At 37.9% G+C, this 144,179-nt stretch overlaps 5 protein-coding genes and 1 pseudogene across 7 annotated transcripts; 4 read left to right on the top strand and 2 right to left on the bottom strand.

Moving 5' to 3' along the window:
• The first annotated feature begins 39,595 nt into the window (after positions 1-39,595).
• On the top strand, positions 39,596-71,981 carry LOC149781357 (cyclin N-terminal domain-containing protein 1-like). The gene is made up of 7 exons (XM_089935445.1): positions 39,596-39,826; positions 47,350-47,615; positions 48,429-48,594; positions 49,060-49,222; positions 56,747-56,888; positions 62,601-62,697; positions 67,680-71,981. The coding sequence occupies exons 2-7, from the start codon at positions 47,350-47,352 to the stop codon at positions 67,779-67,781; spliced, it is 936 nt and encodes a 311-aa protein (XP_089791571.1). The 5' UTR covers positions 39,596-39,826; the 3' UTR covers positions 67,782-71,981.
• LOC149781358 (uncharacterized) lies at positions 63,931-65,503 on the top strand (annotated as a pseudogene).
• Positions 71,982-74,161: 2,180 nt separating the features above from the next.
• LOC149781356 (methylenetetrahydrofolate reductase (NADPH)-like) lies at positions 74,162-103,549 on the bottom strand. 2 transcript variants are annotated; one of them, XM_089935441.1, is made up of 9 exons: positions 103,274-103,549; positions 97,695-97,936; positions 94,905-95,021; positions 91,604-91,797; positions 88,960-89,526; positions 85,772-85,954; positions 84,543-84,641; positions 80,432-80,554; positions 74,162-78,824 (listed from the first exon to the last, which is right to left on the bottom strand). In XM_089935441.1, exons 2-9 carry the CDS (start codon positions 97,834-97,836, stop codon positions 78,609-78,611), a joined length of 1,641 nt encoding a protein of 546 aa, XP_089791567.1. In that variant the 5' UTR covers positions 97,837-97,936; positions 103,274-103,549; the 3' UTR covers positions 74,162-78,608. The 2 variants fall into 2 exon arrangements, with proteins under 2 accessions (XP_089791567.1, XP_089791568.1); XM_089935442.1 differs by lacking the exons at positions 97,695-97,936; positions 103,274-103,549 and adding an exon at positions 96,170-97,666.
• A 67-nt stretch (positions 103,550-103,616) lies between these two features.
• LOC149781353 (uncharacterized) lies at positions 103,617-113,091 on the bottom strand. Of its 2 annotated transcripts, XM_089935443.1 has the most exons (7): positions 112,918-113,091; positions 112,170-112,252; positions 111,112-111,823; positions 110,642-110,748; positions 109,759-110,144; positions 105,449-105,468; positions 103,617-103,819 (listed from the first exon to the last, which is right to left on the bottom strand). In XM_089935443.1, the coding sequence occupies exons 1-7, from the start codon at positions 113,078-113,080 to the stop codon at positions 103,713-103,715; spliced, it is 1,578 nt and encodes a 525-aa protein (XP_089791569.1). In that variant the 5' UTR covers positions 113,081-113,091; the 3' UTR covers positions 103,617-103,712. The 2 variants fall into 2 exon arrangements, with proteins under 2 accessions (XP_089791569.1, XP_089791570.1); XM_089935444.1 differs by lacking the exons at positions 103,617-103,819; positions 105,449-105,468 and having other exon boundaries at positions 109,152-110,144.
• On the top strand, positions 105,840-108,286 carry LOC149781355 (THAP domain-containing protein 1-like). The gene is made up of 3 exons (XM_089935447.1): positions 105,840-106,499; positions 107,279-107,550; positions 108,041-108,286. The coding sequence occupies exons 1-3, from the start codon at positions 106,314-106,316 to the stop codon at positions 108,261-108,263; spliced, it is 681 nt and encodes a 226-aa protein (XP_089791573.1). The 5' UTR covers positions 105,840-106,313; the 3' UTR covers positions 108,264-108,286.
• LOC149781354 (uncharacterized) lies at positions 108,271-109,133 on the top strand. Its single transcript, XM_089935446.1, has one exon. It carries the CDS (start codon positions 108,286-108,288, stop codon positions 109,093-109,095), a length of 810 nt encoding a protein of 269 aa, XP_089791572.1. The 5' UTR covers positions 108,271-108,285; the 3' UTR covers positions 109,096-109,133.
• Positions 113,092-144,179: the final 31,088 nt, after the last annotated feature.

Genomic DNA, 144,179 nt, shown 5'->3' with positions numbered 1-144,179 from the left:
CAAACGTTCCAGTGGAAGACACGTTCGCGCCCAACAACCATAAAACAATTGTTATACAGCAGTGAGGTGTAACGGGCAAACTGAGCCACCAATGGTATATCCTGAACGAGACTCTGTAGAGGTTTTTCTTAAATCGCATGTAGTTACGACGGAATGTATCCGGCAACAGTTATATTCGCCCACATACGTTATTATGATCAACAATGATATTCATTAGTTTGCTGCGACCGCTCATTGCTGGATATGTAAATGAGTTTTGATCTCCACCAACGAAAACGTTCGTGATCACGATCACAGCACAGGCACGTATAGAGAACCCGCGCAAGCCACATGTCATTTGCAATTACGAATTATTCCAAATAAGGCAAAATTCCTGTAGTGTTTCATAAACTGCGCGCATATGATAGTTACCAAATAATGCAAGCAGTACCATCAGAGTCAAAGGCACTGATACGTGTTCATTCGAACAACATGGAAAAATACATGACTTTAGGCTCGGACAATTACAGTTCATTGATTTGTTACAGTTCCTGAGATCGTCCAGGGACAAGTTAGCTAGTAATTTAGAGACCAAAACAAATTCAAAATCGCAGACCAATATTTCGCCACTAACACTGACCTGTTAATGACAAAAGGTGTGGACCCATACATGTGCTATTGGGACAAATTTGCTTAAACTCGTTTGCCACCGATCGATGCATTTTATTTGTCATCAGATCGTAAAGGAGCAGAAAAATATTAAGAACATGCAAATAATGCTTGGTACGCAATTGATTTTTTTAAACATGGGTAATTATCATGATTTATATTTGCTCACTGGTGTATTATTACTCACTGATGTATTTGAAAACTTTCGTGACTGTTTTGGATAAGTATAAGTGTACAATACTTCCCATTAGCCAGAATAATCTGGGATGTGTTGTTGTCAAAAATCAAACCTGAGTTCGAATTGCTCACCAATATTGACCAACATCTATTTATCGAACGCTCACTTTGGGGCGGTATTTCTATGGCAAGTCATCAATATGCCCAAACATAGACGGGTTCTGCACAGTTATTATGTATCTTTATACCGAGAACCTTTATGGTCGGCAATTAAGCAACCATTACCTGGCGGTGGATTTCAGAGGATTGATCTTGCACACGTTGACGTATAAATACACGTACAAGGGCAACAGCGATCACTGGTACTTCTTTGAAGTTAATCAGGAATATCCTTAACAGTTTTACATCTCTCATAGCTATTATCCATTGGCGCCAGAAGCGTTATCAATGTCTGTGGGTGTGCGTCACCTTATCAGTGCACAATCGTAAACAGATCAGGACGTAAATGTATTGGATGAACCAAGCTTGTTCCAAGATTCATGACTAGACACAATTATGTATTACACGTACGAAATCTGCATCTATACATGCGATCGGGAAAGCGTGTAAAGAAAAATCCTTCGAGTGCTTGGGTTTCGCCAGACGCTTAGATAGCTCGATAAATTTAGATGAATACGAATTCGCGCACAGCCGCCAGGAACGGTTTGAAAAAGATTTCTTTAAACCCGTGAACAACTCTGTATTTCGGTAAACAACAGAGAATTTACGATTACTAATTCTAACCAAATTTGTTAGTACAGGACAAACTTCGAAGGCTCATCATGGACCTTGCATTTGAATCCGAGACGATCTTTGATGGTGGCCTTATTACTGTTCATAGTTTAAAAGCATAGATGAAGATGACAAAATCACTTTGTGTTGGATTGTTTATGTTGGACTTGTCGAAGCTGCTCATACACGTGTTTCTTTTACTACAAGATGAACAGTTTTACCAGGACAGTATCAAGATGCTTTATACCGACACTGACTTAATATAGACACCAATGATCTTTATTCAGATATCTCAACAGCGATTATCCGAAAGAACACCCATTAATTAGCAGCATCAATAAAAAGGTTGATAACTAAAGACAAATGAATCGGTAAACCAATCGAAGAATATGTGGGACTTCGACGTACGATGTGCTATGTAGCAGAGGTAGCCACCGCTGAAACTTGAAGTTCCTGATCCAAGAACAGTAAAAATGTGAAAGGTATTTCTCGGTTTATTACATAAAATGATCTCAGAGATGAAATGGGTGTGGAGTGTCTCTAGACCGATGTGAATTCGAAACAACAATCAATCTGATCAGGTCAAAGAATCATTACATGGGTGCAAACCAGTGCACCGAGGTCAGTTTTTTACCGCTCCATACTAAACAATGGATATTATACATTGGAAGTATCCACTTACACTTTTGATCATCATGCGATTGTGAATCAACTTACAAGTGATACACTCTTCAAAATATGCATTTACGTGTTAAAATAGACAGTGACGGCACAATTGCTTGGCTGAGAGGCTTTGATTGACCCGTTGACATTGTCAAACGGCAACGTATTGGTTGTCTTGGAGTATCGATCCGTTCCGAGATTGGAAGTATATCGGCGGACCATACCTGGCCAGTAGCACTACCTTTCCCATCTTCTAACTCTCCACGTGCACGTTGATACTGAGCAAACATGTTTCCGAGTGATTCCATCCGTGCTTTATGTGAAATCATTTCATAATTAACCATGACAATCTTTTGTTGCATCGCAATGGCTGGTCGTAATCCGATTACATGTGCGATTTCATTATTAAATGCTGCTATGACTATTGGAAGTCGTGTTACCCATTCGTGAGATCGGTGAGGCATCATTGATAACAATGTTCTACAGCCACAAGGCTTCCGAAATAAATGTAGTCAAACTTTACTAATTTTGGTCGTTGAGAACGAAAATATGCTTAAAATTGTTGATCGGCTCTAGTTTTCAAAATATAATACTGGGTCAGTATATACGATCCTTGACATGGGAATGTTGGAAGATAAGTGATTTATAGAGGAAAGGGATCTTAGTTCAATCCAGAAACGACAAAAACACATCCTTGTCTGGGTCTATAAATAATGGGCAGTACTTGTTTTTGTAGGCAAAACAATGAATGGTGCAATCTGAAAGTGGTATTGCGTCATGCATGATATGAATTGCATCATTTTATTGCTAAAGGTCATGGATGATGCAATTGTAACTAAGCTTACTTCACTCTGCTGAACAAACTGTCCTATATCATCTCTAGAAATCATAGTGTCGTGCTCTCTTATTTGTCAGTGCTTGAGTTTGCAAACGGACACATTTCTGTTTAGCCAAAGTTAGCAGAAATGCCTCGAACTTGTGTGAACAATGCAGACAACTGCTATGTTTGTGGTGAAGTGACTTTTGCATTACAAAAGCGCATTATGACCACTATGGTTAAGAAACCATATCACCTTTATTTTGGCTGCAGAATTGGAGATAAAGAAAAAGGTGGGCCCCACACAGATGTTTCAACACTTGTGCAACAAATCTTCGCCAGTGGTGGAACGAGGAAATCTATGCCTTTTGCAGTTATCAATGATTTGGGGAGAGCCAACATATCATATTAACAATTGTTACTTCTGCACGGTAACTCCAGTTTGGAAATGTGTGTCAAGGAAGAGAAAGTGGACTGTGCAGTATCCAAACATTCTATCAGCTATACGCCCAGTACCCCACGGAGAAGGACTGCTGGTTCCTAATGCACCAGAATCATTCTCACTTGAGTCAGACGAGGAAGAGAAAGAGGATGAAACTTCTTGTCCTGAATCATCAATGTCAAACGATCCATATTTTCTCCCATCCTCGTCCTCTGAACCACACCTCATAACACAAATTGAACTGAATGACATTGTCAGAGATTTGAAACTATCCATGAGTAATGCAGATATGTTGGGTTCCAGACAACAACAGTGGATTCTCGTGGCAGGTAATATTATGTTCCGTGATGGTCAAATGGATCTTGTCCCATTCTTCTTCGTGGAAGGTGATCTTGTAGCCTGCAAAAACATCGATGGTGTGATGGCAGCCCTCAACATCGTTTATGATCCAGATGAATGGAGACTGTTCATTGACTCATCGAAGACAGGTCTTAAATCCAGTTTGCTGCATAATGGCAATGTTTTGTCATCAATTCCATTTGGTCATGCGGTCCATATGAAGGAAACCAAGAAAAAAAACATGAAACAACTTTTGAGGTGCATAAATTATGACTAATATCAGTGGCAGCTTCGTGGCGATTTGAAGGTTCTTGCTCTCTTGCTTGGTCTGCAGACTGGATACACAACGTACTGCTGTTTTCTCTGTGAATAGGGCAGTCGTGCGAGAGATTCCCACTACATCAAGAGAGATTGGCCACTCCGACAGTCACTGGAGCCTGGGATGAAAAGTGTTCAGCATACACCATTTGTTGAATTACGGAAGATTTTGTTACCACCCTTGCACATCAAGCTGGGTCTGATGAAAAACTTTGTCAAGGCCATGGACAAACCATAAGCAGCTTTCAAGTACCTCCATGGAAAAGTTCCATGGTAAAGTAACGTTAAGATAGAGGAAGGTGTCTTTGTTAGTCCTCAGATTCGTGAACTTCCTAGAGATGATGAATTTGACCGTGCACTACGTTGCAATGAAAAGACGGCATGGGAAGCCTTCCAGCTAGTGGCAACAAATTTTCTAAGAAACAACAAGACAGACAACTACAAGGAGTTGGTGGAAAACCTCCTCAAGGCATTCAAGAACCTTGGTTGCAAAATGTCACTAAAGATACATTTTTTTGCACTCTCATCTAGATCGTTTCCACCGAACTGCAGAGCAGTGAGCAATGAGCACGGCGATCGATTTCACCAGGACATTGCAACAATGGAACAACGCTATCAGGGCAAATGGAACCCATCAATGCTTGCAGACTATTGCTGGACAGTGTCAAGAGATGCTCCATTTAATGACTACAAGAGACTACCCAAGAAACGCCGAGTAGACACTCAATAATGACTAAACAATGTACTTATATATTCATAATAGTTTTATGCCTTTTGTTTCATAATAAATTTTATTTATATAACTCTTTGCTGTTTTTAAAGTGTCACATAAACACGACAGGTGAAATATTATCATGCAAAGCAACCATAAACACATGAAAAGACCTAGTTTACAATTTATGATAAACTCTCCTATCTACACAATAAACATAGACGTAGCTGCTAAAAACGTAAATATCTTGAAAACGGTAGCCAATCAGTTATTTTAATTGGCATATCTGAATACACCACATCAGTTTGTAGACCAGTGATTCCTGTTCATACTGATGTCCGTGTAATCGTTCCACAAGAGCGCGATTAAATCATTCCACAATAGCTTGCTCACGATATATATATTAACATGTCCAACACGAGCTTGCACAAGATGATTATGAACAGCTATATCTTTCTCCGAGTGTAGAATTAATCATATTTAAATCACAGATGCGATCTACGTCACTAGGCTTAATATGGTTGTTGGAATCCAGTCGTATATCAAGCCATGTACCAGGCCCACAGTGATTGTATCCAGGTATATGTTTTCGTGATATGTTTGCGGAGACCATCAAGGCCCCATTTAGCTTTCTGACTATTGACTTGACCGGTGGACCTTAATAAAAAATATCACGCGGGTCTGGACAAAGTAATTTAACAATCATAATATACATATAAAATGTAAAAAAAGCCATATCATTGTATGGCGAGCGATGCGAGAAAGCTGATCTCGAATACCTGGAACTTCCTGGTAGTTATATAGATAAGTTATAGCCAAGATAAATAGCACACAAATACCTCGTAGTGGTTTTTTGAACAAACATTTGCATAGCTTATTAAACCAACAAAGTAGATTGCAGCAATGGCAGCAAGAAATACAGACTTCAAATAATGAAAACTATCAGAGCTAACAAAACCCAAGGCAATTAGCAAAATTAACGCAGACGTCGCTTACAAAACACAAGACATAACAACTGAGCAAGAAACAGACAGACTATCCTACTATATCACTACCTTGAGTGTTTACGGATGAAACTCGAAAGGTGATTTTTAATAACCTCTTTACGAATCGATATTAACTGGCCTACCAACTGGTAAAAATATTGCGGAAATAGATCTATAAAAACAAACAATAAGACATAGAGACCGAATGGCCAATAATATTATTTATGGGATTACCGGAAAGCAAGAGGGCAGCAATTAGAGTTGTGATGGTTTTGCAAATATCGCCGAAACATTTAAGAGATTGATTCAGTTAATGAGGAAATTCTACAACATAGGATAGTACTGTAACCAAGCGAGATTCTAAATTCAGCATACACATATATGACCTTATATTTATCTCGGCCATTTCAATCGAATATCCAACGTACACGGTTGATATTGCACACTCATCGTTGAAACCAGTTCTCGGCTGCTCTGAAGATGTTAATAAGATGACGTGTGCCAACGATTTTAGCTTTTATGACCTGAGGGCACCAGTTACATTATCGTGCCTGATATAGTTAGGATCACCACCACGAATCTGGTTAACCTGACCTGTGATGATATTTGTGGTAGTTACAAAGAATAGGCCTCAACAACGCGAGCGTCACACGGTTATATATCTCCCAAGTCGTTGATAGCATCAAACATTTTTTCGTGGTCAGTTGAAAAATGTGCAATTGAGACCGATTAAATCAATTCGAGATCGATTACAGCGATTAGTGACTCGAAATCCAAAGGCAGATGGAGTTACATTTCAATGAACAACAACAAACCCAGCTGTGGTAAGTAAAATTATTAATGAAGCCACTCAATATCGATTGTTAGATTCGGTGAACTGCAGACTTGTACAGCGTAAAGGCTAGCTCAACGATCGAGGGGAAATTTATTGTGCAATTCCGATCTCACACATATTCGGGATTTGCGAAGTCCTTTTTAAGATTAATTTTATGCCCAAAACCATAAGGGTAACGCCGATGATGCAGTTCAGCGTGGTGTTGCCATTCCCAAAGCAGATATGGTTGTGTTATCTAAATTTACACTATGGGCGCCATAAATGAATCCAACAGCGGCCATTGACCCACGTTTAACATCATCTGTTATGTCTGGCGGAGCATCTATCATGTCATTTCTTGCGATGAATAAAGACTAATCCAAGGGATGATCGATGAGAATTCCGATGGCAAATAAGTACACACTAAGATATTAGTGCACCACTGCAAGTGTTCGTAGCACTTCAAAACGTGGACAATCTAAATATCCAACTGGATATTTATAAAGAAGGCAATGACTGAGGTCTCTCTGCAGTTAAACGATCATCAAGATTCAATTGAAAATAAGTTGGTTGAATTTTGCACCTACCAACTCGCGTTTTTCTTTCACTGAATTTTAAATTACATGGACCGAGACCAAAATATTGAAACAGGCTTGCAGACTTTCCAGCATGATTTTCTTACACTGTATGCAATTTATTACTTTGACCTCGAACATCTAGAACTGGTTAAACAGCCCGTGGTTGACATGTACTTCAAAGCACGTGTGGAGGAAACGCTAGTGACCTGGAGTATAGATGCATGGATGTTATCATCTCCGACAAGTCTCTGTTGCTACAGAGTTTGAGTGGCCATATGGGGGTTATTGACGCGCCAGTAGAAAATTTAGAATTGAAGCAGTTACATTTATAAATAATAATGTCCTATCATGAAGCAAAAGTCGGCCTTAGTTAAAGTCAATATTCGCAAATACAAAACGAAATAAAAAATAATTGTGAGGTCACATTGCAATATTCTCCCACAAAATAAACTGGCATTGTTCCAATATGGTTGAAACAAAGACAACTTAATTAGCTTAATCCGGTGAAACTAAGCAATACCTCGGTGTCATTAAAAGTAACCAAATCAGATGTGACACAAATGCAAAAGACCAGTGGACTGTTTCCATTCCTTGCGGCGATTCAAGAGTTGTTAGCAGCTGCGGCTCCAGCGGTTGCAAATGGAGCGGAGTTAGGGGCTGTCAGAAGAGCATCAGGAATGGTTTTGATAAGATGGTCGGGAGTCGCATACGCATAGAAAATGAAAAGATCTTCGATTATCCAGGCAATGCAACCAAAGAGCCCCTGGTGGAATCGTCGTCGATTGTGGCCTCACCGTTGACACTTCCATTGACCAGTTTTAATTTATTAGAAAGGACAAAGTCAATCAAACATTTTCGAGGTGTCTTTGTGCGGGATTAACTTGGAGCCAAAGTACTCTGATACTTTAATTCCACGCAAAAGTGAAACTGGCATTGTTAACCTAGATTCTTAAACATGACATGGAACGCATTGGGTGGTAACAGGATATTATCTTTTATATTTTGACTCTTATGGACTGGCAGCACCAAGGGAAATTATTATTTAACCAGGGGCACAAGCGCGCGCCGTCGACCTCTGGTTTATTCAACTATACCGATGCAAATTCTGTTGAATGTGCCAATATGCAGACATCGAGTTGTTAAGGCATTGAGTACCCTTCAGCTTTCACCAATCCCACAAACACTTGTTGATTATACATTAAAGTATGTTTAATATTATGTAAAACGCCTGTTGATATTTACGGACGCATAATCTCCCAACGACGCGGTAATGTTATGAAGCTAATCAGATATGCCACAAACGCGGATTTGACTGACTATACCAGTCGGGTTGTTACTGACGTCGACCCGTGCGAGTTTGTGATTTTCCAAGAACAAACTGGGAAACTTAAAACGTCTAACGTAGACATTCAAGACGATATGGTTCCCAGGTTTAAATGCGCTGTTGCAAATAATTTTGCCGTGATTAGTGATGTCGGAGGAATCAAATAATCTGGTAGGTCGTTTACGTTTATGAAAGAGTATTTCGACCTTGATGATGCTACAAGAAAACAATACATGTATGGACAAATCGCTAATGTTCCCGCACAACCACGTGTAATAACTTCGTGGATTCAAATTCAATGAATATTAATTAAAGACTTTTTTCCATTCTCTCAACTATGGTTTTGATATAATTAAATGTCACATTGTAAAGGTGCGCGAGACTGGATCATACCTGTTTATCATAACCAGAATTAAAGGTGGGAGGGGTAGAACGGTAATGTTAATAAATTGGTTAGCGGCATGATGTTATTGGTCAACAATATCACATATCTACAAACCTGATACTGTTGTAGATTTTATCAGAAATACACTTTCAATATCAATGGTCACCAGAGATGAAATTCAGTTCGAAGCATTCAATGTTGATCCGGAAGGATACTTAACTGTCGTTGGTGTTTGTGTTTAAGATCAGATTTATCATTACATATAAATAATGGATCATGACCAAAGTAATGAAGCTGGGGAATTTACCGATGGGGTGTTGGATTAGCTGACATTAATTTTGTCAATTAATATCTGCTTCAAAATGGTGTTATCAGATCCTCGTTGACACTGAAATATAATCTTGTTATGGGTCAGATAAAAACTGACCGTTGGAACCACCTTGATGTATCACTGCCAACTTGGTGATATAGCATTAGCACATGAAAATACTCAAACGTTGACTGCACCACCAGATACAATAACACTATGTGAATAGCTCTACAACGACGTAGAAGAATTCACCGCTGCATCCACCCCATTAATAGATTCCAACGAATAGGTTACACCAGCATTGACTCAGTTGAGACAAAAATGATCTCGATTGTTATTCAGCAACGACGCGCTTGTTTCTGGTTTAATTTTTTTAGACGACGACGAGAACGATCGTTTCAGACATCATTCAATGGTGTGTAATCTTTATGTTTATAAATGTAAAGGGTGCTATACCCCCAGAAAGCAGATTCGCCGGAAATTTTCATTATTTTTCCACGCAAATATTTTCTGTAATTGTATGAAAGTTGTACCAGTATGTGGCTTTTTGTAAATATGATTAAAAGTCATGGGGATATAAGTCAGTGGCCTATATCAGGAACCAAAATACAAAACATACAATATGATACATTTCCGAAATATTGGAAAGCGAGATGAGACAGCAGAGGCAAAACTGCAATAATTCTGTTATCTTGTAACATGTCAAGGGTCAAGGTCAAATAAAATGTAATAGATGAACAGCTCACGCCTTTTTCAGTTACTAGATCTATCCAATGTATTGTAGTGTCAAGAAATGGTTTGTTCACCAAAAAAGTTCTTATTTAGATCATAAGAGCACAAGACAAAACAGATATAAATAGTCAACACAGCTTATTATATGACTTCCAGGCTTGCATGTATTTTCTCACAAAATATAGTGTTCAAAATGGTGAAATATAATACTTGCAAATATGCAGAACATATTTTTAAAGCATGTTGAAATAACAACAATAGTTGCAGTGGTAAATTACATGTGAAAATAAGCATAAATGTTCAATTTATCCTAATTCTTATAATCTCTAACTCAGATAATCCCAGTTCCCAAGCTAATCTTGCAAAGAAAAATAAGTTAATAGTTCTCAAAATTTGTTCCTATCACGTACCGAAGTGGTAATGATTTTGTGCATCCAATCAAGGTTTCGAACCAGACCCGGGTTTGTGTTTTACAGTCCAATGGTGAATATGGTAGAGGCACAGTCTGGAACCGGAGGTTGGTGTGTCGCATTTGTTGGCTGAGACACAGTTTGGTCTCACTGGAGAGTTCATCTGGCGAATTTTCATCCGACGATGACGCATTACAGAAAAATGAGAATAAGTTTACACTGAAGATACAAATAAAAACAAACTAATGATTTTTGTAGAAAGCATACATGTGAGATTTTGACTGCAGTAATCAGGTAAATTCCTGATGCAACTGGTGGTTTTTATACTGAACCAACACTGCCACCAACCCCTAAATTTTACATTCATTTTTGACAAGAAATAGCTATTTTGTATATTTTTTCTGTGACAAGGCAGCTAAAAGAATCAGTATGTGCCTTATGCATGAATAAAGTTCACTAGTACTATAACAAATTAGCATACTTTTCATCACCCTCAACCATCTAGATTTTTAGATATTTACCTCTGTAGCAGACACACATAAATACGTAAGCCAAGTCGGCAGCTCATTTGCAGCCCAAGTTACGTATTTGATCTCCAATGCTCATCTAACTGTGACAGGCACTCACCAACAAGCCAACCTATTTCCAAGCCTAACCCAAAGTAAATCTAAACCAACATTATAGATTTAGCTTATGTGTGAATTTATAAATGCTAGGCTTGTGATAATTAGGTTCATGCCTTCTACCTTAGGGGTGTCAAAATACGAAACTATTCAGTGAGATTTTTGTCGTTTTGAGCGACACACTCTGGAACCGGATATCAATAGTGTAGCGCCAGAGTTGAATGCGACACAGTTTGTCGCTTTGTAACAACAGAGTGTGTCGTTGTGCCGGGTATATTATTTCGACATCTAAATGACACAACCACTACAAAATGGATGGAAATTTGTGATTTCAAAATGATACATGAAATTGAGTAGGAAATGCGATAATGACAATATTAATTTTCTTATGGATAGCAGACAGCTGTGTTGATAACGACACAGTGTGTTGGACCTATTCCCATTCATGAAAGCCCTTCATTTAGGTCGTTAGAGAGATATAGTCCTACGACCTGACGGCTAAATTAGCAGTACTCCTTGAGCACATAAACGCCTGGGGGATGTGGCACTAATTCCTTCCCCCAGGAACATTTAGCATCCCGCTGTGCGGGAATAAACCCGTTGGACATGCCCTTTTGTGCGCACGCGACGTAAATCCAAGTAATCAATCAATCAAAACGCCAGTGTGACAGTGTCGTCAGCTAAATCCCTCTATGGGAAATTTTATCTGATATAAAGAGGAAATAAATGTTGAAACAATTTCAGAGAAACATTATAGTAGACATTATGAGTACTAAATTCAATGTGTCGGTATTAACTAGTCTACCTTGCTATTAATGCTTGAAATTATCAGCTGAGATTGCTAGAGACTTTTGTTCTGTTTGATTGGTCTTGAGACCTTTACTGGAAACCAGTAGAACCACAACTGTCAAAACGGCGGATCTCACCCATATCTATAGGTTTTGGGAACACATTCAGGAAATTCATGACAAAGTTTTCACGAATATGACTAAATATGGAAGAATTCAAAAAGATTAAACTGAGCGCCTCCTAGTGGAAGGCCGAGCACCCAATACACACAGTAATAATGGCGCACAATTTCAAACGACAAAATTAGCAATTATTTCACAATAAATTATGAAAGATTCAACATTGATGATGGACAGTTTCGTCACACTGCTGACGTAAATTTATGAACTTACATGAATATTACCTTAATCCTGGAAAGAATGGATACAATTGCCTATTTCTCTCTCAAAATAGAAGGTAACTGATAACAGTTTGCAATCCTATCATGTACACACTGGGCTTCAAAAATCATTACCCAGATGATAAATATTAAAACAAATCATTTTTATATGATTTACATATTGCATCAGATTATATTTCTTTTGTGCAAGGGTCATATATCAAAAACTGTTATTACAGTTACTATTATCTGCATTGGAAACATAGGTACAACATTCCAACATGAAGGGAATGTTAACAATAAAAGGAGATTATAAATTATCTCAAACATTAATGATATGTGCAAATGCACTTTATAAGAATATAATTTGAGAGGTAGTCAGGATTGTTTCAATATTAACTGAAATAAAATGAAGAAAGATATGTTCAAATTTTTATATTTCAATATGATGACCCAAGTGAATACAAAGAGGGAAGGTACAACTATGTTAAAATAGTTTTCAGAATTTGTTACTTTGTTGCCTGTACACTAGTAAAATTGCCAGAACATTGTACCAGTACCATTATTTTACTGCTATCCTTTCTATTGGTATATTTATTACTTAGTTCAACTTTAACTATCATTTGTTTCATTGACAAATTTATCATCATCCTCGTCTTCGTCGTCTCATCACCGTTATGATTATTATTATTATTGTTATTATTATTAGTATTATTCGCACCGACAGTTGTGTTGCACTTATTAAACAGACAAGAAGCTAAATCTCGCCCATCTATCACGGCTTGACATCAGACTTTTATCGTGTACATATTTATTAAGGATACAACAATGCACACATAAATGATGTCAAACAAATATTTTAATATATTTTTTAATCTGCAATTCAAATGCATCGTTTACAGCAAATCAAAGGAGACGGAGGTAATACAATTATTACTCTGATACCATGACAGTTCTAAATTTGTTCCGTGCTGTTGGTTTGTCTAAGTCAAAGTTGGCAGAAAGATTTTAATTAATGTGAAAACGTCTTCCTGCTTCTTATCTATTTTCTTTATTATTGTTTCCATAGTGATATTAGCTATCTATTATCGGATTCATCCTATTTGTGAATGAGTTCTCAAATTTATGTATCTTACGGTCTTTCCTTTGATACCTTATGGATTGTCTCAGTCTAACTTTGTATTACGCCTTTGTAGTTATAACCATTCAAATCTGTTTGTGTTACATGTATATCGCGACCATCAACCAGTACTGTCTGTGCCTTAAATTATGTAATAACGTACTGCCTCACACACATGGTCTTCTGCAGGGGTTTTTCGGAGGGGGTGGGGAGGCGAGCAAAGTCAAAATTATGTTCATAGAGTTATGCCACGGCTTTGGTATGAAAATAATAAGAAGAAGATGACGAAGATGAAATTAAATGGACAAATTTGTATGCCCCACCATGATTGTGGTAGCGGCACAAAGTGTTATCCTTTTACGTTCGTCCGTCTCCGCCTATTCGCACATCACACGTGGGTAAAATTTACGTTTAGTTCATTTTTTTATATATACTGTAGGCTGCAAAGTCATAAAACTTTGTGCACGAATGTGTATTGTTGAGAAACACTTCATCACACCAAAAGGTAGGTCAATGTCGCATGAAATTCGTGCTACGCAAAAACAAATGTTTTTCGTTCGTTACAGAATTTAATAGGATAAAGCTTATAGACTTTTGTAAGCAATCGCGTAATTAAGGTTTGATTCAGGCACTAGGATTCGTCGGTTGCGGATTTGATCAATAATCAAATATGCACACAGTTACAAGTAACAACCAAGCTCTGTACATATTAGACACGATTTCTTTGATTGTTCGTCAGATATATCCTGTCACTGAAACCTCCCAATGGTTCATTTAAAGTACACCACGTTGATTATATCTGTGATTTTTAACACACACACACACACATATATACACTTTTCACTTAGCTTCCACCTCCCTCTGAAAAATTCCTGCGGACGCCTACGTGAACTAGGTTAACGGCCTTCACTGTCACGATCCATCGTTTGCAGATTTGGAATGGTTATAACTTCGAAATCCTTTCATGACATTTTCAGTACATACTGAATATTTATACTAATTCACTGGGGAGGCTAATTGATAAAATAAAATAATTTGATTTTGTATGACTTAATGAAATAATGAGTTGGCGTGGTTAAGTCTGTTTTGTAGATAGGTCAAGATTGTTAAGACTCGATGTTCAAAAATGTATCTGAAAAGGAATTAAGGCAGTAATATAAGTCTGGCAAATTTACCGTTTTCAACAAGCCTTAATGACAGAAAATCAGAACATAAATTACTGATATAGAGACAGACAGTAAGCTTGTGCTCTGCTCATTAAATTGATGCCTACTTTATACTACTTTTCTTTTCGATTCTAAGACTTTGTTTTTTGTTTTTATTAAAGTAAACTTACATTCTGTATTATCCATAGTAAAATCTTTCGGTAATTACATGTGACCACCAATGACATTATAAAGAAAGGTAACGGGCAGGGCAGATGTAATCAGCGTTGAGGCAATCCATAAGATATCAAGGGTAAGACCGTAGGATACTTCCATCTGAGAACTGATTCACATATAGGATCGATCCGATGGAAAAAAGTTAATACAGCCATCGAATGAAAAATAAAATGACGAAACGAATCAAAAGGTACTCCGAATTTACTCTGATCTCTTCTACCCTGCGTTAAATATGTGGATAGCTATGTTTGGATTGAAGTCAAACTTCACAAGTTCCGGGGGTGGAGGTGTTTATTTTCTTTTTTCTTTTGTTGGGTTGTTTGTTTGTTTGTTTTAACCGATCGCTTCTATTTGGGCATTATGGAATTGTGAAGTACAATAATAGTTTATTTACCTACGTAACTGAAGAGCTCTACAACGTGAAAGACCTCAGAAAATGAAGATTTGACAACGGAGGTGCTCCAATAAGCATCGACAATTTTACGCTATGCAAAAAAACATATTAACACACTTTTTTAAATGAATTGTTTAAAATTACTTCCAAGAAAGGTACTAGACTGACTTCAGTAAATCATGAAAATTAAATTATGTGAGCACGTGTTTGGAACTAAGTTTTTGCTCCGAACATATAGAGCTGACCTCAGATTTATCGGCATAGGGATAATATCCAAAACTGGATAGTAAATGAGCAGATAGCAGAGTCGCTTATTTGATGACTATGGCGCAGAGAGGGTTGAAGTCAGATCACATTTCCAATCGGAACATCCAAATTATTTTTCGTCAATTTATGTTCCAATCAATCGCATTGCGGCATAGGATAGTCGCAAATAAATATGGGCTAGTTAATTTCAGTTCAAGTAACGTTTTCCAGCACATCAGCATAAAAGTGATGTTATTCGGTGAATGAAACATTTGAAAGATAAAATGGAATTAAGTATGGATATTGTTCTCCATTGGGAAATTCCCAATAACCTAGACCATGACACGAATAAACATGTTTACCTTTATTGATAATGATCTTAATATTGAACCCACACTCATAGGGAAATATTAACTATGTATTATTTGTTTACCAAAATAACAGTTACTGATCAGGTACACAATGACCTTGATTTTGGACAAGGTCAAGTCCAAAATAAAATTATACATAACATATAATCATGGAGATAAAAACTAACAAATACAAATGGAATATGCATAACACAATATACCCCACACAACAGATGTTACTATTCATAAATGACATAGATGAAGAAATACACTACAGAGGATTTGAAACGTAATGATTATGAAGAAGAAGCCACTGTACTGGTAAGCAAGAAATATTGACTTTTATCTTGACAATATGAAGGGACTACTTCTCTAGCAGACAAAAATGAGTGTACTTCGTTATAGATAATACATATCAAGAATAAACCAAATCATTAGAACGTGTATTGTACATTATGAGTATACATTTGGGGACAAGGTATTAACAAAATATGTTTCCTCCGTGCAAGATCGATACAAATTGAATAAAATCGTACATTTTAGGAACAGGAAACTTATTGTGATGACAATTTCAAGAGTAAAATTACACTGCACTGCTGGTGGCGTCTGGACCTCTTGCTTTCTTTTGTGGCATGATCATGAAAATGGGTACAATCGTTCGTTATTACAACGGTTTACAGAAATCAATACACTTGATTATAAATGGATTAAATCCAACTATTAATGAAGTCATATTAATTATCGCTAATACTACAAGGCTGAAAATCAATATGTAACAATGATACAAACTTGCACATGATTAAAAATAAAAGACGAGTAATAGTTATGGTGCAGTCAGAGTGTCTTTTGACCTGTCCCCACCCAGTTTTAAAAATCTGGGGCATGATATTTTAGGTTTTCATGTTATCTTGTAACTATTTGATTTGCCATGTAACTAACAATGCCTACTGGAAAGTACCAGTCAAAGTTGGTTAATACCGCAGTCATGTTTCGTCTGCCAGTGGATTAAAGAAATAACAACTGTTATTCTCTCAACTTCTCAGACGGTAAATCGGTAGGGCTCCATGTAAGGTATCCTGGACTCGGCATTACGATGGTACTTTATGGCAACACTGCGGTTTCGCGATTTCCATCTTTATGATATGACATATGATCTGACATCACCACAAAAACAAGAAAGGTCCAAATATCTATAACGGGGTGAGAATGGTCCAAATACATATAACGGGGTGAGAATGGTCCAAATACATATAACGGGGTGAGAATGGTCCAAATACATATAACGGGGTGAGAATGGTCCAAATACATATAACGGGGTGAGAATGGTCGGAGGAAACTCGATCAGATTATGATGATGATATTCCCACTTCCTGATCTCCGAACGTTATTAGATACTTGGACGTTCAGTTGACAGATAGTAATTAAGAAAAAAAAAATGCTGACAATGCAATAAACAAGCAATTAATTATATTAATACCAATGGTCGCAGTAGCTTCTGTAGGTTACCTGTTTGACGTAGCGAAATTCTGGCGGACAAGTAAGATCTTCTACTTTACAAACTTTGACTACCTTAATTTTGAAGACCTCTCTTTCGGTGATGTTCTTTCGAACAATTGACGTATAGACTCTCTGTCTTGGTAGCTACATATAAAATTTGATGAGGAATACTCTGCTGCCTTCAGAGCCATCTTTGACACGAGTTCAACCTGGTTAGGACAGATTGGGACGAGCCATCTTTGACACGAGTTCAACCTGGTTAGGAAAGATTGTGACGAGCCATCTTTGACACGAGTTCAACCTGGTCAGTACAGATTGGGAAGGGACAAACACATGCCCAAGATAACTTAATCTAGTTTAAATAAGTTAAGAAAGCCATTCATCGTTATTTGATCTGGCTCTGAACAAGACCATTTTGTTAATATTGTGCCTAGGCAGCAAGTGGCAGTACGCATACTTTTTAATATTTGGAATACTGATGGCAAAAAGGAGAATAGACAGTGTTTCCTATCACCTGGTCATATTCGAGAAAAACGGAGGCTGACCTAACTTGATTGCTTGAAGGATATCCAGCTTTGTGTATGATAGTTCACCGTGAAAAGCCTAAGGAAATATCTCTAATTCTCTAAGTTAAAAATGAAACGTGTTACATACGAATTATCTTTCCCTGAGCGGCGGGCAAACTATACATTTTGCCATCTTTGATTGACTAAAATAATATGAAATACGCTGCTAGTATCAGGACGAAATAGTATGAAATACGCTGCCAGCATTATGACGAAATAGTATGAAAGTAGTGAATGGGGATACTATACGTACAATGGGAATTAGCATTAAAAACACCCCTGGGTCAATATACGTACAATGGAAATTTAACATGGCGAAAAATCGTGGGTCAATATACGTACAAGGGGAATTTAACATGGGAATAAATCGTGGGTCAATATACGTACAAGGGGAATTTAACATGGGGAATAGAGTTTAAGGCTTGTTTAGGGACAAGGGGAATCGAATATGGGATTATTTTTTATTTTTTTAAAAAAAAGGGGTAGGCAATTGAAAAGTCACTCTCTTTTCGAGAAATATGCGTGGCCCTGAAAAGGGCCTTTGGTTTTCTTCTTCTTCTAATTTCTTCTATTTCTCCACCAGCTTCTTATTTTCTGTCCTACACTTTTTCTCTTCTTTTCTTTCTTTCTTTTCTCCTCCTCTTCTTTCTTCTCCTCCTCTTCTTTCTTCCTCTTCTCATTTTCTTCTTCTTTTTCAATTTTTTCGTTCCATGCTCTCATCCTTATCCTTTCCTCTTCATCCTCCTTCTCCTCCTTTATTTCTTTCAACAGATCACTGATGATTACCTTCATTTTTCGTAAATTGTTTATCTCCATCTTCACTCGATGGGGACTATAAGAATAGTGATCTCGTTTAGGTTAACCAACATTTGCTCCATCATTCCTAAATTGTCCAGGACGTTTTGCAATTTTTCCATTTTGTCAAGGTGGTTCGAAGCCATCTTCTTTTTTATTCTTTGCAGAATGGTTTGAACGACGAATACTGTGGGTTCTTATACGAAAAGCGCGGACGTGATGGAAAACATCCCCCAGACATAAAAATTGATCTTACCTAGATCATGATCAAACAACGCGCGTACGTGAAGGAAAACATCCCCCCTACTTTCTCATTTCGTATAATAAAACCCTAAATATACTATTCACATACGCTAAGAAACAATAAACAAACCCATAATCTACTATTCACACAAACTTACGTGAGCAGTTACAAACACAAACACAAACACACATACACTCACACTATGAAAAAAGAGTTAGTGTTTATATTCACACTACTCTACATACACACATTGGCAAATTAATAGTTATTTCTTTTCTAGGGTATTGCGTAGCCCTGAAAAGGGCTGTTGGTTTTTTTCAACTCCAGATGCACCTATCTAATGGTTGCACCTTCCAGGCCTGGCGCCACACACACATCTTTGACTCCAGTCTCTTTTTACTTTTTGTCTTGAGAGTGCAGAGGCGGGATGATTCGCTTCAGCACCCCAATCCTCTGTCTCTGGTATCTTATAAGTCATCCTCTCTCCTATTTTCTTTTCCTCCTCTTCCCTCTCTCTTCTCTCCTCCTCTTCCTTCTTTATTCTTGCTTCTTCTACGATAGCCTCCGCTGATAGTTCATTTACTATACGCCTGCCATATTCCAGGTGCATCTGGAGTTCTAGCAGTTTCACAATCCTTGTATTCATTGTCTTGCTGTTAACAGGTCGACGATGGGTACCCCAACTGACGATTAGTTTTTAATTTATACTAAAAGCGCGGACGTGAAGGAAAACATCCCCTGAAACTAAATTGATCTTACCTAGATCATGACCAAAAACAACGCGCGGACCTAAAAGAAACACTCACTCACTTTTTTATGCTACCCATTCCTATTCTAAAATTTTTTCATTAATCACTTCAATAGACTATCCACATACGCAAAGCAATTCAATCTAACCCCAAATCTACACCTCTAACAACCAAAAAAACAAACATCATTTTAATCTACTATCCATACCAACATACGTGAGCACTTACAAACACACAAACACATACCCTCACATTTTTTAAAAAAAGAGTTAGTGTTTATATTCACACTACTCTACCTACACACATTGGCAAATTTATCGTTATTTCTTTTCTAGAGTATTGGGTAGCCCTGAAAAGGGCTGTTTTTTGTTTGCTATGGCAATCTTTTTTTAGTTTCTAAGAATGCGATGTCCTCTGAGGATAGACTTTCTGGCGATAGGTCTGCTTCTTCGGAAAGAGAAGAAGAACTCTTTGGTGTCGATACGACAATCGACAAAGCCTCTGTCAGCTTCAGGTTGCTGCTGTTGTTGTTGCTGCTGTTGCTGCTGTCTCTGAAGTCTGTACTTCTCTGTCCATTCTTCTTTTTCCCTGTTCATTTCTTCTCTGAAGAGCTCTTCTATCAGGTCTTCAGTGACTTTTAACATTCTCACATTCTCTATTTCTTCTGGCTTCGGTATCAGACTGTGTCTGACCCTATGCAAATTCACGTAGGCTTCGTTGAGCTTAGCTAGTTTGGAGCACATCTTCTTAGGAGGATGAATCGACAATGGATGGTTAGACTGGAAACAACCCCGGTTCTTAAAGTCAAAGCGCGGACGTGAAGGAAAACATCCCCCACACGGTTTTCGAGCCGCAACGTTCAGTGAGTGTCATGAGAGGGATAGTAAGAAATGAAAGAGCATCAATCCAACATTCTTATAGCTAAACAAAAGACAAAGGCATTTTTTTCAAAACACAACATTTTTTATTCAAAAATCACTTAACACTAAACAACAACTCTAACATTTTTAACAATAATCCAACACTATAACATCAAACAATTTTTTTCAAATCACAAACATTTTTTTCTCAATTTACAGTCTACTTTAAACAGGGCTGACAACGTTGTGAATGAAATTGTGATTTCCACTGTTGGAAATCATTAGGCCATTGATGGACACTACGTTTCCTAGCTTGAGACAAAAGATAAGCATAATGGTCACAGAACCATCGATCTACTTTCACATCGTTTCTAGAAGAAGAACGAGGATCAAAATGAGTCACTAAATGTTCTAAGGAATAGCCCAGGCTGCGATGATGCAGAAAATACACACAGTACTGTCCATACGCCAAGGAATCTGTGCCTTGTAATTTCACATTATTGAATCGGGTGGTTTGAGCATTTCTTCTCATAAAGTCGATGATATCGTCTTCCAAAGGGGGCAATCCGTACGAATCAAAATATTCCACACATTCTTCTTGAGGAAAGTAGACGGCTACCCAATGGGTTCCTGGGAGATGACTGTTGTCCGTGTTGATCACGTAAGCTTGATGGTATTTAGGTTTGCGATGAGGGAGTTCATCTTTAGCACAGACGACAGGATTCCAAGAAGCCGTATACGAACTGTGGTTCAAAAGGTAATAAAGTTCCCAGGTATCCATTTGTGTGGTATTTTTCTTCACAGGTAATAATAAGTCGTCAATTCGATCCTGACTTTTTGCTTGAAAATGTCTGACAAATAACCGTTTCTTCGTTTCGTCTCCTCACTTTGATTCAGGAGAGCTTCGATACGATGGATCTCTTGAGTGGTTAATGGTGGACAAGAATGTTCACGCAAGTCTTTATACCACTGGTGCAACACGTCTTTGTCCGAGATGAGACTCCAAGCATCGTCCAGATACTCGTCCAATTTTTCTTCTTGACTCAGCATCAGGCATTTATCGTGTTGAATTTGACTGGGATGATCGTTTTGACATCCATAGCAATTTTTCTTGATCAACTCCGTCATTTTTTCCACCAAGTGTTTGGCAAAACAGGAGACTAAATGGGCTTCTTGTTCTGGCCATATCGATTTCATTATGACAACTTCTTCGTCTTTGTCTTGAGATTCTCCTTCCATGGTCTCCTCACATTTCATGTCCAAAGTTTCTCCACTAGCTAAAGAGGGATAACAGTCTTCCATGACTTCTAGTAATCTAGAATGACTTCTCTCAAACTGTTGATTTCTATGGTATTATCGAATTCTGCATACAGGATGACGTTCACTGTGTTCCCTGCATCCAGTGGACTCGCAAACTGAATTTCCACACGAATTTGGCCAGATTTTATAGGGTGGAAATGTCCCTCGTCGCTGCCTTGGTCTGGAGTGAAATCGAAAGCCCACAAAGCATAGCCTCCTGCATAATCGTCGTACGTAATGCCGTGACTAGTGTTGGTTCCTAACTGTCCGGTAGCTTCGTACAGGGACAAGTACGATCTCAAGTAATTCTTCGCGCCACCAAAGTTAGGCTCGAAAGGTCGGGTACACAAGGTCTTGCCATCGCGACTGACTTCAATCTTGGACACATTGTAATGCTTAAACTCAAAAAGAATTTTCGTTGTAGACACCATTGAAAGCTGAATTCTTGACGATACCAACAATCAAACGTTTGGGTAACTGTCCTTGGAACAGATGATCTTCGATCATGGATCGCTGTCCAGCAGGAATGGTGAACGTTTTCACTTCTACGCGTCGTATCGGATACTTGGCGGTTGTTCTGCTCAATGTCTGACTGATGTCGTTACCTACTTTAGGTAACACTTCCACACGACGCACGTAGAGTCTGGCTTCTTGGATGATGGCTTTGTAAGTGGCATCAGCAGCAGCCATCAAATGGAAAGCAGCACTACTGCGATTCAGTCTCAGGCGGACATCCACCCCGTTCAGCAAATACTTTTCTTGTACCCACATGTCCAAATGCAAACGATCCATCAGTTCTAAACTACGACTTCCAGCAATTTTCTTTTGTCGTTCTACAAATCCCGTTGGATTTGAAGCATCCCCAGCAAGTGTAATGCCGTTGAACTTAGTCGCTTGGTCAGGTTTCCATACCACGCAAGCATCCAGATGAGTGTTCTTGGCTTCTTTTCCGTACGTCAAGAGATTTTCCAGGTACGCTCGATAAGGGTAAGTATCCATGCTGCTGCTGACCAGTTTGTTATTCAAGTACAAGTCTGAACAAGGAATGCATGCAATTATTGACGGGAGCTACTGCTTCATCAGCGTCTATGATAGCGGGGGGTGTTCCTTCCATCACTTTCACTTTCAAGTACAAGTAACTGCTATTCAGATCGATGTAATCTTCGGGCTGTCCTTTGATTTCAAACTCGATGGGAGCGGAATCGGTCAATGAGGAGACGGGATGAAATTCCACCCACTGGGATTCTTGCATCGTCATCATGGTGGGGGGCATGGCAAACATATCCAGTTCCGTCTTGGAACAAGCACAAGACTCTCGGTGCATCATTTTTTTTGTTCTTTCTCAATAATCGAAAACGTCTAAGTCTCGAACGGTTTTTCTTTTCTTGGCCTTTCTAGCTTGAAGTCTGGTGAAAGGGTGTTTTCTTCTTCGTCGTCTCTTTCTGCCTTGTCCTTGCTGAATGCCTGACTCGGTAGCGTGCAGGGAATTTATAGGTGTGTCTCGTCGGCCTAAAATGTCTTTACCCGTTTGCAGCAAGACATTTTTGCCTGCCCTCATGAAGGCTTCTTTAGGGTTTTGTTTGTCGATGATGACACTTTGGAGAAATTCTTTGCCTTGCGTCAGTGCCGCATCTTTCAAGGCGTGCAATCCGCGTGTCACCATCGGTTTCAACACAGGGGCCACCGAACGAAAGGCCGATTTTAACATATCTCCTAAACCGTGTCCTCGCTGTCGAGCAACCCCTTGGTACACTGGATACATGACTTACGAATCGTGAGAAAACCGTTTTCGAAAATGGAGTTTCACCGTGACTTTTCCTTTGGTGAATGGAATATTTTGTCCCAGATCTCCTTTTATAGCAATGTTGACCGTGTCCAAATACGACTTGCTGACCGGCAAATAGTGAGGATGGACAAATTCGCGGTGACGTGGTAAGTGTTTCCACCTTCCTCGTCAGCGTTCGTGGCAGAATCCACTTTGAAAGGAATGACACGCAGTAACGGCACGGAGGTGTGTCCCACCACGTTGTACTCCACCACATCGGAGTACACAAACATCAAATTCTGTCCTTGGTTCAGTTCTACCGGGGAACGAAAATACTTGGCAAAAGAATCGTTGTCAGAAATGACTGCTGATTCGGGTTTTTGTTCTACTTTCTTCCTCAGCTCCATGTCACCGCCCAACATGTCAAACAATTCAGGACAAAATAAAATGGACACGGTTTTACTCGGCTCAAATTTCATCAAGAAGCGACGAGCTGCTTTGTGGTACTCCATGGTGACCTTTTTTGAGGCAAGCTCCAACGCTTTCCCAAACACGGCATTAAACCTGGAGCGTATGGTGCTGACCAAATGTTGACCACTAAAATAATAGCCTGGGGGAATCGAAATCTGGTAGGTCCACGTTCGAGTTGTTTCATTATATTTTTTGAGATCATATTTGACATTATTCAAGTGCTTTTGCACTTGATCGTCATGAACTTCCACCGTAAAAAAATTTTGGTTGTTAAGGACATTGAGGACTTGGGTCGGGTGAATCATTTCTACTAAAGCCACTTCCCAATGGGCTTCGTGATCTAACGGGATGGCTTGAGGTAATTTAGCCGTGTAACAGCACAACGTGTTGTTGGGAAACACCTCCATGGAACTGTCACTGGGTAAGGTTAAGTAAAATTGGTTTTGGTGACTCATAATTCCAGAGTTCTGTGGCTGTCCGAGGGGTTACTGGACGTCAGAAGCGTGTCTCCGCCCAAAATGGGGTTCTGGTTGTGGTTCTTGTTGTTGGAGTGGTGACTGACACTGGCACTGGACACAAGGTTCCCGTTGGAAGAGAATTTCAGGGAGGGATTGGGAAGCAGGTAACCGATGCAACTGCTCAATAAAATGGTCCACAATTGTTTGTCTCCTTGTTGCAAACTCAAATTGGCGATGGCTGCCCCGATGACACAATACACCACGAAGATTTGGCAGAAAAAGACGATTTGCGTTTTAGGCACACGTTCTCCACACCACACCCACAAGGGTTGTTTTTGTAAATCTTGCACAGAAGAACTAGGTGAAGGAGGAGTGGTCGACGTAGCTGCGTCTGCTGTGTGAAAGGGCATGATGGTCACTTCTTTTTATAGTCGATGACTTGCGAAGCGTCGATCCAAGAATCAAAACTGGGTGGATATCCTTTCCAACGTACTTTGACTTCTTTGACACGTCGTTTGCCCACTTTACGGGTTCTGCGTTCGAGAATGCTTTCGATGTCGTACACGTCGTCTTCTTTTTTGGTGACACGTTGTAACTCGGGCAAATAAAACGTTCCTTTGAGTACTTCTCCGTTCATGTCTTCCAATTTATAGACGGCAGGATGACGGCCATGCACTCGTCCAGTGACGCGAAACAATTCGGTCGTCCAGTTAGGTAAGTAACCTTTGTCGAAAGTGCGTTTGGTTTTGCCAATGCGCACCCAATCTCCTACGGTCAACTCTCCACTTTTCTTGGGGACAGCCCTCGTCGGGGACGTACCGAACAGACGCTCGAACACCAACACTTCGTTGTCGGGAGTCACGTCTTGCGGGGCACGTCCGATGCTTCGATGGTAAGATTGGTTGTACGCTTGCACCAGGTACGGTAAGATGTCGATGTACTTCAGAGTGTGGTGATGCGTAAAATATTTCCACATGCGTTCTTTCAAAATGCGTTGAAAACGTTCCACGATGCTGGCTTTGGTTTCAGGATTCTCGGTGGTAAAAAAAATGAATGTCACGCTTCTTTAATTCTTTTTGGAAAGCTTGGTTCAGAAATTCGGTGCCTTTGTCCGTTTGCCATCGAAGAGGGTGACGACCGCTTTGTTTCAACACCCGTTGCAGGGCTCACACTAACTCGCTGCTGGATTTGGAAGTCAAGGGTACGACCCAGGCAAATTTGGAAAAGACGTCGATGACACAAAACAAATATTTGTAGCCACGATTGTAGCTGGCCAAATGAGAGACATCGGCTAAATCGGCTTGCCATTGATGATCGATGCCTTCCACTCGGGTGCGACTTCTGGCAAACTTGCGTCGAATGGGTTTGTGTAAAGTCTATGTAGCTTGTTCTTGTAACCATCGTTGCACTTGAGGTAAACGGAGACTTTTCAATCGACTTTTGGCAGCACGATACAATTTTTGAACTCCTGCGTAACCTGCAGGATGGGAGGGATCGTAGTAAATGCTGGCTAAGACTTTTTCCATTTTTTGGTGTGTTAATATGTCACCCACTCTTCGGTGATGCTACTTTGGGTGGGTCGAAAGGGTGGTTTGGAAACGGATTTACGTGTCCGATGGGCTACGGGAGTAGAAGTCGAAGGTAGTGGTGGTGGTGGAGGTGGAGGTGGCAATGGAATGGCTTTGGTTTTCTTTTCTTTTTTCACTTCTGGTTTCCCTTCTTTCTTTTTCACTTCTGTCGAAGGAGGAGTGGACATCATCTTTTTAACCCAAGCTTTCATTTCTTCTCGTTGGGGTGTGGGGGACGGGGTCAACAAGGATGCTGCAATCTTACTCGAAATGGGAGCTGCTGACGGTGTTTGAAACACTTCTCGCATCTCTTCTTCCTCAGGTCTTCGTGGGGTAGCATCTCTGGTGACCCCTGGGGATGGTAGTAGTGGTGGTGGTAGTGATGATGGAGCTGGACTTTTCATCAAGGTCTTAAAATCTTTCAGAGTGGGTAGAGCTGTTTCGTCTAAAGCTTTCTGGTGAAAGAGTTGCAGTCGTTGCAAAAGTTGACCGTACTTTTGCGATTTTTCTGTTTCGGACAAATCTTGGCGATCCATCAAGGACTGCAATTCGTGTAGTAACTGGGACATCTCGCTCAAATTGGGATTGGGAGGTAAATGCGGGGTGCGTTGTTCTTGCCACCGATGGTATTCCATCCATCGTTTGTAAGGTACTAAAGCTAGTTTTCGTCCTTCCATGGGTTGTCAGGGGTCGATTCTGAGATCTTGGGACTTCCGAAGGCCTTTTTATCTTGCTCCCACCAGTCCTCCCAACATGTTTCCCAAGACTCCTTTCAGTATGGGGCCTAACAAGAGGGGCAAAATGCCTCCACGTTGCACTAACATCTTCTTCTTTTGACGAATGGGAATTTTCTTTTGAACCATTTGGCGAAGAACGTGACGATGTTTGCTTAAGCATTGTTTCTGGTGTTTGGACAAAGGAATCGTGCCTTTCAAAACGTTCAAACAACATTCGCACACGGTATCGATGACCTCTTTGGAGGCCGTTTGAATGAGTTTTTTTCGTAGGGGTGGAGAAGCTTTGGACAGGACAGATAACATGTCCCCATGTTTGGCTAAACGTGGTGGCAGTCCTTTCCTTTTCTTTCCTTGGGGTTTTCTGGAGGGTGACATCTTTGAGTCTTCAGAAGCACCAAAAAAACACTGATACCCTACTTGCTCACAGGCCGTTTTTATACTGGAACGCGTCGCCACTGATTGTCTTTACGTCGTATTAGTTTGAGGACAGGCATGACACGTCGTGCAGGGGTACGTAACGGACTAAATCGAGCCAGTTCTTCCTTGGACAAATCCAGTAAACTTTGTAACATGTCCGATCTTTCTTGGACTTTGATTTTGGGAGAAGGTACTTTGTGAGCAGCAGCCACTGCCACTAAATTGGAGGGTCCTGCCACTGGGGAAGTTCTTTTGGGGGTCATCAACGGAGAAGTTCTTGGTGTGATCAATGTCTCCAAGTACTCTTCAGTTCTGGGTGTCATTAACGGAGAAGTGGATAAACGTGAGGCTGCCGGAGACGCAGTCACCGCTGTGGCAGGTCGTGGTTTGCGAGTGTAAGGTTGCGTCCTGGCCGAAGTGCCTCTCTTGCGACTAGTTTTCTTCTGTGGACTTTTCTTTTTCTGGGGACTTTTTCTCTGTTTCTTTTTCTGGGGGCTTCTTTTCTTTTTCCGGGGTGGTGTCTGGTAAGAGGAGGGTCCTGCCACTGGAGAAGTTCTCCTTGGGGACCTGGTCTTTTTCTTCTTCTTGGGGCTTCGTTGGACTTTTTTCTTGGGGAGAAGTTTGGGGACATTAGGATCCCATCTTAAGAGAGAGCGAATGATGACCCCTCCTAGAGTACCGCTCCTTCCAGGTTTCAAAATGATTTGTTTTTTGGTTTGAGTGTCGATGCGGGGATCGGCCAGTTGGACCAAAACGACTTTGTTTCGATCGAAAAAGCGTTTGGTTTGATGAGGAATCTGAATGATTCCTTGGAGTAATTGACGTGCCGTCACCGTGAACCATCGTAAGACTTCTTTGAGACTAGCTTCTAAGACACGAGCTCGTGTTTGTGGATTTTTTCCTCGACGGATGCCAAACAAGGCACGAATCAATTTGACGGAAGATGCGACTGAAGGGACGTCATTTTCACACTGTGTGTGAGACAGACGAAAAGGGTCTGAGGTTTTTATAGATTTTTTTATGTGGAGTGAAATGAAGTCGAGGACGGAGACGTGTACAGGACAGGCCCTCCGTCTTGGCACCAGTGGTGAAACAAGTGGGTACGAAATCGCAAATCCTCGGGAGTCGTAGGTTTCAAATCGACGAGTAAATAGGCGTGTGGTGTTTGAGTGGCATCGTCGTACGCCTGAGTCAGCCAAGGCGTTCCTAACTGTTTGGCTAAGACTTGCACTTGCGATTTATCTCTAGGGCTTTTAAACAAGACCACGTAATGCGCATTGAGACTGATGGTGCGATGGGCTTTACTTTGTTGAAACAAATTTTGGGTGATGTAAACGACACTGGCATTACGGTGATGCCCTTTGCGCGTAAACCACAATTTAATTTCTTCTTCGTCTTCTCCTAACATGTCGTCAAAAATGACCAAATGGGTTTGACGGGAGTCAGAGACGATGCCGTCGTCTTCTTTAGGAATGCCTTCCACAAACACGATGGAATCGCCTTGACTTTCTCGCAAGAGGTTGTACGCCGATTGCCACTCTTTGTAACACCACACGATCCGTTGAGGTGGCCGATCGATCAAATGATGTTTATGTTCGATCAAACGTTTGACGAATTCGGTTTTGCCTGAACCGTTAGGTCCAGCTATGAGCATGTTAAAGGGATGGCGAAGATACAAAGCCTCCCAACTGGCACGATCTAAGTGTTCGTCGATGACTTTGACAGTAGAGGAAGAGGGAGCAGAGACAGCAGAGGTAGCCATTGTGTGAGAAATGTCACTTGTGACACGAAAACAAACAAGACAAGAGTTTATATACTTTTTCAGAACACGTTTATTGAATGTTTTTTTCAAACATGAATACGAAAGACAAAAATACATAAAAGCCAAAGGCACATGATAACCATTAACGTGGAATAAAAACAAGTGTCTGTACAACAACAACATGTTTTGGGTAATGTTCAAACCAGTTCTATAGTAGGGGGTAAGGTCACACAAGTGTCCTCCCGAAAGGGTCTTTCAGGTCTGTCCACGACAGTCCTGTCCTGGGTGACGGGTTCTTCTGGCACCGTCACTAACACGGGTTGAAAAGTAACTTTTTTCCTTGAACAACTCTCGTGCATACTGGGCCACTTCTTGGGTCCAAGCCTCAAAACCCCATTCTTTCCAGGCACGGACATCTGTCCAATGGGGATGTAAGTCACAAGCTACACACACATCGTCATACACGTCTTGGGTAGCTAAAAGTTGACGAATCTTTTTTTCGTGACCATTTAAGGCCATTGAGGTGGTAAGTACTGATCGTAAAGAGTCCACAAAGAATCGGCTGGTAAACGAAATCCCAGAAAACAAGTCACTAAGACACACACCACTTGTCGTCCCAAATTGAATGGATACAGTTCTTGTAATAATCGATGGTAATGATCCACGGTTTGAATATGGTCATTGAGTTCCTTCCACGGAATCTGTTCAATAATATGTGACATAATCCGTGGCATGGCAACTTGATTTTATAGTGTCTTTGTTTCGGAAGCAATAAAGGTAATTTCTAACCAAACATGTTCGTTCTCCAGTAGGGAATTTAAATGTTACATACTGTAACTGAAACGTCAGAGTTTGTCTAGATGTTTCGTCTTTTTCTAAGCAGATTCCAATGTAACAAATGTTGGTAATCCTTTAACTCGTCTTCCTCAATACGTTGCAGTAAGTGAATCTCGAAGTAACCAAAATTACGAACGTCTAGTCCATCATCATCCCCAAACTGAAAGTGTTCAACAAGGTCTGACCACTGAAAAAATTTCTGACGAATCAATCCTCTTATACCATTCAGGTACCAGTGGTTAAAGATCTGGTGACGTAACGGATGCAATTGTTCTTTACGTTTCACTTTTCACCAGCTCTCGGTAAATCCTTTCTCTCAACTCCTCAGGCAAGCCCAAAATGTTCTCTTGTAAAGTATCCATAAGTATATACACTGTTTTTGGAATCGTTGGGTGGTGGCCAATAGCCTCGTTTAACTTTGTGCCTAATGTAATATCCACTCATAATCAGTCTTCTTGTACATTGGAACAGAGCATAATTTAAAAACGGATGAATCACTTTGAGTTTGCGTTTCACTTGTATTTTGATCAGTTCTCGGTAAATGCGTTCTCTCAACTCCACAGGCAAAGCACGAATGTTCTCTAGCAAAGTATCCATGAATAGGTCATACTAAATTCTCTTTGGTCTGACACAAGAAATGTACTGTTTGCACAAACATGGTTTTACTTCAGTGTCGAATTTAAATCCTTTAGTCACTAATTTGCACATTACAATTCGTTCAGAAGTTTCCTCTTTCACTAAGTTGACATTGTGTTCAAGATGTTGGTAATTCGTTAACTCTTCCTCTGGAATTCGATGCAGTAAGTTTACAATGATGTAGGTAGAATCGTCCATAACAAACCAATCTTTTTTAAAACTAGAGGATCGTTCATCAATGTCTGTCCGATGGAACACTTTCAATTGAATCAATCCTTGTATAGCCTTCAGGTACCAGTGGTTCAAACACCGGTGACGTAACGGATGCAATTGTTCTTTACGTTTCACTTGTATTTTGACCAGCTCTCGGTAAATGCGTTCTCTCAACTCCACAGGCAAAGCACGAATGTTCTCTTGTAAAGTATCCATGAACAGATTATGGTAAGTTACTTCAATGTCTCGGTCCCACTAAGGGTAAGTAATGACAATTCGGTGACCATCGGGCATGTTCAACGTAGGCCGAATGTTGCGGTTCCCAGTGGTGAAGTGACACACCGCAACTGAAGCACTTGACTTTATCTCCTTCGCCCAAGTAGAAAAATCCGGCTCTGGCTAATTCTTCGGGGGTCGGTCCTCCCAGATACTTAGGCCATTTTCCTTTGAACGATTGAAGACGATTTTCAAAGTCGCAGTATTCCGACAAACGCACAGGGAACGAATATTCGTCTTTCACAGGTTCGTTTCGATGAGGGTTGAGTGACATGGGCAGGAGTTTGCTCAGGGCTGGATGACATCCGTAAGGGGGTAGACGTGAAGGTGAACATTCCCATTTAAACCCAGTAAAGTGTCCAAGAGGACGAGCGGCATCACCTTCGCATCCCACAGGTTTGACACGCACAGCATCCCTTTCCATGATAGGGGTAGTGACACTAAAGTTCCCATGATGCTTTACGGCATCGCTAAGGTCACAGCGTACAGCATCGTACCCATCGCAAGGCTCACAATCGCATTCCACTTCCGAAGCCTCACACTTGAATTGTGCCTTTCTAAACCACTTGTTCTGTGTTTCTCTGAAAGTATTCATCTTGTTCGCTCGGTCTTGGTAGTCACAATGAACTATCGATCTTGACCATAGCCCCTTTTTATACTAATCGCAATGTAGTCTCCAGCTTGTACATCTTTCCTTTTTTACGTTTTTTATGTCCTGTTCTGGAAGGTACCGTCTCTAAGGTACCGTCAACATTGTACCGTAGTGTAATGGGTGGAAAGGCCATAGAAAGGTAAGGGCAGTGCGGAGACCATCGAGTATGTTCCAGAATAGCTGAATCTTTATAGATACATAGATCCATTCGTAACTTCAGTCCGCAAGCGAAACACTGTACCTCGTATCCCAATCCTGATTCAGGTCCCAAGTAGACAAATCCTGTTCTAGCTAAAACATGCGAAGAAGGTAATCCTTCCCTATCCGTAGGCCATTTCTGAAACGTGTCCAATCGACGGGCACAATCACAATAGTCAGGTAAGAAGACTGGAAAATGGTAGGGTTTGAACTTGGAGTTCTCATCGGGTTTCTCACTCCATTCTTGCCGTGGCGAAGTCATCTTTCTGGTGGGGTAACTATCCTCTTACAACCAATGTTTTATACCAACGTGTCCATACGGTAAGGTGAAATGATTGGGAAGTCGAACTCGCTTCTGGTACACGATTTGATAGACTTTTTCCATGGGCCGACTGACGATGTGATGAGTGGGTAAACGTACAATCTTGTTCGGTTGATAGGTGGTCACTTTAAAGTTTCCATCCTCTCCCGATTGCAAGGCTTCTTTCAATACCCCAAAATTGACCACTCGACTGGTACGATAATTCAGAGTCAGTCCTTTCACTTTGCACGTCGTGTGCACTTCTCCTTGTTTGTGCCGGTATTCGTAGCCGTAATTTTGGGACCACCACTGACGAAACTTAGAATCTTGTCGTCGGGATGCTCGTCTGTCCAGGCTCCTAAACGGTCTCCTTCGATGTCAGGGTGCTGTTGAATCGGGTGATGGATGTAAATGCAACTGTCCGTGTCAAAGTACAGGACGCGTTCCCCTAACAGTTCTAAAGCTTCGTACAATTTTAAGCGAGCATGAGCTGTCACGTAAGCCGCAATGATGACATTTCCAAAAGGGTCGTCTTGTACAAAGTCCAAATCTTCTTCGTAATTGACCAAGATCAAATTCTCTCGAACGACGTTCACGTGTTTCATGTATTTGGTTTTGTCGTGAATCATCTGGAAGTACCGGGAAGGTTCTGTCAAATATTCCGTCTTGGGTAAACACGGTCGTTGTGCCATTTTACCCCACAAGCAATTTAACATCACTTTGGCAAACGATCGCCTGCCTTCGTTTTTTTCGATGTGGTCTAAAGAGATGCCTTCTTGTTCATAGTATTTCTCTTTGAATTGTATTTGGTCTTCGGGAGTGTGACACCAGGAAGGATAGCCGCTAGCTTCTTGTTTCAGTTTCAAAAAGGCATCCACGTAGTCGGCGAAAATGCCTTTCTGACTGGGATCACCTTTGTGGTATTGTTGTGTCTTAGGAAAGTGGCAAATTTCGTACACTTCTAACAGTTAGTATCCCATGTCCAGAGCTTTGAACAATTCTACGCTGACCCAGGTTCCCGTCAAGGCACGTTCTTCCTGGGTGTGCTGACAAGGCTGGTCTTGGTTGCACGTTTCGGCACAAGTACGGCACAAGGGAAACATCAGTTTGCCTTGACAATGGTGAGGTAAGACGGGATGGTACAAGTCCGTGGGAGGCAAAACTTTACACTTGATCAAGCCTTCGTATTGTCGAATGTTTTTCAGGTCGATGTGTTCCGTGAGCAATTACGGGTGCCCTACAGGAAAGCGACAATATTTGCACACGTAGGGATACAGCGAACACACGTCCAAGTATTTGATTTCTTCTCCTTTCTCTTCGTCGGCTTGGTACAGCAAACAGGTGGCATTGGTCCTTCCTCCGTACAAACTATCCCTCGGGTTCAACGGGTACATGAACTGGTAACTTTCCACGAGGCGTTTAAACTCGGGATCGGTTTTCATTCGGTGATCGTACTCGTGTTCCCACATTTCCACCACTTGGTATCCTTGCTGTTCTAACTTTAGGCGTCGCTGACAAGTGTCCTGGTACAAGTCTTCCATGGTTCGTTGTAAAAACTGATTTTTAGTACCACGGTCAGGGTAACAGACGGGACATCCGTGAAATAAGCAACCGTTAAACTCGTACACGATCTTGGGGTTTTCTAAGTCTCAGCCATCGACCGAATACGTTCCGATGGTCTTTTCACCCCCTCCGTTGCGGGCATGCTGAATCCACTTGTCTTCCTTGTCGCACAAGTAATGTAACCAACGTAGGGCTTTGACCGAGTATTGACGCTTGACATAGTGGGTCGTTTGAGGACTGACGACAGCCACAGTCTTTTCAGGCATGAATCGTTGTCGATACACTAAGGAACACGCTTTGGCAATGGTGCAAGCTTCTTTCAAAGGATCGACCCCTCCGTGTTCCATGAACAGTTCTCGAAATTTTCCACAGCAACGCCGTAAAATGTCCACGTCGGAACGACAATACTTTAGCATTTCTTCCTGAAAGTCGAAAGGGTCCGAGGCGTGAGCCTGGTACCAAGCGTAGAAAGCTTCTTGTTGTTCGGTACGCATGTTGTCGGGGTCGTAATAGTGAGCCTCAGGTAAATGGGGTAGAACGGCATGTTGATTGGCTTCCGTATTGAAAAAGTGTGGAAAGTACCCTTTAGCCATTTCTGTCATTCCAATCGTTTTAGGCATTCGACTCAAAGGCATGGCCAAGTAACTCATCGAATCTTTAAACTGCACTTGTCCCACTTGCATGAAAATGATTTTGGCTCCGTTCAAAGTCACTTTAGGACGTTCGGTGCCATGTTCCGTATAGTATCTGAGAAGAAACTGTCCATCGTATCCGGAGAAATTGTGAGCCATCACCGTGGCATGACGATGACAATCTCCGTAACGTTCGATGTCCTCTTGGCTCCACGTCTTGTCGATGGGGTCTAAGACCCATCGAGCGAAATCGGCTAACGTGTTCGGTCCCCGAAAGATTTTTTCACGCCCTCCAGGAATCTTGCTGCAATGAGGGCAATGACTGAAGATAGGTTCTTGAATGCACTTCTCGCACGCTCGATGAGCCACGCAGAAATTAAGAATGTGAATGCCGGTCTCTTGCATGCATTCGAAATCGAAAAAGATGAAATTGCCTTTCTTCTTGTGACCATCCTCTTTCTCTGGTGGGGGTTGGTATTTTTGCACGTAGCACTGGTGTTCCAAGTCCACGATGTGGTGACAAATGTGACATTTTTTCTTTCCTGAACATAAGTGTGCCTTGGTACTATTGGTACGTATGCCTTGTCCACAGGTAGGGCACATTCTCAGCAGTTGACAAGCACATTTCTGCTGTGAACCTTGCGTCTTCAAATGTTGTTGGTAACAGCTAGGGCTGACAAACGTGCGCAGACAAATTGAACAAGGCACTGGTTCTTCGCTCAGACAGGGTGGAGAGGCCAAACATCCTGGACATTTCATTCCACAATGCTTGTGTTGCTCTCGATTGTTATAACCATAATCACATTTCTCACAATAATAACCGTATCCCAGGAATCCGGTGATGGTGGTAATGGTATCGAAATGGTCATCGTGATAATAAACATGAATGTATTTTCCGTCCTTAAAATATTGGCCTCGAAAGAACAAAGACCCGCGCATTTCTTGAGGGTGCACTTTCAAGGTGTAGCGTGGAGCTAGGACATCTTGCAATTTTTGCATCTCATGAATGCCACAGGGTGTGTCTTTGGACAGGCCAGCTTGTTGCAACAGGAGTTCTGCTTCGTTACGTTGTTTGGCTCGATAGGAACGTTGAATAGTGTTCCAGGTTCTTTTCCATTCTACCGTGTCGTTCTTGTTGTCATAGGTTCGTCCCACCACGATGGCACGGGCTAAACACATCTGGTCATGAGGATTGTGAATTTGGACAAGGCTACGCTTAATGCTGCGAAGCTCGTTCACCAATAACATCTTTTTGCGTCCGGTCCCTTGAGGAGGAGAGACGTGGGTCATGTCCAATGTGGCTTTTCCATCGGTGATGTCAAACTGGTCATTAGATTGTTGCACGTGTTGAATCTTGTCCATGACTTTGGAAGCGGTCAATTCTGCAGGGGTGCTAAACTCGATCCAAACAGGGGATTTCAAACCGTCGTGTTGTATGGAAAGTCTCAAGCGATCGTCTTCTTTGGGTTGACATTGTCGCTTGAGTGCAGTGAGCAAAGAATCCCACACCCCAGTGATAAACACTTCTGCTTTCTCTAACGGCACTTCAGCCTTGAAATCTTTAAACTTCACCGTGTATTTGTAAGCCGTGGTTCTAAATTTTCTAGAGGAGCGCTTTTCCGTCTCTCGAATGGAATAGTATTTTTCAGGGTTGACTAAGGGTGGCGAACTTGGTTTAGAGGTTTCAAATTCTGGTTCACTCATGTCCTCTTCAAAATCACTGGCATGAATTTGTGCCAAGATTTCAGCCCTGGTACGAGGCGATAGATCACGTTTCTGCCTCTTACTTTCTTCTTCTTCTTTCTTCTCAAATGAATAGGATCGTTTCATCTTGAGTGCAAAACGTCAAATGACTCAAGTTTAAACATCATAGACTAATTTATAGTCATGGCAGACCAGCGTATATAAAAAGGGTGTGTGTCTTGTCCTTTCACTATTCATTTCACTCTCAAGCCGAGCACAACGATGGAAGAGACTAACCAAATCGAACGTTTCGTCAGAGCTTTGCGAGGGGTCATTAGAAAATTCTCTTCAGACCAGCCGACGGACTACTCTCCTTCCTATCGAGATAAAAGTCAAGATACTTGCTATATCTGTCAGAAGAAAGGACATTGGTCTTCAGAGTGTCCAGACCGTCAAAAAAGAAAAAAAACTGGGGCTAAAAAAGACAAAAGTAAAGATACCTGTTATTATTGTAAAGAAAAAGGACATTGGTCTCCAGATTGCCCAAAAAAGAAACAAGAGGAATCAGAAGAAAAGAGGAATTCTTCAGAAGAAGAGAGAGATTCTTCAGAGGAAGAGAGGGATTCTTCAGAGGAAGAGAGGGATTCTTCAGAGGAAGAGAGGGATTCTTCTGAGGAAGAAAGAAGACAGGTGAAGAAAAAGAAACAGGAGAAGAAAAGAAGAAGGGAAGAAAGCGAGGAGGAGGAAGAAGAAGAAGAGGAAAAGAGTGTGACGGTGAAAAAATTTAAAAAACAGGGAGACTAAACAAGGAGAAAGAAGAAGTCTATGAACTTTTAATTAAAGTGTTCTGTTGTGAATTGTGAATTGGATTGTAAAAAAATGGAGAAAAGAATAAATTAATGATACAAGGTAAGTGTCTTTGAGTTTTGATTTTAAAATAAGAAGCTACACTCACGCACTCATACACAGACACGTACTATAAGGGTAAAAGGGGTGGGTTATTTTTTTGAGTTATTGGCAAAATTGAAGGGCTATCTCTTTTCGAGAAATGTGGGTGGCCCTGAAAAGGGCCTTTTTATTTTGGTGTAGGGGTGAGTTTAAGCAATCAACTTTAACTGTCTTAAGCCTTTGCCACGGCCAAGGCCTACTTCTGGACTGCGTAATGTTGATGATGATGATGATTGGGTTGAAATCACTAAGGGTGGTACGGTAGGCTTAGTCACAGGGTTAACGTGTTTAGCTCGGGAAGGTCGTATTCTCTTCGGTCGTAATAAAGAAGTCTGATACATTTGTTTCAGACTTCTTAACTCCGCTAAAATGTCCAACAGTACCGTGACCGTTTGATTTTCACCCTCTTGTTTCTTTGCTGCTACTTCTTCTTGCTGTTGTTGCTGTTGTTTTTTTCTTACCTCTTCTTCTTGCTGCTGTTGCTGTAGGAGAAAAGCTTGTTCCGCTTCCTTTTGTCGTTGTCTAAATTTCTCCAATTCTTCTTTCTGTCTCTGTCTAAAATTCTCCACTTGCGGTAATGAAGAAGGTAACGAAGGTTCCGGAACAAATTCTTGCGAGGAGAGAAAATCCACAAAATCCCAATTCACCTCTTCTGAAAGTAAGTCCGGGTTCCCTTGGGCAGTCTCCCCTGTTGGTGCACCCCAATGGATCGTTTTCTGAGTTTCCGTCATGTTGAATCACTGTCGCATAGATTGACTGCACACAAGCGCTAGCGAATCTATATAGACTACATGACGTCACAGACTGCTCTCTTCGGATTGGATGCGGGCTGACTGAATTTTGTAACGCGTGTTCGGATTGGTGAATGAACTCAATCCGTTTCAATCCTACCTCTACCTATAAATAAGCGCAGTTCACTGCATTGATTCACCTGTTCTCGTCGCTTCAAGATGTGGACCGATGTGCAATCTTCTATGCTTGTGTCTTCCATGATGTTCAGGACGGACATGCTCATGTATGTCCGATCCAAGTGGACCGTTGTACACAGGACAAACACCAGTCTGTGGATACGTAGGATCTACGTAGAAAGACAAGGATGCCTCAAAAGAGTGCTGATTTACGGTCCTACAGTGAGGCGCAGCCTAAGGACAAGAAGAAGACCAATGCGGTGCCACTTATGTTAATGGAAACATTAACATAAACCCAAAGGCCCTTTTCAGGGCCAGCCATATTTCTCGAAAAGAGAATGACTTTTCAATTGCCTACCCCCTTTTTTTAAAAAAAAATCCCCTTGTCCCTAAACAAGCCCAAACTCTATTCCCGATGTTAAATTCCCCTTGTACGTATATTGACCCACGATTTATTCCCATGTTAAATTCCCCTTGTACGTATATTGACCCACGATTTTTCGCCATGTTAAATTTCCATTGTACGTATATTGACCCAGGGGTGTTTTTAATGCTAATTCCCATTGTACGTATAGTATCCCCATTCACTACTTATGAAATACGCTGCCAGCATTATGACGAAATAGATTTCAACAGACACATCGGTGCACACAATTTGTGTTAGCTAGTACTTCTGATAATTTTGCTGTGCGTGAGTCTTGTCCTTTATCCAAGCATCCTGCGTGTTTTGAACTAAGAGAAATGTTCATTTATACAGTAAGGAGACATGTTATTGTGGTCAAATAGGAAGACTGAAAATCAAGAATAATGACGCGTTGAGGTGGGATTCGGGTGATCATGTTACTTTCTCGTTTTATTTATCACAATTTTTGACAATCCTTGACAATATTTCCAGGGAATGAGTGAATCTTTTAATGAATATGTTACGCTGTGATCCGATTGCTTGTCGCGCGCTATGATATCGTATGAAAGGACCGCCTATTGGAAAATAAATCAATCTACCCCCTGCTCTGGTAATGATTAGATGTGATGTAACTTGTATGGCAGTTTGTTATTGCAAGAATCCATAACAATCGATCAATTTTGTCTGGAAGGTTTGTGGTGCAAATAAAAGTAAGGATTGCTCATAATGTATTATTTTATTTAAGATCAGTTACGGTGAGACTAAACTAAGCTAAAACTTAAAAATTATCTTATTCCATGGTCAGGTATGTTTTAATTGATTATAGGAGCGATAGCTCTAAAGAGTCAATGGGTGTTTGTTTGATTTTTAATGACAAACTTTCCTTAATTGTTGGGGCGCTCACCAGTTATTATGTACTTTTGCGAGAGTGACGTATGTAAGGTACAGTTGTTTGCATTTAAAACATGCACAGTGGAGAGAATGTTAGCATACCTCTCTGCTCCTCTGATGTTATGTGGCTGACATTTCTTTGGATATTGTATTTTTGGAAATTGTACATGATCTAAACACACTCCTAACCAAATTGACTGCTCCCTTGTGCTAAACCACCCCACCCCCCACCCCCAAAAAAATACAGCCTGAATTAGTGTAAAGTACACTATCTTTAGCACCGATTAAAATAGGGGAAATTAATGTTGCTCATGTAGACAATACCATCTTATGAAAGTGCAATAACCAGGGAGGAAACCCGGGAAAATTCTTTGTCTTTAAAATTCAAACCCCTATGCAAAAATACGAAACTACAGAGAGCTACCTGTAGGCATGCAAAAAGATGGATAAGGGGATGTAACTCTTAAAACGAAAACTCTAGTCTGGTTACCACACATTGGACACTTCATTATCACGACGTGACCATTGCATGGCTACAGAAGCAGACTTGAGAGGTGCATGCGATTGACGTCGTCTGATTAGTTTGCCTCTGGTTTTGGTGGACTGCTATGACTATTTTTCTTGCTATATTTAAGAGATATAATTCAAAGTTATTCCAGTAATTCTGTTTTCGCCTGAGGGGACTGGTGTGTTGTTTCGTCTTAACTTAATGCTGACTGCTTTTCAATTAGGGCACGTTTCTGTCGTCTGCAAACCGGCAACCATCTCGTCTCCCTTTCGCGGACCTGGTACAGTAGTCTACAATTTATATATAAATACTACATGTACAGGCTCGTATCTAGACCATTTCTCGTCTTACAAGTATAGCATGACGAAGACATTTCTCTCGTCGCGGAGCGGTACGGGCTATTTCCCTTTCGTTTGTGGGGGGCTCGGGACGGTTTCGTATGTAGCCCGGAATGCCGTATAATTGTGTATTATGGCGGTACTTACTGTTATTATCGGTATATATTAAAACTGTTTTGCTATTGCTGATTACTTATAATTTATAAAGTTTCAGTGACTTTCCCTCCTTTTATTACTATGAAAAAATCTTTGTGTCAATCGAAGCTCGTAAATGTAAATAAAACAGCATATGGTGGCTGACCGAGATTAACGTACCATGGGGGAACAACTCTACAGTATATTATCGCTGTATTTGACTAACTTGCGTATGGTAGCACGCAGGTATCATAATAAACATAAAATACAACTTACCTATGAGAAGGAATGTCCACACGTGTACTGGCATAATATTTCCACCATAAACGAAAGGATCCAATGATAAAATGTAACACACAAATGTAATTCAAGTGTAAATCCACGAATAATAACATTACAAATGAAAAGCAATTATTAGTTAACTTTATATGAATTTTAAATGCAATGTGGGCAAAAAAAATATAAATATATAACAACTATTATTAATAGTATTACTGAAATATTACTGATTTCAAGAAAGTTTAACTTATTATATTCTCATTTATGTACAAGAAGAATGATCATAAGCAGCATTTTGTAAATTTTGGTCCATATTGGCTAACATGCAGTGAAATTGCAACCTTAACCTTGTAAGGACATGTATGTCACCATCAGTATATGACCTATAATCATCAAACATCAGACAATACACTGAATACATTTTTCATAATCAAAGCCAATGCAGGTATAGCAAGTTCGACTGGAGTTTTTTTTTATATGACGATCAACATAAATGCATGCATTTGACAAAAAAGTGATGTTCATTCTTTTTCATTGTAAACTCGTAAAAATGTTGACATTTTAGAGGAAATTGTGCTGCAAGATACTTGCGTCCTTGCTGGCTACAGCTTTACATCTGTAAATAACCGCTAGATGGCATGTGTCCAAAATTAATTGGAAAATCCCATTTGCCACGATAATATAGAGCCCGTGATAATACAGCGTTGGAATAAATTCAACACTGGTGATGAATTGATGGAGCGATTTTTCTCATATCAAGGTTGATTACGAACAGATCATTAAAATAATTGATTTGAAACGCATTTTCTTGTCAAAATTTTCATATATGCAGCTGCATATCTGCATATACTGTAATCTTGATGTTTTTTCATGCATGTTAAATAAGCAACGATAGAAGCCTATGTGGTTACAGTATAGATAACATTAAATTGTGCGTTTCTGTGTTTCGGCCTGTAGTAAATATTATTGGACATGGTGGGGGGATGTGCTGTTTCCAGCTGTACTGTATACTGTCGTCTTGAATACTGTTGAGATCAGTCATTGCATAGTACTTCCATGCAGATTTGCTTGACTCTTGTACATGTCCATCTCATCATCACTTGCCTTATTGCTATAATCAGGAAGTGTAAGTTCTGAAAGTAATAAATGACTGACAGGAATATATTTTAACATGACATCACAAATGTTATCCTATTGTAAATGTAGCTAAAAGTTCCAAATTAGTTTCACCCAAAGTATTTAAATTAAATTAGGTACCTTTAAATACATTTAATGTCACTGACTTGAAAATTTACAGTTACAGATGGGATAAAATTTGTGATACTGTGTGCAATGAGCTATAGGGAGACGTCAGTCATGCTTTGAAGACAGCACTAGTTCATCATACCACTTTGGTCTTTACAGCATCTAATTTGGCCATATGCATTGAAATGAGCTTAGCAAACTGTACAAATTTTAATGAATTTTAAATGTTGGTATACTTCCTTTCAATATCACAATTTCTGTGGTATCATGGTATTCAATCCAGCATCACAACCTAATCTTGGGTGGTTACAGACACATTGCTTGAATTCTTTCAGACAAGTTTTTATTGTTGGTTGTCACAGGTGGCAGAATGAGGGCAATTTTTGTGAAACATATACATCAAGTTCCCAACATCAGGACACGTATGCCATCATGCAAATATTTGTTTGGTAATACTAGAGTGACCCCCTCATATAACCTAGAATCTGCGTGTTGTCTGTTTATTGATCATTTCCTGCAATCATCTGATTTAAACTGGTTGTTGTTGTTGTTGTAGGGTTTAATGCCATTTTTCAGCACACGATAGGCTATACATGGCGGCCAGTATTAATGGTGGAGGAAGAACACTGGAAAAAACCCGGAAAGAACCACCGACCCACGAAAAGCTACTGGTAAGCTTTCTCACATACCCACATTGGCTGAATCTGAGACTCGAACCACGCAGACAGAGGTGAGATGGCAGTGATCCGTAGCGGAGAGCATGTTAAACCACTCGGCCACTCGGGGCCCCAATTTAAACTGGAAATTAAAGCATGTTAATAGAGTGCAAAGAACAGCAAATAGACATATATAGTAGGGGTGAAACACTAGTTCATCGACATGTTGATGCATCTATACTTTTGCTGAAATTCACATATCGATATAAGAGATGGAGAATCGATACAAAATGATACTTACCATATGCATGTTATTTTAGTCTTCAGCAGTCATAAATAATTATCACACGTAGTTGCCTTGTTATTCTGTAAAATTAAAATCCATATGAAACAGAATTTGCAGTCACAGTCACTCATTTTTACTAGCAAAAGGAAAAAGACTATTTGAGAATACCAATTTGCCATCTAGAAGTTAACACAAAGTGACATGGCTTGTAATCTTGCTCCCCTCCCCCAACATTCAGTGCATATTGTCTTAACCCAGAAGTGTGTTGAATATACAGTCCAAACATGTTCAGTGTATAATGAAGTACTTTACTCATCATTTAAAAACCTCTTTCGCACAAAGTTTCTACTTTGACTTACATCTAGACTCCTATGGTTGATTTGAAAGCTATACCACTGGTTTGGTGCATTGAATTCTCATTTGTGGTTATTGCTTGTTCTGGTCCAGGTTAAACAATAACCACCAATCATAAATCAGTGTAGCTTATTCTCTGCATGACAAACAGGAAGTAATGGCAGAGCAACAGAGTCTTCACAGGAAAGTCATTAGATATGTCAAGTACTTACACGGAGATGCTGTCAGGGTGTGCCATTATGCAAATTGTGCACAGTTTGTACAAATTCACATGCTTGGAGGACAGTGTAATGCAAGAACTCCCGCAAATTTGTTGAGAGTCCCACATATGAAAATGTGCTTGGCAAAGTACACAATTTGTATTTAACCATTCTTGTTTGTGACATCTATTTTTTTTTGAGAGCAACTGTTCCACATCTGGGTTAACAGATTAATGCTTATACAGCTAAGGGTGACATCTGTCAAAGATGTTGATTTCAGTAGAGCTGTAAGAAAGTGGAGCAGGAAGAAAGAGGGACATACTGAAGTTTGAATAAATATTGACCTATGACTGTTTCTTCCTCTCCCTACATTTTTTCATAAAGAGGGTGGTCTCCCTTAGAATGAAATCTTGTCATATTCTCTTCTTAAATTGTACATGGGGAACAAATATTGCATTTCTCTCTTTTATGCAGAGATATTTCACCAGTGAATGATGGTGCCGATGGAATAAATGAAATTAGCATAGAATGTGCTATGGGTCAGATTTCAAACTGCTCAAGTTTATTACCTTGTGTAAGTAAAAAAAATTATAGAATAGGGCTGGGTGTAGACAATAGTTTTCCTTCATCATCATCATCAGTCTCATGACCTAGTGTGGTCGTCGAGGCACTGTGCTGCTGAACATCTGACCAGTTCCCTCAACTTGTCTCGATCATGTGCCAATGCCTGTGTCTCCGCAAAACTTTTCCTGGTCCATTATGTGATGTTGTTAGTCCATTTTTTTCTCTGTCTACCTCTCCTTCTGCCACCCTGGACGCTGCCCTGCAGGACTGTTGTGGATAGACTGTTGGCTCTAGTGATATGGCCATACCATTTCAGCTTTCTCTTTTTGACAGTGGTGGAGGTCCTCATATTGGCATACTTCGCGCCTGATGGTGTTACGCACTTCTTCATTTGTGATGTGGTCTATGTAAGAGATGCCAAGGATGGTTCTGTAGCATCTCATTTCAAGTGACTGGATTCTTCGTTGTAATTCTGCTGTCAGGGTCCATGCCTCACTTGAGTACAAAAAGACTGAGATGACTAGAGCTCGCAATAGTCTGATTTTAGTTTACAGACAGATATTCTTGTCTCTCCAGATGGGTCTTGGCTTTGACATAGCTGCCATTGTTTGTGTTGCTCTTGACAAAATTTCTGCTCTTGATCCCTCTTCAGTGATTATGGAACCAAGATATTTCAACTGGCTCACTGTTTCCAGTTCATGTCCTCTGTCTTTAATTTTGGCTGAGATTTGTTTGCCACTATTTGTCATCAGCTTTGTCTTCTCAGCGCTTATCTCCATGTCAAATCTGGAAGATGTTTCATCCAGGTTCTTCACTAAGGTGGCAAGTTCATCTTCACTGCCTGCCAGCCCATCATTGTTTGTCTGCAAAGCGGAGGTTGGTGATGTTATGCCCTCCAATGCTGACTGTCTCACAGTGGTTTTCCAGGGCTTCGCTCATGATGCACTCTGAGTAGATGTTGGAAAGCGTGAGTGACAGGAGACATCTTGACACACTCCCACTGTTGTCTGGAACCAGTCCCCCAAAGAACCTTGGGCAATTACTACACTGGTAGCCTTGGCGTACAGCTGCTTGACCCATGTTATACTTCTTCATTGTGGCCGACATCTTGACACACTCCCACTGTTGTCTGGAACCAGTCCCCCAAAGAACCTTGGGCAATTACTACACTGGTAGCCTTGGCGTACAGCTGCTTGACCCATGTTATACTTCTTCATTGTGGCCGACAATGCCTCATGCCACTCTGTCAAAGGATTTTTTGAAATCTATGAACACATGATAGATGTCTTGAGATGTATTCCTTCTTCACTGACAAATACAAGTACCTGTCACTGCAGCAGCCTTTTGCATCTGTAGAAGATAAAATATGATAGATTTTATTAGTATTCAGTATTATTCCCATGCCTGAATTTGTTCTAGATAAGATTTCTTTGCATAAGGAAATTGCATTATTTCTTCTGTTTTGAAGATAACATCGTAATGTCTTCCACGTGTAACTTAGACACCAAATTGGTAATAAGGTTTTCAAATCATTCATGTTATACAAAACAGGGAATTAAATGGAACCACTATTAAATGGCCTAAAACATTAGATAAAACTCACTGTAACCAACAGGTAGTCGGTTTGAACATATTGTTATCTTCTCATTAACGAGAATTGCATATAAATATAAGATAACTATATGTCTGTCTATAGGCTGCATACTGGAAATAGGGATCAAAATGTCAATATACATCAAAGGGCACCACCTACCTCCAAAGATGGAAAGACCATGAAGTTCATATGTGTATTTACATGTATCATATCGCAGGCTGAGTATTGTGAATCATATCAATACGCAGCACAGGTGTATTGTTTCATCCTAATATATAATATCTTGAAGGACAATGTCATTATTCACTTATATTTGTTGATCACTAACTTTAAGACCCATGATCCCATAGCACTCGGTGCTATACCTAGATTACATTGTGGTTAGCGGTATTACAAATAAGTTACAAAATATTTCATGAATTCTTCCTAGAACAAAGAATTTATGTTTTCTTTAACTTAATTAAAAATTGACAAGCCCAAAACACTTCACAGTTGTTCAGAAACAACCTCCATAAAATGTATGTGGCAGCACCTACACAAATTTCTTTACACTTTATTGATAATGCATTCAGACCATGCTGAGTGGTAGTCATTGGTGTATGTGAATGTTTTGGACCTGTTCTGTATTTTTAAGCTTTAGAAACTTACAAAAAATAGGTTGTTATAGTTGGAACTTAATAAATATTGTTGCCAACTTGTAATTGATATAATGTTAGCACTGCCAGCAGTTTAAAATTCACTGCAGAGTGTAGTGGTTGCTGAGCTTATTTGAAGTCATGTTATAGTGTCCAAAGTGGTACAGTGAACCTCAAACTAATGCCTAATATGATTTTCATGCACAATAATAGTGTTTTTTTTTAAATAAAAAAAGTATGAAAAAATTCTGCAAAGACAAAATGGGTCTATTTTATTAACAGAATTTGGTTTTGGTCAGATTTTCTCTGGTAATATTGATTACCTAGGTATTTCCAACCACAAAGGAACACCAATGAGCAAATTAGAAGTCATCAGTAGAAATAAGCATTTAGCTTCAGATGGAAAATAGACTAAGAAACAGCAATTCTTGTGGAGGGGGTCTTGTGAATTCATATGAAATTATATTATTTTGAAAGTTTTATTTCTCTTTCCCCTTTATCCCTGCCAGTTTTCTCTTATATCTCAGTTACTTGGATTGTGTATGAAAAAATGGTTTGCTGGTATCCTTTAATAAAATGCATCTTTAACCTATAAAAGAGCTAGTGGTCAAGTTAATGTGATCAATCAACTCATTTTAACTGACCAATTGAAAGCTGTTTTAAATATTAGTATTTAAGTAACATCATTAAAGTATATAATCTTATTTATTGGTTTATCCCCATCATTCACAAATTTGATAGCAAAGTAATCAAACAAACGGTATACTCATGAGGACTCATAAATTGGCTAGTAAACTTAAAAGAAAGTTAGGATGTACAAAAGTAATTGATTAATAAGTACATTGTGGTGGTTGAAATAATCCAGTTGTATCTGATTGAATAAATAACCTTCTGTTATAGTTACATTTGATGTTCAAATTTAGGCTTTATTGCACAAGTTTTATCTCTTCAACTTTTGGCCTGTATGCATAAAATTAAGTTGTATGCATGTAAAGGAGTAATCCCAGAGTGGTTGGATTGTGACTAATTTACCCTATCATGCCAAAGCAATTTGAGTATTGTGCTATCCACTTGGGCAACCTCATTAACTAACCCAAGCTCCTCCCTTCTGGTCATGAGCACAACACCTTAACTACTGAGCCACTTAGGATATCCTTTGTGGGCAGTATTTGTCCAGTTCCCTCTTTTATAACCTCATATTCTGCAAGATAGGACACATTTTGGAAATGTTTGCTGTATCTGTTTCAATAACAGAAAGTGAAAGTCCAGCTCAGTGCAATGGAATATTAATTCACAATTTCAGCCTGTTGTATTAGATTGTAAATAGACATCAAAATATTTCCACTATAAATCTTTAAGAATTTGTTGGCTTCTCACAATAGAAACTACATATGGTTATTTATTGTGGATAATTTTACAAAAGAATGCATGAGTGTTCACCAAAGTCGCTTAAAATTTATTGGCATTATATCAAAAAACTGAAATCTCCTTGACTTTCTTTTGATAATTTTTATCAGATGGCAGACCAAAATGATTCACACCAGAGGATATTTGGGACACCCCTTGAACCTTTATTTAACCACTGTAGGTCAGCAGAAAACCAGGAGTTGGTACAGTATACATTATCCTTGTTGATCAAGAAAAATTCAGAGGATGTGAAAAGAGCCACCCCTGAACAGTTTATCTTCAGGACCAATGAATCAGTGCAGTTTTTATTCTTGACATGTGAAAAATTGAAGTTACCAGAAGAGACAAAATTTCAGGCTATGAATCTCTTTGAGAGGTAAATTTTTCTCTTGATTCGACTCAAATGCATACTGTTTAGAAATTTAAAGTCTTAATTTCTTTAATTTATTTATGATTATATGTAACAGCTTGTAGTTTAAATATATCAGACCCTATAAAATCAAATTGAACCATACAGATGTCAAATTAATGAATTCTTATTGAAAACCCTTTGATCATTTTGATGTGTCTTGTTTTTATTTTCTTATTTTATATATATATATATATATTATCCTGTGTGTGGGTTTTTGTTTATTTGTTTTGTGTTTTCTTTTTTTTAATGCTCTTTATACCTTGTCCTGATTAGGGAGGTAGTATAAATTAGGCATTTTGTGCATCAAAGTTGATGATAAGATTAAAAATTCCTGCTTACTGACTTTCAGACAATATTAATTTTGAAGATATAAATATGATGAATATAGTTGTTTCATGTTAAGTGTATAAAACCATGGTTTTAGTTTATTGCCTTTTACAAGATAGATAACAAAAGTATTTGCAGCTGCTTGTCTTGCAACTTAATTGTTTTTTGTGTATTGCCAAGTACAGTATATGGGAGGCAACTCTTGTATTAGAAGATGAGTTTCAAATAGATTTTAATGCAAGAAAGTAAGTCCTTTGGAATGGTAAGATAATTTGTACTTAATTTTTAACAGCACACAAATCAAAATGAACTTAGTTGTCAATAGAATTTGTAAGAAAAAGTGCTGGAGACATACCTTAAAGAAATATTGTTCACTTATCAAATATAGGCGCAAAAGGGGAGTGGGTAATAACTAATCTTAAAATTCACATCCTCGGTTACTTTTTCCAGATTTATGTTAAAGCATGTAAAGGAGCTTTATAGTTACGTTCTGACATCTAAAAATCGGAACAAGAAAAAGAGCTGGATGGATATCAAAACCAGGGTGCACAACCAGGTGTTCCTTAGAGTCATCTCCTGTATCCAGATTGCCAGCAAAGTTACATCCCATTACAGGGCAAGTAATAATAATAAAAATAATAACAATAATAACTGCATAGAAGATAACTGAGCTGTACAAAACTTGTCAGGATTATATTGTTTATTTCAGACTTTCTCAACAAACTGGTGAAATTACGGCCATTCTGCACGTGTTGTGCTTCTAATAGCTTGATGCATAATTAAAATATTATTTCAGTTCAGTTCTGTTATTTGGCTACAACTTCAAAGGTCATACATTCTGCCTTTCTTTTAAATAACTTTGAATAAAGATCATTATTTCTTGCAGTATATTAAGCAAGACTTATTATCTCATTCTCTGTATTATTAAGAGCCAAACTTCACTTTGTTAGCATGGTTGCTCATGGGATCATTTGTAAATACTAAAAAGAAAAAAAACAAAATGAAAACTTGATAGGATCATTAATAATGTAAGTAATATTAACAGGTTGATACTTTTCTGAAATCATTCATATTCAAACAGATCTTATCAACTGGCCGGGCCAGAAAGATTTTGAAAGATGCTGGACATAACTATACACTAGATGGAATCCTCTGTTCAGAGCTTCGAATTCTGAAGACATTGGGATTTAATGTCACTTTCCCATCAGTTTTGGTGTACCTGGAAACAGTGCTGGAAATGCTAGGTATCATCTTTTAATATATCCAACACATACATATTCTTGCTTTACTGCTTTGAGGGCTCATAAGTCTCACCATTTTTGTTTATTTCTTTCTGTCAGTCTATATCCTGTTTTATATTGTAGTATCATTTCTGAAAACAGTTTGTGATAAATCATTCACTTTTGCAAAGCAAAAGAATGATATTGATTTAAATGTTATAAAGTTTAAATACACAAACCTGCCATTCATCATGAACTGCATTAAACAACACATCAACATCACTAATGTCTTTTCATTCATTTTAGGGGCATTATTTTGTCCCTTGAATAGATGAAATGTGTCCATGATGAACAGTTTTCATTTTGAGGTGAGACATGCTTTTGTGTCCATAAGCCATCCATGATAAATTCCAGGTTTTTTTGTAGACACAGGCTTAACTTGACCTTTCCTTGGACTAAAGCTGTCAAAGTTTGGAAAACTTCTACCAGGTACTTGTTGATCTACCAGGTACTTGTTGATCTAACAGGTAGTCGTTGATCTACCAGGTACTCGTTGATCTACCAGGTACTCGTTGATCCTAATGATCAGTTACTGGGATACCTGATCAAAGGGAAATTGTTATAAATGTGTAAAGACCTGAAGTTAGGCTTGCACTATTTAAATTCACAGTATTCAATATATATCACTATCTGATGTCATCTCTGTACATTACATGCCAGAATTACAGCAGTTATAAAAATATACATTTACTTTTGCTACTAACCTGGTTCTGCAGCTAGTCAAAATTCTTGTCACAAAGGGCAAAGTTCATGTAGATTAGAACCAGAATACAAATACAAAATATACAGAAAAATTATTCATGTTCAGCACTTAATTTAAATCTTTGCTGAATGATGGTGAACTTTAATTCTGAATGAGCATGATCATGAGCTCCAAGTGCTGTATTACATTACTCTCCTATTCTTCTTTCAAAGTTTGTAAAGCGATGTTGATTTATCTTTTTCTGATCTGACATGTTTTGAAGTTTCAAAAGATCCATCAGCTCTAACATTTTTCATCATATGACATCCACAACTTTAGCCATAAACGTCTGCCACCATTTTCATTAAAAGAATAGACTCATCTGCTAACTAACAAGCTTATCAGTATAATGAATCCTTAAAACAAAGTTCGTCTTCAGAATAAATGGGTGCCCTTTGGTTATTTTTATTACTCAGGTAATTAAGGACAGGCAGGTACCAGAGTACTTGGATACCTGTTAACAGCTTTACCCTGAACTGAGAACAGTTTGTACTTAAATGCATAAAATTTGGGCTGTTTTGTCAGCAAAAATAAAAGCAAGTCAGTCCTCTTTATGTTTGGATTAGTACTGAAGAATGCCATCATAGGCTCCAAACTAAAATAGTATCCAGTCAGCTGATTTTAAAATGACATACATAGTGAATTACAAGAGAATGAAGAAGGCCAGTCCCTGAAGAAAAGGATATAACATTTTATTTAGTTTTCTGACACTGAGCCATCTCAATGAAAGATTGTAATAGTAATCTCTAGTTTAGGAGGCTGACATGTCTATCTCACCCAAACCAGAACAGTCTGCTTTTGATGCTGTGTATAATGTGACCTTGATACAAATGAACCATCCCCCAAAATTTTGAGATTGGCATATTCCAGTGGACCCAGAAAACCTGTAAATTGATCCACTCATTTTTCCAGAGATAAGGTTTAATGGATATAAAATTTTACTTCTAGGATCCATGCTAAAACAATTCCAAACACCACTTCTGGTTCATGGACATGGAAACAAAATCATTTGTATAATAACCAATTTTTTCCAAACATCATTTGCAACTTTCTAATGGGTAAAGTCTCTAGTAGGGCCACAGTTGCATAAGGAAGATAATTGCTGCAGCTCAGTAGCTGTCTTTCTTCTGAACTATGTTTTAATCCCACAAATATGGGTGAAAAACTAGTAATAATGAATTTTCAATTTTATGGGTTATGTTCACTGCAGCTTGTGAAATATCTTAATTAATTACCTGATTCGTTTTGATAGTGACTATCTACATTCAGCCTAGATTTCTCTTTACATACTTTTCATGCCTTTTTAAGTTAAAATGCTCTTCACATTATGTATTTAACTGTCAGATGTGCTTGAGTTTTCAACCTCAGTTTAATATGCTTTTGCAAAATTTGGCCTAGTGTTCATTTGAAGTTTTGAACCAACACAATATCTTGGACGAAATAATGATTGTAATGGTGGTCTAGTCATGTATTAAATAGAAGTACATAATAATTAAATCCCTGTTAACATTTTCATCTACTTAAACATGGAGATTTAATGAAGATCTGGTATGTACGTTGAGTATTTGTCCATTTTGGTTAGACCACGATGAATTTTGTGGATATGGATTTATGCAGATATTTCCATACTATTACAAGGCTTTACCAGTTTATCTTTTACCTGTAATAAATGCAGTCCACCTGCCTGACAGAATGAGCAGTATTTGAAAGCTGAATTTGATTCTTTGCATTATGAAGAATTGGAAGAGTTTACCTCTATTTGGATCTCCAAAATATTATACAGTAAACACTAAGAGAAATCATTGAATAGTTAAAAATTGTTAAATTAAAGCAAATTCAAGGTAAAAGTAGTTCTCTATTAATCTTTTCTGATGAATAAGTATAGTACAGGCAGTGCATCACACCCCCTCCCCCACAAAAAATTGGCTTGTGGTGTTGGGTTGGAGACTTCAAAAATGACAATTTACCTAAAATATTTACCATAGTAAAGAATTTTCTAAGCAGTCTTGTGGTTTTTTTCAGGTCCTAAGAAGGATAGATTAGCCAATTCAAAGTTGCACTGACAAATATATTATCTTGAGTACAGTAAATATTAATACATGTTTACACATTAATTCATATGATAATCTTCACCTAGTCAAAGCCTTTCTTGGGAAAACAAACACATCATTTGCAGTCAGTTTGTTCAGAGACTGAGTAAAGCAGTAAAAAACCATTACTTGCTTAGGAAGCACCTAGCCTTTAACTGCCAAAAGAAATACATGACATTTGTAAAGGAAATTTCACAGGGAAAATGTGAATGGCCATTGAGGCAATGTGACTGTTAATTAAAGGTGTATTTTACTGTATTTCTAAAAGGAAAGATGTGGGATAATTTGAAAAAAAAAGGGCAGATATTTGCTTTTAACCAATTCCATGATAAGGAAGGAAAATCAATGCCATATATTATTTCTTGTATTATTTTCTTTTTATTTCAAATAAATTTTTTTTTAGAAAATTAGATTATGACAGTAAGTTTGATAGTAACAAAACACTGACAGATGACAGAAATTTGTTAATCTTTAATAAAAATCAATAACTTAATGCAGTGTACACATCTGTTTCTTAGGCAAGATCACATAAAGTAGTAAACATTTATTCAGCAATTGCTCTGAGCTTGTCAGCACTCTAGCATTGATATGTTTGGTTCCATTTCAACCAGATTTGATTTGAAGCTGTATCCCAGTATACTCTTTGAGGGGAATGGTTAATGAGCAGTTTTGTTTAATACTTTCTAGAGTAAGTCTGTCTGGTTGATAACTTTGTAATTCTTGGGAATATTTTGATAAAACTTGTCACAAGTATATTTAATGACAAGACACTATGGTCAGTTACCCAGATTAAAGGTCAAGGTCACAGCAGGAAAAAACGAAATTAGTGGCCTGAATCCATTTCCCCCAAAACTTGATTTTGTGAATCAGAACAAAAATTTGAGGGAAAAAACACCTACATCTATTCATTAGTGGATGTCCATCCATGTCTCTGCAATGTCGAAGTTGCAAAAGGTGATAAAACCTGTAAATATTTTAAAACACTGTATCAAGCAATTAAATATTTAACATTTATTGTAGTTAGCCAGTTTCAATGTAGGATGTTCAATGGCCATTAGTGCAATATATTTTTGGCAAGGACATATTTGACGTTCAAATGATGATAAAAAAGAATAAATTTATGCAAATACTTAATCTTCATTTAAAAAATGATTTATTAGTTTGGAAAGAAGAGTCATTCAGGAAACAGGTATTTATTATAATATTTGCTGGTTAACAAGTGTACACTAAATAAAGTTAAATGAGAGCATGATCCGGAAAGGGAAATTCTGTGTTACATCTCATTTCGCGTTAATGATATATTCAAGCATGTCAATGTTTTCTTGAGTTATCTGAGGACATGATAAAACTTGAATTGCAATAATGTAAGTGATAGTACTGTACTGTCCACAAAGTTAAGGTGGCAAAACTGTTGAGGCAGATAAGGTTATCTCAGTTTTATCAGTGCATTATGTACTTTTATTTCCTTTGTCTCTCAAAAAATGTTTTGTCGCCAAATTTGGAGGGTGGAAAACACAGTGTTCCCAGCTCTAGAGACCCTGTGTGAAACACTAGGAAAGGAAACTTTATGACTTTTATCTTTGTCAGGTCTGTATTGCAACTTGAGTCATTTATGTTAGTTATCATAAGGTGGAAAAATTAAACTCCATATTTTCCTGTCCAGACTGTTGCATGTGCAGAAGATAATTTTATGAAATCTTACAATTTGATGAAATTTCATAATTTTAAGAAATCTTATAGTTGTCAAGATTTTCAGGTTGTCGTAATGGTATACCCATTGTGCTCCCCCCAGTTCATGCTCATTCTTAATATTTTGCTTCTGGAGGACTGTTTTGACCCCAGGGTCAACTAAAGCTTAGTACTTTGGCTTGATTAATACATGAGCACATTGACTGTATCCTACCTTATCACTGATTGAAATCCAAACAAAAATAAAGCAGAAAAACCAGTCTGGTTTTGGAGTCTCAGAGACTCATTTTTACATCATCAGTATTTTGTGATGCCTGCCACATGCTATGTTGTAACATCATTACTATAAGTAAAGATGTCCTTCCTTTTTCACTGTTCCAGTGGTCTAGTGGTTAGAGCATCCGCCTCGGATGCGGGAGGTCATGGGTTCTATCCCTGGCCAAGTGATACCAAAGACTTACAGAAATGGTACTAACAGCTGCCTCGCTTGGCACTCAGCATTAAGAGGTTAGTGTTAGGATTGGTCGGCCTGGTGTCAGCATAATGTGACTGGGCATGATGCCCCAGTGCTAGACATAATTATAAACTACACATTGCAGACATTGTAGCAATATGACTGAAAAAGTATTAAAGCTATGTTAAAAATCCAAATCACACATACACACATACATACCTTCCTTTTTCCTTCTTTATAATGGACAAAAGTTTCCCATTCTGCACAAAAACTATTGTAGAGAGTGAAAACAATGCAGTATAAATTTAGTGTGATGCAATTTATCAACGCTCAGTTTTCTTCAGGTCGCATTTTACAACCATATACTTCATAATTGTGCAGCAGTTTATATTTTGAAAGGGAGGTAACACACTGTACACATACAGAATAATATGTTATTGTAAGTGTCCAAGATTCATGAGTAAAAGGTTTACAGCAACTCTTGGATGTAGTTGTCTTATCATTTCTATGAATCATTAAAATTCTCTATAATAATAATAATAATAATAATAATGCTTTATTTATAGAATGTGACTCATTAGTCAAGGACTATTCTCCCTTGAGGCCCTCTATGGAGAGTATAACAATGCACATCATATGAAGATATCAATAATTACAGTTTATTTTAACATGTTTAGTATTAAAATACTAAATTCCATTATCTATTAGAAGCACATACATGCTCATGATATTTCTTCTTAAATACTCTAATATTTTCAGCAGATTTTACATGTAGTGGCAGCTTAAGTGTTCCACATAACTGTACCAGAGTATTGGAAGCTCTTTCTAAATTGTTCTGTTCTTGGTTTTGGTGGTAGAAGGTTTCCGTGTGATATTGATCTCAACTGGTATTGTGTTGAAAAAGGCCTGAATAAGTCCTGAAGATATTCTGGTGCAGTTCCATGTAGACATTTATATACAAGAACTGCCTTTTAAAAATCTATCCTGTCATGTATTGTGAACCATTTAAGTTCTGTAAATAATGCTTTTGAGGGATGATAAATAGATGCATCTAAAATTATGCGTGCTGCTCATTTCTGAAGTTTGTTAGTCCTGTCAAGCTCAGATTTAACACAGTTTCCCCATACATTTGAACTATAATCCATTGTTGGAAGGATATATGACTTGTAGTATAGATTTTGAGTTTCCATAGGTAAATATTTATTGATTCTGCTGAGTAGGGCAATTTTGGAGGACAGTGTTTTACAAAGCTTATCAATATGGTCATTCCATAATAAATTATTATCTGTGGTCACACCTACAAGCTTTTCATGTTGTAGGGAACCTATAACAGTTCAACATTTGAAGCAGAATTTCATGATCACCAATATCAAATGCTTTCTTGAAGTCAAGGAAAACAATCCCAGTCATATGTGCATTATCCATTTCCTTCAGCCAAGAATGCATTGTGGGTCAATTGATTTTGGAGTCTCTGTTTTACACATTTTTAAAATTTCATCCAACACAATCCATTCTTAAACAATGTGTCCATTATTTAAAGAATTAAAGCCCTTTATCAAAAGTTACATGTAATACTTTTTGAACATTCAAGTTTATTCTTTGTTTGATTGTAATCAGCTTTGGAAACCAGACTATTCCAATGTCAGAAGTTTTTGCAAGTGTTGATCTTTTTCTACAGGATATGTCAATTGTCAGATTATGCCAATTTCAAGTTTTGGACATTTTCCTTCTCTACATATGATACGTTTTAAACTGATTTTTGCAAATTTTGGATTATCTTAATATTTTCTGACTGGCGTTTGATACTGGGCAAAGGGGGATATATTAGCTTAAAGCATGTGAATGGCTTAGAATAATCATCATGCTCAGCTCATAGCTAGATATATATGATATTTTGAGGTCAGTCTTTTGGAAGATTTGTTCTTCATTTTTGGGAGACCACTCTGGCGGCTTAGTGATTAGAGCATCCACGTTGGCTGTGGGAGGTTGCAGGTTCGAACCCCAGCTGAGTCATTTCAAATACTTTAAAATTTTTACTAACAGATGCCTCACTAGGTGCTTAGCATTAAGCAGTTAAGTGTTAGGACTGGTCAGCTTGGTGTCAGGATAATGTGACTTGGTGGGACATCATGCAGCATATATGCAGTATGATGCCCCAGTGCTAGACATTACTATAAACTGCCACACTGCAGACATCATAGTGATATGACAGAAAAATTGTTAAAGCTGAATTAGTTTAAAAGCAAGATTACATATACACACTCATTTTTGGGAGATTTTTATTTCTCTAAAATATGGACAATAATGCAAGAAAATTCTTGATTAACCCCAAGGAAATTTCAAGTAATTTCCTAAAGTTTTCTTTTGTTCAAATTGTAGGGTCAAAATGAGTGACTTACCCCAATAGGGTGATATCACTTGGATTAATGTCTTGGCAAATGATTGACACTGACCATACGTGGAGCAGATTGTTAGTTTAATGAACATATTTATCTCTGGCTTTTACATTTCAGGTTACATCAGTATCGAGGTCAAAATATTGCACAGTATGTCAGTATCCTTGTTGGAAGTGTGCTACCTCAGGCATGGGGATATTTACACAAGATTACATCAAGCCCTATCTGGCAGCCATTGCTGTTTTTCCGAGGAAGAAAAGTAAGATTGATTGATGGACAGTCTGTTCTTAGTTGTTAGCATTACTGTAATGTGGTAAGTTGGAATGATTTCCTGAAATCTTCTTAAAATTAAAAGATTTTGTCTGACAATATCTAACAATAATCTCCAACTCACAAGCTATTGTGAAAATGGCAAATCTAGTAGCATCAGCAACAGATTTAAATGGAAAATATTCTCGACAATATTTTTGACACTTTCCTACCTGGTTGCCAGATTCTTTCTAATTTTGCATTAACACATTAACCCCTAGCGACGAGTTAACATGGCAGGAGGTAGTAGCCTACTGCTGAGCTCTGTAGCGTCATGGTCATGTATGATACACTAAAGTGGGTGCTATTATAGAAAAGTAGACAGATGTAGCTCAAGAACGATACCAAATAATCTGGAAATTCTAGTTGCACTACAAAATACATAGGGAAAAAACTATTTTTTTTGGACCCGACTTTTTTTTCTACTCAAAATTGGCCCATGGTCAGGATCCGATTTTGTGTCTGGATTTGATACTTTTTGGTCTCAGATCTAAGGCAAACCGGTATGAACAGCAAACAGACAGATGAACCTTTGCAAAAAGTAGGATAAGATGGGCATTTGGAATAAAGAGTGGTCTCAATACAAAGATAATGGCTTCGTTTAGCAAAATAAAATGGTGTTTCTAACACAGCTAGGCAGTATGTTATTGAAAGATCACCTGGGATCTGGTGTTTTTGGGTCTATTCAGAAATATCTTTCAAAATGTGTTTCCTACTCGAATTTCAGGTGAAAACGACAAAATAAATCCAGGAGTTAATGTGTTAACGAAAAGCTTGCACTTCTACACACAATGATATATTCATGAAAATATAATTTTTGATGGTAACTCAGGTCCAAGTTGCATCACATTGCTGGCGATCTGTGAAGTTGAGATAACATTCTGCATTTTGATTAAAGAGGACAAAATAACAAAATCTTTCTGTTCCTATGAAGTTAAGCATACATTTTAATTATCAGCATTTCTATTATGGCTTCAGTATGTTTTTTAAAATTTTAAATAAAGCTTTTGTTATATACTTGCACCAGTTACGCTTGTATCATACATGTATAATTGTCATATAGAAATAAAATAAGTACATGTACTTTTTTATCTACATTTAATAGTTTAGTTGTGTTTAGGAAAACAGATATCAAAGATACAAAAAATAAAATAAGCAATTTATACATAGTTGCCAGAGTGATTGAAGGGAATGCTTTACTTCACTGCGCAGTGTTAACATACAGCCTGAGTTGGATGGAAAAAGCATTTCATAAGAATATAATTGAGAAACCAGTAAATTTAAATTATTTCTGATCCATATAAAATGATTATTTATCATTGTCTTAAAAAGAAGGAAATAACAAGGGCAAAGTGAAATAAGCCACTACAGGCACGTTGAAAGGGGATATATTTGCATCTATTTGACATTGTTTGCTAAATAATGTGACTTGTTTTATCTTAATACACTGATGTCAACACTTTTCAGCTGTTATAAAAAGTATTTGTATGAGATCATTTTTTTTAAAGTTAGCATGACAAAAATTTAAATAAATGGTAGGACATAGTTTGTTGTTGTTTTTAGTCTCAAGCCTAATCAAGACAAAATAAATGTTTTAATAGTCTCACTTCCTCATAATGTTTAAAAAATCTTTTTAAATACTTCAAAATAATTAAATTTAAATTATGAATTAATTGAGGTCAAAATAAAATGTTGCAATATATATACACACACACACACACACCACTCCCTCCATAACTCGCACCCTGATAACTTGCAAACCCACTTATAATGCACGATCAGACGTGGATCCCATTTTTTAAACCAGAAAATACTCAAAAAAATTGATCCATATTTGTTGAACTTGAAGAAAATGGTTACCAGAACTGGTAACGGAAACTTTGATATATCACTCGTCGAAAACTGTAGATAGGACCTGGAAATTTTAATCAATACTATGAAGTATCAAATTTAAAAATAGGTGATACAATATTTTACATTTTCTTTCCAAACGACATTCCTAGTACACTGCATTTAACAATATGTAAGAAAATTTTGATCAATGAAAATGTCACTTATGCCAAGTGGAGGCAGACCTTTAATAAATAAATACAAATTAAATAATTTTTTTATGAATTTAAATTTGTGTTCAAGTTCTGTCTTTTCGTTCCTTTTAAGTGTAATCGTCATAAATGCAATCTGTCCTCTTGTAATTAAACGTAAAATGGGTCAATCGATCTTAACAGCTATGTCCGCGAGCATTTCTCTGAGAACCTAATTAAGTGCCAACCATGTTTTGATAACTAACTTCCAGAAGTATTTGTTGTATTGTTGCACTGAATTAAAAGCTGGCCTCCTTTGTATTTTCATGTTAATTATGTCTTTTGAATCAAATAAAGGATGTGCAATAAAAGAAAAGTTAAAAGGCACAAAATCCTACAAACTCAAAATCTAGCGGCCTCTGTCCATGTCAGGTGAACTCATTGCATTTGATCGATCGAACACTTATAAATATTATTGTGTATGTAACTAAAACTACCTTAAATTAACCGACTCTTTCATAACTGTGATCAAAGATAACAAGGCAGCCAAGCGAAATGAATACTTGTAAAATAAAGAGTTTGATTTCACAGATACAGACCATTATGGGCAAGCAAGTTTCAGAGAATTCTTGAACTGACACTTAGAGATATCCTCAAGGATGATAAGTTTCATCATTACTTCCAATGAAATCACGACATCAATCTTGTACTAATTGAACAATAAAAAAATTGAGTTTCGAATTAGACGATTTTCTTACGAAATAAATGTCACTTGTTTTTGAAAAAAGGAATCTTGTTTGTTGGTGTATCAACAGTAAGTCTAGTTTCCAGCTCTGTGACTCCCGATTTGGCAGGATAATATTTAACACCACTACGGGAACCAGACTCGTCAAGAAAACAAAAAGCAGTGACGTAATACAGATTTTTTCGCATACATGTGATGGTTGCTGGAAACAGTTGGAATGACCTTATGTTGGACATTTTAAAAATAAATGTTATTTAAACAAAATAACGAACAACTTCATTAGAAAAAGCACGTTATTAAAAATTATTATTGACGTGATTGTAAAATGAGGATTCAGTCAATAAACAGCCCAGTTCCCTAATGCTGCTCCCCACCCCCCATTGGTTTTCTCGATGTGAAAGCGATTTTCTTTTTCAATTGTTGAAGGTCCCTTTGTAACTCGTGCCTTGCTTATAGTGCGGTCTATGTTTGTGGACCCGATTGTGCTAAATCAGCACGACTGAAGTATGATGCAGGATTCATATTACAAACTGAAATTTAGAAAACCCTCAAGGTAATAAAAGACAAAAATAAACCATACATACACACACATTTTATTTGTTGCATGTAATGTGATGATTCAGATATGATCTACAGTTTGAACATAAGCAGACAATTAGCATAAAATTGTTTTGAAAATTTTCCCACAAGTAAAACAAATAATTGTACTTTTCTACTTCTGATTTCCTGAATGCGACTGAAAATTAAAATACATTTTGTCCAATAATTGTACTCATCTACTTCTTACAGTGACAATAGTTTTTACTGGATGAACAATTTACTTTGATGTACATGTACCTGACTGAGTTAACTGACCAGGAATTTCTACATATTTATATAGTCTCTGCCATTTTCACAGCTTAGTAATAACAGCCAATTTGACCATTGTCATATGATGTTTTTTTGCAGAAATTATTTTTATTTAAATAAAGCTTGCCATAATACTCTTGAAAATAGGGAAAAAATGCATTTGTTATTTATAAATATAAGTGGTCACACATGAGGCCATATTAAAGTGGGGGGCAGCCCTTGGGCACTTGTGGCTACATTAGGTTTAGTTTTAGATGGTTTAGACCTATATACGATTGATTTAAACAAAGAGCAGTTAAGCCAACATCATTGAATTTTTTTAATCTCTGCTTACTTGAGGTTTCATTTTATGTCTGCAATGTAAACTCTCTGCTGGTTAATGATAAATGTTAATGGCTGATTACAACTCAGATGCTTCATGAAGATGTAATTAAAAAGATCAGTTAATTACTGCCATATATGTCTTTATTTGATGTTTTAATAATCTCATTAATTGATAATTACTTGGTTTGAAATGACCAATATATTTTTCCTTACAGTCTATTATGATTATATCAATATGTGTCATATTCTCCCCACTATGAATTACTTATACTCTCTGGATGTGATGGAAAACATGCAGTCATTTCCATGCAAAATCAACCTGTTGGTTTAAACTTTGCCAAATGTACCTATGGGCAGGAAAGTCATGTGCAGATATCCTTCTTTGTTTATGGTTTGACCCAGTGCTGCATTATGATGAGTCCCATGACTTAAATTGAAATTTATCAATGAGATTATTGATAAATCAGCAATGGATACAGAACTGGGAAGATGCAGCTGTAAACTTGAAAACATACGAACTTTGCACATAACTGTCAGTTTTTTTAAAGCTAAGATTAAATTAAAATAATATGGTGATCGGGTTGTAAAATAGGAAGGTTTTTCACTGCATTTTTTTAAGTGTCATTTTGACTAAATTGGGACTGATCTTCTGGGTCCAATATGCAAGAAATTCTCAAAGGATGCACCATTTCTTCCTGTAATGTGCCTTATTTTCCCCAAGGACATGCCCTCTGAATTTCTGAGTTTCTGCAACAACCCTTGTCATTCTTCAATATTTGAACCCAATTCACTTTGTCTTCTCCAATTTGCCTGATATAATTATCATACAGATCTCATTAAAAATCATTTGTGTCCCCATAGGACATAGAGTATCATATCCTTATCCCCAGCCATAGATTAATTTCTGTGACAATCACATACAACAACTTAACACATTAGCCCCTAGAGGTTTTTGTCGTTTTTGCCTGACATTTGAGTAGGAAACACATTTTGAAAGCTTTTTCTGAATACATCCTAATACATCAACTTCCAGGTGATTTTCCAATAACCTCATGCCTAGTTATGTTAGAAACATCGTTTTTCATTGGCTATTTGGTTCGCGCATGAACAGAAGGGTAAAAATTTGATTATTTTTTTGGATTTTTTTCTTTTGCTTAACAGACCCATTATTTTTGTATTGAGAGCACTCTTTATGCCAAATGCCTATCTTATCCTACTTTTTGCAAAGGTTCATCTGTCTGTTTGCAGTTCATACCAGTCTGCCTTAGATCTGAGACCAAAAAGTATAAAATCCAGACATAAAATCAGATTCCATCCACGGGCAAATTTTGGATGGAAAAAAAATGGGTCCAAAGAATGAGGTTTTTCCTTCTTTATTTTGTAGTGCAACTAGAACTTCCAGATTATTTGGTATCATTGTAAAGCTACATCTGTCTACCTTTCTATAATAGCACCCACTTTAGTGTATTTTACATGACCTTGATGCTACAGAGCTCGGCAGTAGGCTACTACCTCCTGCCATGTAAACTTGTTGCCAGGGGTTACTGTGTTAAAATGGCTATGTGTCATGCTGACAGCTGCAGATTAAAAGCTTCTGCAAAATTTACACTTAAAACATTCATGCTCATCAAGTAGCATTACTTACAGCTCAATTTGAAAATTTTATCAACCACACTGCTCAGGCAAGATTTTAAAATCGTTCACTTTTTCTTGCATTAAACAGGAAGAAATTTAGTGCTGTTCATGCAGATAAGATGCTGCTGGTGGCATCTGTGGTATCAGCAGTAGCATTCATTGTTGAACAGTCAAATGCTGATGAGGTAATATATTATTTTGTTTTATTTCTGTAATTACTGTCAAGGTAATGTATTAAATAATTATGAATTTAAAATTTTGATTTATTTTACCCAAACTCTTAAAAGATTTTGTCACTGCTTCAAGAATAACAGGATTCATGGCTATGCATTTTTTCATAGTGTGCACAGAATTGTCCAAGTGGTACATTTTTTACCTGCAAATCCCATCTTCTACCCTAGAATTTAAGGATCCTTACTTTTATTCCACAAGACATGGGGCACGGAAGAAACTCTAGAACCCACCTGTACGAAATAGAAATGCAGAAACCAACTGTCACTGACAGGGAAAAAAAACACTTGGTTTCTGCCTGGAATGGAAATATTCACGGCAGAATCAAGTAGGAGACATTATTTCAAGAAGATTTAAGTCTGACTTCTGCCTCTCATCTGAAGCACAATTCCCCGTTATTGCACCTGGCTATGGTGAAAAGTACTGAGATCAGGTTTTGAGACTAATTTTTTCCTTTGAAATTTGTACAAGGTGGAAATTTGAGTTTAGTATGAGGGTGAATGGTGCTGGTACTAAAATTCAGCCTTATGCTAAAAATAAACCATGGTGTCATTGCCCCCAGCTGCAGCCATATTGTTTTTGGACAAAGCCACTAGCGACACATAGTAACACAGATGCTGGCAGCATTTTGAAAGTTATAAACAAGCTATATATTCTTCTGGAAAAGTAGTTATTTAACATGGTGACCACTAAGCATTGTTGCTATGGTTCATGTACTAGTGAATCGAGATACCAGAAAGATGGTGTTTGGTTCATTGGGTTTGGAACAGTTTTCCAAAGCCTGACAAGGAGAGAGAAAGGTGAATGCAATGGGTACATCATTGTGGCCAACGTGATTTTACTATAAAAAATGTGACGAAGGATTCATGTATATGCAGTTTACACTTTGTTGATGGAAATGGACCCTCCAAGGAACATCCAGACCCAATTAAACTGGGAATCATAGTACGTATTATTTCTTTTCTTTCTATCCCTGTAATTTCTCCTACAGAGGTTGTATCATTAGAGGAATCGGCACAGTTTCTTAAGTCAAACAACCTGGATACCATCAATAATAATAATAATAATAACAATATCAGTAATAATAAATTAATTTATTAGTTACTTAAAACAATTACAAATAAGCTAATAAACTCAGCAATGCAATAGTAGAAGGGGGGTATAAATCTATTTTTGTTTAAAAAATATTAAGATGATATATGTTATAATGCATTAATATTTAAATGTTACCTTATTTTTACAAATTGTTTTGAGAAATGTTGACTTGTTAGAAATAGAAACATTTGGTTCAGTAGTCAGTGACTAGAATAAAATGTGAAAACAAAAGTTATTTTTAAATTTACAAAGCTTGATCACACTTGACAATTTTACCATGCACAATATACATGTACTTACAAGTTTGTGGAATACCAAGAAGAGTATCAGTGTTAATAAATTGAGTGCTATTTATTATTTTCATCATTAAACTTTTTAGTTATTTTCTTTTTTACTTTTTATTGCTCAGATGCAACAGAAGAGAAAGCCACCAGAGTCATGTGAAACCCACATCAAAGCGAATAAAAGAAGACGTTTCCTTAAACATTGTTTCAGAGGATGGCGAGGAAGGTGCAGGCACAGATATGTATTTTTGTAAGAAGGGGGAATGATTTTTCATGCCAGAAAACAGTAGAAGTGCAGCATGTTGAGATTACAGTCAAACCTTTGGTGCATGAAGCGTCAACACAGACCAGTAGATATGTGGCACCAGAAATACTGCAACTGAGTGTCCAGACCAAGATTCTTGATAATGATTTGAAAGTGACACTCACTGAACTTGAGCTGTTCACCACCTAAAGGACATGAAGTCACCACCTAAAGGACATGAACCAAAGGTCGGTTACAAAAATGAATTACCTGAAGGAAGAGTAAAACATCATGATGTATTTTGCATAGACAAAGTGACAGATGATGACAGTTTCATTTTTACACTGGCTTGACATATAAAATGTTTCTAAGCCGCTGGCAGTTTCTTGGTGCTTCTGCTTTTAAACTAAATTATTGGAACTCAGATGTTTCAGACCCAGAGAAAACAACAAGTAAGCGACGTGGGAGAAAGAGAATAATTAGTCCCATAAATGAACTGTTTCTCACTTTGATTAGACTTAGGCTTGGCCTGCTAAATACAAATCTTTCATACCGCTTTGGCATATTAGCTCCAGGCAAGTGTCCACAATTGTGCTTACATGGACTCAGTTCTTATATCAAAGATTCAGGCCATTGAAGAGAACAATGTTTGCAGACATTTAATCCAAAAACATTTACCCAAGAGCTTTAAGAAATATAAGAACATTAGATGCATCATTGATTGTACTGAAGTATGTGTACAGCAACCAGGAAACTTTGGATCACAGGGATCAAACATGTATTCGGTATATAAAGGTCACACAACATTCAAATTTCTGGTGGCTGCTGCCCCAAATGGTTCCATTATTTTTATATCAGATACTTTTGAAGGAAGCATTTCGGATAAGGAAATTGTAGTACAGTCTGGACTTTTAGACATGCTTGAGCCAAGTGATCAAATAATGGCTGATCGTGGATTTTTTATTAAAGACATTGCTAAATGAAAGACAGGTCTCCCTAATAATCCCACCATTTCTAGGAATTAGGATGAAACTGACTTCAGGAAGAATCACTAACTAAAGATATTGCCACGCATAGGAGACATGTTGAACGGTCCATTCAGAGAATTAAGAAATTTAGACTGTTACAGAAAGTAATCCCACTCAGTATTCAGTCTGTCTTTTCACAAATTGTGTTTATTATAGGTTGTTTAGTCAATTTTCAAAATCATCTTGTGCAGTAAGAAGTTTTTTGTATTATTCTGAAATTTAACATACATATACAGACAATAAAGTTATTTTCACATGTGCTTCCCTGTTGTATGTAAAACGTGAATCATTTTAAGGCTAGTTGTCATCGTTAGAGACAGCTGTTTTTGTATTACTGTTTATATCAGTACATTCAGACAATTATACTTCCAGACAAAAATTATATACTTTTTCAATTAAGACAATGTGTTATGCACATAGCATAAATATATGACATGAAAATAAAAATAATATTTCCCTCAAAAAATCCAAATCACATCACATCACTTGATTTTGTTTCAAGTATTGGAAATTTCCATACAGTATCTGAGTGATTAAATAATGAATATTTTGTATCTCAAAAGAGAACAATAAACCAATCAGAGGTCTCATTAGGATTTTAAAACTAAGAGTCAAGGACTCCTAGTTTGATAAAATTAAGGAGTCCCACCAGCGAAAATTGCAGTCCCCTCCCAGAAGTTTATTGGGCATACCTGAGGTGCTAAATGTCCAGATGAGAAAAACCGGTGGTTACCATTGAGTTTAATTTTCCAAATTCTTTACACCACTCACATATAGCTATTGTCTATCTTTCAGAGTGAGACTAAATTTTATAAGTCGAAGGAAAGGTCTCTTATTCCAAGCACTATGCCAGGCATCACACACTTTCTTAAACTTGGCTACTATTCCATCTGAACTATTAGTTTAACAACTTCAACACTCTTCTGAATCTCATTACAATCTTCATTAATTTGCCTTACTTACCCAATTTTGCAAACAGCATTTTGTTTCAGTCTTGAGATGTTCTTGGATGTTAATGACAGAACTTGCAGTATGAATAGCATCTTTGGGTAAATACTTACTGCACACTAATACAAGGTCATTGTGACCTACCTTGTAGGGTTTTTCATATCATAGTTAAAACATCCTGATCATATTTAATAAATCATAAGTAGATGGTATTTTTAGTAATATTTTGCATATGGCCACCACACTAAGATTGTACATACCCCATGATGTAAGCAAAGAATATGCATGAAAAAGTTAAGATTACCTTCCTACTGCTGTGTGGAAAACTCCACAAACAAGCATTGCAACATCAAACCCATCACTGGAGAGTGGCATATAGTGGTATTGTGCTGAGGGCATGCAGGACACAATTTTTTATCTTGTAGTACTTTGTGTTTATATTTATTTGGAATGGTTAATATTCCCAAAATTTTTGTGCAGTTTTTTGTATTTCTATTTTAGAACTTTACTTTTAATTTCACCATATAGACATTATTGTGTTGACATGCCACTGAAGGCTAATACATATATACATAGAAAATGCTAAACTAGATAAAACCTATTCTTTTGAAAATGTCAGGAAACTTGTATTTATTCAAGCTTTTATATATACTACACAGGGTTTACAGCTGTCAAATATCATTATTTTCCCTTACAAAAAAGTTAAAGATGTTCATGGATGTTTATTTGACATTATCTTTAAAGTAAATAGACTTGGAGATTTAATAAAATATTTGTGTTCTGTGAAACTTGGATCAGTATTCATGGACTGCAAATAAGATCAGCTGTTTTTTGTACATTTTCCATTGGTCCATTCCAGCTATTTTCTTCTGCCTGCACGTTGTTGTATACAAGTATTTCTGTAGGCAGAGAATGCCTCTTGCATCAAGCAGAACAAACATTTTGTTATAAGTATTTGACCAGAATACTGGGAAAAAATATTTTAAAACGTAGATTTCAAGTATTATTGGAATCATAACTTAAGAAAATCTCTATATGTTCTGTCGGTATCTTGCAAAAATTGGTTTTTCTCTGCCACAATAATTTCACTTAGTAGATTAATTTCTATGTCATTCTCAAAAGTCTTGTTAATACAGTTTTCTTCTTGGATACTTTCAAAATATAGTTTCGTCATTTCAGTTATTTTTATTTGGATCAAGAAATGTAAACAAGGAGTGAATATTTAACGCAGCAGAATGTGTCCTGATTCATTACTATTCAGGTATGTGATGTCAGTTTCTTTCAAAAGGTAGGTAATTTAACAAATATAGCCAGATATGTTTGGATTTCTTTTCCAGGTGATTTCACATGTGAGCAGACTGACAGAAATTGACAGTGAGGATATTGTGGACTTTTCTGCTGTCATCATAAGATTCCTGCAAGACACTGAATCAACATAGAAAGTGCCTTTACTAGGGGAATTTCAGCAGGTCAAATTTGGTACAGATCTTGATCTGTTTAAAGATGATGAGAAGCTTTTAGTTCATACAAATAATATTAAATGAGTTGCACTGTTTCTGTCTTTTGTAAGCTTCTACAAGCAAACTATTGAAAATATTGAAAAAGGTTTCAGGAGTTCCATAGGAACTGAACACAAATGTAGGATCTATTTATCACATGAAGAAGCATTTTTTCCCCAATAAATTTTAAATAGAGTTCTTTTAAGCAGGGTTTGCTCCAGGACATATGATCCTGTGAATCCCAAGTAAATCTAATGAATTCCTCCCTAAAAAGTGAACGAGTTTGTGAAAATCACTTTGCCTAGAACCTAATGAAACTTGTAGCAATCATTAAAATAACAAAACTTAACACAATCATGTAGGCCCTTGACTTCCAGATCTACTACCATTATTAAACACTTAAAAGACCTTTTGCAATTTTGTTGTGAGACACTGATTATGTAATTAATTCATGTAATTAATAAGAAGCATTTTACTCCATTGTGCTGCATGGTTGTACAAAAATAACAGACATGCAGAATTTTGTATTTGATGGTAATATCTTTGATGTTAAATGAGGTCACGATTATTACTGCTATGTTAATAATGAAGAAAACTGTAAGATTTATCTTTATTCATTACAAGTTATTTATCACACACACATATTTGTTTGAATGTACTTTAAGGGTCTAGTCTAAGATACTGTTTCCATGTAAAAACTTCCCCTCCCCCTAAACTTTAAAAATTTAAAATCCCTCTTATGAAAATGTCAGATGAATTGTTCCTCTATGTAGAATTCTTGGAGAAATCAACATTCAAGCCCCTTCCAAGAATTGAGCTGGATGCTGAAACATTGTACATTATTTTCACATCATATTGTGACACAGTTACCTTGATGAGTATGATGACATGAAATTACATTAGTTAGTGTGTTAGAACTGAGAAATGGTTCATAGCAGCTCAGTTTTAGTGGCATTATGTGATGAATTTGATAATTACTTTAAATGTGTTTACTTGTCTGTCTGTAGTGTGTAGACTTTGTTGAACTTTTAACTCAGAAGTGCAATTTCACCTTGTAGTCATTTATGTAAGGTGAAAGGGTCAATGAAAAAAACGTTTGTCACATATTTTTGTCCTAAAGTCTGGATCTTGTAAATATAAAGTAGAATCTCATTGGCTTAAGCACCCTGGATCAATTTAACCAATTTTTAAGACCCAACAGAAAGTTTATTATATCAATCCTAATACAGTGTGACCCCACTATAACACGGTGGTTGGGAGCCATAGAACCCAACTGTGTTATAAGCAACCAGGTCAGTTAGCTGAAGAAAATGATGCATATACCCACCAAAAAAATTGCTGGGGGGGGTGTAGGTAATAAATGCGGGCAGTAAAATACGTGCGTCATCGGCACAATTACCATCTTAAATCGATGCATATTAAATGAGAAATATGCCTGTAGTGAAAACAGAGAAGGCATACATAATAGTTTACTATATTTAAAGAACCACAAATTGGAATACGAGAATACTGTTTAGATATACATGTCTAATGTATGGCATGAATAGTGTATCAACACCGTGTACTCACCTGCTAATCTCATCATATACAATTATATAAATAGCCATCCCAGTGTCTTCCACATTTCTTTAGCATTCATATATTTTGTTAGAATTTGATCTGATTTCCCGAAGAAAAAATATCTCAGTGAATTTGATGGTCAGCAGAATTTTCCTACATTTCAGGCAATAGTGCACCATAAATTTTTTTACCAAGAATATCCCAATGATTTGTGACAATTCCAGCATTCATACTTTAAATGTAGAGTTTCATATTAACAGGCTTTTGGATGATATGAAAGTCAGGAAAGCTTTTTCTCCATACTGTACTGAATTACTGCCCATTGCTGACTTGTTACACTTGTATAATTCTCTCAGTAAACACAACTCCATCTTATTGGCAGTGTAGGATGGGGAGGTGGGTGTGAACGAGTAAGTTGTTAGCAATGTTTAGTTTCTGTTGGTCCAGTTGTGTTATTTGAGAGGACAGACAGTTGTGTATTAAGCCAGTAAGGCTACTCAGACGTTTATTAGATGTGTTATAATAATGTTTAAGATGAAAGTTGTTATAAGAAATAGGGATACATGTTTTTGTAGTTACTTAAAATAAGAAATTACTGAAAAAAGATTGATATGTGTAAGTACTTAATGGAGATCCAGTTTAAAAGTAACATGTACTGTTTTTTCTCAAAAGTATATTTAACAAATGTAGTTTTATAGTTACTTGCTTGTTAACAAGATTTTAATGTAGATAATCTGTGTTGTTCCTCAAAGTTGAAGCAGTAATGAGCACTTGTTATATTTTCTTTTGAAACGAGTTTTGTTGTCACTTTAGCACATAATAGAGGTAATAATTCTATTGATGTAGTAGATGTTCTTTATGCACTTGGTTAGGTGTAACAACATTTAAAAAAATAATTTTACATCTTCATGTATGCCATAGAGAAAACCAGCTAAGGGAATGGAAAGTAATTTGTTTCACATGGAATCTCGAGTTTTAGGTTTGTAAATAATGTTTTACAGTTTTGAGTAGTGAAGCTATAGATAAATGAGGCTTCCATGAACAAATACACTAATTCCCGATTATAACGAGTCAGTCCATATTGTGGCATTGAGGAGTTCTTGTATTCATATTTTATATTTTTTAGTTGTTGTTGATCTTGAGTTTCTATTCAGTTAGTGTTGATTTTTTTCTTAACACATCCATTATATGTAATCATATATTGTATAATGTGCTGAAGGACTGAGATTTTTTGAAAATAATTATTCTGTTTGCATTGCATTGCAGTAAGGTCTGTAAGTTTTTAATTCTCAATACTACAAGGTTCATCAATCTCTACAATGTGATCAATTTATATTTACCATCTGTACTTGCTTTGAATTCAAATCCAACTGCAAACAATATAAACCCTGATCTGCTATCATATAATGCACAGGCAGATCAGGGTCTGTGTTTGTTCTACCGATTACTCAAACCACATAAACCCAGATCTGCTGGCACATTATGTGACAGCAAATCTGGGTCTGTGCAGTTTGCAGTTGGGCCTGACTTACAAACTAGTATATACAGTAATAAAACTTAAATAACTCTTGAGATCAGCACAATCGAAAATAAGGCATCACTCAAATGATTTTCTGAATTTGTTGAAGAACCTTCCCTAATCTGACATGGAAAACTCAAAACAGCTGAAAACTCTGAGTAGAATTTTGGTCTCGCAGGCCCTGGAGTTTTTTAAGCTTTACTGTATAGGTTATGATACAAGCATCTTGTGATTGTTTCTGTGATTGTGATGCAGGTTATCTTGTAAATTTTGACTTTTTAATTTGGTTAAGATAATGTCAGTTTTCTAGTTTGCTGTGCAAAATTTGTGGAATGAAACCAAGTGACATCTTCACACTAGAAACACTTGTTTTAAAGTGCAAAATCTTTCACTGAATGACTGTGATATTTTGAAGTTTGTTAATGTGCATGATGTATGTATGAAAAATGGCTATTAAAAATGTCATGAAAATTTTGTTTTGCTTCATTAAAGTGTTGATATTCCACTTAAATGTAATTAATTCTGAAAACTAGTTATATTTAGCCAAGGTTTAAATTTAAATCCTACATAACATACTTTGCTCTGTTAAATTCTCATTCATCTGCTGATGTGCCAGTAAAACTAGTGTCACTCAATCAAGATTTTGTGTGTGTGTGGTTTTTTTTTGGTGTTTAATGGCAAATCAACACACAAAATTATATCATGCCACGGCAATTGGAAGAAAGTGCCTTGCCCAGTGACACCATGGTGACCAAACATGGCCTGATCTGGGCAGGAATGATGTGAACCTGCAACCTTCTGGTTTCAAGTCGAGCATACTAACTACTGAGCCACTGCAGCTTCCAGTGTGTGAGTCTACTACAGAGATGATAACTGCATGGTGTTCATTTGCATGAAACATAGGATTATGTCCAATAATTAACTCAATAATTTGACATTATCATTGCTTACCTATGCAAAAATGGTGAGTTCATTATTATTTGCAGGGTATTAATTTTCATGGATTAGTGAGAACATAAATTTAATATCACAGTGCAAAAAGAATCGCACTTCATTTCAGTGAATTGTGTTACATTTGAACACCCCTACCCCTTTATCTTACAATACACTAAATAACTATGTTACATCAGTAGAGTTACTGTGGGTTTAGAATGAATTGTCCATTCCAGACTTGCAACACAACATTTTTAACTCTACTGATGAACAGACCAGAACTACCTGGAGGATTGCCACAAGACTTTACACACACACACATTCATCCTATCCAGGATTTTTCAGTAGTAACAAGATTTTCAAAATTAAATGCTACTGATGTCAGATTGGTACTATTGTCATTTAGGACCAATGAGACATCGTAAACAAATGTTCAGGTGTTGAGGTGGCTGTTTTGGAGAAGAAACAATAACAAGTTTCAGCATGACTGCCATCATGGCCGTATCAGATGCATGCCATTTCATATATGACAAGCTAGACATCATGTCATCTGGTGAAAACACAATATCAATATGACCAGCATTCTAGGAGAAAGTGATAATGGATGGATGAAAGACCATTCCATAAACTCGTTTTTTGTATGTGATCAATGGAGCTTTAAAAAAAATCATTTTAAAACAACAATGGTCATGGCCATCATTCCTGCATGAACTGCAAAATGCTGTGACAAGTAAACTCAGAAAGATCTTTCAATAATTAGTGGAATTTAGAATGCAGACAAAACAGTTGTCCACAGTTAAAATTGACAAGCATCAAGTTTAAAACTCTAAGAATGCAATTTAATGACTTTTCTTCTTTCTTTCTCTTTTTACAAAACGTTTCCTGATGTGGAAATTTTTCCAGCAGTTCTCATAATCTAAGATCTGATTGCATGTGTGTGCGATTTGGATTTTTAATGTAGATTTAACAATGTTTCAGTCATATTGCTATGATGTCTGCAGTGTGGCAGTTTATAGTGATGTCTAGCACTTGGGCATCATGCTGCAGACATGTAGCATGATGTCCCACCCAGACACATTATCCTGACACCATTACAGCCAGTCCTAACACTAATCTGTTAATGCTGAGCACCAAGTGAGGCAGTCTTTGATATGACTCGACTCAACAGGGACACTCCAACCACTTAGGCCACTGGAATGGTGCAGAGTACGCTGGAGACGTAACATACATTGTATATAACACCTCAATAACAATGCATGCATCATTAAATTTTGCTTTGTTTCAAGATAAATATATGTACCAGATCTTTGCATTTGGCAAAGTTTTGTTGGAAGATAATTAAGAGAAAAGACCCAAAAAAAGAGTCCAAAGTGTCCCCAAAATTGCTCATCCAACTAACATCTACCTCAAAGCCAAATACAAGGTCGTTTGGCCAAGAAATCTGGAATATGATGATGTGTGCTTACATTTATATTTCTAATTTTAGAAACAACCTTCATATGGCAGCTGTTTTTGTCAAATTTGGTTGCAATTATGTTTAGCTATTTTTAAGAATTTTTATATTTTTCTAAACTGCAGGCTTATTTGACTGCAGGTTAAAATAATTCATACATTTTGTAAGGCACTCGGGTCAGGATTTTTCTATCAGATATTGCCAAGTTCTGTTCAGCACTTGTTTTTATATTTAGTAACAATGATCATAAAGTGGGGCATAAAATTTAAAGGCTTTTAAAAACTAGAATGTTTTTGTTGGTTTTATTCTGCATAGCCATTTGTTGTGTCAAAATATTTTTGATGACAGATCAGTATCATTGGTATCAGATTTACAAGATCTTTATGCAAAGATGCTTTCAGTCAGTGGCCATACTTGATGGTTAATTGGTATCATTTGTACAAAATTGAGGGACCTCCATAACTGATAATGAATCTAAACATCTGTATCAATTTCAAAAGCCTAGATTATAATATACTTTTTACCAAATTTGGGTATTCTGTTGATGTTTCTGAAAAGAAGTTGTGCTGAGCCTTTATAGTTTTAGAAACTGCAGCAATTTGATGTTGTATTGAGCTCACTAGACCAAGTGAGCTAGAAAGTGAAAAACTTGGATCTTTAAAATTTCATAAATATAAAGAAACGTCACTTTTAGTCAAATAAAATACTTGCTTTACTGCTTTCTAGATCCAATATACAAACAACTGTAAGGCCCCTTTTCAATTTTAGCATTTTGCAGTGCATGAGAAACTGGTGGCTGTGAATAGAAGACTCGTGAATGAATAGTGAAACAAAATGTAAGATATAATACAACAGTTTTATCATGAAATAACTTTATTTAACAAGTGTAAAATAAATTACTGTCAATATACATGTACATAATATGCAATATTTCCTTCTTTTGTAACAGATCTTTGTATAATAAAATGTGCTGAACATCTTAACAGATATTACATCAACTTCCATGCCATTCTGTGAATGTATTTTGTAAAGCTAAAATATTTTGAAAGCTGAATGATAGATCCTCTACAGTCTCGCCAAAGTTGTAAACTAAAACTTCAATTTTTAGTATATATTATTTACATTAAATCTAATGTTCTTTGAAAATAATTTCCGAAGGTCATTAAACTCGGCATCACCAATGTTATCCACATACATAGCTCAGTGAACTTTATGCTAGTATCTAAAATTTTTAGCTAAAATTATCAAATTGTTTCATCCATGTATGATTTCAACAGGATTTGTATTGAGATAAAGGGCAGCACCACTCACTCATTACATGTAGAAAAAGATTTTTCTGTGAACATAATCCATCTTGTTGGCCTTCGAACTTAAGGATGTTTCCATTATCTGTACAGTACTGAGTGGTTATGGAGTTACTGCATTCCACATGTTAAGAAACATCATCTGTTGTAACTAGTTTTCCTTAAACTATTTTAAATTTGTACATAATGTATGAATAGTTGATGACTGTTTACCTGTGGCACATTACAGTTCCTGTAACTCTTCAATCCATTGTAAAATAATGGACTCTTCTACAAGTCGTGGACCAACATGGTGGATTGTATGTAAGCATGCCAATATTTTTCAGCATGTATCAAGTGAGCTCTCTATGTCAATACAGACTGTGTTAAAATCATCCATGTGTGATAGAAATTAATAATTTTAGCTACATTTCAAAACACCTGTGAAAATTCACCGAGCTACAAATGTACATATCATTCATGATGCTGAGCTGAAAGTAACTATAGCAAATCTCAACTTTTTTTCAGACTAAAACTTCCCTTTGTTTGTGGGGAAAAAAGAAAATAAGATCCATTTGATTCAGATATTCTCTTAAAGTACTAGCCATATTTGTGTGTTATCAAAAAATATTGTAGACCATGATCTGATGTCACATATTCAGCTGGCAGAGCAGGTCTATGCTATTTACTAACTAGAGACTCCCCTTTTATCAAGTCTGTCTTTTATTTCACTAGAAAGTATAAAAGTTTACCATGAAGATCAATCAAAAAGAACTTGGTCTGTGCAGTTCTCATCTGTAAATTCACATCATTTATTGATTATGCCAAGGCAGATCTGGATCTATGCTATTCACAATTTTGTATACACTACACACATGCATATATAGTATTCTCAAAAAAATGTTTCCATAAACTGTCAATCAGCTAAGATAAACAAGGTGAAAAATGTCAGGCAACTTAAAATCAACCAATATAAAATAATTTAAATTACATTTAACAACCTGTGGTAAAGTAAAACATCTGTGCAAAAAGTATTTTAATACAGCAAAATTACAGATCTCATTTTTTTCATAAGCGTATGAACTTAAAAGTGCATGCGAGATTACTGCATACAAATAAAACACTTCTGTTAAAAAAAGATAAAATTTGAATACCATCGTGCCAATATACAATAAACAAACAAACAAAAACCCAACTGATTACCCTTTTCCAACTGAGTGGAGTGTCTATCTAGACTTTCAAATGAAACCTGATGGAGGAAGAACCAAGGAAAACCGCAGTAAACACCACTGACAAATGAGAAGGTACGGGCAAGCTTTCTCATATTACCCACATCAGCTGAGCCCAAGACTTGAACCCATGCAGACGAAGGTGTGATGGCAGTGGTCAGTGAAGGTGAGCACTTTAAACCTCTTTGCCACCTGGGGCCCTTTGTTCATTGATTTGTGAGCACCAATAACCAGTGTAAATGGAAAATGTGTTGGCAGAAACTAAATGAGAACACTTTATAAATAAAAAAAGAAGCTAATTCTGAACAATTGCAGAAATAGAGAGTTAAAGATTTCAAAACTGTTTTATACTGATGACACGTACTGGTTTTATCTCCATAAAAGAAAGCATGGTAAGCTTAAATGCAGTTAGTAAAATGAGCAAATACATTTTTTATTATTGGGTCTTAAAGAAAATCAAAATTACTGTTACAATTTATTTTCAAAGGTGCAAGTTTACAACCTAAGAAAATGAAACTTTTCCTATATCACCAGCAAAATGAACCATTATATACCCTACAAAAAAAGAAATAGTCAACTTTGCACTATGGTACAAAGGTACATTACAAATGAACAAAATGTTGGTAAGATCCAAAGCAAATATGGCAAGACAACATAACTGACAGAAAGGCAGAGGTCAAATGCATTCACTATGTGATTACCTCAGTCTGGAAAAAGATAACTGCGCATTTCCCTTTTGGTGGGTATATTTGCACAAGTGTCATATAACACAGTTGAGGGAAAGAGTCTACTCTTTTGGCTTTTTTTGTGATTTAAAGTGGAGAGCATATAGACCCTAATATGATGGTACATGATGTGACATCTGGTTCGAGTCCATGCTGGTCACAGTCCATGTTTATCAAGTCAAAATAATGTCAGAGTTTATTCTATTACAGACCTGCCAACCCTGACGAGTCCGTCTTGGTAAGGCAGGTGATTGTTTTCCGTAAGATTGACCATTTTTCAGTAAGGTGTAACAAAATATCAATAACTGCTATTGTAAAGCTGGAAAATGTAATTAAAAGTTTGATGTATCAACGATAAACATATGTTCAACTGAAAAGTTTGTAAAGTACATATACTTTATTTACCACTAGTACAGTTGCACAAACTCTAGTTCCAAGAGCTATGCAGCTCAATGGCTTGTTGCTATTTCTCAACTTTACATAATTTTTGGAAATTCTTTTCCATTTCACATGAAGAAGGCAATCACATTTACTGCCACGAGATATACTCAAATTGGCATGTGATGTCCAATAAGCGTAATTGTGTCCTTTCCAACTTTTATTCACAAGAATCTAAATAATCCTTTTTATTCTTCTGTGTTGATTATTAACACTTTTCTAGAAGCTTATTTTCCCTTTCGTATTAATGCATCACTTTCTGGATGCCATTTTAAAAATATTCTACAATCAACAGCTTGATCATGCAGATGCTTCGCATGAACAAATAGGTGCAGTTTCAAGCGTCTGGGGTGCTGCTGTAAAGTTAGTCTGGTTCCCTGACTAATTTCACTATATCTAAGATGAAACCCGGTTTGAAATAGAACACAGATGAACCAATTATCCGGATTTTTCGGCAACAGTCATTTTTCCATAGTTTTTGCTAGTATGATGTAAATTCATATTTTAAGGATAATATTCATAAGACTTGCATCAAATTGTAAGAGTTGGCAGGTCTGTCATTATGTTGTTCCCACTTTGCAACATAATGCAGGTCAGCAAAATAAAGTTAGAATTTTTATTCTATACATTAAATGACTTTACATGCCAATTTATAGGAATATAATCAAACTTGTTTCATGTGATACATTTTGTAGTTTTGTACATGATCACCTTTTCTGACATATATGTTTTGGAGAGCCTTGAAAGAGAAACATCTTTAGATTTAGAAAATGCACATTTTATAATCTAAAATGTTCTTTAATTCCATTCAGTAATGGTCATATGTGAACCTTGAAAAAATTAATTTCATCCTGGAAATACCTGGAAATTTATCTTTAGAAAAGCATATTTCATCACATCTTTGACACCTGTCACTTATATGCCAATGCAGTGACCAAATGAATTAAAACCCCAAAAACAACCCAAACAAAAACATATCATGTTTTAGTCATTTACTAGCATAAATGAATGTGTCAGGCATGTGTTATTACTTTTTGTAAGATTGCGAATCATCCTATGATTTTCATGAGAAATACTATAAAATTCCATCAATGCCTAATTATTGGCAAAATAAATTAGTTTATATTAAATGTATTAAAGTAAAACTCAAGATAAAAAGTGGCATAACCTGCATACCTTTACAAATTTTCTTCATACAGGTTTTCCAGAGAGGAACATTATTCAATAAAGCTGACAGTAGTGTGCCAGATATACATGATAGTTTGAGTTCTTTAAGCTTCTGAAAAAAGTTTATAAACTAAAGACTTTCTTGTTCTGGTAATGGATTCTTTTCCAAACAAAGAAGAATTTTTAAATATCACACATCTGATGAACAAAAACCATCACAAAACTTACAGAAGATGCTACAGCTGCTGCAGCTACTGTATAATGCATCATTTGCTAGCACAAGGTTGACACAAATTAAAACAGGTAAAAGGAAGCTAGCTCTGCAGACTAAAACTTTACCTTTATTAAACTGCCATCTCTTCATCACCATGGTTTAAAGGATGGTGAAAAGAAAGCACTCTAAATTAAATGGCAACATTTCATATCAACTGAGATCTGAAGCTACTCCAGTCATTACTATTTACATCTTATTTTCCTCCTCTTTGATCGTCATTTCCCCAGCAAGTTTTAGCATCCTTTCAATAATCTCCCAAAGGCAAGTCATCTTGGGGAACTCATTGTCCACAAGGTTCACCAAGTAGTAGTTGTCATGTATGTTCTGGATTATGTCCCTTGACTTTGAGCCCTCTGGATACAGCTTTCCCCAACCCTCAATCCACAGGGCAAATGCCTCATCCTGTCAGTTAAGTAAAGAATAAGTGTACTTAATATAAATATAAAAAGGTATTTGTACCTCTGATCATCACTTAGAATATTTTTCTACTGAGTCTGACACTGTTCTTTTCTAAAGTGGACGTAGAAATTAACTCAAAATGAAAAGAAAATAAATCCCATTTTTAATCTATAATTAAAAAAATTCTTTAGATCATCACTGGACACTTACAGAAATTTTTAAGGGAAAATCCAAGCTAAGGTATGTACTCAATCAAAAGATATCATTTTATTTGTCACAAAAGTTAGGCGAAATCATTCTTAAATTCCTTAAGTTCTCAGACACACAAGGTTTGCCATTTCTTAGCACGGTCAGGTTAACTGAACATAACCAGACTGTATTGCATGTCTGCATGAGAGAAAACGTGTATTCTAGTCTGCAAATACCAGTTTTAAAAAAATATCAGAAATGTTGTTCTATAAATAACAAACATAAAAAGAATGAAGAATTGATAGCCACAAATTTCATCTAATTCATTGTACCTATACCCATTAAAAAATTAAATCTATCATGCTTATGAAAGACATAACAAGACAGCAACACATTCCGTCCTTGACCAGTCTGTTGAGATTGAACACAGGCCTACTCACACAAAAAAAATATACCAGTATTAGTATTTGAGTATTATTCAATTATAAATTAACTGATCTATTTCAAAATATCTTTTTTTTAAACAGCTGCCAACATTTATAAAATTCTGATTAAGAAAAGTGGTTCTCACAAGGAGTTTGTATAAATATGTGAGAAGTAGAAACGATTTACAAATATACTTATGCATACATACTTTTTTAAATAAATATACATCTTAATACATTCAGCCTGCATAAATGTAATAAATACACAACTATATAAGCAATGTGAGGAATGTAGAATTGAATAAAAATATGTACATCTCAACATGTACATCTCAACAATTACAACCAATGTGATGTGCCAGTTTGATATTACTAGAAGAGAAAGGAAATTAGTTTAGTTCTCATAGTACCAGTATAAAAACAACAGGGCATATCCTGTTATAATTAAACATCAGCTTTTATCTTGCTTACCTGGATGAACTTAATTTTGTTACAGGAACTTGGAATTTAATGAGGACTAAGACATCGATAACATGTATGAAGGTCAGTTTTCCTTTCTGAAGTTTCAAATTACAAATGTCTGGTATGGATACAACAAATCTTTTAGTACATCTAAAGGTATTGACATTAACATGACCTCTGTAAGTTGCAGAGAGATCTTTATCTGAGAAGGAGTTCAACCTCTAATCACCCCTCTTTTGAATGCAGAATGATATTTTATAGACTTGTCCATTAATAATCAACTCTTTAAATCATTTCTACAAAAAATGAAGGATCAAGTTCAAACCCTCCCAATGAATGACCCCTCTTCTGAAGATAGTACGACATTTGGTGTGCTCTATCATATTTCTCGAATAAATCTGTGAGTTAATAAACTTCAACCCTACCTCCGTCAATGCCCTTACTTTGAAATAAGAAAGCCGTTTTAACATCATCCATTTTCAGTATGGATCAGGCTTATTCAGTGCTTGAGAGAAATATATTAAAAACTTTTACCTTCCAGGATTTGAAAGCAATTGGATCAACCACTGTGGGTTGTATTATCTCCTTCCCTGGGAAGACTCCCCAGGTGACAGCAATTGGTTCATTCTGATCACAGTTTGTGTAGTCAGCCTCACCCTACACAAAAAAAAAATGCAAATAAATACATAAAATTGGCAAAGCTGTGGGACTGAGCACAAATGACTTTTCAGTTTAATATTGGATCATGTTGTTATTTACATGAAAATTAAGCATGTTACTAAACCAAGTTTATGTAATATTGGCCAATGAATCAACTATCCATAATACTAACCAACTATCTTTACCATCAATCTACAATAATAATAATAATTGAGGACTTTGTATAGCACCTAATCTTTAGAAGCTCTAAGTGCTTTACAACCTTAGACAACACCTATAAGATAAAAAACATATAATGATAATATATGATTACAAAAACAAACGCCATGAAATTAGAAAACAAAAAACATGCTGAGAATATTTAAGGAAGGAAACATTATTAGGTCTTTAAGTTTGTTCTTGCAGTCAAAATAAGTGAGTTTTGAGAGCCCTCTTGAATGTGATCACTGTCTTTGTGTCTAAGTTCAGTGGGCAATTCATTCCACGTTGCTGGGCCCTGGTATGCAAAAGAACGCTCTGTCCATATGACTTTGTTTTCATACTTGGAATAATGAGTATACGATTGTCAGAAGAGGAGCATAAGTATCTTGCTGGTGTGTACACATGGGTGAGGTCAGATAGGTATGTTGGACTAGAGTCCGACAGTGAAACATAGCACAGAGAACAAATTTTGTGTCTGTTTCTGGATCGAATGGAGAGCCAGTGAAGGGTACGGAGCTGCAGGGAGGTCTGCTCTGATCGTGGTACTCTAAGTATGATCCGAGCAGCTGTGTTTTGAACTTTTTGAAGTTTCTGGAGCAGATATTGAGATGAACCAGACAGAATTGAATTACAATAGTCCAGTCTTGAAAGTACTCATGAACACACAAGTGTTTTAGTGGCATCAACTGAAAGATATTTGCGAATTGAGCTGATGTGTCTCAGCTCAAGATATGCAGCCTTGCATATGTTCATGACATGTTGGTGCAATGTGATAGTACTGTCCAGAGTAACAGTTAAGTTTCGTACTGATTGTGTGAATTTAATGTTGGTGTTGCTGATATTTATTGTTTCAGGTAAAGGAGACACTGGATGATGATCTATGACACTTGAGAGCGACTGAGTGTACAGAATGAAGAGAACAGGTCCAAGAACAGACCCCTGTGGAACACCACAACATAGATCAACTGGGCTGGAGTGTATTCCATTTGCAGATACAATTTGTGTCCTGTTGACCAAGTAGGACTTGAACCACAGTATGGCTGTATCAGGAATGCCAAATACATGCTGGAGACAGTGAAGTAATATATCATGGTCTATTGTGTCAAATGCTGCAGACAAATCAAGGAGGGTGAGAACTGTAATCTTTCTGCTATCCAACGCAGAGAGAATGTCATTAACTACTTTTAGAAGAGTAGTTTCAGTACTGTGGCAAGGGCGATATGCAGATTGTACATTGCTAAAAAGACTGTTTGAATTCAGATGAGATACAAGCTGGGATAGAACAACCTTTTCTAAGATTTTTATATGAATGGGAGATTAGAAACTGGGCAGTAGTTCTTTAAATTGTTATGGTCTAGTGTTGGTTTCTTCAGCAGCAAAAAAACAAGCAATACTTAGCATTAATCTAAAATACTAACAAACTATAATACAGTACTAATGATTTATCTAAAATACTAACAAACTATAGTACAGTACTAATGATTTATCTATAATACTAACAAACTATAATACAGTACTAATGATTTATCTATAATACTAACAAACTATAATACAGTACTAATGATTTATCTATAATATTAACAAACTATCTGTACAATTAACTATCTATAATATGTAAATGTTAAAAATACAATGAAACTGAGACATTGACAATGCATGCAACATTTCCATACATAAGAGGATTGCTTTTTTTCATTGGGATACAAATATAAAATGCAGACATGGTGACAACATGAAGCTCAATATGCAATATAAAGTTTGCTGTTAAAAGTAAACACTGATAATCAAGTGGATTAAAGGGTGGGGCAAAACAGGTCAGCTATGAAGCCAGTGGTTGTCGTATTTATTTTTTACCTACAATATTTGACACGATACTCCACACAGTGTGCTTAAAAAAGAATGGGGAGGGGGGGCAGGTAAATTTTGTGATGCTGAAGCACATCATAATAAACACACTCCAGGAGCATCATGAATGTTCCAATCACATGTATGGCCAAATGAGAATAGTTATCTCCCTTTGTCTCTGTTCAATGTTGCAATCGCTCCACTTCAGAGGTTACTGTCTCTTCCAATTTCATCATGAAGTATATCTTAGTTTCATTTTTAAGACCAATATAACCTGAAGCTGAACCCATAAAATCAAAAGGCAGTTAGACATCAGTGGAAAGGACCAAGAAAATCAATTCAAAACAGAATTTAGCAGCTCCTTCCCTGCCACATGGCATGCTGGGATTGAGAAATGTGCACTCTGTCAGGGACATTTTTATGGCAAGCTCTGACTCAAAAGATCAGGTTGTGCTTATTAAGACATGTGCAGGTACAAGATTATATACCAAGACCAAAAACAAGAAGACAACTCTTCATTTTCATACACCTGAAGGTAATCATAATTTTAATTTCATACTAAATCTGACATCTTAGCAATGTACACAACTCAAAGCTTCAACCTCTTTCACCATTAAGTAAATTTTGTGCCACCATGCCCAACTACCTAAAAAGGTGGGGAAAAAATAGTGGAAAATAAGGATATATTTTAAAGAAAGACGAGATGAAATTTATGTCAATTATTGGGAAAAAAATAAGACCTGGATATGACTTACCTTCATTACTGTTGTAGCTGTTTTGGGTTTAACATCATTTTCAGCACAAGATATTGTTATATAAGATTGCTAGTATAACTGATTGGAGAAAGAACCCAGAAAACTCCTGGTAAGAACCATCTACCCATGGAAAGATATTGGCAAGTTTCTCACATATCCACATTGGCAGAGTCTCAGACTCTAACCTACATGGACATAGGTAAGACGGTACTGATTGGTAAAGGTGAGTGCTTTAGAACACTCTGTCACCTGGGGCCACACTTACCTTTGTAAACTTAAAGAAAAGCATACGCTTATATATTACACATATGCCTCCACTTCATTAAACACCCCGCTCCACTCCAGACAGACCATATCTGAATTTGCTTCAATATGGCTATTCATATCATGTCTAATCAAGTTGCAGCATAAAATTGACAAAAAGGGAGGGGGATTGGAAGGGCCATTTTCAGGAATAAGTAGGGACAAGTAGAAAGTCTGACAAAAATAGAAAAAAGTAGGAAATTGAGAAAAATATAGGGCTGCTGGAAAGACTATATAGAGTTACGTTACATAAAGGTTTATTAGTGAAGACCAACTGCAAAATGCACAACCCTGATCTTCCCTCATATAATGCAGAGGCAGATCCAAGTCTATGCAGTTTGTTAGGAATAATCACATAACCTGATCTGCTGGATCATTATGCATTGGCAGATCAGAGTCTATTTGCTTGCAGTTGGACTGGACTAAAAGGGAGAATATACTGTAAATGCCAGTATTTCTAATAGCTGATTTCTACAAAATGATATGGTCAATACCAGTTTTTATTTCAAACCAAACAATTTGTCACTAAAGCAAAAATGCTACAACTGATCAAAGAGGAGTATGCAATGCTTTACATACTTTGTCTAATGGCAGATGTCCAAAATTAACTAATGTTAGGTTATTATTTTATGTTAGGTTATTATTTTATGTTTATGGTAAAAGACATACATGTACCAACAGTCAATTAAAATTCGAACATGACTGATAGTTTGTGTACATTTCTGAGATGTCTAATGACAGTTGTCCAAACTTAACTATTATGGTGTTGTTATTTAATGTTTATGGTATATGATTTGTTTATTAAAATTCTAATATCACTGATAGCTGGTGGACCTGACATTATGTCGTATATCCAGAAGAGTAAAAACAATGTGACTTACATTATGGTTGATGATATGGTAGTTCACCAGTGGATACTCTGGGAGCAACTTCTTCAAGGCTTGCACATTCTCCTTACTGGTGAAGAATTCCAAGTAAGCCTGAAATCAGGAAACAGCAATGAAACAAGAGGTACTACCACTGTGAAAATCTCTAAATATCAAACAGACTGTTTCCCCCAACTTTCATAAGGCCTTGGTCACAAATATAATCAATCACTCCAACAACAACTAAAGATCCCATGACGAGAAAAAATGTAATGTAAATGAATTACTGATAACACTCGTTTATAAGTTGAGTCAAACTATACACAGATCTGTCAATGAAAAATGTGTTGGCAGATCTGTCAATGAATAATGTGCAGGTGGATCTGTCAATAAATAATGTGCTGGCAGATCTGCCAATGAATAATGTGATGGCAGATCTGTCAATGGATGATGTGCTGGCAGATCTATCAATGAATGATGTGCTGGCAGATCTGTCAATGAATGATGTGCTGGCAGATCTGTCAATGAATGATGTGCTGGCAGATCTGTCAATGAATAATGTGCAGGTGGATCTGTCAATAAATAATGTGCTGGCAGATCTGTCAATGAATGATGTGCTGGCAGATCTGCTGATGAATAATGTGCACGTGGATCCATCAATGAATAATGTGCTGGCAGATCTGTCAATGAATGATGTGCTGGCAGATCTGCTGATGAATGATGTGCAGGTGGATCCATCAATGAATAATGTGCTGGCAGATCTGTCAATGAACGATATCCTGGCAGATTTGCTGATGAATAATGTGCAGGTGGATCCATCAATGAATAATGTGCTGGCAGATCTGTGCTGGCAGATCTGTCAATGAATGATGTGCTGGTGGATCCATCAATGAATAATGTGCTGGCAGATCTGTCAATGAATGATGTGCTGGCAGATCTGTCAATGAATGATGTGCTGGTGGATCCATCAATGAATAATGTGCTGGCAGATCTGTCAATGAATAATGTGTTGGCAGATTTGGCTCTATGAAGTTTGTCAGGAGTACTCAGTAGAACAAAAAACACAGACCCTGATCTGCCACTGCATTATGTGATGGTTGATTAGGATTTATATTCTTAGCAATCTCACTTGACTTATCTGCAAGTATATATGGATTAACTTGAACAAATTCAAAAATCATCCTTTTTGAGACACATTTGGTTTTCTCGCAAGTGTGCGCTGACAATTTGACATCAATTCCTACCTTTTGGAATATGTATCCACCTGGATATCCCCATCCCACTTTTAGATCATTGGATGGTGCAGCACTGATGTTTGGCTGAGAGTTGATTGTCAGAACTCCCCGACTATTGATGGAATGCAAGTTTGTAGCAATAATCTGAGTTTCAGGTGACAGCTCCTCATCATCCCAGGGAATTTTTGTCACCTGAAAAGAAGAGGGATTTCAAATACAGTTTATATTGCTCAAATGTTGGGAAACCAATATTTGTCCATACAAATCATTATAAAATGTTGTCATTGGGATCAAAATTTCCAACACAGTCCAAAGAAGTCTGGAAAGTTGCACAGCATCATAGCTGACACCAGTGGAATAATTTGAGGCAGGTGGAAGGTAGTATAATAATGTGCCTTTTATATAATTATAAATACCTGAAAATCATTTAAAAAATGCCCATTTGTAACATTTCACAGTTAACAATTACTAACCAATATAATTAATCTTTTGCTCAAAATAATGTGCTGATATTCAATTTCTGATCCTGGATAAACCTCCTAGATCCAATAAAACATCTTGGACTTGGATCCTCAAAAAACCTCCTAGATCCCAGAAAAACCTCCTAGATCCAAAATAACTCCTCACTAATCTGAATATGCATTAAAAATATGTTCTGTCGAATGCTGTCTCACCGAGAACAATAAGATGAAGTAGCTTTGTGTTAGTGCATACAAACTGGAGGTACATAGCACTATAATACAAAATATTTAGTTCAGTACAATAACTAATGCATAGTCACGTGACTTTCAACAACTTTTTATGAAACTATAACTATAATGATCCATGTAGTCACCAATAAAAACACAGTCACCCTGAAAACTACTTATATGTACCATGATCTAATGTAGTGGTTCCCAACCCTTTCAAATACAAGGATGCCTTCTTAACTTCAAAATAAATTTCTGGAATCCCACATGCTAATAATTGTGCTTTTAGGCTCCCGTTGAATAAAAAAAAAACTGCCAACCTGAACAAGACCTTCTCAGCAAGGCAGTCAATATTTGTCCATAAGCTGTACCAGTTCTCAGTAAGGTGTAACAATATATAATGAACTGCTATTGTCAACCTGGATAACATGCATTTACAAATTCAAAACTTATGCAGCAGCAGTAAACATCATGTTCAACTCAAAAGTTTGTTTACTTGAACCCTAATTACTCCAGTACAGTTTCACAAACTGCAGTTCCAAACTCTACAGAGCTCAATGGCTTCTTTCTATCTCTAAACTTGGCATAATACTATCAAAAAATTAAATTACACATGGGCAGTGGTGATTGGAATCATCTTTCCTTCCATGTAACTTACTCAAATCAACACATGATGTCCACTAAACCTAACTGTTCCCCTTCCTACTTATTCCCCACAAGAATTCCCTATTATTTTTGTGCACCATTAAAACTTTTAAAGAGGTTTATTGTCACCTTTTGTCCCAACATGTTGATTGTTGGATGCCATTTTAAATAAAAATTAAGCAACAGCTTTTGAACATGTAGATGTTTTGCATCACAAAATATGCAGTCTAAAGCACCTGTGGCACTCCGATAAAGTTAATCTAGTTCACTGAACTATTATGAAACCCAGATCCAAATCAAACATGAACAAGTCAGTATCCAGATTTTACCACAAAAAATCATATTTCTGCAATTTCTGTTTTTATTCACATGTCCAAATTTTAATGATCTTTTCCATAAGACTTGTGGCAAAATTGTAAAGGCTGGCAGGTCTCAATAACCCCTGGGCCCACAGGTTGGTAACTGCTGATTTAGTGTACCAGTAAAAGGCACCACAAAAAAAATTCTGGCTCTAAATTCTATTTCATTTCAGTAATTACCTATTAATAATTTCCTTCCTTTTTCTCTCAATTTCTCACTTGTTCTCAATACAAGTTTCAATTTATAGCTGAATCAGATGTAGGCATTTCTGTAAATTTATTTCTTTAACAAAATATTATCCCTTACATCCTTTATACAAACTTGAAAATACATTATACTAGCAGATGTCAACAAAAATCCAGGTGAAATTTTACAAACAAGACATGTTCCTAATATTTCAGCTGACAAACATGGCATCTGATGCTTCTAAAAAAAAAAATCAATAAAATTGTTACACTGAGTTCTCGTTCTTGTGTCACAATGTGACATTGCAAGAAAGACATGGACAGTTCCCATCTTTGTTCCTCTGTAATAATATCAGCTATAGGGGAGGCTCGAAGTGGCTGAGTGGTCTGAAGCATTCACCATTACGGATCACTGCCATCTCACCTGTCTGTGTGGGTTTTAGTCTTGGATTCAGCCAATGTAGATATGTGAGAAAGCTTGCCAGTAGCTTCTTGTGGGTCAGTGGTTCTTTCCGGGTTTTCCAGGGTTCTTCCTCTACCATTTGTGCTGGCTGCCATATATAGCCTATCTTAAGCTGAAAAATGGCATTAAACCCTACAACAACAGCTACTTGGCAAGTTGCGTTTTCTAAAATAGGTCAAGCTAGTGTTCTTTAAGACTTTATTATGTCCATTACAGTTTCTTGTTTCTTCGTCAATTTTAGACCTAGTGGTTGCCAGTGGCAGTAAGAATTCTCAGATGGTGATGTAAAAGGATTGTATTGGGCAATGTAGCATACTGTGGTGAACTTTGCCAGCCTACTAATGCAATTAAAATTCACCTCACCAATAGTTTTTTTTCTTCACCTGCCGTAACAAATGAATACTACTTATTAATACAACAAGACTAATAATCAATAGAGATTCTGGATTTAATTAGTTAGCACTTCTATGATCTTATGTTTTTCAGGATATGACTTTTTGCTTACAATTTATGAATGCATTTACCAAATCTGATGATTGAACATGGAACAGTGCATGAGAAATCTGAGGCAAAAACTTGATACAATGTTTGGATTGTGACAAATAGTTAAATTTGACCCACTTGGGAAAGTAGTACACTTTGACCTACTTCTGTAAAAATGAGAAGTAATTCCTGAAGACAAAAGTACCCATCAAATTTCAAAACAGTCAAGTTTCTGGGAAAATATTCAACACATAATTTTCTATGATAGCTAAAAGAACAATTTTAACATGACTGTTCTAAATGATATTCATTCCGCATCTATGCTTCTTCTGCAATAAAAAAAAAAAAATCAAACTGGAGGTTGGAACTGACCTTGACACCTTTAGAGTTTGCCATGCTGCTGATGTAGCATGCAAACACATTCCACACATCCCTCTCTGACACCAGCTCCTCACCCCACATCTTCAGTAGATCCTCCTTGGGTGATTTACTCTTAAGGTAGAACAGGTAATAGTCCTTGAGATCACGAAATGCTGGTGCCGATGAATTTCCCCAGCGGCCATTTGGAAACTCATCCCAATTTGATGTTCGGTGCACATAGCTCTTTGGTCGACACCTCCAAAATATTGGCCGAATCTCTTCACATGCTCTGGAGTGATTGGCTGTTGTTTTCCATGGCAATCTTCGTGTTTGGTCTTCACACCACATGCCCAGCCTTTTGAGAATTTCTATTGTAGCCACTTCCCTGTTTAATGTGTAGAAATGAATGCCATGAACAAGTCCACTTGCAAACAGATCTTTTATCATGGAAACTGCGTGATCAATGCCAAAGTTACGAATGGCTTCATCGTTGTCCTTAATTGGATTTATTGCATCTATTATTTCCTGGGGAACTTCTAATCGGGACAACTTCACAATATGGCGGAGTGACTGGTAAGCCTGGTAAATTTAAATGGAAAGGTTGATGAAAAACTGTTACATTTTAAATTCAAAGAAAATATTCAGAAGAATCAACATTTAGGTTTCTTTTCTTTCTTCTTATATGTTTGATCTCTACTTATCAATTCATCATCAACCATTAAATAAATTATAAAATGACAAAAGAAAATTACTGTCTGTCCATTACCATCGTTTTTGGTTGTTGAATAAATGGTTTTTGATGCTAACATGGAACTTAATTAGAATCCATAAAAGCTGCAGTTCTTCTCAAAATTATACTGATATAACAAAGATGTTCTTTGCATGTCCTGTGTACAATTACTAAAATTCACTTGGACTTGACTTTTCAGTCCAAAATCAAAAAGCTTCTTCATTACTTTAAATGCAAGCCCTTCACAAACTCTGGTAAAAGTACACTGTCCAGAACATAGGTTATTAGACAGTGACCTTGATCTTTGACTCCCAAATCAATCAGGCTTCTTTCTTACCCAATGTGCAAGTCATTCACAAGCCTGGTCCAGGTATTTGATGTAGAACTAATATTATAATGTGTGATGTAGAACTTATATTATAATGTGTGATGCTGAATTCATATTATAATGTGTGATTTAGAACGCATATCATAATGTGTGATGTAGAACAAATATTATAATGTGTGATGTAGAACTCATAATGTGTGATGTAGAACTCGTATTATAATGTGTGACATAGAACTAATATTAAAATGCAGACTAGAGATCTTCTTTCAGTTACAGTGCAAAACATGCGCAAACTTTAGTGAAGGTACATGGTTGACAATTAAAATTTCTGCACAGAAAACACTGATCTTTCAGTCAGTTTTCTTGACCTTTGACTTTTTGACCTCAAAATCAAGTCATTTTCCTTACCTTCAATGTAAATTGTCCACTGCCTTGCTCCAGGTATATGAGGTAGAACTAATGTTAAAGTGCATATACCACTGTATTTGACAATATTCATTGGCATATCTGTCAGCACAAACTCAATATGCTTCTTCTTACCCAAAATGCAAGTCATCCACATAGTCTGGTCCAAGCATGTTATGTAAAACTAATGTTATTGTGCTGAAACCATTTCAATTCCTTCTGTCAAGGTCACCTTGACATTTGAGATTTTGAACACAGAATTAATTGCTCAGTGTAGGTCATCCACTGTTTTGATAAATGTAAATGTTGGAGATTTCTAGGTATTATGCAGGAACCATTTGCTATTTTCAGTCAATCGAACTAGACTGTCCCTCAACTGTTTGTCTGGTCAAAAAGAAGTCCCAGGAATCTAAGAGAATTTCTTTCTTTTGACTCTGAAACATTCAAACCATCCCCGATACTCTGGAGTGAAAATAAGGTTTTTAAAATGATCAATGTGGGGGCCATATTGGCTGTAAGATGGGCACCATTTTCATTTACAACCAACTAGATATAAGAAGTCTTTTGCTGAAAATTACTGGTCAATAAGACAAATCCGTTCAGAAGAAATAGTGAGAAGATTTTCAAGGTGGCTGCCATGGTGGCCATATGGTATCTCAGACTGGCATCATTTTCATTTGCGACCAAAAAGTCTTCCATCCAGGAAAAGAAAGAACAATATTGTCAAGGAGGTTGCCATGTTGGATGTCAGGTTGGTACCAGTATATGTAGGACCTGATATCCATCACAAGAAGTCTTTCAAGTGAAAACCTATTGCTGATATAACCATCCATTCAGCATAAGAAGTGACAAGATTTTCAAGATGGCCAATGTGGCAGCAATATTGTACAAGTGGCACTATTTTCATTTAGGACCAAATAGACATTGTGATGAATGTGAGTCAACTTTCACAATAATCCTCCAAGAAGTTTAGAAGCAACGATAACAAGCCATCCTACAGATGTATGATGGATGTCATACGACAGAACATCCCAGAAGCTCTTCTGGTCTATGACCAGGAAAGCTAAAAATCTGAATCCTATACAATATATTTTGTGTTTTTCTTAGATATGGCTAGAAGTGGGAAATTCCACAGATTGTGTGCAAAATAAGCACCCTAAATAAAAGATACTGAAGGAATAAAAATGTATCACCTGTATTGGTAATATTCCTGGAATTATGGGACAAGTGATGCCAATATCCCTGCAATCCCTAAGGAATTTGAGAAAAGTCTCTGCCTTGAAAAAGAGTTGGGTTATGATAAAATCAGCACCTGCATCGACCTTCTCCTTCAGGTGCCTCAAATCATCCGCATAGGAGGTACATTCAGGGTGACCAGTGGGGTAACCTGAAACAGAGGGGTACATAAAGCAAAATGTCACACTCTGATATAACAAGCAAAATTAGACTAATCCTGTTGCATCACTGCCCTGTACCATGTAACACTACAATTTTTCTATAAAATCTGACTATCCTTCTGAAGTTCTATCATTCCAAATGGCCAAAAGGGTGGCTTGAAGAACGGAGGTGTCATTAACTTACCTGTGAAAACTAAAAGATGCTACTGAATCTTGTGTTTGGAATATTTCTGTCTTTTCCTGAAAAGAGGGGATTGAAACCAAAGTTCATATTTTGTACACAAAGTAATATCCTGGGCCTGAAAAATTCCTTTCCATCTCAGTGGTCCCATATAAGTAGGACATGACACTGTCCAGTTCCTCGTAAGCCAATTAATGGTCCCATATAAGTAGGACATGACACTGTCCAGTTCCTCATAAGCCAATTAATGGTCCCATGTAAGTAGGACATGACACTGTCCAGTTCCTCATAAGCCAATTAATGGTCCCATATAAGTAGGACATGACACTGTCCAGTTCCTCGTAAGCCAATTAATGGTCCCATATAAGTAGGACATGACACTGTCCAGTTCCTTGTAAGCCAATTAATGGTCCAAAAACTAAAAATGACAATTCATTGAACTCATCTAGATGTTTGGTTTTAGCTGAGGTTCAAGAAAAAAAAAAAAAAAAAAAAAAGTGAGGGTGAGGGTGAAAGTTAGTAAGCAACTTCAAACAAAACAAGAGGATGCCATGATTGTAGGACATCAAAAAACTGAGAGGAGGTGGGAGGGCAATGCAATTATTTAATGGGTTATAATTACAATGGGAATAACTGTCAATCAAGAGCTTGTCTAATGAAGTTGTTCACTTTTTTAATAAATTACATTTATTTTCAAGAATACATTTCCATGAAGAATCAACAATTGTCATGTGTACATGAAAAAAATGCACTTGTCACTGCTTTATGTTATTGATTCACAACAAATGAAGATTCAGTAGCTCCAGTAGCCTAAGTGGTTTGAGCACCAGCCTTGGATTTGGGAAGTCATGGGTTCGAACCTCGGTTGAGTCATTATCAAAGACTTACAAAAATGGTACTAACAGCTGCCTCACTTGGCGCCCAGCATTAAATGGTTAGTGTTAGGACTGGTTGGCCTGGTGTAAGGATAATGTGACTGGGTGGGACATAATGCTACATGTAGCATGATGCCCCAGTGCTAAACATCACTATAAACTGCCACACTGCAGACATCGTAGCAATATGGCATAAATATTGTTACAGCTACATTTAAAATCCAAATGACACAAACACACATGAAGATTCCTTTTTTCCCCAAACTTGGGACATTTATTTTGTGAAACAAATATCAATGTCAAAACTTAATTTTTAAAATATCTGATCTATTAGTAGAATACTATTGCCATGATTTCAGTGCAAGTAATAGTGAACTTCTTCTTATCCTTGAGGAATCTTTGAATACCAATTCAGAAATATAAAGTTAAATAATGAACCATATCTGCGAAACAAAGCTTTTATTCACCAAGTACTTATTTTGTCTGGTTGCCTTGCTACCTTTGATTACATTTTTGAATGAGTAGGTCAAGTTAAGATAGTATTTAAGATAATCATATTCTTCTTGGCATCCGTCTGTCTACAGGAGACGATGGCGTAGCTCCAAAGTAAGCTTTTGTCTATCCTTCTTTCTAGCTCTCTTTTCAGCTTGTTTTATTCTTTTCTCTTCCTCTGCATTTTGAACTCCCTGCCTGACAGGACAGATAATCATAAGTGCTCAATTAATCAATTGAAATGAGTTGACCCAACACATGACCACTAGCTCTTACACTGGCAGAATTTGCATGCCTTTTAACTTTTTTCTTTTTCCACCCTCTTTATTTAATAGAAAAGACCAATTAACATGATAATAAAAAGATGGAACCAAAACATGAATTTCACTTGACAAAACATTTGAATTGGTATGTATTTATGACAGAAGGCATTAGTGACATTTTCATTGATTGAAATGTTGTCAAAATATTGTTATTTATAGTGTACTATGATAAAAATGTTGCTTGGAAAGAAAATGTAACAAAATAAACTGCTTATTAATAATTGAGAATTGCATGGTATTGTTTCAAATTTCCAGGTACTAACCACCATTTTCAATGATAAAATAATCATTATATCAAAGTCTCATTTACCAATTTTGATCAATTTTCTTTACAACCAAACAATAGGAGCAAATCTTTTTGGTATTTTCTTTTTAAACAAAAGAAACTCTATCTCCATATTAAAGGCAGGTTCATGAGTTTTCTGGGTGAAGTTATCAAAGGAGTGGTTTAATATGTTACAATTTCAACTAGTCACTATCAATCAATCAACTTCAACTTGCACCAGTTCATTTTCACACTTTTAAGGATCAAACACCACATATGATTTAATTTCTAACTGGGCCATACTATAAGATCACATGGCCTTGCAGCCTGATGAGGTAAAGAGAGGAATCACAGATATTCTTCATAAATACCTGTCTCTTGTTCATTCATGAAAATTCAAAAAACACATCATTATCACAAGTACCTGCTTCATGGATTTATTTATTTCTGCAATAAATACTCACTTTTCCATGAACACATCCTTTACATGGGTTATAGCAGAGTCAGACTAAAACATAATTTTCTACAACTAGCTTGTCCACTGAAATAACCATGTCCTCTCCTACTCAGGTCCTGATTATTCTAAGGATTAAACAAAGTGTAGAAAACTGTGCAACAGTCTGACTTGTTGACAACTGATTCAAAGTATATAATACTGGAAAAGTGAATTTATTTATTGCATAAATTATTCAAAGATGACCCCACTGGCTGTCATCATTATCACCATGCCCCGCTCTGAGCCTCCTGTAATGGGATGTGAATTCAAGCAACGGTGCCTTTACAATTTTTTGTATGCATTCAAGTCAATATTTTTTCTAATATGGAAATAAACCGATTAGAGCTTTGGCTGAAAGTTTCATCTTTTCTGCTAGACAAATTTTTTTTTACATGAAATAGCAAAATAAATGGAAAGATATCCCTTCCAACACTCATTTTAGGTAGTAGAACTTGGTCTATTTACCTGCTACACAAATATTGAAATAATCTCCATACTCCTTCCTGATGAAACGCACCATATCAGCAGCATAATTCAATCCACCCTCAACAAATGTCCATGTCTCAGAACCATCTGCAGGATCTGTGGAGATCAAACACACAGTAATGTCACATTCATTTTTTAATTGATCAATTTCTTATAAATTTGTCAAAATTCCTAGATCCAAGTAAACTGCTTCAACAAATCATCAATACGCCGACAAAAAAATAACTATAATATGCCACAAAATGTTTCCCGTTTTTGATTCAATTAAAGATTTGTGAAATGTACAGAATCCTATGTTTTAAATGAACAATTTTTTCATAATTTTAGACAGCCTCTCTGCTCAGCTTTAGAATTGTATAAAGATTCTTCCAAATCCAACTGATTTTACATAAAGCTTGTTAGATTTGCTTCCCCTTATTTTCAGAAGATTCCTGATTCTCATATTCATGGCTATCATACATACCACATGCATGCCAACCCCTAGAGAGGTATAAGCATACCACATACATGCCAACCCCCAGAGAGGTATAAGCATACCACATACATGCCAACCCCCAGAAAGGTGTAAGCATACCACATACATGCCAACCCTTAGACAGGTATAAGCATACCACATACATGCCAACCCCTAGAGAGGTATAAGCATACCACATACATGCCAAACCCTAGAGAGGTATAAGCATACCACATACATGCCAACCTTAGACAGGTATAAGCATACCACATACATGCCAACCCCCAGAGAGGTATAAGCATACCACATACATGCCAACCCCTAGAGAGGTATAAGCATACCACATACATGCCAACCCCATGACAGGTATAAGCATACCATATACATGCCAAACCCTAGAAAGGTATAAGCATACCACATACATGCCAACCCTTAGACAGGTATAAGCATACCACATACATGCCAACCCCTAGAGAGGTATAAGCATACTACATACATGCCAACCCCATGACAAGTATAAGCATACCACATACATGCCAACCCTTAGACAGGTGTAAGCATACCACATACATGCCATCCCTTAGACAGGTATAAGCATACCATATACATGCCAACCCCTAGAGAGGTATAAGCATACTACATACATGCCAACCCCTAGAGAGGTATAAGCATACCACATACATGCCAACCTCAAGAGGAGTAAGCATACTTTCTGCTAGAAGAAGTTACAAAATTGTGTAATCTGAACATAAAAAGTATATATTATATGGAAACTGTACAAAAGACTTACATTTATGTTTGCTGCTAAACTTGGCCTGCCTGCAGCTGGTTACAAATGGGACAATCCATATGGATTAGTACCAGAATACAAACATAAAACATAATGACAAATTATTTATATATAGCACTCACATTACATAGCACTCACATTACACAGTCTACTTGTCTAACTTTCATTGAATAATCAAGAAGTCCACAAATTCTGCAATGAGCATGATTATGTGTTCAATCTATTATCAACGTATTTTATCATTCACATTCTTTTTATTTTTGTAATGTTGTTGTTGTTGTTGTTGTTGTAGTGTTTAACACCATTTTTCAGCACAAGATAGGCTATACATGGCAGCCAGTATTAATGGTAGAGGAAGAACCCAGGAAAACCCCAGAAAGAACTACCGACCCACAAGAAGCTACTGGCAAGCTTTCTCACATACCAACATAGGCCGAACCCGTGACTTGAACCCACACAGACAGAGGTGAGATGGCCGTGATCCGTAACGGTGTGTGCTTTAGACCACTCGACCACTTGGGGCACCAGATTTGTAATGTGCTAGTGAATTGTCCTTTTTGGGATATGACATACTTTGAAGTTTAGAAATATCCCTCTCCTCTAACATTTTTCAATCATATAACATCCACATATCACATCAATAAAGCCTGTTTAAATTAACATTTGACACCATTTTTTTAAAGTATAGACTAGTCCACTATTTGACCATATCAAATTATAATAAAATGTGAGAATAATTTTAAAACTGTAGAAATCTGTTTTCTTGGAAATGACTCATATGATTAGAAAATATGTTAAGTACATGTACATCTATGATGGACAAATGTACACTTAATCTATCCTTATGCAGCAGTCTATATTTTTTATAAAATATTCTCAAATTTATTGAGTGTGAGTTTGAAGAAATAATTATACAAAAGACAAAAGCATCTTTTTATTGCTTTGTTTTTCATGTAGCCAAAAAAAGTAAAAGCCATGTACAGGCAAGCATAATGGCTGGCATATATGCTAACCTCTTCAGAGCTATAAGATTCCAATTCTAGAGTGTCAAATTTACCTCCCCTGACAACCAAAATATTTTACAGCATAAGAGTGTTTATCTCCCCTGAGTGGAGAATATTCCCGATTCCCATGATTTTGAGATTTAATAATTCTTGGTTGTCAGACTTATCCTCCGAGTGCCTGAAGATACTATATTTCCAAATTTGCCTGGCCTTCTCCATACATTCCTTGATTCAAATAAAGATATCCATAAATATCACACTCATCGATATGCCAGATGATTCCAGATTAACAAATTCCTGGCAGTCAGTATTCCCTCCCAAATATGAAAAAGCTCTGCACACCCAAATTACTGGAAGACTTTTCCTGCAAGTGCCAAAAGATTTATAATTTCCAGATCTTGCATCTATCAGAAGTGAGACTAACAAACAAAAGTTTCTGGATTACCAGATTCTTGATTTTCAGTCTTAACTCCAAATTGCCAGAAGATTCTAGAACCTAAAAATATTGAAGTGAAACATACCACCCCTAAGAGCCAAAAGATTCCTGATTCCCAAATTCTTGGCCTTCTCCAGGCAGTTCTTGAGCTCTGCAATGCTAATGCTGGCACAGCTGATGTGAAGGATTGTCTCAATTCCACAGTAGTTCAGCATTGCCCCCGCCATACACGTGGAGCTAGTGGGTTTCTCTGTATTGGCTGGATCACCGGCTGGATGCCATGTGATGTCACAAAACAATGGCTTTCCTTCCACAAATCGATCAAACCTAAAAAAGGAAACATTTTCTTCTTGAAGCAATTTAAGACCAAAGGCCAAAACTGTTCTTGTATCAATCAACATGTTCCAGTCACCACTGAGGTATCAACAATTCAACTATATGTGGTAGTGCAAAAATATACTTCATAGGAACCATTTTATTGTTTCTAAAGGGGGATAGGAGACCATGAAGTCGGGAAGATATGATGTACATTAGCATACATCTTTCAGAAAGAAGCATGGATACTGCTGAGGTGTACCATTTACAATGTACAGGGAAAGCACAAACAACATTGTTAAAATGAATTTAGTTTACAATGGGGGTTTTAATTAAAACAATTTAAAAATGCAATTTGTTTTTTTCAAGGGAAACATTTGGGACTGACCACTTAATTTTCTTTGGGTAAGTGGTGGGGATCTAAGATTCTTTTGGGGAAAAAAATTTCTGACCCCACATATTTGACTTTAAAAAAAGAAAAAACTCTTCTTCTGATTTGTAGTAAAAAAAATATCCTGGTTGGGAACAAAATGCCAGCCACCTCCCCATTAAATTTTACTTATAGTCTATATGATAATGACATGCTCTATGTTGCTTTCATTCTGCATGGTCTGATAAAGGCAAATGGTCTGATAAAGGCAAATGGTCTGATGAAGGCATATGGTCTGATAAAGGCAAATGGTTTGATAAAGGCAAATGGTGGTCTGATAAAGGCATATGGTCTGACAAAGGCAAATGGTCTGATAGAAGCATATGGTCTGATAAAGGCAAATGGTCTGATAAAGGCAAATGGTGGTCTGATAAAGGCAAATGGTCTGATAAAGGCAAATAGTCTGATAAAGGTATATGGTCAATTTCTTCCATTTAAAAGGGTTAAAAGGTCTCTCTTTGATCTGGTAAAGTAATAAAATAAACTATATTGGGATTTTTGCACCATCTAAGCTAAATACAGGCAAAAGGCATATATATGATATTTACTCTTTATATATAAATTGTTTTTTTATCACAATTCTTTGATCTGGTGAGATCAATACAAAATGTCTTCATCATACAGTACATGTTTTTTCCAGTAATTCTGTCAATTTTTTTTAGCCTTTGTGCATTATCTTTTAAAGTAGAAGGCACAAATTCAGAATTACAATGCCATATTGATAAATGTTAAATCTGTAAACTGTAGATTTTAAGTTTGCTGCCAATACGAATACTGACAACCCCAGCTGATAAGCATCACATATTAAAAATATCTATTAAAATCAATATCTAATATTGGAACTTTATAAGTGTCACACACAAAACAAAATCAATTTATAAAATATACATATTTCAAAAGGCATTAAATTATCTATCATTTGATACAACTTTAAATTTTCATATTTTTAAAATGTTTTTCTTAATCATACATTATACTTTATACACAATGGGTTTTTCGGGTAATTTTCTTTCTGGCATGTGTTCACCTACAATACGTGATGGTTTCTCAATTGTGTTTGCGTGTCATTAAATGGCTATAGATATTCAAAAAATTAATTTAGCCAATGAGGAAAATGAATTATAACTTGGATGCTGACATGTTTCGTATGTTTTCAAACAACAAAGCTACTATGGGTCAAAGCCTGTGAGGATTTTTGCACCATCTAAGCTAAATACAGGAAAAAGGCATATATATGACATTTACTCTTTAAATGATGTAAGGATAATTAAATTGAGTAAATATTTTGTACCCTGCATTTCGCACCAAATGTACCCAAACATGTCAAAATTTACTGACTCACTGATTGGGTGACATTTTGTATGTATGACCTGAGAACATTTTCCATCTATTTACAAACTATTTGTTCATAATCTTACAAAATATTTTGTTCTTATGCTTTTAATAGCAAATTCAACTGTTTTGATCAAAATATGACATGATCACTGTGCTTATTCCGAAGTAATATAGAAATTACATATACAACACCCACCTGCAAAACAATGCAGGTTGAAAAAATTATTTTGAAACTTTTGTAAACAGTACCATAACAATTTCTTCTAAATCATGTGTGAAGAAGTACTTTACAATTGTAAGATATTTCCTAAACAATGAAAATAATTTACAACTTAATTATTTCAAAAGAAAAGTGACATTATTTTAAAGTAGCAAGCAAATATCTGATTTACCAATTACCATGACAATATCTGATTTACCAATTACCACGACAATATCTGATTTACCAATTACCACAACAATATCTGATTTACCAATTACCACGACAATATCTAATTCACCAATTACCATGAAAATAATTAAACTTGATGCATAGTAAAACTCTGGAACTGATACATAGCTACCAGCATAGCTTTATTAAAATTTTATTTGAATGGTTTAGCCATGAAAATAACATTTATGAATTAACACCATACACAGAATGTTGTTGATGTTTGTGTTAGCATAAAATTTAAATATTGGCTTGATTTTTCTTGCAATAACTTTCCCTGTTGTAAAAATACAAGTAACAATTGTATAAATGAGTCCAGCATGTTCTTTTCTATAAACTTTGACAGTTATATGAATTTATCTTTAACAATAACAGTATTACATCAATTTATGTCCAAATTCTTTTTTCCAGTGCCATCAATTTATCATGTGTGCCAAATATTATAAGAGGAAAAAGTCAGCAAATCAATTGAAAATCTGCAACTTTAAAATGTCATAACTTTACTTTTAGTAGAGACATTTTCAAATTTTAAACTGTTCTGTACTGCCAGAGATGAGCTCGATCATTTACTAATGTTTTAAAAGCAATTCAATGACACAGAAAAATAAGCCAAGGTTACTAAAAATACCTGCTGGATATTTTCTTTTCTTACATTAATACTACATATATTTCATCTAGTGTTACCAAAAAGATATTTTATTTATTGGTAAAGCCACAAGCGAAAATACATTGTTTTTGTCTCACAAGTCAAAATATATCCAGTAGTAATGTAGCAAAATAAAATTTATTTTTATCATATAACAGCTCTTGAATTGAAGTTTAGAAGATTAAACTCACTCCTCAGCACACACTGACCCTTTTTCATAACGTGGCGTCACTTTCAACTGTATTCATCAGCTAATAAAAAAAATATTAGCTACTGATAAAAGCAGTATGCTTGGGATGACAGCTATATTCTGATAAATATTTGTCATTTTGTAAACTACTATTTCACCATAAAGCAAGTCAGCAAATGCATCACAAGTCATTTTTAATTGTTGGCAATTTTTTTTAAATTTTGTTTCCACATGAGAGGAAATAATTTTGTGCAGACAGGAATGGTGTAAAGTTAAATTTCTTCAGCAAAAAACAAATTTCTGACTGATAAGAAATGTGGTCTCCATTTATCTGTTGTAGCTCAAAAAGTTTTTGTTTTTCATGCTGCAAGGAAAACTTATGAAGACAAACAAAATCAAGTGTGGCATGACATGGGAATTCTTATAATTTCACAAGTAAAATTTAAGGATATATTTTTCACAAGTGAATTATATAAATAAGAATGAAAATATATGAAAAATATTTTGTCAATAATTTTCTATACATGTATATCATGCATAAGTATAAAAGTTTTATTTAAGTTAGGAGGATCTTCAAGTTCATTATACCACACTGGTCATTGTACACTGAGGGCCACATGACTTTAAATAAGCAAATCAAAATCATTGTATGAATTCTAAATGATGACTACCTACTGACCTAATTTACACTAAAAACTGGTAAAGTTAAAACATTATATTCCTTTGAACTGACCCCTAAAATGTAGCTGTAATGTGAGTTTACTCATCCATAACATCAGTGATCACACGGACTGAAAACATTACCTCTATTGTGTAGACATCTATACACAGCTTCCTGTACATTTACAGGAATTGTTTCAAAGTAAATATAACCATGTTTTTGAACCTGATTTTGAATCTTTTGGTCAAGTTTTCAAAGTTTAAAAAGAAAACAACTGAATGTTTAAGTGGAAATTCAAATTTGTAGTTATAATTATGTAATAAATGCATGTAACTAGTTGAATGAATTACAATTTGTTGTTTTTTATGTGCTTAGGTCAAGTCATATGGCCCTAAATATGTGGTGTAATGAATTAAGTGGTGTGATGAACCTTAAAATCAGTGTCATTAACTGTCCCCTTTCACTCTTCTCAGCTGGAAAATTTCAGGTCAAAATTGGGGAAAATATAATATCTAGACTGAGAATGGGCTCCATTCTTTGCCCCGCCCCAACAAAAAAATAAGTGTACAACATATGGCACATAATGCAGCTAGTTAATAGTCCAGTCCCTAAGTACTCTAAGGAGGACACAAATGATCTTGACAGTTGACCAATGGGTCTCCATGACCTTGATTTTTACTTTTCAACCATCATGCCATTTAGGTTCATTCCTTGTCTAACAAGAAAAAATCTTTGTAAATTTTGTTGTATAATTATTGTGCAGAAACACATTTCCTTCATTGGGTAAATGTGAACTAGATCTCTGACCTATTTACCCCAAAATCAGCAAGCTTCTTCTCATCTCAAATGCCAGCCATTCCAAAGGGAAAGGCCTGTTACTTCAAACAAATGCACGTTTGTGGAACTATATTTTCAGCTTTCAAAGTGACCTTGACCTCTGACCTTTCAATACCAAAATTAATAGGCCTCTTGCTTGCCAAAGTGCAAGCCTGGAACCATAAATTCTGTCACGGTCTACAAGTAAAGGATTTGTGCAGAAAGGACTGGATGGATGGTCCAACAGATTTCATTTAGCATTATTTCAAGTCAGTTTTTGGACTGCACTTCACCCTACCCTCTCAAGTTGCTGCTCTGCCCTCTTTGGGCAATGTTCTATCCTCCTGAAGTGGTGCCCTTCCCATACTAGAGTATGTCTCATCTTACATTTCCTTAATTTAAAACTCTATCTTTAGTAACTTTGTACACAAGACGATGGTGCATCAACATGGCATTAGTCACCACTATTTTTACCTGCAGTGCAAATACTGCATGTTCTTCAATGCACAAGTTTTATGCATAAAAATCCTTTATAATTTTTAAAGAGGTGGCTGCCAGAGGTCTTATTGCTCTTGAAAATACCTTGATAAGCAATCAGTGCCCTGGTCTGACATGTGGCCTGAGGACATCACTGCTCCACATTGTAGCGGGCCTATTAATTCATAATGTATGTGTATTATTCACTAGATGGTACACTCATCAAGTGCAAATGTGTAAACATAACTAAACTTTACCAAGTGTTCCACATACAAGGCACAGACATTGAACACTGCTTGCAAAACAAAGTATTCCAAAGACACTGAACACTGCTTGCAAAACAAAGTATTCCAAGACACTGTACCTTGCTTGCAAACACCATTCTAGCCACTGTAGCAGATACTAAAATCAGCTTTATGGGAAGGACAGATTTGTATCCTCGAACTTGATTTCAACCACTTGAATTCTCATTTCTTTCCATCCTTAAATTTTGTTTGCTCAGCTTGTAGTATTTTAGCATTAAATAATAATTCTGAGTAAACAGGATGTCTCAGTAAGCGACCAAAATCTCCCCTCATCTCCAGAGGAAAACTGCTGTCCAGGATTTTCACTTGTGCAGATATATCAACATTAGGAGAGACATGCTAATGGATGCCACAAATAGCTGTGTTAATGTTTCACCAATTCAGAATTGGATAGCTACCTTCCAATCAGATTAACTGCTCCATTCACAGTCCTGGGTGGGAAAAATTCTAAAGAGAACCAGCGCTGACGTGCCTGAATCCGCTCGTTTATTATTTCAATCAGACATCTGTAGCGAATCCCTTTAGTTCTCTCACAATCAACCTTCTCCGTTTCAAGTGGAATAATTTGCCCGTCTGCTGGCATTTTGATAATTCAATGTAACAATCTGTAAATAACAACAATCATATTACTAATAAGAAAAATACATAAAAATAATATTTAAAAAAAACAATGGCATATAAATTCTATAAAGACAAAAACATCTGCAACAACTTACTCTGACCTTACACTTCAATTCAAGGTCAGAAGAATTTTGCAGTTAATATATATATATATATATATATATATATATATATATATATATATATATATATATGGTAATCCTTGTTTGATCATGATCTCACAACTATTCAGCAGACAAGAGAATACCGAGTCTAAATATAACCAATTTAAAGTTATTGGGCAGACTCAAGGAATCATACAGACAGATGGAAGTAAAACATGCATTATTTAATTCACACCAATGTTTTCCCTTTATAATCCAGTGGAACATTCCAGAATCTTTGTAATGAGGTGTGAAAATGACTGTTGAAAAATATGTAGATTTTTTAATTTTTGTAAAATGCTGCCTAAAATTGCATCTTTATTAATAGATAAACAGAATCCAAATTTGAAAAATGTGTGCACACTTTTAGAGCAAAAAGTTACTTATCTTAAAAAGTATGATTGCTAATTGTGTGTATATATATATATATATATATATATATACACACACACACACATACACATACATACATACACACACAGACTGATGAATTTACACACTGATCAACAGATCCCACATTTACTGCTGACAAAGAAAGATCATCATCATCATTAGTATTTCAGTAGGTATGTTTACATGTGCTCATATATGCATAACTGCGAGAGAAAAAAACTTGAAGCATTTATTTCTGTAAAACAACACAACTACAGATCTATAATATGAAATCTGCACCATGACAACACTATACTGTATGTACTCACTAACAAGTCCAACCGCAAACAATATAAACCACATTCTAGTGCTGCATAATTTACTGGCGGACCAAAATCTGTTATTTGTTCAAATGATTATTCCTTACAAATGATTACTTCTTATAAATGATTACTCCTTACAAGAGATTACTCCTTATAAATGATTACTTCTTATAAATGATTACTCCTTACAAATGACTACTCCTTATAAATGATTACTCCTTATACATGATTACTCCTTACAATTGATTACTCCTTATAAACTGCATAGACTCAGATCTGCCAGTGCATTGGGTGAAGTTGGTCTCGACTTGCAAGTGAGTACAAACGGTGCTTTTAATAAATCAGGTATAACGATAGTAGTCTCACTGTAATATTAAAAGTTGTTATAATATACATTAAATAATAATAATAATAATAATAAATATCAACAACAATCAATCATAAATAACAGAAGACGAATCAAAAGCAACGATGATTTGATGATTTCATATGTTGCTATTCTTGAGTTAAATTTTTCTGTTATTAAATGAATTAATGTGCAAAATACCCCTTGGTTCACCCAGAAGATGATGCAACGCAAAAACAACTGATGAACCAAAAAAGAATGTAACCTTCTCTATAATATGCAGTAAGCTAAAAGCTGCAAAAACTAAAATGGATTTTTATCAAATTTTATTTACAATACTCCGTTTAGTTGCCATTAACTGAGCGTGTGTTAATAAAATAAATATCTGCATTAATATGACAGTTCTATGCTCAAACAATAATAACTCACCATTTACCGCAAGCTTGTAACTGAAAAAGAATAAAACGAATGAGTGTAAGCCTTATATCGTAAACGCTAGCCAATCAAAATACAGGATTGGGGTTATTTTAGGAATAGTCCATGAGAGAGTGGAGTGATCGAGTTGTGTACAGTATTTCTGTATGACAGAAGAATAAAAAGGTGGGCAGAGGTACGCATCTAATTTGGTTGATACAAAGAACGAAATTCAATTATAGAAACAACATATTCCCATATTTATGATTATTTCCTCCTGAATCAATACTCTCCATCGCAAATGAGCAAAGTTAAGACCCAACTGGAAAAATGGGTCAGTCCATCTCTAAGCAGGAGTACTGACACGCCATTTCGGCCCACCTATAATAACTATCATATTGCCAATGACGGTTTACACTCTGTGGAGGCCCATAGGCAGTCGAAATCTTGGTCCCCCTCGCAAATTATCTCCAAATACGTTTTTTCAATATTATTTTGATCCGTTGTCGCGGGGCCCCTAGGCCGGTGCCTGCTTTGCCTCTTTGGTAATCCGGCACTGCATATAGCGTATGAAATTTTAATGGGCCGAAGAGAATATGGGACGAATACAGCACAGAGGATCTGTAAAAAGTCAGCTGCTTAGAATGACAGCAGCGATGTATGGGAAACTAACTGTATAACCAGGGACTAATTCCAATATCTACTATATAAAGTCAGCATTAGATTTTGTTCCAGAATGGTATTCAGTGTAGCTAATTGATGGTCAGATGATGTCATCTATAGGCCATTCTTAGAATGTACTCATGTATTCATGTGACCCTGGGTCAACGAATCCAAAACGAGGCTAATGTAGGCACCAGCTTCATTTTACCTCGCAACCATGGCTGCTACAGTTGATACCGGCAACAGAAAAAATCGTGACAATTATTGTTGTGTTCCGTTGTGCAATGGGAATGCTAGAATTCACATAGATTTAAGCTTCCACCATATCCCATCAGTGAAGAAGATGGAGCTTCGTAGAAAATGGATTGTTGCAATACGTCGTGATGAGGGGCCGAATTTTAAGGTAAGAAACTGGATGATTGTTGTTGTGTTTATATTTTCTTGCAACTGAATGATGTAAGAAAGAGAAATCGAAACGCAACATAGATTCTGTCGATGAAGCAAATGATTGTATGTATGTGTGTTTTATAATGACAGGTTTCTAAAAATGTTACCCCTAGAACATTCCACATAATGGGGTCATCGAAAGCTGGGCGTACCTCCACGCAGCGCATTCATATAAGAAATTATGAATTGACGTAGGAGTAGTAAGTACAGAAAAAGTAAACGTTATTACCTCGTTAAAAAAAAAAAGTAGAATGTAAATGACCACGATAGAGAAGAGAGATAGCACCAGTACAATGTAAATGATGAGAGTACAAGTTGAATGAAATTACGAGAGAGAGAGAGAGAGTGGATAAGAATTAATGAAGCTGTTGATAAAACATATTGATGTGTGTAAACGTAAGGGAAAACGCACACTTAAATCACAGGCCATTGAAATTCTATCATTGTAGTAAGTTGATGTCAGATAATACCCCTCCAAAGGGAAGCAGATATATACATATACATACATATATATATATATATATATATATATATATATATATATATATATATATATATATATATATATATATATATTTATTTGTGTGTGTGTGATTTTTTCCCTCTCTTTTGTCTTCATATTCTGGCATTTTTATTTACTAGTAACATAATTTCAACGGCCTGTGCTGAAATGACTGGGTTTTTTTTACAACTAATTATTGCAATTAACTCATGGTTTATTTTTCCTTTTCTTAGATTGTCACAAATACAGTTGTCTGTTCTAGACACTTTAAGCAACAGGACTATAGATGGACACCCAACAGACGTTGCTTAAAACAAGATGCTATTCCATCAATATTTGCTTGGACAACTGAAGGGAAAGCAAGAAAACCACCTGCAGTGAGACAGCCAATTGCAAAGAAGGTGGATAACAACATTTTGGAAGAATTGGAGATTCCATGTGTTGACATTTACAATGAGTCTCATAAGCCAGTGCCTGAAAACCAGTCACCAATGACATCAGATGAGTAAGTATCAGCTGTTTTCAGAGTACATTTGTAGTTCTTTTTGTGATGGACAACTCTACTATCTCTATTTTAGCAAATGTAAGACATATATATTGCTTATTCAGATGGCAGTGTCATCATCAACAGGGAAGGTTAAGGTTTAAAAGACATGATTTATGTTGGGCTTATTTTGCTTGCTGTTCTCCTCTAGATGGCACTGATATGTATCAAACCATAGCTTTGTAACTTTTGTTTTACACATTTATTTCATAGTGTGTGCATGGTGTGTGTGTGCATGACAGAGTGTGTTTATGTGTGTGTATGAGAGAGAGAGAGAGAGAGAGAGAGAGAGAAAGAAAGAGCAGACAATCAGTGGAAAGCAACCTCTGTTAAAACTCTAGTATAATTTTAAATTATAGTGAAGCTGGTAACTTTGCTAGTTATATTTTTTGGTTTCCATTATAGTTACAAATGTTGATGAAAAGCTACATTATTATTTTATCTTCTTCAGATCCTGTGAGTTGCATATAGCATGCAAAAGTAAAATTACAGAGCTGGAGGAGAGACTGAGGAAAGCAGAAACAGAATTGGAAGAGAAGGAAAGGCAACTGCAAGATTTGAATAAAAAAATAAACATGGAGAAATTTGGATTGAACAGATTTACAGACGATGATGAAATGATAGAATTTTACACTGGTTTTCCCACATATGAGGTTTTTTATAACCTTCAATAGCATCAAACCTACTGCAATTAGAATGAAGAGCTTATATTACAGCACAGGGAATGACATCAACATCAGGGGACGGCAAAAAGCAATGGACCCAGTGGATGAACTTTTCATGTTTTTGTGTAGATTGAGATGTGGATTTCCCGTTGAAGATATGTCTGTTCGATTTAATATTCACAGGTCTTCTGTAAGTCGGAAAATAATCATGTGGACAAATTATTTGTATTTCTTACTGGGAAGTATAAATATTTGGCCAAGTCGTGAGCAGGTTCAAGCAAATATGCCTCTTGATTTTCAACTGTCCTACCCAGGAACTAGAATTATTATTGACTGCACAGAAATATTTACAGAAAGACCCTCATCTCTAGTGCTTGCATCAAAGACTTATTCAAACTACAAAACTCACAACACCTGGAAAGGTTTGGTAGGGATAGCCCCACACGGTGCAATCACATTTGTGTCTTCCTTGTACTCGGGATGCATGAGTGATGTGGAGATCACAAAGCTGTCAGGGCTTATAGATTTGTTAGAACCAGGGGACCAAATCATGGCAGATAAAGGTTTTGTTTTACATAAAGTTTTAGAAGGTACTGGTGTTTCCATTGCAACACCACACTTTCGGTGTAGTGATGGGCAGTTCACAGCTTCCCAGGTGGAGGACAATCAAAAAATTGCAAGCCTGAGGATACATGTGGAAAGACACATTAAGAGGGTGAAAGAATACAAGTTATTACAGTCTGTGGTGCCTTTGACAATATCTGGGTCAATAAATCAGTTGTGGACAGTAGCAAATGTACTGACTTTGTTCAAACGACCACTAATTAAACAAAAGAAATAACATTTTGTGACTTGGAAGTATCATGTAGAACTTATGAATGAAAACAAAGATACTGAGACATTATGAAAGTACCACATATGGTTCATTTTAATGACATTTCAATAGTTTAATTTTAGACCTTAAAATCATGCCACATTTCATTGGCATCTTGTCATGCAAATACCTTTAGGATGTGTGAATCTAATTCATTTTATTAACATTTCAGTAATATACAAGTTTTTTTTAAAACACCTTTAGTAAAATCGCACCATATTTCACTGCAATCTTGAATTTCATGCAAATACCTTTGGTAAGATGTGTGTGTGTCGATATATATATATATATATATATATATATATATATATATATATACGATTACTCAAAGGGTTCATGTGAACATGATACACAATTCTATCATGCATCTATGGGTGACTCTTCTGGCCTATATACATATATAGTAAGTAAAACCAGCTAAGCTGAATTTAAAATTGACAATTTATGTAAGTAGATTTTAAAAGCAGTGCGACAAAGTCCACATTGGCAAATGACTTGCAGCCATTTTGCTTACACTAAATACATAGCTTGGAGTTGTCAGAATGATTTAATAATGAAAAGGCATAGAAAATTCATTTTAATATATCTTACAAAACATTTATATGCATATATACAAACTGGAGAACTTACTAATTGAGGTAGAATCTATAATAGAAGAGATCAAGCTTGTCCTTGACAACTTGCCAAAATTCCCTGTCAAACAGAATAGTCTCAACATGAAAGTCATTTTCCAACCACACACAAAAATCACACCATTCCAGTCCTGTAACTGCCAACTGCATTTGAACCTGGTAGTAGTAGTTGTGGTTTGTCTTCAATTTCAAGGCATCATTAGAGACCGCAAGGTACTTCAGAGATAGTAAAGTGTCTGCAACTGGACATTTGATGTCCAACAAACCATAAGGGGGTGTCCTGTTGGGGTTGTAGACTTTACGATCAGGAGTTGCAGCAAGCCAATGACAAAATGGGCTCACAATTATGCCACTTGGGTACAGATTGACATTGTCATTCATTCTCTAGAAGAAAAAAGTTTTTTTTTTTAAAAAACAAACCAAAATCATAAGTCGCAATAATTTAAAAGGTGGTTTTGTTTCTTATTCAAATAAAATGTTCCTACACACTGGGGTGTCATTTATGCAATACAAATTATTTTCCTTGATTTCTTAGCAGGTTTTACAAATTTTTGTTGTTTAAATTTCTTTTAAAAAGGATAAAAATCTGATAATTTTTTTTCTTCTTTTCTTTACAGCATACTCATTTTGTATTCCAAAAACAATCCTAATTTAGGAAAATACACAGCCCTGTTAAGTTTATTTGAAGAAATATGATATGGCCAAATTGTATCGCAGACAGCATTTATGCAAGACCTGAATTTCAATAATATTTTAAGTGTTGAATATAATTTTAATATTTTAAAACTGCACCTTAAATTCATTCATATTCCTTTTGAGCTCTAGTGTAACGTCTGTTATGCAGTACTTGAATTTTAATTTTGATTAAAGTGGCAGTTTACCTTGCTATATTCTTTTGCTGCTAACCCCTCCGATTCCAAGCCATGCTTCATAGCAGCAGTGGTCACATGTCTGGTGCTTCTTAAACGTTTGGCTAACTTCTCACCATCTGCACATGAAACATTTGTATGAGAGAAATTTTTTGAACATAGGCAGCTTTATTTACAGTCATGTACCTACATCGGGCATCAGCTTATGTTTGAAGTTGTACGAAGCTCCACATCATGACCGCATGTGCAAGACATTGAAGTTATTATTTATTTGTTGAAAAGTAAGCCCAATGTAATGTATAATAATCTGTAGATTTCAAACTGGTGATGTTAACAAAATATGTGTTGAATGTTTTGGTATACTTCATTTTTTTAATGAACATTAATTTCATTGGTCACCAGTTTTGTAACTGCATGTACAAGGACACTTGAAATATGATCATAATTATATCAATAAAACAATTAAAAAAACTAAGCTTCACCTTTTCTGCGTTTTGCAATCTCTCCAGCATTTGATGCTGTTATCCTGTCCTTTCTGATGTTGTGCCATCTGGGGTCTCTGGACTGCAACCTGGTGTTTTTCTCAATTTCCCAGCTCTCAGTCTCACTTACTGACAGAGTGTCAAACTGTACTGTTTGAGTCTCAGTCAACACTGTCACAACATTACATGTCATCACATTATTACTGGGCAATTCTATAAATGTGTCAATGTCCATTATATTCATTATATAGTCACTGCACATTCTTTGCTGGTAACTCAAAATGCTTCCCTTCACAAATTTCCCATAAGGTGTTAAAACCTGATGAGAATCAGAACCACTGAACACAGTGGAAAATAGCATGTTAAAATCCTTAAGTTTTTCTGCGAGCTCACTTGCATTAAACTGGGCATCATCTGGAATAGGGTTGTACATAGTAGATTTAATACCCTTTGTAGCTCGGTGGGGATTGCTACAGTCATAGCCCTGGACAACTAGATCATCCACTTTTGATCCTTTCAATTTCTCTCCCGTAGGTTGATGCCAGGTCTGAGGTAATGATGTTTTAGCTATGTCAGCTGGAATTAACCCCATTTTCCTGCTTTTATAGTAAGCCAGCTGGTACAAAAGAGCTGTTACATGTCCGGAAGCACCACTCTGCCCAATTATGCACGAGCATGTTGTCGAGGACACCTTTTCTGCAGAAATGACAACCTATAATATATAAAAAATATAAAATATAAACACTCAATTTGTAATTGTAAGATATGGATGCCCATACTGCTGATTTTTCACATCTGAATAGGAGAATGGAAACATTAAAAATCATAACAGTTGAAACTTTCATGAAATAAATCTAATTGCTTATTGAAATATGCATACAAATATAACTTTATTATAAATAAATTGTATTTCTCTGTCACAGGCTTTTTAAGTAGTCATGATCACAAGCTGTAACTTGCAACACAAGCCAAAACTAATATCTGATGATTGATGCCTGTTACAGAAATAAAGATGACTAGATTCAGGAATGAAATCTAAATGCAAATGACAGGTTTACCTCAACAACATGTGGTGACTCGTTCTTCTTTTGTGATCTAAAACACCGTCCCTTGACAAGGCATTCATTTCCATCTCTATAAACTGAAAATAAAAGAGAAACTCAGTTTAATAAACAGATTAACATAATATCCATACATAAAATGACAAAATGTTATATTGTTTAGACACGATTATTCCCTATTATGTTTACTTGATCTAATGTGTGCAGTTACATACTGGGTGTTAAAATTCATCCATCTACCAACACCACAAAACTAATATTAATTATTATCAATGAACAGTGAAGAAGTTCACATAAATAAGGGACCAATTTGTGTGTTTGGGGGCAGGGTGCTCTTTGATAGTATATATATGTGAATGGATATAAAACAGCTTTGAACAAATAACCCTGCTGTTTTGTGGGTAAATATAAAAATGTCAGGTTGTGTACTTTTGATACAAATTAAAATGCAAGCATACCGACATGTACCCAAAACTATTTAAAGCGCACCACAAAGTCTCTACTGGTGAGAAAGGGGGCGTGGTTGGTTAAAACGGCAGTTTGTGTCACCATGCACGTTTTGTAAATGTTTTATTTTGACCGCATGTTTTGACCTCAGTATTGATTGATTATAGCTGTACATTTAAACCAGACCTACTCAGAAACAAAATTCATGCTTTAAATAGTTTCATTTCTATATCGTTAACATGTGTTTTGTGTGTAGTAGAGAAAAAGTACACTCAAGATAGGACGTAAATCAACTTACGTTTAAGAGAATGGACATATCCCTCACTGTAATACTTGAATCCTTTTGTCATCTGTTCATTCCCTGAACTGCTGGAGACACCCGTGATGAAATTCTCAACGAATGTAAAAGAAATATCTGGCAAACAGCTCAGATCGCTACTCGATGTACAGTAAGACGCCATATTTTTTTCTCAATCTGCCTATCGTAGCCTCGTTTTCGCGATACATTAATATTCATGAGGATCTCATTAAGAATGGTCTATATAAATTAAGGGCGTACTGATCAAGCAAAGTAATAAACATACAGTGATAATGTTATGGTTAATTATAGCAGCATCAGTCAATTTAGTTTTAGTAATTTGCATAAATTAAATGTTACATTAGGAATTATGGGGAGAAAACTAAGATGCTGTTTTAAAAGAAGGATTATAGTATTCTCATTCGTTCCCGTTTGTACCCCCTACCGATGAAAAAAAAAATATATACGGCATCAAGGATATAAAAAAAAATGCACACAATTTAGTAATTTCATTCTTCACTTTATAATTTCTAACAGTGGCGGACCGCACCGGGTGACACCATCAGAGGGTGACACTAAAATGACTATAAAAGTTTTGTATGGTCTCTTACGGAAGGAGGTCCATGGGGTGACACTATTAGTTACCGCACTGGGTGACGCCAATCCTAGTAACGCCACTGGTTTCTAACCAGACTGTCGTAATGGTCCCAAACACTGTCAACTTGATGGTATTTCGAATCAAACGAAAGTTTCTTTACAAAGACGTCTCCATAATTGCATGGACGGGTCCAGGGGCGCCCGCAGAGTTATGGAAGGGGGGAAACTTGTAGTGGCAAGTACCCCACCCTCTTGCCCCTATGTGCGGGCGCCCATGGGCGGAACTATGTTTTCGAGAACAGATGTGATGTATTTCACTGTCTATAATACTCTCAATAATTCCGTATAGTTAGGAGTTGCTTCTCTTTGAACACATGTTTACAAGATTTTCTGTTATAATTTGTTGAATTTGTTTTGATATGTTAAAACTAGACATTGTAATATTGGACGCAGGCGACACGATTTTTACTGAAATAGACTATTATAGAAAACAGCTAAGGACACTGAGCAGTCTGTCTGCTTGCCAGTCTGATTCAAATTAGATCTCCAGTGACATGAGTAGATTGCTCGTTTACACTGAGGGCTTTCGTTTAGTTTTTGAAACGCAAATAAGTTGACAGTGTTTGGGACCTTCTGGCAACAATCAGGTTAGAAATTATAAATTGATGAAAGAAGTGACTAAGTTTTGTGCATTTTTTAAAAAATATCTTTGATGCTTTTCATTTTTAAATCGGAGTGATATAAACAAATGGGAGAGTGGGAATACTGTAGTAATATATATTTCATCTTTAAAAATAGATAGCATCACCATTATCGTTACATTTTCATTATCTTTATTATAAATATTACGAGCTCTACCTTGTTAGCAAAATATAGACGTATGATATTGTATTGATTATACGGATCCAAATTTCATGTTTTAGTATACAATTTTAATTTAGTATTCTTAGTACATAGTACAATATTCAGTATAAAGATTATTTCTAAGTGTATATGCCAGTAGTTAAGGGGGATACTATACGTACAATGGGAATTAGCATTACAGACCCCCCTTGGGAACATATACGTACAAGGGAAATCTAACATGGCGAAAAATCGTGGGTCAATATACGTACAAGGGAAATTAACATGGGAATAAATCGTGGGTTAATATACGTACAAGGGGAATTTAATATGGGAATAAATCGTGGGTCAATATACGTACAAGGGGAATTTAACATGGGATTTTTTTTATTTTTTTTTTAAAAATTTAAAAAGAAGGGGTAGGCAATTGAAAGGCTATCTCTTTTCGAGAAATATGGCTGGCCCTGAAAAGGGCCTTTGGGTTTTCTTCTTCTTCTGCTTCTAATTTCTTCTTTTTCTCCACCAAGTTCTTATTTTATCTCCTACACTCTTTCTCTTCTCTTCTTTTTTTTCTCCTGCTCTTCTTTCTTCTTCTCTTCCTCCTCTTCTTTCTTCCTCTTCTCATTTTCTTCTTCTTTTTCAATTTTTTCGTTCCATTTGCTTATTCTTATTCTTTCCTCTTCATCCTCCTTCTCCTCCTTTATCTCTTTCATGACACCACTAATCTTGTCCTTTACCTTTTTTAAGTTATTAATTTCCATCTTTACACGATGGGGACTATAGGAATAATGGTTAACATCTGCTCCATCATTCCTAAGTTGTCTAAAACGTCTTGCAATGTTTGTATTTTGTCCATTTGGTTAGAAGCCATCTTCTTTGTAGAATGGTTTGAACGACGAATACTGTGGGTTCTTATAGTGAAAGCGCGGACGTGAAGGAAAACATCCCCCTAAAAACATAAAATTGATCTTACCTAGATCATAACCAAAGAAACAACAACGCGCGGACGTGAAGGAAAACATCCCCCTACTTTTCTCATTTCATATAATAAAACCCAAACTATACTCTCCACCTACGCTAAGAAACCCATAATCTACTATTCACACGAACTTACGTGAACGGTTACGAACACAAACACATACCCTCACATTTTTTAAAAAAAAGAGTTAGTGTTTATATTCACACTACTCTACCTACACACATTGGCAAATCGATCGTTATTTCTTTTCTAGAGTATTGGGTAGCCCTGAAAAGGGCTGTTTTTGAACTCCAGATGCACCTATCTAATGGTTGCACCTTCCTGGCCTGGCGCCACACACGCATCTTCTTCCCCAGTCTTCTTTCACCTTTCTTCTTGGGAGTGCAGAGGCAGGATATGTGGCTTCAGAATCCCAATTTTCGGTTTCTGGGATTCTGAAATTTCTTCTTCTCTCCTTTTCCTCCTCCTCCTCTTCTTTGTTTCTTCTCTCCTCCTCTTCTTTTCTTCTTCTTTCCTCCTCCTCTTTCATTCTTGCTTCTTCGACAATGGCCTCCGCGGCCAGTTCATTTAGTATGCGCCTGGCATATTCCAGGTGCATCTGGAGTTCTAACAGTTTCACAATTCTGGTGTTCATTCTTCTGGTGTTGATCAATCAACAAGGGTAGCTAGACTGCCGAACGAGTTTCAATTTATAGTGAAAGCGCGGACGTGATGGAAAACATCCCCCTAAAAACATAAAATTGATCTTACCTAGATCATGACCCAAAACAACAACGCGCGGACCTAAAAGAAACACTCACCTTTTTATGCTACCCATCACTATTTTAAAATTTTTATAAATCACTTCAATAGACTATCCACATACGCAAAGCAATCCTATCTAACCCCAAATATACACCTCTAACAGCCAAAAAAACAAACATCATTTTAATCTACTATCCATACCAACGTACGTGAGCACTTACAAACACAAACACACAAGCACATACCCTCACATTTTTTTAAAAAAGAGTTAGTGTTTATTTTCACACTACTCTACCTACACACATTGGCAAATCGATCGTTATTTCTTTTCTAGAGTATTGGGTAGCCCTGAAAAGGGCTGTTTTTTGTTTGCTATGGCATTCTTTTTTTAGTTTCTAAGAATGCGATGTCCTCTGAGGATAGACTTTCTGGCGATAGGTCTGCTTCTTCGGAAAGAGAAGAAGAACTCTTTGGTGTCGATACGACAATCGACAAAGCCTCTGTCAGCTTCAGGTTGCTGCTGTTGTTGTTGTTGCTGATGTCTCTGAAGTCTGTACTTCTCTGTCCATTCCTCTTTTTCCCTGTTCATTTCTTCTCTGAAGAGCTCTTCTATCAGGTCTTCAGTGACTTTTAACATTCTCACATTCTCTATTTCTTCTGGCTTCGGTATCAGACTGTGTCTGACCCTATGCAAATTCACGTAGGCTTCGTTGAGCTTAGCTAGTTTGGAGCACATCTTCTTAGGAGGATGAGTCGACAATGGATGGTTAGACTGGAAACAACCCCGGTTCTTAAAGTCAAAGCGCGGACGTGAAGGAAAACATCCCCCACACGGTTTTCGAGCCGCAACGTTCAGTGAGTGTCATGAGAGGGATAGTAAGAAATCAAAGAGCATCAATCCAACATTCTTATAGCTCAACAAAAGACAAAGGCATTTTTTTTCAAAACACAACATTTTTTATTCAAAAATCACTTAACACTAAACAACAACTCTAACATTTTTTAACAATAATCCAACAATATAACATCAAACAATTTTTTCAAATCACAAACATGTTTTTCTCAATTGACAATCTACTTTAAACAGGGCTGACAACGTTGTGAATGAAATTGTGATTTCCACTGTTGGAAGTCATTAGGCCATTGATGGACACTACGTTTCCTAGCTTGAGACAAAAGATAAGCATAATGGTCACAAAACCATCGATCTACTTTCACATCGTTTCTAGCAGAAGAACGAGGATCAAAATGAGTCACTAAATGTTCTAAGGAATAGCCCAGGCTGCGATGATGCAGAAAATACACACAGTACTGTCCACACACCAAGGAATCTGTGCCTTGTAATTTCACGTTACTGAATCGGGTAGTTTGAGCATTTCTTCTCATAAAGTCGATGATATCGTCTTCCAAAGGGGGCAATCCATACGAATCGAAATATTCCACACATCCTTCTTGAGGAAAGTAGACGACTACCCAGTGGGTTCCTGGGAGATGACTGTCGTCCGTGTTGATCACGTAAGCTTGATGGTCTTTAGGTTTGCGATGAGGTAGTTCATCTTTAGCACAGACTACAGGATTCCAAGAAGCCGTATACGAACTGTGGTTTAAAAGGTAATAAAGTTCCCAGGTATCCATTGATTTGTGTTGTTTTTTCTTCTTCACAGGTAATAATAAGTCGTCAATTCGATCCTGACTTTTTGCTTGAAAATGTCTGACAAATAACCGTTTCTTCGTTTCGTCTCCTCACTTTGATTCAGGAGAGCTTCGATACGATGGATCTCTTGAGTGGTTAATGGTGGACAAGAATGTTCACGCAAGTCTTTATACCACTGGTGCAACACGTCTTTGTCCGAGATGAGACTCCAAGCATCGTCCAGATACTCGTCCAATTTTTCTTCTTGACTCAACATCAGGCATTTATCGTGTTGAATTTGACTGGGATGATCGTTTTGACATCCATAGCAATTTTTCTTGATCAACTCCGTCATTTTTTCCACCAAGTGTTTGGCAAAACAGGAGACTAAATGGGCTTCTTGTTCTGGCCATCTCGATTTCATTATGACAACTTCTTCGTCTTTGTCTTGAGATTCTCCTTCCATGGTCTCCTCACATTTCATCTCCAAAGTTTCTCCACTAGCTAAAGAGGGATAACAGTCTTCCATGACTTCTAGTAATCTAGAATGACTTCTCTCAAACTGTTGATTTCTATGGTATTATCGAATTCTGCATACAGGATGACGTTCACTGTGTTCCCTGCTTCCAGTGGACTCGCAAACTGAATTTCCACATGAATTTGGCCGGATTTTATAGGGTGGAAATGTCCCTCGTCGCTGCCTTGGTCTGGAGTGAAATCGAAAGCCCACAAAGCATAGCCTCCTGCATAATCGTCGTACGTAATGCCGTGACTGGTGTTGGTTCCTAACTGTCCGGTAGCTTCGTACAGGGACAAGTACGATCTCAAATAATTCTTCGCGGCACCAAAGTTAGGCTCGAAAGGTCGGGTACACAAGGTCTTGCCATCGCGACTGACTTCAATCTTGGACACATTGTAATGCTTAAACTCAAAAGGATTTTCGTTGTAGACTCCATTGAAGGCTGAATTCTTGACGATACCAACAATCAAACGTTTGGGTAACTGTCCTTGGAACAGATGATCTTCGATCATGGATCGCTGTCCAGCAGGAATGGTGAAGGTTTTCACTTCTACGCGTCGTATCGGATACTTGGCGGTTGTTCTGCTCAATGTCTGACTGATGTCGTTACCTACTTTAGGTAACACTTCCACACGACGCACGTAGAGTCTGGCTTCATGGATGATGGCTTTGTAAGTGGCATCAGCAGCAGCCATCAAATGGAAAGCAGCACTACTGCGATTTAGTCTCAGGTGGATAAACGTGAGGCTGTCGGAGACGCAGTCACCGCCGTGGCAGGTCGTGGTTTGCGAGTGTAAGGTTGCGTCCTGGCCGAAGTGCCTCTCTTGCGACTAGTTTTCTTCTGTGGACTTTTCTTTTTCTGGGGACTTTTTTTCTGTTTCTTTTTCTGGGGGCTTCTTTTCTTTTTCCGGGGTGGTGGTGTCTGGTCAGAGGAGGGTCCTGCCACTGGAGAAGTTCTCCTTGGGGACCTGGTCTTTTTCTTTTTCTTCTTGGGGCTTCGTTGGACTTTTGTCTTGGGGATAACTTTGGGGGCATTAGGATCCCATCTTAAGAGTGAGCGAATGATGACCCCTCCCAGAGTACCGCTCCCTCCAGGTTTCAAAATGATTTGTTTTTTGGTTTGAGTGTCGATCGGGGATCGGCCAGTTGGACAAAAGCGACTTTGTTTCGATCGAAAAAGCGTTGGGTTTGATGAGGAATCTGAATGATTTCTTGGAGTATTTGACGTGCCGTCACCGTGAACCATCGTAAGACTTCTTTGAGACTAGCTTCTAAGACACGAGCTCGTGTTTGTGGATTTTTTTCTCGACTGATGCCATACAAGGCACGAATCAATTTGACGGGAAGATGCGACTGAAGGGACGTCATGTTCACACTGTGTGAGACAGACGAAAAAGGGTCTGAGGTTTTTATAGATTTTTTTATGGGGAGTGAAATGAAGTCGAGGACGGAGACGTGTACAGGACAGGCCCTCCGTCTTGGCACCAGTGGTGAAACAAGTGGGTACGAAATCGCAAATCCTCGGGGGTCGTAGGTTTCAAATCGACGAGTAAATAGGCGTGTGGAGTTTGAGTGGCATCGTCGTACGCCTGAGTCAGCCAAGGCGTTCCTAACTGTTTGGCTAAGACTTGCACTTGCAATTTATCTCGAGGGCTTTTAAACAAGACCACGTAATGCGCATTGAGACTGATGGTGCGATGGGCTTTACTTTGTTGAAACAAATTTTGGGTGATGTAAACGACACTGGCATTACGGTGATGCCCTTTGCGCGTGAACCACAGTTTAATTTCTTCTTCGTCTTCTCCTAACATGTCGTCGAAAATGACCAAATGGGTTTGACGGGAGTCAGAGACGATGCTGTCGTCTTCTTTAGGAATGCCTTCCACAAACACGACGGAATCGCCTTGACTTTCTCGCAAGAGGCTGTACGCCGATTGCCACTCTTTGTAACACCACACGATCCGCTGAGGTGGCCGATCGATCAAATGATGTTTATGTTCGATCAAACGTTTGACGAATTCGGTTTTGCCTGAACCGCTAGGTCCAGCAATGAGCATGTTAAAGGGATGGCGAAGATACAAAGCCTCCCAACTGGCACGATCTAAGTGTTCGTCGATGACTTTGACAGTAGAGGAAGAGGGAGCAGAGACAGCAGAGGTAGCCATTGTGTGAGAAATGTCACTTGTGACACGAAAAACAAACAAGACAAGAGTTTATATACTTTTTCAGAACACGTTTATTGAATGTTTTTTTTTCAAACATGAATACGAAAGACAAAAATACATAAAAGCCAAAGGCTTAAGTACAAGGATAAAAGGTACATGATAACCATGAACGTGGAATAAAAACAAGTGTCTGTACAACATGTTTTGGGTAATGTTCTAACCAGTTCTATAGTAGGGGGTAAGGTCACACAAGTGTCCTCCCGAAAGGGTCTTTCAGGTCTGTCCACGACAGTCCTGTCCTGGGTGACGGGTTCTTCTGGCACCGTCACTAACACGGGTTGAAAAGTAACTTTTTTCCTTGAACAACTCTAGTGCATACTGGGCCACTTCTTGGGTCCAAGCCTCAAAACCCCATTCTTTCCAGGCACGGACATCTGTCCAATGGGGATGTAAGTCACAAGCTACACACACATCGTCATACACGTCTTGGGTAGCTAAAAGTTGACGAATCTTTTTTTCCTGTTGAGGTCGAGAAGTATCCAGATGAAAACGCAAGGCTTTGAGCAAAAGGAGTTTTTCGTGACCATTTAAGGCCATTGAGGTGGTAAGTACTGATCGTAAAGAGTCCACAAAGAATCGGCTGGTAAACGAAATCCCAGAAAACAAGTCACTAAGACACACACCACTTGTCGTCCCAAATTGAATGGATAAAATTCTTGTAATAATTGATGGTAATGATCCACGGTTTGAATATGGTCATTGAGTACCTTCCACGGAATCTGTTGAATGATATGTGACATAATCCGTGGCATGGCAACTTGATTTTAGAGTGTCTTTGTTTCGGAAGCAATAAAGGTAATTTCTAACCAAACATGTTCGTTCTCCAGTAGGGAATTTAAATGTTACATACTGTAACTGAAACGTCAGACTTTGTCTAGATGTTTCGTCTTTTTTTAAGCAGATTCCATGTAAGAAATGTTGGTAATCCTTTAACTCGTCTTCCTCAATACGTTGCAGTAAGTGAATCTCGAAGTAACCAAAATTACGAACGTCTGGTCCATCATCATCATTCACAAACTGAAAGTGTTCAACAAGGTCTGACCACTGAAAAAATTTCTGACGAATCAGTCCTCTTATACCATTCAGGTACCAGTGGTTAAAGATCTGGTGACGTAACGGACGCAATTGTTCTTTACGTTTCACTTGTATTTTCACCAGCTCTCGGTAAATCCTTTCTCTCAATTCCTCAGGCAAGCCCAAAATGTTCTCTTGTAAAGTATCCATAAGTATATACACTGTTTTTGGAATCGTTGGGTGGTGGCCAATAGCCTCGTTTAACTTTGTGCCTAATGTAATATCCACTCATAATCAGTCTTCTTGTACTTTGGAACATAGCATAATTTAAAAACGGACGAATCACTTTGAGTTTGCGTTTCACTTGTATTTTGATCAGCTCTCGGTAAATGCGTTCTCTCAACTCCACAGGCAAAGCACGAATGTTCTCTAGCAAAGTATCCATGAATAGGTCATACTAAATCCTCTTTGGTCTGACACAAGAAATGTACTGTTTGCACAAACATGGTTTTACTTCAGTGTCGAATTTAAATCGTTCAGTCACTAATTTGCACATTACAATTCGTTCAGAAGTTTCCTCTTTCACCAAATTGACATTGTGTTCAAGATGTTGGTAATTCGTTAACTCTTCCTCTGGAATTCGATGCAGTACGTTTACAATGATGTAGGTAGAATCGCCCATACCAAACCAATCCTTTTTAAAACTAGAGGATCGTTGATCAATGTCTGTCCGATGGAACACTTTCAATTGAATCAATCCTTGTATAGCCTTCAGGTACCAGTGGTTCAAACACCGGTGACGTAACGGATGCAATTGTTCTTTACGTTTCACTTGTATTTTCACCAGCTCTCGGTAAATGCGTTCTCTCAACTCCACAGGCAAAGCACGAATGTTATCTTGTAAAGTATCCATGAACAGATGATGGTAAGAAGTTACTTCAATGTCTCGGTCCCAATAAGGGTAAGTAATGACAATTCGGTGACCATCGAACATGTTCTACGTAGGCCGAATCTTGCGGTTCCCAGTGGTGAAGTGACACACCGCAACTGAAGCACTTGACTTTATCTCCTTCGCCCAAGTAGAAAAATCCGGCTTTGGCTAATTCTTCGGGGGTCGGTCCTCCCAGATACTTAGGCCATTTTCCTTTGAACGATTGAAGACGATTTTCAAAGTCGCAGTATTCCGACAAACGCACAGGGAACGAATATTCGTCTTTCACAGGTTCGTTTCGATGAGGGTTGAGTGACATGGGTAGGAGTTTGCTCAGGGCTGGATGACATCCGTAAGGGGGTAGACGTGAAGGTGAACATTCCCCTTTAAAACGAAACCCAGTAAAATGTCCAAGAGGACGAGCGGCATCACTTTCGCATCCCACAGGTTTGACACGCACAGCATCACTTTCCATGATAGGGGTAGGGACACTAAAGTTCCCATGATGCTTTACGGCATCGCTCAGGTCACAAGGTACAGCATCGTAACCATCGCAAGGCTCACAATCGCATTCCACTTCCGAAGCCTCACACTTGAATTGTGCCTTTCTAAACAACTTGTTCTGTGTTTCTCTGAAAGTATTCATCTTGTTCGCTCGGTCTTGGTAGTCACAATGAACTATCGATCTTGACCATAGCCCCTTTTTATACTAGTCGCAATGCAGTCTCCAGCTTGTACATCTTTCCTTTTTTACGTTTTTTATGTCCTGTTCTGGAAGGTACCGTCTCTAAGGTACCGTCAACATTGTACCGTAGTGTGATGGGTGGAAAGGCCATAGAAAGGTAAGGGCAGTGCGGAGACCATCGAGTATGTTCCAGAATAGCTGAATCTTTATAGATACACAGATCCATTCGTATCTTCAGTCCGCAAGCGAAACACTGTACCTCGTATCCCAATCCTGACTCAGGTCCCAAGTAGACAAATCCTGTTCTAGCTAAAACATGCGAAGAAGGTAATCCTTCCCTATCCGTAGGCCATTTCTGAAACGTGTCCAATCGACGGGCACAATCACAATAGTCAGGTAAGAAGACTGGAAAATGGTAGGGTTTGAACTTGGAGTTCTCATCGGGTTTCTCACTCGATTCTTGCTGTGGCGAAGTCATCTTTCTGGGGTAACTATCCTCTTACAACCAATGTTTTGTACCAACGTGTCCATATGGTAAGGTGAAATGATTGGGAAGTCGCACTCGCTTCTGGTACACGATTTGATAGACTTTTTCCAAGGGCCGACTGACGATGTGCTGAGTGGGTAAACGTACAATCTTGTTCGGTTGATAGGTGGTCAGCTTAAAGTTTCCATCCTCTCTCGATTGCAAGGCTTCTTTCAATACCCCAAAGTTGACCACTCGACTGGTACGATGATTCAGAGTCAGTCCTTTCACTTTGCACGTCGTGTGCACTTCTCCTTGTTTGTCCCGGTATTCGTAGCCGTAATTTTTGGGACCGCCACTGACAAAACTTAGAATCTTGTCGTCGGGATGCTCGTCTGTCCAGGCTCCTAAACGGTCTCCTTCGATGTCAGGGTGATGTTGAATCGGGTGATGGATGTAAATGCAACTGTCCGTGTCAAAGTACAGGACTCGTTCCCCTAACAGTTCTAAAGCTTCGTACAATTTTAGGCGAGCATGGGCTGTCACGTAAGCCGCAATGATGACATTTCCAAAAGGGTCGTCTTGTACAAAGTCCAGATCTTCTTCGTAATTGACCAAGATTAAATCCTCGCGAACGACGTCCACGTGTTTCATGTATTTGGTTTTGTCGTGAATCATCTGAAAGTAGCGGGAAGGTTCTGTCAAATATTCCGTCTTGGGTAAACACGGTCGTTGTGCCATTTTACCCCACAAGCAATTTAACATCACTTTGGCAAACGATCGCCTGCCTTCGTTTTTCTCGATGTGGTCTAAAGTGATGCCTTCTTGTTCGTAGTATTTCTCTTTGAATTGTATTTGGTCTTCGGGAGTGTGACACCAGGAAGGATAGCCGCTAGCTTCTTGTTTCAGTTTCAAAAAGGCATCCACGTAGTCGGCGAAAATGCCTTTCTGACTGGGGTCACCCTTGTGGTATTGTTGTGTCTTGGGAAAGTGGCAAATTTCGTACACTTCTAACAGTTGGTATCCCATGTCCATACCTTTGAACAATTCTACGCTGACCCAGGTTACAGTCAAGGCCCGTTCTTCCTGGCTGTGCTGACAAGGTTGGTCTTGGTTGCACGTTTCGGCACAAGTACGGCACAAGGGAAACATCAGTTTGCCTTGACAATGGTGAGGTAAGACGGGATGGTATAGGTTCGTGGGAGGCAAAACTTTGCACTTGATCAAGCCTTCGTATTGTCGAATGTTTTTCAGGTCGATGTGTTCCGTCAGCAATTGTGGGTGCCCTACAGGAAAGCGACAATATTTGCACACGTAGGGATACAGCGAACACACGTCCAAGTATTTGATTTCTTCTCCTTTCTCTTCGTCGGCTTGGTACAGCAAACAGGTGGCATTGGTTCTTCCTCCGTACAAACTATCCCTCGGGTTCAGTGGGTCCATGAACTGGTAACTTTCCACGAGACCTTTAAACTCGGGATCGGTTTTCATACGGTGATCGTACTCGTGTTCCCACATTTCCACCACTTGGTATCCTTCCTGTTCTAACTTTAGGCGCCGCTGACAAGTGTCCTGGTACAAGTCTTCCATGGTTCGTTGTAAAAACTGATTTTTAGTGCTACGATCAGGGTAACAGACGGGACATCCGTGAAATAAGCAGCCGTTAAACTCGTACTCGATCTTGGGATTTTCTAAGTCCCAGCCATCGACCGAATGCGTTCCGATGGTCTTTTCGCCCCCTCCGTTGCGGGCATGCTGAATCCACTTGTCTTCCTTGTCGCACAAGTAATGTAACCAGCGTAGGGCTTTGACCGAGTATTGACGCTTGACATAGTGGGTCGTTTGAGGACTGATGACAGCTACGGTGTTTTCAGGCATGAATCGTTGCCGGTACACTAAGGAACACGCTTTGGCAATGGTGCAAGCTTCTTTCAAAGGATCGACCCCTCCGTGTTCCATGAACAGTTCTCGAAATTTTCCACAGCAACGTCGTAAAATGTCCACGTCGGAACGACAATACTTTAACATTTCTTCCTGAAAGTCGAAAGGGTCCGAGGCGTGAGCCTGGTACCAAGTGTAGAAAGCTTCTCGTTGTTCGGTACGCATGTTGTCGGGGTCGTAATAGTGAGCCTCAGGCAAATGGGGTAGAACGGCGTGTTGATTGGCTTCCGTGTTGAAAAAGTGTGGAAAGTACCCTTTAGCCATTTCTGTCATTCCAAACGTTTTAGGCATTCGACTCAAAGGCATGGCCAAAAAGCTCATCGAATCTTTAAACTGTACTTGTCCCACTTGCATGAAAATGATTTTGGCTCCGTTCAAAGTCACTTTAGGACGCTCGGTGCCTTGTTCCGTATAGTACCTCAAAAGAAACTGTCCATCGTATCCGGAGAAATTGTGAGCCATCACCGTGGCATGACGATGACAATCTCCGTAAAGTTCGATGTCCTCTTAGCTCCACGTCTTGTCGATGGGGTCTAAGACCCATTGGGCAAAATCGGCTAACGTGTTCGGTCCCCGAAAGATTTTTTCACGTCCTCCAGGAATCTTGCTGCAGTGAGGGCAATGACTGAAAATAGGTTCTTGAATGCACTTCTCGCACACTCGATGAGCCACGCAGAAATTAGGAATGTGAATGCCGGTCTCTTGCATGCATTCTAAATCGAAAAAGATGAAATTGCCTTTCTTCTTGTGACCATCCTCTTTCTCTGGTGGGGGTTGGTATTTTTGCACGTAGCATTGGTGTTCCAAGTCCACGATGTGGTGACAAATGTGACATTTTTTCTTTTCTGAACATACGTGTGCTTTGGTATTATTGGTACGTATGACTTGTTCACACGTAGAGCACAATCTCAGGAGTTGACAAGCGCATTTCTTCTGTGAACCTTGCGTTTTCAGATGTTGTTGGTAACAGGTAGGGCTGACAAACGTGCGCAGACAAGTTGAACAAGGCACTGGTTCTTCGCTCAGACAGGGTGAAGAGGCCAAACATCCTGAGCATTTCAATCCACAATGCTTGTGTTGCTCTCGATTATTATAACCATGGTCACATTTCTCACAGTAATAACCGTATCCCAGGAATCCGGTGATACTGGTAATGGTATCGAAATGGTCATCGTGATAATAAACATGAATGTATTTTCCGTCCTTAAAATCTTGCGCTCGAAACAACAGAGGCCCGCGCATTTCTTGAGGGTGCACTTTCTTGCAATTTTTGCATCTCAGGAATGCCACAGGGTGTGTCCTTGGACAGGCCAGCTTGTTGCAACAGGAGTTCTGCTTCGTTTCGTTGTTTGGCTCGATAGGAACGTTGAATAGTGTTCCAGGTTCTTTTCCATTCTACCGTGTCGTTCTTGTTGGCATAGGTTCGTCCCACCACGATGGCACGGGCTAAACACATCTGGTCATGAGGATTGTGAATTTGGACAAGGCTACGCTTAATGCTGCGAAGCTCGTTCACCAATAACATCTTTGTGCGTCCGGTCCCTTGAGGAGGAGAGACGTGGGTCATGTCCAATGTGGCTTTACCATCGGTGATGTCAAACTGATCATTAGATTGTTGTACGTGTTGAATCTTGTCCATGACTTTGGAAGCGGTCAATTCTGCAGGGGTGCTAAACTCGATCCAAACAGGGGATTTCAAACCGTCGTGTTGTATGGAAAGTCTCAAGCGATCGTCTTCTTTGGGTTGACATTGTCGTTTGAGTGAGGTGAGCAAAGAATCCCACACCCCAGTGATAAACACTTCTGCTTTCTCTAACGGCACTTCAGCCTTGAAATCTTTAAACTTCACCGTGTATTTGTAAGCCGTGGTTCTAAATTTTCTAGACGAGCGCTTTTCCGTCTCTCGAATGGAATAGTATTTTTCAGGGTTGAATAAGGGTGGTGAACTTAGTTTAGAGGGTTTGGATTCAGGTTCACTCATGTCCTCTTCAAAATCACTGGCATGAATTTGTGCCAATATTTCAGCCCTGGTACGAGGCGATAGATCACGTTTCTGCCTCTTAGTTTCTTCTTCTTCTTTCTTCTCGAATGAATGGGATCGTTTCATCTTGAGTGCAAAACGTCAAATGACTCAAGTTTAAACACCATAGACTAATTTATAGTCATAGCAGACCAGCGTATATAAAAGGGTGTGTGTCTTGTCGTTTCACTATTCATTTCACTCTCAAGCCGAACACAACGATGGAAGAGACTAACCAAATCGAACGTTTCGTCAGAGCTTTGCGAGGGGTCATTAGAAAATTCTCTTCAGACCAGCCCACGGACTACTCTCCTTCCTTTCGAGATAAAAGTCAAGATACTTGCTATATCTGTCAGAAGAAAGGGCATTGGTCTTCAGAGTGTCCAGACCGTCAAAAAAGAACAAAAACAGGGGCTAAAAAAGACAAAAGTCAAGATACCTGTTATTATTGTAAAGAAAAAGGACATTGGTCTCCAGATTGCCCAAAAAAGAAACAAGAGGAATCAGAAGAAAAGAGGAATTCTTCAGAAGAAGAGAGGGATTCTTCAGAGGAAGAGAGGGATTCTTCTGAGGAAGAAAGAAGACAGGTGAAGAAAAAGAAACAGGAGAAAAAAAAGAAGAAGGGAAGAAAGCGAGGAGGAAGAAGAAGAAGAAGAGGAAAAGAGTGTGACGGTGAAGAAATTTAAAAAACAGAGAGACTAAACAAGGAGACAGAAGAAATCAATGAACTTTTAATTAAAGTGTTGTGTTATGAATTGTGAATTGGATTGTAAAAAAATGGAGAAAAGAATAAATTAATGATACAAGGTAAGTGTCTTTGAGTTTTGATTTTAAAATAAGAAGCTACACTCACGCACTCATACACAGAAACGTACTATAAGGGTAAAATGGGTGGGTTTTTTTTTTTTTTGTTTTTTTTTTTTGAGTTATTGACAAATTGAAATTGTATTTCTTTTCGAGAAATGTGAGTGGCCCTGAAAAGGGCCTTTTTTCTTTATGGTGTAGGGTTGAGTTTAAACAATCAACTTTAACTGCCTTAAGCCTTTGCCACGGCCAAGGCCTACTTCTGGACTGCGTAATGTTGATGATGATGATTGGGTTGAAATCACTAAGGGTGGTACGGTAGGCTTAGTCACAGGGTTGACGTGTTTAGCTCGGGAAGGTCGTATTCTCTTCGGTCGTGATAAAGAAGTCTGATACATTTGTTTCAGACTTTTTAACTCCGCTAAAATGTCCAACAGTACCGTGACCGTTTGATTTTCACCCTCTTGTTTCTTTGCTGCTACTTCTTCTTGCTGTTGTTGCTGTTGTTTTTTTCTTACCTCTTCTTCTTGCTGCTGTTGCTGTAAGAGAAAAGCTTGTTCCGCTTCCTTTTGTCGTTGTATAAATTTCTCCAATTCTTCTTTCTGTCTCTGTCTAAAATTCTCCACTTGCGGTAATGAAGAAGGTAACGCAGGTTCCGGAACAAATTCTTGCGAGGAGAGAAAATCCACAAAATCCCAATTCACCTCTTCTGAAAGTAAGTCCGGGTTCCCTTGGGCAGTCTCCCCTGTTGGTGCACCCCAATGGATCGTTTTCTGAATTTCCGTCATGTTGAATCACTGTCGTATAGATTGACTGCACACAAGCGCTAGCGAATCTATATAGACCAACTGACGTCACAGACTGCTCTCTTCGGATTGGATGCGAGCTGACTGAATTTTGTAACGCGTGTTCGGATTGGTGAATGAACTCAATCCGTTTCAATCCTTCCTCTACCTATAAATAAGCGCAGTTCACTGCATTGATTCACCTGTTCTCGGCGCCTCAACATGTGGACCGATGTGCACTCTTCAACGCTTGTGTCAACGATGATGTTCAGGACGGACATGCTCATGTATGTCCGATCGAAGTGGACCATTGTCCACAGGACAAACACCAGCCTGTGGATACGTAGGATCTACGTTGAAAGACAAGGATGCCTGAAAAGGGTGCTAATTTACGGGCCAACAGTGAGACACAGCCTAAGGACAAGAAGAAGACCAATGCGGTGCCCTTTATGTTAATAGATACATTAACATAAACCCAAAGGCCCTTTTCAGGGCCAGCCATATTTCTCGAAAAGAGATAGCCTTTCAATTGCCTACCCCTTTTTTTAAATTTAAAAAAAAAAAAAAAAAAAAATCCCATGTTAAATTCCCCTTGTACGTATATTGACCCACGATTTATTCCCATGTTAAATTCCCCTTGTACGTATATTAACCCACGATTTATTCCCATGTTAAATTCCCTTGTACGTATATTGACCCACGATTTTTCGCCATGTTAAATTTCCCTTGTACGTATATGTTCCCAAAGGGGGTCTGTAATGCTAATTCCCATTGTACGTATAGTATCCCCCTTAACTACTTATGCCGGAGTGACCAACGCGAAATATTCTTCGAAAATTTATCTGTCAAAGGGGTATGAACAAATTCCAGTCCGAAGTGAAGACATAGGAAGACTTGCCGTTGTAACTCCAGATGGGATGAACCAATTGGTAGTCATGCCATTTGAGGCCCAGAATGCGCAAACTGTTTTCACCCGACGGATGAGGAATTACTCGAAACGTTAAGAGGAAATTGTGTTTCGACAGCTACTTGGGACGATCATATCATTTTGCTGAGAAGAGTTCTGGAGTGACTTAGGCAAACGGGACTTAACACACGACCATCTAAATGCCATGTTGGGTTTAGGAAACTAACCTACCTAGGTCAATCCTTCAGCGAAGACAAGTTAACCCCAACTCTAAAGTTGAGCAGCTTGGGGACACGGTATAAGCGACCACTAAAACGGGAGTTCGATCTATATTGGGACTGGCAGAGTATTATCGTAGGTATGTGGTTTCTACAGTGCTATTGGTAGCAAACTGAGCAACTTAATTTGGGGAAAAAGGCTCCGAAGAATGTCTTTCTTACTGACACTTCTGACAGAGGTCTAGGGGCTGTGCTTTTGCAAGAGTATGATGGAAATTTATTATTTGTTTATTGGGCAAGACGTTCATAGTTCCGGGAGAGTAGCATGCATTCTCTCGTTACAATTGTCCAAGGGACGGGTATCTGGAATTGTGAAAGACACGGAACCTTAAAGATTCAGAGAGAGTCTGCTACGATAGAATTGAGCGAGCGAGCGTTGAAAGCACAAAGTATTTTTCTTAATCTCATACATTTTGTTGTTTGATACCAGTTGTAACTGTTTGTTGAATTTATTTGCTTTAAATTCATACATTAATTTTCCTTTGGTATCAGTTTGGAAGATAATTTTTTGCATTCAATTGTCTTGAATATCAAATGACTAAGAATTTCATACATTATTTCCTTGATAAAAATCGTGAGAGAATTGTTCGAATTTATTCTTTTGTATGTAATGCGAATCATAGAGGCAAGGAATTTATATTACTGTGCTGAACATGTTATGCCAATGAACTGTTACTTCGAAAATATTGTAGTTAAGACACGAATTTAATCTCGTTAATTCATTTGTATAATTAAGAGGTGAATTCTTGTAACGGAGAAATCGAACGTCTGCCGGTCGACATTTAGTCCAATTAGTGATTTATAGTCCACAGCAGGGCGTAATGATTTATTATTAGGTTTGAATAATGTTATAGTTAAATTAAGGATACTAAATAACCCATTAGAAAGAAACATTAATTTTCTGAACTAGTGTTTGCATATCATCTGTCAGACTGCAAATTGACCCATGTTAGCCTTTGTTTCTGTTGAATATCACTATGACGATATCTAACGTAATGAGAGATGGGATAATGTTCGATCTCACAAGTAAAAGCTTGACAGATATTTAGGTTGAATATTTAGTTATTTGTAAAAGGGAAATAGCTCCATATACGTATCCATAGTGGGAAAAGAGAGAAGATAACCAAATTAGTAGTAAAGGGGGTCACATTACGTACAATGGGAATTAGCATTACAGGGACCCCTGGGTCACTTTACGTACAATGGAAATTTAACATGGCGAAAAATCGTGGGTCACTCTACGTACAAGGGGAATTGAATATGGCGAAAAATCGTGGGTCACTCTACGTACAAGGGGAATTTAACATGGGGAATAGAGTTTGGGCTTGTTTAGGGACAAGGGGAATTGAACATGGGATTTTTATTTTTTTTTTTAAATTTTTTTTATAAAGGGGTAGGCAATTGAAAGGCTATCTCTTTTCGAGAAATATGGCTGGCCCTGAAAAGGGCCTTTGGCTTTCCTCTATTTCCTCCATTTACTCATCCAGCCCCTAATTTTTCCCAAATTCCTTTTTTCTTCTTCTTTTCATTGTCCGGTATCCAGTCCGGGTGACCCATGGCTCGGAACTTCTGTTGGATTTTTATCCAGTTATTGTTCAGTCTCTCATATTCTTCTTTTTTCTTTCTATTCTCTTGTTCTTTTCTATCTTTTGCCCACCTGTCCTTAATTTTCTGCACTTCTTCCTCTATTACCTTTTTCATCTTTTCTTCCGCTTTCTTTAGTTGTTCAATGTCCCTTTTCACGAACTTCCACTCTGACCATTTCTCTAGCTCTTCTAAATAGCATCTCACTGCTTTTACTTTGTCCATAGACTCTTTTATAGTCCCCACTCTTACATACTCTGGTTGAATCAATCCTCTCAATCTCTTAACTTCTTCCTCTATCATCTCCTCTATCATCTTCCTCGCTAATTGTAGTTCATTAACATAGTCAAGACTTTTTCTCAACCTCCATTCTCTTTCTATCCTTTCAACAGTGTACTCTCCATCCATCATCCAAAAGTAAACATTTCTTAAGTCATTGAACAACGCCGACACTTCCATCTTGTATCTGTTATTCCTTAGAATGGTTTGAACGACGGATACTGTGGGTTCTTATACCAAAAGCGCGTACGTGAAGGAAAACATCCCCCTAAAACATAAAATTGATATTACCTAGATCAGAACCAAACAACGCGCGGACGTGAAGGAAAACATCCCCACTTTTTCTCATATCATATTGAAACAATCCTGACTACCTGTCAACTTGTATTTTTATAAAGTGCATTTGCACATATCATTAATGTTGGAGATAATTTATAATCTCCATTTATTGTTGACATTCCCTTCATGTTAGAAAGCCGTACCTCTGTTTCAATGCAAATAATAGTAACTGTAGTATCAGTTTTTGTAATATGACGCCTGGACAAAGGAAAAGTGATTTGATACAATATGTAAATCATATAAAAATGATTTGTTTAAATATTTGTCATCTGGGTAAAGATTTTTGAAGCTCAGTGTGTACATGACAGGATTGTAAACTGTTATCACTTACCTTGTATTTTGCGAGAGAAATAGGCAATTGTATCCATTTTTCTCCAGGATTAAGGTAAGACTCGTGTAAGTTCATAATTTTTCGTCACCATTGTGATGAAACCGTTCGTCATCAATGTTGAATCTTTGTATAATTTATTGTGAAATAATTGTTATTTTTGTCGTTTGAAATCGGGCGCCATTTTTACTACTGTGTGTGTATTGAGCGCTCGGCTTTCCGCTAGGAGGTGCTCAGGTTAATCTTTCCGAATTCTTCCATATTTAGTCATATTCGTGAAAACTTTGTCATGAATTTCCCGAGTGTGTCCCCAAAACCTATAAATAGGGGTGAGATCCGCCGTTTTGACAGTTGTGGTTCTACTGGATTCCAGTAAAGGTCTCAAGACCAAGCAAAAAGTCTCAACTGATAATTTCAAGCCTTAAAAGCAAGGTAGACTAGTTACTACCGACACATTAAATTTAGTACTCATAATGACTACTATAAAGTTTCTCTGAAATTGTTTCAACGTTTATTTCCTCGTTATATCAGATAAAAACTCCCACAGAGGGATTTAGCTGACGACATTGTCACTGTGTCGTCATGAACACAGCCGTCTGCTATCCATTGGAAATTTAATATTCCGATTGGCATTATCGAATTTCCTACTCAATTTCATGTAACATTTTGAAATCACAAATTTCCATCCATTTTGTAGTGGTTGTGTCATTTAGTTGTCGAAATAATATACCCGACACAACGACACACTGTGTCGCTCAAAACGCCACACATTGTCGCATTCAACTCAAGCGACACACTGTCGACATCCGGTTTCAGACTGTGTCGCTCAAAACGACACACTGTGTCTCAGACAACAAACCAGACAAACTATTAACATCCGGTTCCAGACTGTGCCTCTAACATATTTACCATAGGACTCTAAAACACAAACCCAGGTCTGGTTCCGAACCTTGATTGGGTGCACAAAATCATTACCACTTCGGTACGTTATATGAACAAACTTTGGGATAATTAACTTCTTTTTCTGTATAAGATTAGTTTGGGAATTGGGATTATCTGAGTTAGAGATGATGTGAATTAGGGCAAATGAAACATTTATGCTGATTTTCACATGCAATTTAACACTGAAATTATTGTTGTCATTTCAACATGCTTTATGAAACATCTGTTCTGAAAATTGGCCAATCATATAATTCACTATTCTGAGCACTAGATTTTGTGAGAAAACACATTCAACCCTGGAAGACATATAATAAATTGTGTTGACTATTTATATTTGTTTTGTTTTGTGCTTTTATGACCTATATAAGAACTTTTGTAGTGAACACATATTTCTTGACACTACAATACACTGGAGAGGTCTAGTAACTGAAAAAGGCGTGAGCTGTCCATCTATTCCATTTTATTTGACCTTGACCCTTGGCACGTTACAATATAATAAAACCCAAACTATACTCTCCACATACGCTAAGAAACAATAAAGAAACTACTATTCACACAAACTTACTTGACCATTTACAAACACAAACACGTACACTCTCACTATGAATAAAGAGTTAGTGTTTATATTCACACTACTCTACCTACACATTGGCAAATTAATAGTTATTTCTTTTCTAGAGTATTGGGTAGCCCTGAAAAGGGCTGTTGGTTTTTTTGAACTCCAGATGCACCTATCTAATGGTTGCACCTTCCAGGCCTGGCGCCACACACACATCTTTGACTCCAGTCTCTTTTTACTTTTTGTCTTGAGAGTGCAGAGGCGGGATGATTCGCTTCAGCACCCCAATCCTCTGTCTCGGGAATATTGTACGACATCCTCTCTCCTATTTTCTTTTCCTCTTCTTCCCTCTCTCTTCTCTCCTCCTCTTCTTTCTTTATTCTTGCTTCTTCTACGATAGCCTCCGCTGATAGTTCATTTACTATGCGCCTGGCATATTCCAGGTGCATCTGGAGTTCTAACAGTTTCACAATTCTCGTGTTCATTCATCTGGCGGTGTTGATCAATCAACAAGGGTAGCTGGACTGCCGAACGAGTTTCAATTTATACTGAAAGCGCGGACGTGATGGAAAACATCCCCCTAATAACATAAAATTGATCTTACCTAGATCATGACCAAAGAAACAACAACGCGCGGACCTAAAAGAAACACTCACTCACTTTTTTATGCTACCCATCACTATTTTAAAATTTTTTATAAATCACTCTAATAGACTATCCACATACGCAAAGCAATCCAATCTAACCCCCCAAATCTACACCTCTAACAGCCAAAAAAACCAAACATCATTTTAATCTACTATCCATACCAACGTACGTGAGCACTTACAAACACACAAACACATACCCTCACATTTTTTAAAAAAGAGTTAGTGTTTATTTTCACACTACTCTACCTACACACATTGGCAAATCGATCGTTATTTCTTTTCTAGAGTATTGGGGTAGCCCTGAAAAGGGCTGTTTTTTTTTTTTTGTTTGCTATGGCAATCTTTTTTAGTTTCTAAGAATGCGATGTCCTCTGAGGATAGACTTTCTGGCGATAGGTCTGCTTCTTCGGAAAGAGAAGAAGAACTCTTTGGTGTCGATACGACAATCGACAAAGCCTCTGTCAGCTTCAGGTTGCTGCTGCTGTTGTTGTTGTTGTTGTTGCTGTTGCTGCTGTTGCTGCTGTCTCTGAAGTCTGTACTTCTCTGTCCATTCTTCTTTCTCTCTGTTCATTTCTTCTCTGAAGAGCTCTTCTATCAGGTCTTCAGTGATTTTTAACATTCTCACATTCTCTATTTCTTCTGGCTTCGGTATCAGACTGTGTCTGACCCTATGCAAATTCACGTAGGCTTCGTTGAGCTTAGCTAGTTTGGAGCACATCTTCGTAGGAGGATGAGTCGACAATGGATGGTTAGACTGGAAACAACCCCGGTTCTTAAAGTCAAAGCGCGGACGTGAAGGAAAACATCCCCCACACGATTTTCGAGCCGCAACGTTCAGTGAGTGTCATGAGAGGGATAGTAAGAAATGAAAGAGCATCAATCCAACATTCTTATAGCTAAACAAACCACAAAGGCATTTTTTTCAAAACACAACATTTTTTATTCAAAAATCACTTAACACTAAACAACAACTCTAACATTTTTAACAATAATCCAACACTATAACATAAACAATTTTTTCAAATACCAAACATTTTTTTTCAATTCACAGTCTACTTTAAACAGGGGTGACAACGTTGTGAATGAAATTGTGATTTCCACTGTTGGAAATCATTAGGCCATTGATGGACACTACGTTTCCTAGTTAGAGACAAAAGATAAGCATAATGGTCACAGAACCATCGATCTACTTTCACATCGTTTCTAGCAGAAGAACGAGGATCAAAATGAGTCACTAAATGTTCTAAGGAATAGCCTAGGCTGCGATGATGCAGAAAATACACACAGTACTGTCCGCACACCAAGGAATCTGTGCCTTGTAATTTCACATTATTGAATCGGGTGGTTTGAGCATTTCTTCTCATAAAGTCGATGATATCGTCTTCCAAAGGGGGCAATCCATACGAATCGAAATATTCCACACATCCTTCTTGAGGAAAGTAGACGGCTACCCAGTGGGTTCCTGGGAGATGACTGTCGTCCGTGTTGATCACGTAAGCTAGATGGTCTTTAGGTTTGCGATGAGGGAGTTCATCTTTAGCACAGACGACAGGATTCCAAGAAGCCGTATACGAACTGTGGTTCAAAAGGTAATAAAGTTCCCAGGTATCCATGTTTTTTTCTTCTTCACAGGTAATAATAAGTCGTCAATTCGATCCTGACTTTTTGCTTGAAAATGTCTGACGAATATACGGTTATTCGTTCTGTTTCCTCACTCTGATTCAGGAGAGCCTCGATACGATGGATCTCTTGAGTGGTTAATGGTGGACAAGAATGTTCACGCAAGTCTTTATACCACTGGTGCAACACGTCTTTGTTTGAGATGAGACTCCAAGCTTCGTCCAGATACTCGTCCAATTTTTCTTCTTGACTCAACATCAGGCATTTATCGTGTTGAATTTGACTGGGATGATCGTTTTGACATCCATAGCAATTTTTCTTGATCAATTCCGTCATTTTATCGACCAAGTGTTCGGCAAAACAGGGGACTAAATGGGCTTCTTGTTCTGGCCATCTCGACTTCATTATGACAACTTCTTCGTCTTTGTCTTGAGATTCTTCTCCTTCCACGGTCTCCTCACATTTCATGTCCAAAGTTTCTCCACTAGGTAAAGAGGGATAACAGTCTTCCATGGCTTCTAATAATCTAGAATAACTTCTCTCAAACTGTTGATTTCTATGGTATTGTCGAATTCTGCATACAGGAGGACGTTCAACGTTGGATTAACAGGGTCTCGGATTGCAAACTGAATTTCCACACGAATCTGGCCGGATTTTATAGGGTGGAAATGTCCCTCGTCGCTGCCTTGGTCTGGAGTGAAATCAAAACCCCACAAAGCGTAGCCTCCTGCATAATCCTCGTACGTAATACCGTGACTGGTGTTGGTTCCTAACTGTCCCGTGGCTTCGTACAGGAACAAGTACGATCTCAAGTAATTGTTCTGGGTAAAGTTAGGCTCAAAGGGTCGGGTACACAAGACCTTGCCGTCGCGACTGACTTCGATCTTGGACACGCCAAAGTGTTGAAACTCAAAAGGATTTTCGTTGTGGACTCCATTGAAAGATGAATTCCTGACGATACCAACAATTAAACGTTTGGGTAACTGTCCTTGGAACAGATGATCTTCGATCATGGATCGCTGTCCAGTGGGAATGGTGAAGGTTTTCACTTCCACTCTTCGTATCGGATACTTGGCGGTGGTTCTACTCAACGTCTGACTGACGTCGTTTCCCACTTTGGGTAACACTTCCACACGTCGTACGTAAAGTCGGGCTTCTTGGATAACAGTTTTGTATTCATTGGCATTGGCCATCAAATGGAAAGCGGCACTACTACGATTCAGTCTCAGGCGGACATCCACACCGTTGAGCAAATACTTTTCTTGTAACCACATGTCCAAATGCAAACGATCCATCAGTTCTAAACTTCGCCCTTGCAGAATTTTATTTCTACGTGTGTTAAACCCCACATTGTGAGGATTGTCAGCTTCTGTCAGGGCTGTGTCGTTAAACGTGTTTGCACCGGCCGTGTCAGGTTTCCATACTACGCAAGCATCCAGATGAGTATTCTTGGCTTCTTTTCCGTACGTCAAGAGATTTTCCAGGTAGGCACGATATGGGTAAGTATCCATGCTGCTGCTGACCAGTTTGTTATTCAAGTACAAGTCCACTTCACTGAACAAGGAATGCATGAAATTGTTAACAGGAGCTACCCTATCATTGGCTCCAGGATTGTTGTTGTCCGTTTTGATCACTTTCACTTTCAAGTACAGGTAACTGCTATTCAGATCGATGTAATCTTCGGGCTGTCCTTTGATTTCAAACTCGATGGGAGCGGAATCGGTCAGTGAGGAGACTGGGTGAAATTCCACCCACTGGGATTCTTGCATGGTCATCATGGTGGGGGGCATGGCAAACAGGTCCAGTTCTGTCTTGGAACAAGCGCAAGACTCTCGGTGCATCATTTTTTTCTGTGTTTCAATAATCGAAAACGTCTAAGTCTCGAACGGTTCTTCTTTTCTTGGCCTTTCTAGCTTGAAGTCTGGTGAAAGGGTGTTTTCTTCGTCGTCGTCTCTTTCTGCCTTGTCCTTGTTGAATGCCTGACTCGGTAGCGTGCAGGGCATTTATAGGTGTGTCTCGTTGGCCTAAAATGTCTTTACCCGTTTGCAGCAAGACATTTTTGCCTGCCCTCATGAAAGCTTCTTTAGGGTTTTGTTTGTCGATGATGACATTTTGGAGAAATTCTTTGCCTTGCGTCAGTGCCGCATCTTTCAAGGCGTGCAATCCGCGTGTCACCATCGGTTTCAACACTGGGGCCACCGAACGAAAGGCCGATTTTAACATATCTCCTAAACCGTGTCTTCGCTGTCGTGCAACCCCTCGGTACACTGGATACATGACTTACTTACGAATCGTGAGAAAACCGTTTTCGAAAATGGAGTTTCACCGTGACATTTCCTTTGGTGAATGGAATATTTTGTCCCAAATCTCCTTTTATAGTAATGTTGACCGTGTCCAAATACGACTTGCTGACGGGCAAATAGTGAGGATGGACAAATTCGCGGTGGACGTGGTAAGTGTTTCCACCTTCCTCGTCAGCGTTCGTGGCAGAATCCACTTTGCAAGGTATGACACACAGTAACGGCACGGAGGTGTGTCCCACCACGTTGTACTCCACCACATCGGAATACACGAACAGCAAATTCTGTCCTTGGTTCAGTTCTACCGGGGAACGAAAAAACTTGGCAAAAGAATCGTTGTCAGAAATGACTGGTAATTCGGGTGATGTTTTTTGTTCTACTATCTTCCTCAGGTTCATGTCACCGCCCAACATGTCAAACAATTCAGGACAAAATAAGAAAGACATGATTTTGGGCCCCTCAGGAAATTTCATCAATAAGCGACGAGCTGCTTTGTGGTACTCCATGGTGACTTTTTTTGAGGTAAGCTCCAAAGCTTTCAGAAACACGCCATTAAACTTGGAGCTTATGGTGCTGACCAAATGATGACCACTAAAATAATAGCCTGGGGGAATGAACAAGTGGTAGGTCCACTTTTGAGTTTTCTCATCATAGGTTCTCTTGTCAGATATGGTTGTTCTCTTATTCAACTCCAGTTGCAATTGTGGGTCATGAACTTCCACATCAAAAAAATTTTGATTGGGAAGGACATTGAGGACTTGGGTCGGGTGAATCATTTCTACTAAAGCCACTTCCCAATGGGCTTCGTGATCTAAGGGGATGGCCTGAGGTAATTTGGCCGTGTAACAGCACAACGTGTTGTGGGGAAACACCTCCATGGAACTGTCACTGGGTAAGGTTAAGTAAAATTGGTTTTGGTGACTCATAATTCCAGAGTTCTGTGGCTGTCCGAGGGGATATTACTGGACGTCAGAGGCGTGTTTCCGCCCAAAATGGGGTTCTGGTTGTGGTTGTTGGAGTGGTGACTGACACTGGCACTGGACACAAGGTTCCCGTTCGAGGAGAATTTCAGGGAGGGATTGGGAAGCAGGTAACCGATGCAACTGCTCAATAAAATGGTCCACAATTGTTTGTCTCCTTGTTGCAAACTCAAATTGGCAATGGCTGCCCCGATGACACAATACACCACGAAGATTTGGCAGAAAAAGACGATTTGCGTTTTAGGCACACGTTCTCCACACCACACCCACAAGGGTTGTTTTTGTAAATCTTGCACAGAAGAACTGGGTGAAGAAGAAGGAGTGGTCGACGTAGCTGCGTCTGATGTGTGAAAGGGCATGATGGTCACTTCTTTTTATAGTCGATGACTTGCGAAGCGTCGATCCAAGAATCGAAACTGGGTGGATATCCTTTCCAACGTACTTTGACTTCTTTGACACGTCGTTTGCCCACTTTACGGGTTCTGCGTTCGAGAATGCTTTCGATGTCGTACACGTCGTCTTCTTTTTTGGTGACACGTTGTAACTCGGGCAAATAAAACGTTCCTTTGAGCACTTCTCCGTTCATGTCTTCCAATTTATAGACGGCAGGATGACGGCCATGCACTCGTCCAGTGACGCGAAACAATTCGGTCGTCCAGTTAGGTAAGTAACCTTTGTCAAAAGTGCGTTTGGTTTTGCCAATGCGCACCCAATCTCCTACGGCCAACTCTCCACTTTTCTTGGGGACAGCCCTCGTCGGGGACGTACCAAACAGACGCTCAAACACCAACACTTCGTTGTCGGGAGTCACGTCTTGCGGGGCACGTCCGATGCTTCGATGGTAAGATTGGTTGTACGCTTGCACCAGGTGCGGTAAGATGTCGATGTACTTCAGAGTGTGGTGATGCGTAAAATATTTCCACATGCGTTCTTTCAAAGTGCGTTGAAAACGTTCCACGATGCTGGCTTTAGTTTCGGGATTCTCGGTGGTAAAAAAATGAATGTCACGTTTCTTTAATTCTTTTTGGAAAGCTTGGTTCAGAAATTCGGTGCCTTTGTCCGTTTGCCATCGAAGAGGGTGACGACCGCTTTGTTTCAGCACTCGTTGCAGGGCTCGCACTAACTCGCTGCTCGATTTGGAAGTCAAGGGCACGACCCAGGCAAATTTGGAAAAGACGTCGATGACACAAAACAAATATTTGTAGCCACGATTGTAGCTGGCCAAATGAGAGACATCGGCTAAATCGGCTTGCCATTGATGATCGATGCCTTCCACTCGGGTGCGACTTCTGGCAAACTTGCGTCGAATGGGTTTGTGTAAAGTGTAGGTAGCTTGTTCTTGTAACCATCGTTGCACTTGAGGTAAACGGAGACTTTTCATTCGACTTTTGGCAGCACGATACAATTTTTGAACTCCTGCGTAACCTGCAGGATGGGAGGGATCGTAGTAAATGCTGGCTAAGACCTTTTCCATTTTTTTTTTTTTTGTGTGTTAATAAGTCACCCACTCTTCGGTGATGCTACTTTGGGTGGGTCGAAAGGGTGGTTTGGAAACGGATTTACGTGTCCGATGGGCTACGGGAGTAGAAGTCGAAGGTAGTGGTGGAGGTGGCAATGGAATGGCTTTGGTTTTCTTTTCTTTTTTCACTTCTGGTTTCCCTTCTTTCTTTTTCACTTCTGTCGAAGGAGGTGTGGACATCATCTTTTTAACCCAAGCTTTCATTTCTTCTCGTTGGGGTGTGGGGGACGGGGTCAACAAGGATGCTGCAATCTTACTCGAAATGGGAGCTGCTGACGGTGTTTGAAACACTTCTCGCATCTCTTCCTCAGGTCTTTGTGGGGTAGCATCTCTGGTGACCCTTGGGGATGGTAGTGGTGGTGGTGGTGGTGGTAGTGATGATGGTGCTGGACTTTTCATCAAGGTCTTAAAATCTTTCAGAGTGGGTAGAGCTGTTTCGTCTAAAGCTTTCTGGTGAAAGAGTTGCAGTCGTTGCAAGAGTTGACCGTACTTTTGCGATTTTTCTGTTTCGGACAAATCTTGGCGATCCATCAAGGACTGCAATTCGTGTTGTAACTGGGACATCTCGCTCAAATTGGGATTGGGAGGTAAATGCGGGGTGCGTTGTTCTTGCCACCGATGGTATTCCATCCATCGTTTGTAAGGCACTAAAGCTAGTTTTCGTCCTTCCATGGGGTTGTCAAGGGTCAATTCTGAGATCTTGGGACTTCCGAAGGCCTTTTTATCTTGCTCCCACCAGTCCTCCCAACATGGTTCCCAAGACTCCTTTCAGTATGGGGCCTAACAAGAGGGGTAAAATGCCTCCACGTTGCACTAACATCTTCTTTTTTTGACGAATGGGAATTTTCTTTTGAACCATTTTCCGAAGAACGTGACGATGTTTGCCTAAGGATTGTTTCTGGTGTTTGGACAAAGGGATCGTGCCTTTCAAAACGTTCAAACAACATTCGCACACGGTATCGATGACCTCTTTGGAGGCCGTTTGAATGAGTTTTTTCGTAGGGGTGGAGAAGCTTTGGACAGGACAGATAACATGTCCCCATGTTTGGCTAAACGTGGTGGCAGTCCTTTCCTTTTCTTTCTTTGGGGTTTTCTGGAGGGCGACATCTTTGAGTCTTCAGGAGCACCAAAAAAACACTGATACCCTACTTGGTCACAGGCCTTTTTTATACTGGAACGCGTCGCCACTGATTGTCTTTACGTCGTATTAGTTTGAGGACAGGCATGACACGTCGTGCAGGGGTACGCAACGGACTAAATCGAGCCAGTTCTTGCTTGGACAAATCCAGTAAACTTTGTAACATGCCCGATCTTTCATGGACTTTGATTTTGGGAGAAGGTACTTTGTGAGCAGCAGCCACTGCCGCTAAATTGGAGGGTCCTGCTACTGGGGAAGTTCTTTTGGGGGTCATCAACGGAGAAGTTCTTGGTGTGATCAACGTCTCCAAGTACTCTTCAGTTCCTGGTGACATCAACGGAGAAGTGGATAAACGTGAGGATGCCGGAGACGCAGTCACCGCTGTGGCAGGTCGTGGTTTGCGAGTGTAAGGTTGCGTCCTGGCCGAAGTGCCTCTCTTGCGACTAGTTTTCTTCTGTGGACTTTTCTTTTTCTGGGGACTTTTTTCTGTTTCTTTTTCTGGGGGCCTCTTTTCTTTTTCCGGGGTGGTGTCTGGTAAGAGGAGGGTCCTGCCACTGGAGAAGTTCTTCTTGGGGACCTGGTCTTTTTCTTTTTCTTCTTGGGGCTTCGTTGGACTTTGGGGGCATTAGGATCCCATCTTAAGAGTGAGCGAATGATGACCCCTCCTAGAGTGCCGCTCCCTCCAGGTTTCAAAATGATTTGTTTTTTGGTTTGAGTGTCGATGCGGGGATCGGCCAGTTGGACCAAAGCGACTTTGTTTCGATCGAAAAAGCGTTGGGTTTGATGAGGAATCTGAATGATTCCTTGGATTATTTGACGTGCCGTCACCGTGAACCATCGTAAGACTTCTTTGAGACTAGCTTCTAAGACACGAGCTCGTGTTTGTGGATTTTTTTCTCGACTGATGCCATACAAGGCACGAATCAATTTGACGGGAAGATGCGACTGAAGGGACGTCATGTTCACACTGTGTGAGACAGACGAAAACGGGTCTGAGGTTTTTATAGATTTTTTTATGGGGAGTGAAATGAAGTCGAGGACGGAGACGTGTACAGGACAGGCCCTCCGTCTTGGCACCAGTGGTGAAACAAGTGGGTACGAAATCGCAAATCCTCGGGAGTCGTAGGTTTCAAATCGACGGGTAAATAGGCGTGTGGAGTTTGAGTGGCATCGTCGTACGCCTGAGTCAGCCAAGGCGTTCCTAACTGTTTGGCTAAGACTTGCACTTGCGATTTATCTCGAGGGCTTTTAAACAAGACCACGTAATGCGCATTGAGACTGATGGTGCGATGGGCTTTACTTTGTTGAAACAAATTTTGGGTGATGTAAACGACACTGGCATTACGGTGATGCCCTTTGCGCGTGAACCACAGTTTAATTTCTTCTTCGTCTTCTCCTAACATGTCGTCGAAAATGACCAAATGGGTTTGACGGGAGTCAGAGACGATGCCATCGTCTTCTTTAGGAATGCCTTCCACAAACACGATGGAGTCGCCTTGACTTTCTCGCAAGAGGTTGTACGCCGATTGCCACTCTTTGTAACACCACACGATTCGTTGAGGTGGCCGATCGATCAAATGATGTTTATGTTCGATCAAACGTTTGACGAATTCGGTTTTGCCTGAACCGCTAGGTCCAGCAATGAGCATGTT

Source organism: Sinohyriopsis cumingii, chromosome 15 (assembly GCF_028554795.1).
Source record: "Sinohyriopsis cumingii isolate HCF-2022 chromosome 15, ASM2855479v2, whole genome shotgun sequence".
NCBI classification, from domain to species: Eukaryota; Metazoa; Mollusca; class Bivalvia; order Unionida; family Unionidae; genus Sinohyriopsis; species Sinohyriopsis cumingii.
The sequence above is the reverse complement of the archived record's forward strand: the minus strand, read 5'-3'. Positions and strand labels throughout refer to the sequence as shown.

Bases quoted from the DNA above. Each gene is read 5' to 3' on its own strand.
- LOC149781357 (XM_089935445.1), top strand. From the start codon at position 47,350: ATGGCAGACCAAAATGATTCACACCAGAGGATATTTGGGACACCCCTT. The intron at 47,616-48,428 runs GTAAATTTTTCT...TACTTTTTCCAG, and splicing joins GCTATGAATCTCTTTGAGAG to ATTTATGTTAAAGCATGTAA. The intron at 56,889-62,600 runs GTAAGATTGATT...TGCATTAAACAG, and splicing joins TGTTTTTCCGAGGAAGAAAA to GAAGAAATTTAGTGCTGTTC.
- LOC149781356 (XM_089935441.1), bottom strand. From the start codon at position 97,836: ATGGCGGGGGCAATGCTGAACTACTGTGGAATTGAGACAATCCTTCAC. The intron at 89,527-91,603 runs GTGATACATTTT...TAAATTTACCAG, and splicing joins CAGGAATATTACCAATACAG to GCTTACCAGTCACTCCGCCA. The intron at 85,955-88,959 runs GTCAGTTCCAAC...TCTTCTTTTCAG, and splicing joins CAAACTCTAAAGGTGTCAAG to GTGACAAAAATTCCCTGGGA.
- LOC149781353 (XM_089935443.1), bottom strand. From the start codon at position 113,080: ATGGCGTCTTACTGTACATCGAGTAGCGATCTGAGCTGTTTGCCAGAT. The intron at 111,824-112,169 runs GTAAACCTGTCA...TATATATTATAG, and splicing joins AGTCACCACATGTTGTTGAG to GTTGTCATTTCTGCAGAAAA. The intron at 110,145-110,641 runs GTAAACTGCCAC...TTTTTCTTCTAG, and splicing joins CAGCAAAAGAATATAGCAAG to AGAATGAATGACAATGTCAA.
- LOC149781355 (XM_089935447.1), top strand. From the start codon at position 106,314: ATGGCTGCTACAGTTGATACCGGCAACAGAAAAAATCGTGACAATTAT. The intron at 106,500-107,278 runs GTAAGAAACTGG...TCCTTTTCTTAG, and splicing joins ATGAGGGGCCGAATTTTAAG to ATTGTCACAAATACAGTTGT. The intron at 107,551-108,040 runs GTAAGTATCAGC...TATCTTCTTCAG, and splicing joins TCACCAATGACATCAGATGA to ATCCTGTGAGTTGCATATAG.
- LOC149781354 (XM_089935446.1), top strand. From the start codon at position 108,286: ATGAAGAGCTTATATTACAGCACAGGGAATGACATCAACATCAGGGGA.